Source organism: Actinia tenebrosa, unplaced genomic scaffold (genome assembly GCF_029948245.1).
Source record: "Actinia tenebrosa isolate PJP-AT-01 unplaced genomic scaffold, QUT_ActTen_1.0 PGA_scaffold3__52_contigs__length_22856419, whole genome shotgun sequence".
Lineage (NCBI taxonomy): Eukaryota > Metazoa > Cnidaria > Anthozoa > Actiniaria > Actiniidae > Actinia > Actinia tenebrosa.
The window spans coordinates 3,620,767-3,764,945 of record NW_028292580.1 but is presented as its reverse complement, the minus strand read 5'-3'; the positions used below and the strand labels follow the sequence as shown (position 1 = coordinate 3,764,945).

The window sequence follows — 144,179 nt, the reverse complement described above, 5'->3', positions numbered from 1 at the left end:
AAATGGGATTTTTGCTTGAAAATATCGCAAAATCTAAAAATTTAAATCCTTAATACAACTCCTGAGGTCAAAAAGATTTTAAGTCCTTCAAAATTTATTCTTAGGGTAAGGCACATTTTACTTTTTTGCTCTTACAATAATATTGTATTTGTTGTCATTTGTTCTAATGAGCCTGTTGCGTTATGCAAATATAAACGGTCTAAAAAATTCACATATTGGCAGCGATACAAGTGGAACAAGCATCGATGAACTGTATGCTAAATAGAATTAGCTGATTGTACCCCTTTCTTTGGCAACTTACAAAATTTTTACATTCTCCCTAATTGAATGAGTCAAGTCAATAAAACAGATGAAGTTGGGTGAACAGGGATGTGGGTGCATGCCTTGCGTATTCCTCACACAAAATAAGCATTAATATAAAGCAGCTTAAAGATAAAGCAAAAATCTCTGCGAACAAACCTATAGATCATCAAAGAAATTGAAATACAGATATATGTATTACAACAAAAATTCTTATATTAAAAATAAATAAATAAGCTTGCCATCGGCTTCCATGAAGGAAGGGGGTACTTAGATATGAACTTGGTAAGGATCAGGGTGAATTTCCAAATAACTCCCAAGTATACAGGACAAAATCATTTGGTATGCCCATTTGTTCATGTCAAAAATTGCTTTTATATTCACAATTTGTTTTGCTCTTCTAAGAGTAGTATAGGGGATGGGGGTTCCAGCGCAATGACCACCGGAGGATTACCCGTCTAAAGTGAATTCCTCGATTCGTACCGCGATTACCCGCATCCCGTGTCTATGTAGTTAAATATGTTAGTCTATATATGGAGTGCGAAGAATGTAAAGAGTTTGCTTATGATTTCTGTGTAAAGTGCTTGAAACCCAAGTTTGTACCTACTAAGCCAAATAAGTATATTTGTGGTGGTAAGAAAATGCAAATAGAAGACGACACGTCAGCACAGTGTTACGAGTGTGGTAAAAACATTCGCAATGCCGTACCAAATGCTACCAGAGAGCAATATTACGCCAATGGAGGTCGTAAGAAAACACCTTATAAGAGAATAAAATATTTTAGGGACTGCATGAGTCATATCCAAGGTTATCGACCGGTAGATTTAGACAACGAAGTAAAGAAGAAAATCATAGACGACTTAGAAGAGCCAACCCCACAAAGTCTACGGAAGACATTGAAAAAATTAAAACTAGGGAAATATTACAAAGCTATTCCCTATCTTTTGTCTGAAATTACCGGTAAGTCTATTCCTGAGGTTTCTGATATGACAAGAGCCGAGTGGATGTTTTGTCGGCTGGATAAGGATATTCCTTATTACCCTGACGTAATCTATGAAATATTTTACAAAATAGACCCCAGCCACCCCCTGTTAGGATGGATTCCGAGAAGATAGTGAATCTTATGGCATAAGATGAGTAATTAGCATAAATATTACGCGTAATTTCCAGACTGTCGTTCAATATGTAAACAAAATCCTGTGTCGCTTTTTTCAAAGCAGATGTTTACTGAGCGAGCTTTCTTTGAAGCTCTTCTTTCGCTTCTTGGTAGATCTTTTTGCGAGATTCCTCGGAAAGATCTTTTACGACTGTTTTTTTGTTTCTTATGTCCGACTTTAATTTCTCGTACTTTTCCTCTTCGGCCAGAATAAGCGAGAATTCTACGTCGTCTATCTTTCTGTCACGCAAAGCCTTTGAGACAAGATCGGTAATTGTATTTACTTTAGCTCTTGACAGAGTTATTGTCGTGTCATGCTTGGATATCTTGCTTGACAACTGTTTCATAATGCCCGTAGCATTGGTATGCCCATTTGTTCATGTCAAAAATTGCTTTTATATTCACAATTTGTTTTGCTCTTCTAAGAGTAGTATAGGGGATGGGGGTTCCAGCGCAATGACCACCGGAGGATTACCCGTCTAAAGTGAATTCCTCGATTCGTACCGCGATTACCCGCATCCCGTGTCTATGTAGTTAAATATGTTAGTCTATATATGGAGTGCGAAGAATGTAAAGAGTTTGCTTATGATTTCTGTGTAAAGTGCTTGAAACCCAAGTTTGTACCTACTAAGCCAAATAAGTATATTTGTGGTGGTAAGAAAATGCAAATAGAAGACGACACGTCAGCACAGTGTTACGAGTGTGGTAAAAACATTCGCAATGCCGTACCAAATGCTACCAGAGAGCAATATTACGCCAATGGAGGTCGTAAGAAAACACCTTATAAGAGAATAAAATATTTTAGGGACTGCATGAGTCATATCCAAGGTTATCGACCAGTAGATTTAGACAACGAAGTAAAGAAGAAAATCATAGACGACTTAGAAGAGCCAACCCCACAAAGTCTACGGAAGACATTGAAAAAATTAAAACTAGGGAAATATTACAAAGGCATTCCCTATCTTTTGTCTGAAATTACCGGTAAGTCTATTCCTGAGGTTTCTGATATGACAAGAGCCGAGTGGATGTTTTGTCGGCTGGATAAGGATATTCCTTATTACCCTGACGTAATCTATGAAATATTTTACAAAATAGACCCCAGCCACCCCCTGTTAGGATGGATTCCGAGAAGATAGTGAATCTTATGGCATAAGATGAGTAATTAGCATAAATATTACGCGTAATTTCCAGACTGTCGTTCAATATGTAAACAAAATCCTGTGTCGCTTTTTTCAAAGCAGATGTTTACTGAGCGAGCTTTCTTTGAAGCTCTTCTTTCGCTTCTTGGTAGATCTTTTTGCGAGATTCCTCGGAAAGATCTTTTACGACTGTTTTTTTGTTTCTTATGTCCGACTTTAATTTCTCGTACTTTTCCTCTTCGGCCAGAATAAGCGAGAATTCTACGTCGTCTATCTTTCTGTCACGCAAAGCCTTTGAGACAAGATCGGTAATTGTATTTACTTTAGCTCTTGACAGAGTTATTGTCGTGTCATGCTTGGATATCTTGCTTGACAACTGTTTCATAATGCCCGTAGCATTGGTATGCCCATTTGTTCATGTCAAAAATTGCTTTTATATTCACAATTTGTTTTGCTCTTCTAAGAGTAGTATAGGGGATGGGGGTTCCAGCGCAATGACCACCGGAGGATTACCCGTCTAAAGTGAATTCCTCGATTCGTACCGCGATTACCCGCATCCCGTGTCTATGTAGTTAAATATGTTAGTCTATATATGGAGTGCGAAGAATGTAAAGAGTTTGCTTATGATTTCTGTGTAAAGTGCTTGAAACCCAAGTTTGTACCTACTAAGCCAAATAAGTATATTTGTGGTGGTAAGAAAATGCAAATAGAAGACGACACGTCAGCACAGTGTTACGAGTGTGGTAAAAACATTCGCAATGCCGTACCAAATGCTACCAGAGAGCAATATTACGCCAATGGAGGTCGTAAGAAAACACCTTATAAGAGAATAAAATATTTTAGGGACTGCATGAGTCATATCCAAGGTTATCGACCAGTAGATTTAGACAACGAAGTAAAGAAGAAAATCATAGACGACTTAGAAGAGCCAACCCCACAAAGTCTACGGAAGACATTGAAAAAATTAAAACTAGGGAAATATTACAAAGCTATTCCCTATCTTTTGTCTGAAATTACCGGTAAGTCTATTCCTGAGGTTTCTGATATGACAAGAGCCGAGTGGATGTTTTGTCGGCTGGATAAGGATATTCCTTATTACCCTGACGTAATCTATGAAATATTTTACAAAATAGACCCCAGCCACCCCCTGTTAGGATGGATTCCGAGAAGATAGTGAATCTTATGGCATAAGATGAGTAATTAGCATAAATATTACGCGTAATTTCCAGACTGTCGTTCAATATGTAAACAAAATCCTGTCTCGCTTTTTTCAAAGCAGATGTTTACTGAGCGAGCTTTCTTTGAAGCTCTTCTTTCGCTTCTTGGTAGATCTTTTTGCGAGATTCCTCGGAAAGATCTTTTACGACTGTTTTTTTGTTTCTTATGTCCGACTTTAATTTCTCGTACTTTTCCTCTTCGGCCAGAATAAGCGAGAATTCTACGTCGTCTATCTTTCTGTCACGCAAAGCCTTTGAGACAAGATCGGTAATTGTATTTACTTTAGCTCTTGACAGAGTTATTGTCGTGTCATGCTTGGATATCTTGCTTGACAACTGTTTCATAATGCCCGTAGCATTGGTATGCCCATTTGTTCATGTCAAAAATTGCTTTTATATTCACAATTTGTTTTGCTCTTCTAAGAGTAGTATAGGGGATGGGGGTTCCAGCGCAATGACCACCGGAGGATTACCCGTCTAAAGTGAATTCCTCGATTCGTACCGCGATTACCCGCATCCCGTGTCTATGTAGTTAAATATGTTAGTCTATATATGGAGTGCGAAGAATGTAAAGAGTTTGCTTATGATTTCTGTGTAAAGTGCTTGAAACCCAAGTTTGTACCTACTAAGCCAAATAAGTATATTTGTGGTGGTAAGAAAATGCAAATAGAAGACGACACGTCAGCACAGTGTTACGAGTGTGGTAAAAACATTCGCAATGCCGTACCAAATGCTACCAGAGAGCAATATTACGCCAATGGAGGTCGTAAGAAAACACCTTATAAGAGAATAAAATATTTTAGGGACTGCATGAGTCATATCCAAGGTTATCGACCAGTAGATTTAGACAACGAAGTAAAGAAGAAAATCATAGACGACTTAGAAGAGCCAACCCCACAAAGTCTACGGAAGACATTGAAAAAATTAAAACTAGGGAAATATTACAAAGCTATTCCCTATCTTTTGTCTGAAATTACCGGTAAGTCTATTCCTGAGGTTTCTGATATGACAAGAGCCGAGTGGATGTTTTGTCGGCTGGATAAGGATATTCCTTATTACCCTGACGTAATCTATGAAATATTTTACAAAATAGACCCCAGCCACCCCCTGTTAGGATGGATTCCGAGAAGATAGTGAATCTTATGGCATAAGATGAGTAATTAGCATAAATATTACGCGTAATTTCCAGACTGTCGTTCAATATGTAAACAAAATCCTGTCTCGCTTTTTTCAAAGCAGATGTTTACTGAGCGAGCTTTCTTTGAAGCTCTTCTTTCGCTTCTTGGTAGATCTTTTTGCGAGATTCCTCGGAAAGATCTTTTACGACTGTTTTTTTGTTTCTTATGTCCGACTTTAATTTCTCGTACTTTTCCTCTTCGGCCAGAATAAGCGAGAATTCTACGTCGTCTATCTTTCTGTCACGCAAAGCCTTTGAGACAAGATCGGTAATTGTATTTACTTTAGCTCTTGACAGAGTTATTGTCGTGTCATGCTTGGATATCTTGCTTGACAACTGTTTCATAATGCCCGTAGCAACAGCCGAAACAATACCACAGGCTGCCCCAACGCCGGCCAAAGAAACTCCAACAATTACTCCCGGCCCAGTAAGCGAAGTAGCAACGCCGGAGCCCGTTAACACAACAGATATGGACCCTGAAGTTATCGCAATCTTATGTAGCGTACTCCGGGCTCTGACGTACTTTTTTCGGACTTTTTCGTAGTGTTGTGTTTGCCCTTCCAAGTAAGCCAGTATTAAGTTCGCTTTATTCAGACGAAAGTTTTCAGCGTTTAGTTCGTTAGGAACATCTGGGTACAACTGAGGTGCTGATGGTATAACATCCATTATATATACTAATGTACGACGCTTTTGGGAATGATATTGAGGAGCAGCCACATCATGACAACAGGGATTATGCCAACTGGAGAGCATTTAGGAAGATGTTTCCACATGCAGACCCTAGTAAGTTCGAAAGAAGACAAGATGGGATTTACTTCAACGGCGAAAGAATGTACAGTAATGCGGACTTGGAGCCAAAGCATCCTAAGATTTTACAACCAAAACCCGAGCATAAAGAAAGGCAACCTAATTTTCCAGAGAATTTATTACCGGCAACCCAGAATTACCCATTTTACGACACCAAAGATGCGGAAGACTTTGCTAAGATGGTTACCTCCTTAGAAATCCCCGTGGGTCCTACGACCTTCAAGACAAAAGTCAGAGACATCTTTAGAGAAACTGCCATCAAACATACCTCAGGGAAAGAATCCAGAGAATGGTTATCAGGTCCCAACATGCGGTATTGGCCGCAGCAGTTGAACTTTGCAGTCTGGGCTGCTACTAAGGGATGTGGTATAGCCGTGGATATGTTCCATATTCCTTTCCTACGATTTCACGTTGCCTTTACCATGCGACGTCTTTTAAAGGAGTTGGGTGCGCCGCTGCCCGGTGATGAGATATTCGACGCAATGGATAACAAGTATGATAAAGTAGCATGGGAGCGTCTAAAGAACGAGTTCCATCTCCACGACCCCGACTTCCGCAATAAGGAGGGCGCCGCCCATGGTTTAGGAGAAACTTACACCTATGCTTCGTATGTTGGTGCCAGCATAGAAACGCCGGGTATGGGGTATCCCAGTTCCTACGAATTCTCCGACTTAGGAGGCAGCGGAAAAAGGGTAATCTGATCTACTTCATAGAAAGCAAGCAGAGATACCCATGGGCGCCTTTCTTTGCCGCAAAGGGTATTGGATTGAAAAATCTAGCAAGAATTAATCGAAGCATCGAAGCCTTTGTTTACTGCATTCTAGGGGCCCAGGTTAGCACTCGCAGCCCCATCGTAGCCGCAAGCGGAGCGTCGCAGGAAACGCAACAAGTATTCCTTGTTCTCTTCGAAAGTGCCGTTATCGAGAATGAGATCTCTAAATCAGTTCAAAGATATCAACTTGCGGTGCAGCAATCAAAGGTTAGACTGGATTATGCCTTGAGTCCTGGTTGTTGGTTAATGCCAAGTAATTTGGTCATCAACGCCGATTCCGTCGTGGGTTACAACAACAAACTTCAACGAGCTACCAAAGACATGAAGTTTGGGGTGAATGACGTGAACTCTGACACTCTTAGGAACATTCCCCATTTCGTGGAGAAGCCAAAGAAGGAGCACGTAGAGAATCCCGCAGGGAAACCAAAGAACGTAATCAAGAAGAAGGTCCTGCCTGCGATACCTGAGGAATATGACCATAACTTACTAAAGGCCAGCCTAGCCACCGCAAGCATTGGTCTGAGTTATTATATATGGCGATGAACAACCCCTACGTAGCTGGAGTAGATTGTGTCTATACGACTTACACAGGCGAGAAAAAATACAACCAGAGCTCTTGGGTTGATGTCACAGGAATGTCCGTGGATTTGAACTACTCAGGAAAGAAGCTGATAATATGCAGTATTTGCATTGGCACGAGTAGTCACGCCAACGTGGGCTTTAGGTTCCTGGATGACAATGGCATACTGCAGCAGCAGCAGTAAGGCGGACTCGCGGAGCGTCGGCAATGCACCTGGAGTTATGCGGGTATTACTGGGGCCTGGGACCCCCTTGCGCGATCCGGCGACAGCGGCGAGGAGCGCCTACTGCTGCTGTGTTTGCGAAATCTATGATATATATATGCATGAATGTAAAGAGTTTGTTTATGACTTCTGTGTAAAGTGCTTGAAACCCAAGTTTGTACCTACTAAGCCAAATAAGTATATTTGTTGTGGCAAAAAAATGCAAATAGAAGATCAAACGTCAGCACAGTGTTACGAGTGTGGTAAGAATATTCGTAATGCCGTACCAAATGCTACCAGAGAGCAATATTACGCTAATGGAGGTCGTAAGAAAACACCTTATAAGAGAATAAAATACTTTAGGGACTGGATGAGTCATATCCAGGGTTTACGACCGGTATATTTAGACAACGAAGTAAAGGAGAAAATCATAGACCACTTAGAAGAGCCAACCCCGCAAAGTCTGCGGAAAACACTGAAAAAATTAAAACTAGGGAAATATTACAAGACTATTCCCTACCTTTTATCTCAAATTACCAATGAACCCATCCCGGAGGTGTCTAGGGATGCGATGAGTAGAGCTGAGTGGTTGTTTTGCCGTTTGGATAAGAATATTCCCCACTATCCAGATGCGATCTACGAGATCTTCAAGGAGATAGACCCCGAGCATCCGCTGTTAGTATGGATACCCAGACGTTGACGTGAATTCAAAGTGAATGTCTACTGAGCGAGTTTTCTTCGTAGGTCTTCCTTGGCCTGTTCGTAGATCTTCTTTCGGGTTTCGTCGGACAGATCTCTTATGATTGTTTTTTTGGTGCCTGACTTCAACTCCTCGTACTTCTTCTCCTCCGCAAGAATCAAGGAAAACTCCACGTCGTCTATCTTACGGTCGACAAGAGCTTTGGAGACGAGGTCGGCAATCGTGTTAGACTTTGCCCTTGCTAGGGCTATGGTCGTGTCATGTTTGGATATCTTATTCGATAATTGTTTCATGATGCCCGTGGAGACAGCGGAGACAATACCACAAGCCGCCCCAACGCCGGCCAAAGGGACCCCCACAACGACGCCGGGCCCCGTCAAAGAAGTAGCAACACCACTGCCCGTCAAAGCAACAGACAAAGATCCCGTCGTTACCGCCACCTTATGCAGAGTGCTGCGGGCGCGGGCATACTTCTTCCTTACGTTCTCGTAGTGTTTAACTTGCGCGTCCAAGTAAGCCAGGATTAGATTAGCCTTGTTCAAACGAAAGTTCTCAGCGTTCTCGATGGGTGCCGTGGTGTGATAGTTTGGAACATCTGGGTACAACTGTGGTGCTGATGGTATAACATCCATTATATATACTAATGTACGACGCTTTTGGGAATGATATTGAGGAGCAGCCACATCACGACAACAGGGATTATGCCAACTGGAGGGCCTTTAGGAAGATGTTTCCACATGCAGACCCTAGTAAGTTTGAGCGTAGACCCGATGGGATTTACTTCAACGGCTCCAGGATGTACAGCAATGCGGACTTGGAGCCAAAGCATCCTAATATTTTACAACCAAAACCCGAGCATAAAGAAAGGCAACCTAATTTTCCAGAGAATCTATTACCGACAACAGAGGATTGCCCATTTTACGACAACAAAGGTGGAGCGGATGACTTTGCTAAGATGGTTACCTCCTTAGAAATCCCCGTGGGCCCTACGACCTTCAAGACAAAAGTCAGAGACATCTTCAAAGAGACGAGGATGAAGCATACGACCGGGAAGGAATCTAGAGAATGGTTATCAGGTCCCAACATGCGGTATTGGCCGCAGCAGTTAAACTTTGCTGTCTGGGCTGCTACTAAAGGATGTGGCATAGCCGCGGACATGTTCCATATTCCTTTCCTAAGATTCCACGTTGCTTTTACTATTCGTAGGATATTATTTGAGTTAGGAGTGCCGCTTCCTGGTGACACTGTCTTTAACCCAAAGGATAACAAATATGACAAAGTCGCATGGGAGCGATTAAGGAATGAGTTTAAGCTTACCAACCCTGATTTTCGCAACAAAGAGGGTGCCGCCCATGGTTTAGGAGAAACATATACGTATGCCTCCTACGTCGGTGCCAGCATAGAAACGCCGGGTATGGGGTATCCCAGTTCCTACGAATTCTCCGACTTAGGAGGCAGCGAAACGAAAGGGAATCTGATCTACTTCATAAAAAGCAAGCAGAGATATCCATGGGCGCCTTTCTTTGCCACAAAGGGCATTGGACTGAAAAACCTAGCAAGGATTAATCGAAGCATGGAAGCCTTTGTCTACTGCATTCTAGGGGCCCAGGTTAGCACTCGCAGCCCCATCGTAGATGCCAGTGGTGCGTCGCAGGAAACGCAACAAGTATTCCTTGTTCTCTTCGAAAGCGCTGTTATCGAGAATGAGATTTCTAAGTCAGTTCAAAGATATCAACTTGCGGTGCAGCAATCTAAAGTGCGGTTAGATTACGCCTTGACTCCTGGTTGTTGGCTAATGCCAAGTAATTTGGTCATCAACGCCGATTCCGTCGTGGGTTACAACAACAAACTTCAACGAGCTACCAAAGACATGAAGTTTGGGGTGAATGACGTGAACTCTGACACTCTTAGGAACATTCCCCATTTCGTGGAGAAGCCAAAGAAGGAGCACGTAGAGAATCCCGCAGGGAAACCAAAAAACGCAATCAAGAAAAAAGTCCTGCCTACGATACCTGAGGAATATGACCATAACTTACTAAAAGCCGGCTTGGCTACCGCAAGCATTGGTCTGAGTTATTATATATGGCGATGAACAACCCCTACGTAGCTGGAGTAGATTGTGTCTATACGACTTACACAGCGAGAAAAAATACACCCAAGCATCTTGGGTGGACGTCGCCGGGATGTCCGTAGATCTAAACTACTCGGGGAAGAAGTTAATTTCAGGCAGCATTTCTTTGGGAGCCGTTAGCAGTGCGAATGTAGGATTTCGTTTCTGCGACGACAATGGAGTATTACAGCCCATGCGCGCGAAGACGAACAACAGAGAGCCTACACATTTCTCAGTAGAGCCGCCAACTAATAGCTCTGAAAATCTTTCCGTTTGGACTTTTCACCTAGTTGCCGACTGCCATGGGAAAGTGAAGCTGCAAATGCGCATAGATGACTCAGGGAGCGTTTGCATAAATAGCATAGAAAATCAAAGGAATACTGTCTATAACCACATGACCATCAGCGCTTTGACGGTGATGAGCCTCTAGAAGCAAATTTATCGAAGGGGACTTGTTCCCTGTAATATATGAATCCATACGTGAGGGAAACGCGCTATGCCCACCGCTTAGATGAAGAAGGATATGACAACGGCGCCTGGCATGATGTTGGACTGTGGGTTGAAGTTGGGGGCACTGCATTGGTCATTTGCACTATTAGCATTAATGCGAACACGCATGTGAATGTGGGGTTTAGGCTTATCGATGAGAATAATAAGCCCCTGCTTCCTTATCGAACTTCAACGAACACTAGGAAAGTTACCCATTTTTCGATGGAGCCCTACACTAGGTCCACTGAAGACCTAACGCCAGTGACTTTTCATATGCTAGCCAATTGTAAATATGCTAAGTTGCAAGTCACTTCTGATGACGGCAAGTTTGGAATAAATCGCATAGGTCGCAGGCCCGCTAATGCAGCCTGGAGTCATAAGCCCATTTCTACCATGAGTGTGTTGCCGTTGGTTCCGAATTACCAGGGCGGTGCTAATACCGTCTTTCATTATCCTCAAAGCAGGGCACCGCCCGATGAGAAGGATAAGATTAAGTCTTCATCTTCTTCAGGAGGACCACCCCAATAGCTACGACCAAGATCCAAATGTTATTCCCTACAAACTTTAACAGTTCTCCGCCGGTCCTAAGTGCCATGCCAAGAACGCTACCAAGCAGCCCAGGCAAGCCGGCTGCCATCTTTTTCCCTAAGTCTGTCAAACCAGAACCCAACTTGCTTACGCCCGCGCCTGTAGCCTTAAGCGCAGATAGGATAACTCCTACTACGCTCGAAATAGCGACCGCAAATGCCAGCGGAATACCATACTTCACCAGGAGCTTTTTTATCTTTTCCTTGGTGGTAAGCCCCAACTCCCTTTCCAAGCCTTCTCTTTGCGTACGCAATTCCACCAGTCTTTCCTGAAGAGCCTCTAATTCCCTTTGAGCCGCTTCCCTTTCCTCTTCAGAGCGGTTTTGGTCCTCGATGACTTCCCGTTGCCTTTGTATTTGACCCTCCAAGTCCCCAATGGCCTGATCTCTTTGCCGAATTTGCTCTTCTTTGGTGTTGATTTCCGTGTTAAGCTGCCGTTCCCGCATTACCGAGGACTCTAATAATATCCCTACGCGCCTAAGTTCAGCGTCTCTGTCTCCAATGTCTGCCACTGCGCGGTCAAAGTTTGATCTGGCTTTATCCCTTTCATGTATTAATTTACCAATTCTATCCTTATTGTCTTCATCTTCCCTTTCGTGGGAATCGACGGTAAGCTTGAATTGTCTCATGTACTCACTTTCTTTCTCATCCATTACCTGCTTTAACTCTTCGATTGTCTCCAATGCCGACCTTAATTCGTTTTCCTTTTCCTCATATCTTTCAGCGGCTCGCATTAATTCTTCAGCTTGTTCCTCTACTATGTTGCCTTGCAGTTGTTGCTCTATATGCTGCCGTTCTTGAGCGACTTCGTCTACGTAGGAGCTAAATGCTTGGACCACCTTTGCAGTGTCTGCCGCGCTTTCCTCCAACCGACTTCGCAAGGTAGGCTTTCCTAATGCGTCCTTAAGTGTTTTAGGGATGTTTTTGTTTGCATAGTATTTGCCATTGATATCTCTAATTACGTATGACTTTGAGCCGGTTCTTGCTAGCCTAGATATTACGACTTCACGATCCCATTCGTTTTCAGTATCGTACATTACTTGAACCTTCGTTGCATCCCAGTTTGGGAATTCTTCCTTGATTCTCTCGAAATCGTCCGGCTCTTTATTGGCCTCCAACTCGGCTTCCATTTGCTTTTGGAGTTCTGAGATCCATGTTGAACTCGGTGGTTCTGGGACGGTTGAGCGTAATAAGCGATCCATGTAGGAACTTGCGTCGATCTTAGGGATATTAACGACGATACCTTGCGTTGGTTTTAAGACATTGAGCCTTAAGTATTCTGGCATTGTCTTACCAGGGTTTCTATTGCGCCACTTATTCCTTAAGGAATTCATGGCATTGTGAGCCCTTTTACTATACCTACGTTTTAGCTTTTCAAAAAGACTTTGCCTGCTTATCTTGTCATCGGAAAGCAAGGACTCATATTCGTCGTCGTTAATATCAACTCTACCTTCTTCAGTAAGGGGATCAAAATCCATTTCTTCCATTATATATGATAAGCACAAAGTTAAATCCCAACGTATTACCTAAGCAGGTCGGCGGACTGAAAGCGGAACGCACCTTTCACCGTGTCACATTCACGCCATCCAGCGCAAAGCCTGGAGAAACCTTGTACGTAGGCGTGCCCCGTTTAACGGATAACCTAGTATTGCTTCCTGGCACCTTGGCTTTAAGGTTTGACTTAGCAATACAACCAAGCACCAAGGACAAGCGCTATGCCGTCAATAATGTGGGTAGGAACCTCGTCTCTAAGATGAGAATCAAGCTCGCCGGGGAATCTCTCTTGGACTTGAACAGGTACGATTTGTACACCACGTATAAGGATCTGTGGCTAACAGCCTTCGACCGTGCACAAAAGATAGAGCAGGGAATTGGAAGCGTTATTCTTCGTAAGCTTCGCAGCGACACCAACCCAGCGCCTACGGACTCCAGCGGAGCAGCCGCAGTAGCAGACGCAACAAGGGTAAAGACCGCTTATGGTAGCAAGTACGTTATCCCCTTGGATTTCGAAGTAATTACGAGTCATGGCGTGTACTACCCCAGACAGTTATCCGAGTTACAGTTTGAAGTAACCTTGGCGGACACTACGAACGTCATTGGAGGCATGGACAGCGCAATTAGCGGGGCTGTTGATCCTTATTCTATCACCAACTTAGAGCTGCAGTATGAGACCGTGTACAGCGAAGAGCTGGCCCGTAGCGCCGGCATGGAATACAGCTCCGGCAAGGCATTCTCATACGACCACGTAGTGATGTACAAGACGTTCAGCTTCTTGGACAAGACGGATGAGGTTATCAACCAAAGCATTAACCTCCCCAGAAGAAGTCTCACGGGGTTGATGTTGGTGTTTGCCAAGCCCTATGAGGCCGGCAAGCGCGACTCCGAGGCCTTTCATAACCCCAATATTACTAACGTGGGGGTAAATGTCAACGGCGTTCCCAACAAGGTTTACTCCCAGGGAATAAAGCCTGCAGACGTGTACAGGGAGGCAATGCGCAAGTGTGGCGACCAAATTAGCCCTGAGGAATTCTTTAAGGACAAATATGCGCTGTGGATTGACATGCGCACCATCAACGATGAAACCATGCACGGTCAGGGTCTGCGGCTGGTCAACACTCAAGACGGCATCACTTTAGAAATCAAACGCACAAACAATGCCTCAGCGGGCGACGGCGATAAGATAAACTGCTACGTCTTTGTCGTGTCTGACGCGCAGCTAAGCATAGAAATGAATCAGCTAAAGAGTGTCGCATATTAGGCTCGCGAAAGGAAAGTTAAGATATTCGACTAATATACCATGTTACGCGTCTTCGAAAACAACAACACCAAACTGCAATGCGTGGTGCAAGGCGACAAACTGTACTTTAAGGCAAAGGAGGTGGCGTTGGCGTTGGGCTATGAGAACACCAAAAAGGCCATTAGAGACCACGTTTCTGAGAAATACCAGAAAAGATGGGTCGACATGCAAGGGGTCCCAAGTCGTTCCCCTTCTACTATTCATCCGCATTCCGTGTTTATCTCCGAGCCTGGTCTGTATCAATTGATATTCAGCTCCAGGCTGCCAAAAGCCGTAAAGTTTCAGGATTGGGTCTTTGAGGAAGTCCTTCCCGCATTAAGGAAGACCGGCAAGTACGAGATTGAAAGGCGGTTTAACGGCCCGAATAAGCTGGTATTCAAGATCGAAAACGAATTCGACTTACATAAAAAGGTGGTAAATTACATTCGCAGGTTCTACCCCCAAATGCTCGTGACCCCTGGTCTAGGCGAACTGCAGGATTCGGACGGCAAGCGCATAAAGTGCAGGCAGAAAGGATATCAACGCGGTCAGCCTGATCTGCTCATCCTTAATGCTCACAGGCGGTACCGTGGATTCTGCATCGAGCTGAAGACTCCGAAAGGCAACGGGGTATTGTCTGAGGATCAACGCCGCCTCTTAAGCAGCTACGAGGAAAATGGATTTAAGGTGCTGATAAGCAACGACTACGACGATATCTGCAGGAGCATCACGGAGTATGCGCGTGGAATTCGCCTGCCTTGTAGGTGGTGCTGTAAGCGCTTTAGGAACACAGACACTTTAAAGACGCACTTAAAGATATTTCATAGAATATATGGCGTTTAACGCGGTAAGGCAGATACACTGGCGAGACTTAAAGGAGGGCGTTACCTACGAAATAAAAAATTACGTAACCTTTGAAGACAGGCTACGGTTGTTATTGGCGCATGAGGATGTCACGTACAGCCTGTGGGCGCCAGATCGCGTTCGTTACGTCATCCAAGGACAGGAGTTCACGCATCTGAGGTCGTATGGTAAGAAGGATGGCCGCTGGGCCTTTGACGTCGCAAAGTGCATCCTTCCTTCGGTCCTATGTGGTTAGGCGCGTCTAAGGTAGAGTCGTCGACAATGAGGGTCGGCGACTCTTTTTTAACGATGCAGTCAGCAGGGGGTTCGCACGTAATACAGTCCATATATTGAAAGGGCGATTAGGAATCCTCCTAGGAATGCTGCAAGGTAGGCTATCATATACATAGGTACCAGGCGATTTTGGAAACCATTTTAAGGAAGTCCTTATTATTTATTAGATCCTTATTAAATGCCCCTGGAAACTATTTCAAGGAAGGGCTTATTATTTATTGCGTCTTTATTAGCCCTAATAAAGAGTTAATAAATAATAAAGGATTTCGTGAAACACTTTCCGTAAGTCGACGTACGTATGTATCAGGGTACCCTGGACCATTCTTTAAAGGATGATCATCGCCCTTTAAATTTACCCTTGATCTAATAAGGATTCAATAAGAAATATAACCAATGTATCAGGGGGGGTTGATACATAGGTACAAGGCGATTTTGGAAACTATTTAAGGAAATCCTTTATTATTTATTGCGTCTTTATTATATGCCCCGGAAACTATTTAAGGAAATCCTTTATTATTTATTGCGTCTTTATTATCTATTAAAGGGGTAATAAATATCTAATAAATAATAAAGGATTTCGTGAAACACTTTCCGAAACTCGATGAGAGGTCCTCCAGACCCCCCTGATACTTTTTCAATCCTTATTTAGACCTTATTAGGCGCTCCTCGTCATTTCTGGTGCGCCTTCTTTCAAGGTCATCAGCGAATTCTTTAAATGTCCTTGGTGCGTCCGCGTGCACATATAAACACTGCCACACATGCTGTTCATCCCTTCGACATCCGCAGCGCGGACAGTCCGCCTCCCAATATTCTCTGTCTTCCCAGCGCACACCTTCAACGCGGTCGAACATAGCAAAGCGCATGTCTATCTTCTTCTTTCGACGTATTAACGCCGTCGTTGTTTCTTTAGGGCAGCAGCGCGAAGCAACGTCGCCGTGCGTCTCACACGCTTCGCCATTTAGATCGTAGTTAGTCAGGCAGCGCAGCATGTGCCAGTCATCATCTTTGTCTTCTTCGCAGCGCTTACATACATTCTTTAGACACACTTTGTTCTCTACGTTGTACGCTAACATCTGCTTACTGCTGAACAACCTGCTACAGTGTTCACAACGCCTACTTTGTGTCTTCCTACAAACATTCTTTGACACGTGATATCTTAACATCTGCTTGCTGCTGAACTCCTTACCACAATGCTTGCACCCCATCTATATAATAAGAATTTAATAATCCTTATATGGGATACGCCATGAAATCCTTAACGGACTCCTTAGCCCATGAGGCCATCGTTAACAGGGCACCAAACCTTTCCGCGTGCTTCAGACCACACATTTCATCGTACAATTCCTGCACGCGCTCTTTAAGGCGATCAATTTCCTCCCTTTGCATTTCAATGGTGTCTCTCTTATCTTTAATGTCGTTAACGATTCTCTGCACTGCTTCCGTAGGCTCCATATATACCAGGGAATAAATTTGTTTGCTGGAATATATGAACCCAGATCACATGCCTTGTAACGCTCTGATAGTAGGACCCACCGGCTGCGGAAAGACCCAATTCGTCGTGGAGCAGCTATTAGGACCCTTTAGATACCGATTTGACTATATCGTGCTACTTTGCCCCACCTACGTGAATAACCGCACCTGGACGGGCATAGGAGTGAAAGATGACGACTTCTTTGTGGATATCTTAGACCCTAACGAGTTATCTGGACATCTTAAGTTCTGGCACAAACAATTCCCTAAAGATACGCAAACCTTGCTCATATTGGATGACATCGCCTGTGGGGACGACGTAAAAAGACGCACCTCCGAATTAGTGAAGCTCGCTTTTAGCGGCAGACACGACAATATCAGCGTTTGGTTGTTCTCGCAGCAGCTTACCAGTGTCTCCAAGCCTTTTAGGGAAAACATAGGATCTCTCGTAGTATTTTATACTCCAAGTAAGTCAGACCTGGAAACCATCTTAAGCGACTACGGCGGTGAAATATCCAAGGAACAGTTACACGAATACATGCGGCATTTAAAGACGCATGAGCACTCCTACATGGTCTTCTCTTTGAGGTTTCCCTACACGGTTGGAATCTATGATTCTTAATGTATATGGAGATTGAGCAGTTGATAGATGAAGTCCCCACACAGTTAGACGAAAGTAACCTTAAAGAACAACTTAACATCCTTGTGTCTTCTGGGAAGTGCAAGGAAATGATAGGCAAGGAACTTACCCATGAACAGGTCAATAAGTTGTCAGAAGAGGAAGTTAAGAAGTTCCATAAGAGGTACGAGGCCGCCCTTGCAAGTAAGACCACGGATGCCGTAGCAGACTCCGCTATCCGACTTGCCACCAAGCTTCTCGGACTTGCGCTGCCCATAGACGACGTGGAGCAACTGCGGAAGGACATAAGCGAGGACTACGTTATTGCTCAAGAACTTAAGATAACCTGCGGGTGGTTGTCTTTAAAGTGTGGTAAGTTAATGGCAGTAGCCTCTGCGGCACTTCACGTAGCTCAGCATGTCGACTTGAAGGAGGTACTGGTGTCTTGGAAGGACTTTATGAAGGACAGAGAAGTCGAAAAGATCTTCCAGGCGGCACTTGCCGAGGTACCTGATCAAGTCGCCTCAAGTCCTTCTTAAGTACTTACTTAAGTCATTCTCAAGTACTTATCAAGTCCTTCTCAAGTACTTACCCAGGTTACCTTAAGTTACTTATCAAGTCCTTCAAGTCCTTAGATATAAATGAGTGAATCGAAGGCGGAGGAAAACCCTCAAGTAGAGGAGCAGAAGATTACCAAGGCTAAATCTACAGGCAGAGTTGCCGCGGGGAAGAAGCTCGCAGAGATGAACAGGAAGAACAAAGCCAAAAAGGAAGAAAAGATGGAGGAAAAAGAAGAGTAATCCTTTATTAATCCTGGGTACGTCATTGGCGCATTAGGAGTCATCATAGCAGCAGGTAGCCTTTACTTACAATGGAGGGCAGTAAAGCCAAAGGTAGAATTAGAACCCGTGCTTGTGACTCAGGAGCCCCGAAGCAAAATACCCGTGATGGAGTAATAACCTTCTCGCTTTGTAATATAATGTCAACCGCGTTATTGAAAACTGTTGAAGAAGCAGCTATTATTACTTCCATCGTTGCGGGTATTGGTTGGGTAGGTAAGAAAGTGCTCAAAGAAGACTTTACTGAAGACCCAAGCAAGAGCTTCGCCAACTTTGCTAAGATGACCGCTGCCGTAGGCGGGGCTATCATGGTAAAGGATTACCTACGTAAGGAAAAGTACCTCCCTAATGTATAATGGCTGCTATGATAGGAGGTTCACTAATTGCTGCTTTAGCATTTACTGGCGCCAATTACGCGGCTAAGTACATAGAAAAGGCAGCAACTGGCGGAAGTAGTCTCGAAGCTGAAAGGAAGAGACACGACTTGGCGCTGGAGAAATATCAGCGGTACGTGGCAGCTTGGAATGAAAAAAGACAAGCTTAGAGGGATTGGTTGGATAAGAACTACCAAGACAAGATGCAGGCGGATAAGAACTTCGAAAATACAGACTACGCCTTACAGACTTTATGCACAGGCGCACCCCGCGGCATCGACGGGGTTAAAAAGGCCTCAGTTTAAGAATTACTACCAGCCTTCTAAGAAACAAAAAGACAGTGAGTTGGTCTTGGTAGGAGTCGCAGGGCTGGCGGGAGGCGTAGCTTTGGCGTATTTTGCTTGACGCGAAGCATGAGCGTCTAATATATAATGATTGTCTTTTTGGAAAGCGACAAAAATAACTTTACCACTTATTTGAATCTCCCCATCAAAGCCCATAAGGTTAGACTGGTTAGTTGCTCTTTGTACAATTCTTGGTATAATTTAGTCAATCCCTTGGTCACTGAGCATAAAGTCGGCGGCAATTATCAAGGCGTAATGCTACCCGATGGCCATTACACGCCAATCACCCTTGCTAAGGAGCTCGCCAAGCGCGGTTATACTCTCACCACGGGATTGCCGCACGAAATGACCCTCAAACATAATATGCCAAACTATTCAGTAACTTTTGGAAAGTCTGACCCATTGGGATCTTTATTATGTGCCTCGGGCAAGACAATTACCGACACGGCCATACCTGTGAAATGGAAAGTCGCATCCTCTTACGAAGTCTATTGCGATTTGGTCCATAGTTACAGCAATGGAAAAAAGTCTTCTCTTATGTCCAAGTTTCTGCCCAAAGGTAATCCATTTGACCCAGTAGAATACACTCCCATTTCTTTAAGCTATGACTTGTCTAATTTGGTAGAAAGCATAAACATCACCATTAAAGTGGACGGAAAGACGGTGGATTTTAACGGACGTAAGATCAATCTTGTCCTGGAATTCATATAATGGGCCGCGTAGAGGACAAACTTAAAAGGATTTACTATGGGCCTGAAGGCTATTGGAGAGGAGCGTCGGCCATCAAGAAACTCGCGACCGCGGCCAGGGTATCAGAAGAAACGGCTAAGAATTGGTTAAAAAAACAAACCCTCTGGCAGGTTTATCTTCCCGTGCCTAAGTACATTCCCAGGCCCAGCTTTACCGTAAATGCCCCCAACGAAGTCCATCAGGCGGATTTGCTTTTCTTACCGCACGACAAGGTGAGAAGAAAGACCTATAGGTACGCTTTGACCGTAGTTGATATCGCAAGCAGATACAAGGACGCCGAGCCCATAACCAGCAAGGATTCTGGAGAAGTCGCAGAAGCCCTAGGTAGGATTTATAAGCGCGTTTTGAAATGGCCTAAGCTGCTGCAAGTGGATGCGGGGACAGAGTTCATGGGCGTGGTTACTAAGACCCTGAAAGACCACAGCACCAAGATTAGGAGAGCCGAAGCAGAGTACCACAGGGGTCAGAGCATCGTTGAAAGATTCAATAAGACCTTGGCCGAGCGTCTCTTTGGGTACCAGTATTGGAAAGAGCTGGAAGATCCCTCCAAACGCAACAGGGAATGGACTCAGAGGCTCCCCCAGGTCGTCGCGGCTTTGAACAACGAGGCGGCCAGGGCTACGGGAATAAAACCCAAGGATGCTATGAAAAAGAAACACGTGGAGCACAAATCCTACGTCAGAAGTTCGAGGGCGGTCGGACTGAAGGAAAAAAAGCTCCCCCGCAACATAGTGGTCAGATACCTCTATCAGCCGGGGGAACTCGAAGGTGGCAGTAAGAGAGCCACGGATCCTAACTGGTCCCTGGAAACGTATGAGATTTCGAAGTCCGTCACCAAGGAAGGGCAACCCGTGTTGTATTACCTAAATGGCCCAAGTCGTGGATTTGTCAAGGAAGAGCTGCTCATAGTCCCCAAAGACTCAGAATAGTGCTGCTCCGCGCGCCCGATTGCACTCTAGGCATGTCAGCCTTACGTTGCCTCTGCAATGCCCGCGCTTATTATTTATACGATCCACGGAGAACTGCTGATCGTCATTTGGGTCAAACCTCCATAGTAGAGGTATGTTACATTTGGCACACCGTGCCCCTTTCTTATAGACGTCGTCCACGCATAGGTCGAACGTCATATTTTTTTCTTCGTCGTGCCGCTTGTAGCGAAGGAGTTTCTTAGCAATGTTCTCCTTTGCTATGTCTTCTGGGGTGCGGTCGTAACGCAATTGCGGACCCCAGGCTCTTTTTAGTTGCTTGGCATACTCCACACGACTTACGGCGGTGTAGATAAGGTTGCTCCAACACAGCCGCTGGTCTATGATCCAAAAGGTTTCTTTTATGGTAAGCCCTTGCGCGCTGTGGACTGTCATGCAATAACCCAAGCGCCAATCTGGATGGGAGGTTATTTTTTCCACCTTTTCTATGGGTACCCAGGCTTTATCGTGCGTTACTGCGTTCTGCAGTTGGATGTCGGTACTAGGTACCCAGACGTCTCTTTTTTGCATGCGGGTGTCGTGGGGTTTGTAGCAAACAGGTACGGGATGCGTAGGGAAGCGCTCTCGGTGTATATTTAGCAAATCCTTTTGTATGCGAGACTGTGCTGCGCGTTTGCTGCTCAGCACCAGATCCTTTGGATGCCATGTGTAAAGGAAGTCCTCGTATTTCTTCGCTCGTACGCGTTTGCGCAGTGTTTTGCATTGGTCGGCGTCACTAAGACCCCTTAATTCCGCTTTCAGGTTTCTTACTTGATCCTTACTGCGGTAGTCGGTGTTAATTTCCTCCGCATGGTCTACGAACCCCTTTAGCCATTCGTGGGGCATTTCTCCGGATATTGGAGGAGGCTGGCAGGGATCTCCTGCGAATATTACTTGACATTTCCCGCGAAGGAACTCTACGAACTCCTGCAGGATTTCCAAAGGTACGGTGCAAATCTCATCCCAAAGTATCACCGGAGGTATGTCGTGGATGGCTTCTGGTACCCACTTTTGGCCATTCCAACGAAAGAAACTGTGGTACGTTTGAGCGTCGTGGCCCATTTCGCAGAGTTCTCGTTCCAAACGATGCGTTGGCGTTAGCACCTTTATCTTAGGAAAGAGTTCTAACACACGCGTCGTCTTACCGCTGCCTCCCGTACCGTAGAGGTAAGAGAAGCGTTGGTAGGAAATGGGGTCGGCAACTGAAGGTAGGGGCTCTTTGGTAGGCGTTACGGTGCCTTGGGTGTGCTCGCCGTGATATTCTACGCGGCCTCTCCAAGCTTTGATCTCTTCATCTTTGACGCGCCATTGTCCGCTTTCTGCGAGTTCATCGGCAGTGTAGAATTCCTTCATCTTTTCCAATACGTGCGGTTTCACGTATAGGGAATCCGTGGCTACGCGGGGGATATCTTCTTTGTCAAACCGCAAGAGCATTGCGAGAAGGTTAATGTGCGCGTAGGCTAACATGCTGGCACGCAGATGGTAATACTGCGGTCGATGGTCCTGGTAATAACACAAAGCATTCCATTTGTGCAGCTGATCTTCTACGAGGTAATCCCATTTCTCTACAGACACCATCGTTCCTTGATCATGGGCACGTTTTATGAGGAAGCTTAAGTCTCCTTCGTCTGTTATTAAACGCCGTTGCATGTGCTTCTCTCCCTCCTTAGCGCCCTGGGTAAATTTGCCTATGACAATTCGGGCGGTTGGGTTGTGCTCTGGGAGCCACTTCGTGTAGGCGCTATGGCAAAGTATGGCTTCATGCGCTGTGTATTTTAAGAGTTCGCGCTCTTCAAAGAACTTTAACAATGGCACTGGTATCCATTCTTTCTCTTGTAGGTGCTTCCCGTACCATGCGTAAATTATGGGGTGCAAGTCTTTAGCCAACTTCCAAGACGTTAATCTGACGAACCCCGTAGCTGGCGCGTCGTAGCTGCCGTCTAAGGACACACGAAAGAATTGAGAGTCCGGATGCCCGTATCTATCGTAATATTCCTTACAATCTCCTAAGCCCTTGAAAGATGTTGGGTAACAATGTTTCATATCTAACGAGACATACTCATCTTCGTTGTATTCCATGTTCCAAAGACCTCCATGACCGTGTTCTACACAGGCCTTGGAGATATCTTTGAACTCTTTTGGGGTAGGTTTCCAACCATTCCTTTTCTTTGCGGCTAGGAAGTCCAAGCTGCGGCTGCTAAGGACCTCGTCTGAGAAGTCTTCCCCAAGGGTTTCGCAGGCGCTTTGGATGCGCTGGTGTTCGATTTCAGGGCGATACAAAGTGCCGTCTTGCGTCATAAACTGACTTCCTTCTGAATCCATCAACCAAATGGAGTTCTCGTCTATTAAATCTGCTAATGGAGAAGTTTCATAGACCTTAGTCTCTTTCTTGCTGGGGAATCTCAGCTCCCTCCAAGCGTGTCCATTATGTTGGTAGATGACTATAGGAGCACCTCTACCTCCATACTTATGAGTCCCAGGATAAATGTACCCATCCGTGATATCTTTCACATGTATTCGCCTCTCTAAGAGGGTTTCTAATTTTTTGATGTTGTCTATCGTTGCTCCGGCCTTATAGGTGGAGTTTTCCCATTTTCTTATGGCTTCTTTTCTCTTTGGGGTTAACTTACCACCACGAGAGGAATCCTCAAAGAACTCCCTCACCAACTTCCCAACGCAGTTACCGGGATGTCTCATCGGCCTGAGTCTCCTAACGTCTGGCTCTTCAATCTTATACGCGCCGTAGATAACTACAGTAACAGGATAGGCAACTTCATAGAATAACGCGTCTATACACACCATCGCACCAGGTCTTGTATCCTTGTTTAATACAAACAAGTTTCGCTTACCTGACGCCCGGATAGGATTACGACCCCTCTCTATCACCCAATCGCCATCTAGATACTTTATGAACGTCAATTCAAGACGGTAGTCACCTTCCGGCATTAAGTCGATTATTCTTTCAGCTCTTTCTTCGTCCATAATTTCTTCTATGTCTCCTTCTGTAAATGTCGTGAAGGCGAAGTCGGCATCCAAACGATCCAACACTTGAGTTCGTAACCTACGTACAGTTCTATTTCGAATGCTCGTGATGTTGTCCATCTATATCTAGGAAATATTTTAACCTTCGTTTGCGACCCTACAAGAAATCTAAATATCTTCGCAAACACAGCAGCAGTAAGGCGCTCCTCGCCGCTGTCGCCGGATCGCGCAAGGGGGTCCCAGGCCCCAGTAATACCCGCATAATTCCAGGTGCATTGCCGACGCTCCGCGAGTCCGCCTTACTGCTGCTGCAGCCTATGCGTACGAAGACAAACAACAGGAGCCTACGCATTTCTCCGTAGAGCCGCCAACGAATAGCTCCGAGAATCACTCCGTTTGGACTTTCCACATGGTCGCCGATTGTCATGGAAAGGTAAAGTTGCAAATGCGCGTAGACGATACCGGAAAGGTCACGGTAAATAGCATAGAAAATCAAAGAGATACAGCTTATAACCACAAAAGTATTAGCACTCTTACGGTGCTTAGTCTCTAGAAGGGAATTTATTTCCTGACCTTCTAACGAAGGGGACTTGTTCCCTGTAATATATGAACCCACACACAAAAGAGGACTGGTTTCTTCATTATTTGGAGGATGGGGGGGTATGGAAAGGGTGACAGTTGGCGCGACACTGGGTTGTGGGTGAAGGTCGGGGGTTTGGGATTGATTATGTGCACCATTACCATTAGCGGGTGGAATAACTGCAATGCCGGGTTTAGGATCATTGACGAGACCAACACCCCATTATTGCCTTACAGGAAAAAGACGAATAACAGGGCTCCGGCTCATTTCACGTTTGAGCCCACGCCCGCAAGCGCGGAGAACCTAACATCGGTGACTTTTCATATGATAGCCAATTGTCAATATGCAAAGCTTCAAGTTCGCCCCAGCGATGCTGACCCCTCGAATCCCTCCCAGTATCCAGGTTTCGTTGGAATAAATACCGCCTATTCGAGATCTGGTGCCGTGGCGGATGCTATTTGGACCACCCCAATAGCTACGACCAAGATCCATATGTTATTCCCTACAAACTTTAACAGTTCTCCGCCGGTCCTAAGTGCCAGGCTAAGAACGCTACCAAGCAGCCCAGGTAAAGAAGCTGCCATCTTTTTTCCTAATTCGGTTAAGCCAGCCCCTAATTTATTTACGCCTGCGCCTGTTGCCTTAATAGCGTAAAGGATAGCTGATATTACGCTTGAAATAGCAACTGAAATTACTAAGGGAATGCCATACTTTATGAGAGCTTTCTTTATCTTTTCCTTGGTGGTAAGCCCCAACTCCCTTTCAAAGCCTTCTCTTTGCGTACGCAATTCCACCAGTCTTTCCTGAAGAGCCTCTAATTCCCTTTGAGCCGCTTCCCTTTCCTCTTCAGAGCGGTTTTGGTCCTCGATGACTTCCCGTTGCCTTTGTATTTGTTCCTCCAAGTCCCCAATGGCCTGATCTCTTTGCCGAATTTGCTCTTCTTTGGTGTTGATTTCCGTGTTAAGCTGCCGTTCCCGCATTACCGAGGACTCTAATAATATCCCCACGCGCCTAAGTTCAGCGTCTCTGTCTCCAATGTCTGCCACTACGCGGCCAAAGTTTGATCTGGCTTTATCCCTTTCATGTATTAATTTACCAATTCTATCCTTATTGTCTTCGTCTTCCCTTTCGTGGGAATCGACGGCAAGCTTGAATTGTTTCATGTACTCACTTCTTTCTCATCCATTACCTGCTTTAACTCTTCGATTGTCTCCAATGCCGACCTTAATTCGTTTTCCTTCTCCTCATATCTTTCAGCGGCTCGCATTAATTCTTCAGCTTGTTCCTCTACTATGTTTCCTCCAACCGACTTCGCAAGGTAGGCTTTCCTAATGCGTCCTTAAGCGTCTTAGGGATGTTTTTGTTTGCATAGTATTTACCATTGACATCCCTAATTACGTATGGCTTTGAGCCGGCTCTTGCTAGCCTAGATATTACGACTTCGCGATCCCATTCGTTTTCAGTATCGTACATTACTTGGACCTTCGTTGCATCCCAGTTTGGGAATTCTTCCTTGATTCTATCGAAATCGTCCGGCTCTTTATTAGCCTCCAACTCGGCTTCCATTTGCTTTTGGAGTTCTGAGATCCATGTTGAACTCGGTGGTTCTGGGACTGTTGAGCGCAATAAGCGATCCATGTAGGAGCTTGCATCGATTTTAGGGATATTTACGACGACATCTTGCGTTGGTTTCAAGATATTAAGCCTTAAGTATTCTGGCATTGTCTTACCAGGGTTTCTATTGCGCCATTTCTTTCTTAAGGAATCCATGGCATTGCGGGCCCTTTTACCATACCTACGTTTTAGCTTTTCAAAAAGGCCCTATCTGCTTATCTTGTCATCGGAAAGCAAGGACTCATATTCATCGTCGTTAATATCGACTCTGCCTTCTTCGGTAAGGGGGTCAAAATCCGTTTCTTCCATTATATATGATAAGCTCAAAGTTAAATCCCAACGTATTACCTAAGCAGGTTGGCGGACCGAAAGCAGAACGCACCTTTCACCGGGTCACCTTTACCCCCAGCAGCGCAAAACCAGGAGAAACCTTGTACGTGGGCGTGCCCCGCCTAACGGATAACCTAGTATTGGTTCCCGGAACCTTGGCTTTAAGGTTCGACTTAGCGGTGCAGTCAGACCCCACAGGCGAAAGGATTATCGTTAACAACGTGGGCCGCAACATTGTTTCTAAGATGAGAATTAAGTTTGCCGGGGAATCCCTTTTGGACTTAAATAGGTACGACTTATACACCACCTATAAGGACCTATGGTTAACAGCCTTTGACCGCGCGCAAAGGATAGAACAAGGAATTGGTAGGGTCATTCTACGTAAGGTCCGCACACCTACAAAAACGCAACCTACTGACGGCAGTGGGGAAACCGCAGTAGCAGACGCAAAGCGAATAAAGACAGCCTATGGTAGTAAGTACGTTATACCATTGGACTTTGAAGTAATCACGAACCACGGCGCGTATTACCCAAGACAGTTATCCGAGCTACAGTTTGAAGTAACTTTAGCAGATGCTAATAACATTATTGGCGGGCTAAGCACTGCACTTAGCACAACAACCCCTTATTCTATCACCAACTTAGAGCTGCAGTACGAAACGGTATACAGCGAAGAGCTGGCCCGTAGCGCTGGCATGGAATACAGCTCCGGTAAGGCATTCCTATACGACCATGTGGTAATGTACAAGACATTTAGCTTCTTGGATAAGACGGACGAGGTTATCAACCAAAGCATTAACCTCCCCCGAAGAAGTCTCACGGGGTTGATGTTGGTGTTTGCCAAGCCCTACGAGGCTGGTAAGCGCGACTCCGAAGCCTTTCATAACCCCAACATTACCAACGTAGGGGTAAATGTCAACGGCGTTCCAAACAAGGCTCTACTCCCAGGGAATAAAGCCTGCAGACGTGTACAGGGAGGCAATGCGCAAGTTTGGCGACCAAATTAGCCCTGAGGAATTCTTTAATGATAAGTATGCGCTGTGGATTGACATGCGCACGACGAACGATGAAGACCTACATGGTCAGGGTCTGCGGTTGGTAAACACCCAGGATGGTATAACATTGGAGATCAAGCGCACCAAGAACACCAGTGCGGGCGACGGCGAAAAGATAAACTGCTACGTCTTTGTCGTGTCTGACGCGCAACTGAGCATAGAAATGAATCAACTAAAGAGCGTCGCCTACTAGTTTCGTGAACAAAGTGAACGAAAAATTAAAATATTCCTTATGTATAATATGCTACGCGTATTCCAAAACAACAACACCAAACTGCAATGCATAGTGCAAGGCGAAACTTTGTACTTTAAGGCGAAGGAAGTGGCTGCTGCGTTAGATTACGAGAACACGGCTAAGGCTATTAGCGACCACGTATCTGAGAAAAACAAGAAAAGGCTGGGCGAGATGAACATAACGAATCGTTATGCTTCTACTATGCACCCACGTTCCTTATTTATATCAGAGCCTGGTCTGTATCAACTAATATTTAGCTCCAAGCTACCTAAAGCCGTGGAATTACAAGATTGGGTATTCGAGGAAGTGCTACCCGCACTAAGAAAGACCGGTAAATACGAAATAGACAAGCGCTTTGACACCCCAAATAAGTTGGTTTTCAAGATCGAAAACGAATTTGACCTACATAAGAAGGTGGTTAACTACATCCGCCGGTTTTGCACTCAGATGCTCATAGCACCGGGTTTAGGAGAACTGCAGGACAGCGACGGTAAGCGTATAAAGTGTTGGCAAAAAGGTTACCAACGAGGTCAACCTGACTTACTACTGTTAAACGCACACGTGCATTACCGCGGCTTCTGCATTGAGTTAAAAACCCCTAAGGGCGACGGTAGATTGTCGCCAGATCAACAACTACTCCTGAAAAGGTATGAAGAAAATGGATACAAAGTGTTAATTAGCAACGACTACGACGACATCTGCCGTGCAATTGCCGCATACGCCGAACACTTACGCATTCCTTGTAAGTGGTGCTGTAAGAGCTTTAAAACCACGGACACTCTGACATCATATTTAAAGATATTTCATAGAATATATGATCCAGCAAGTGCATTGGCGTGATTTAATTGAGGGTATTGCATATGAAATAAAAAATTACGTCGTCTTCGAGGACTTAAACCGCATGCGGTTACTCCTCAAATACGACAATGTAGAATACTCCCTGTGGGCGCCTGACAGGGTTCGGTATGTAATACAAGGCGAAGAATTTACCCACCTGCGTTCACATGGTAAGCAGGATGGGCGGTGGGTGTTTGACATTGAAAGAAGGGTTGCCCTGTCTCCTCTATGTGGTTAGGCGCGTCGTTTAAGTGGGGTTCGTCGACAATGAGGGTCGGCGACTCTTTTTTAACGATGCAGTCAGCAGGGGGTTCGCATGTAATACAGTCCATATATTGAAAGGGTTATTAGGAACCCTCCAAGGAATGCTGCTGCGTAGGCTATCATATATTTTAAGGATGACATACTAGGCTTATTAATCAGTTATTATATAATGGAGTGCGAAGAATGCAGTAGGAATTTCAGTAGCAAGCAGATGCTTAATTACCATGTCTCCCATAAGGTATGCAAAAAAGTGAAGCCCAGCCTCGTCTGCAAACACTGCCGCAGGAAATTCAGCAGTAAGCAGATGCTGGGTTACCATACTTCCCACATGGTGTGTCAGAAACACCTCATATCGGAAACCGCCTTAGAATGTTAAATGGTGGTTAAGACTTTGTTAAGGATCAAATTAAAATTAAAAATTAAATTAAATTTAACATTTATTTTCCGCAATTTTAATTTGAATGGAAGTATTTATTTTTTGATTTAGTCCATCAGCTGACCCGAGTCTAATACTCACTTAAGGGGAACAGATTAAACTCATTTTATGATAATCTTTGACTATTCAGGATTACAAAAAGGTATGATGGCAAATCTGGAACGGCAGCTTTCATGTTGAAATTGACATTTCAATCCTTACACTACGTTCACTCAATGGCCGCCATTTTGTTTTTCTCGGTAAAGCTAAAGCGGCGTTATTCATTTATTATGAGGAATAGTACGTCATTTATTGTTCAACTAGTAGTGAATATGAATAAGTCAAATTGTAATCATTGTTCGTAAGGATAAATGACGTCAGCATTACGTCATATCTGACGTCATCTCTAACCTAAATATTGATATATTCCACTAAGTTCTATTTAAGTGTGCTTAAATTTTATATCCATGAGATGAATGTTTTATCTATTACATATTGATGTTGATGCTTAGAAATTTACTCTACAATAAAACTGAAGTATCATTAAATAAAAGATTCATGGTTTGTGGCCTTATGACGTCACTCGTATGATATCAAAATGCACTAATAATGTACATTTCTTCATTTCTTTTTATATTTCTCTTAAAAACAAATTCTATATTGATAGCAAACAATATATATTCCGGATCCCAACTTTTACCTCTTTCAGAACTTTCAGTCGTTGTAATACCAAATAGAACATGTCTGTAGCAAAGTTATATATTTCAAACGCAACCGAATCTGGCCTTACACCCTTGTATCTAACAGCTGAGTAGAACTGCAAAAGAAAGGAAAGAAAGATGTAAACTAACTGAACACTTTTGAAAATAGCTCTTTTCGTTGTATTACCTTTCTTGTTTTTTCCTAACTCAATAATATATGTACATAACAGTTTCAGTAAACAGAACTTCATGTGGTCAACAGCTATCAGAATCACACAACGTCAACTGCAAAAAAATGAAATAAAACAATGTGAATAAATGTACATTATTAAAATTTACTTCACGTTTCTGTGATTTACCTTTTCTTTTTCTTTAGACGTTATTAAACGCAATTAAACAAGAAAAGAAAGAAGAGAGATGACTCATTTTAATCGTTCTACTCCCTCAAGGAGCGAGTCTTGTAGTTTCCCTAGTTATACCGCTGTTTAAAGAATCTGTAGGCTCCCAAAAAGCGGCAAATTACGAAACAACAACAATCATATTGCGCGCAAAATGTCCAACTCTCTTTTAGAATTTCAAAAAAAAGCCATTGATTTTAAGCTGAAGGTTGCTGAACCTACTCTAATCTTATATACTGCAGTCGCATGTTGATGAATCTTCAATAGCCCTAGCAATAGATATCCCTTACCCTATTTTGATGAAATGGCATGAGCTTGTTGTGAAAAAAGACGACCACGGAAAAACCCTGGATTACGTCTACCTACTTAATTTTTGGATCCCTGGACAATGGTTTAAAGTAAGTAAGGAGACAGGATTCACGAAAGGTTAAGACGTGAAGCTGGATCAGTTGTCAAAAAATACAAAGGGAAAAAGCTAGTGAAAGTAAGAGAAAAGCTAACTCTTAACATCTATGAAAGAGATCTGGTGGTAACTAAAGAGGTAGAAGAAAATCTTTCTGCTGCAGAACAAGAAATAAAAGAATGGAAATTAAAGTACAAAGATCTGGATAGGGAGAAAGAAAACTTAGATAGCGAAATGAAGGAGGTGTTAAAAAATAAAGAAAATAAAGAGAGAGAAAACATCAAAAGCTTTGAAGAAAAATTCAAAGAAATAGAAAAAAAACATTTTAGAAATCTCTGCATACATCCAGAATTTAGAGAAAAAATATGGATTTCTCTGCCAAGGCAAAACTGTGGGACAAACTGGGGGGAAAAACAAAGTTCCAGAAGGCTCAAGGCATTAAAAGGAAAAGCAGATGTTGCCCTTTGGTTCCTTGAGCCACATGGGCTCAAACTTTCTTTCCTAAAGGTCCAGGAGATAAACACTGGGAAGTATCACACTTTGGAATTTGAAAGTGATTTGTCTAAAGAAAGTTGGAGATGCCACTGACCAAGAAAACTTAGAAACTCTCTGAGCTTAATAAACTTTGTTATATACAAAGAACGCCTGGTCAATATCCTGGTCTCAGCTCTAATTTTCCAACACTTTACAAGAGCACAAGAGCATATTAGTCAACTCCTAAAGTCAAATTCAAACCATCCAGTGGATGAGCCAATAAAAGTGAAGATAAGTTGTGATGGGGCAAAAATGACAAGGTCCGCAAATTCTATGATCATGTCATTCTCTCTATTGCAAACAGGGGATCTGGTAATGTCTTCAAAAGGTAACAGAACGATTGGAATAGCTTATGGCCCAGAAAAATATGAAACAAGTCATTTTCAGAGATCATACAAGAGATAAACAATGTAAATAAAAATGGGAAAATCAAAGATACACCTACAGAATTATTTCTGGGTGGAGACTACAAGTTGTTACTCATGACCATGGGGCTCAGTGGTGCTACATCAGATTATGCTTGCCTTTGGTGAAAATCGTACAAGCGTTTAACGTTGATTAAGGTTATGTTGCTTCACAGTCATTACATGAATATCGGTCTAATGAGTGCGAGTCACTATTTCGGTGTTGTAATGACTGTTTCGGTTTTGTAATGACTGTGAGGCAACATATATTGGTGAGAGGGTAGATCGTTTAATATCAGACGTAAAGAACATCAAAGTGCTGTTGTGAAACAAGATGAACACAATAATATTGCCAGGCATCATACCAAGACTGGTCATACGATAGACTGGGAATCCAGTGAATGCCTTTCTTTTTGTAACAATAGGCAGCAACGACTATAACAATATAACATTCGTTGCATATAATTATGAAGAATGTACATTACCAATGTTTCAAATACCAAATATTTTTATGGTCTCTGTGAACAGCTTACTTATTATAACCAGGCTAAGCCTCTGGAAATAAATCTGGAGACATAAAATACAGCAGTGTCTATTGAACATGAAACTAGTCTATTGCTGTTAGTAAATATTTTTTTGATTATGTGATGGCATTAATGAATCAACACATTAATTTCTAGACTACATAAGTGATATCTACAGGACGTTGATAGAAACACCAAAAGCGGAGTTAAAACAAGTCAGAGACGAACTTAAAGAAAGTGTCCCTCAGCCATTGCATTCAATGTTAGACAAAGAGGGTAAGGAAGCAGCGTTAAACAGATATAGACAAAGGAAAGAGAAAGAAACACAGATTTCTCCACCTACGTGCACAGGTAATTAGTGAAATCTAACATTTGTATTAATTTTTGATTGCACAAGATTATCAAGCTTTATTTATTTGTTTAGATGAAGAACTGCAAGCATTGCTCCAGCCAAGACAATCAGCCAGAAAAGCACCTAGCTGCAAAAATTGTGGCAATCCAATGAAGTGCCACAAGAGAGGGCAGTGTTCCAGCTCTAGCTGATCTATTACTCTATGCATTTATATATTGCATTGAAATTTCTCTTTCTTACAATTCTGTTATAGAGTACAAACACTAAAAGTGAAAACAGCACTGATTTAACAACAGCACTATCTAAGTTGCACACTTGGGATAAGCAACAAATGAGCCACATGTTTATTGGTGTTTGCACTCTATTACAGGAGCAATTTTCATTTCATCTTTTACATAATATATTTATCACTTACGAAATTTGATTTTCTTCATCGAACTGTAACTCTTCGTCCTCAGATTCTGAATCGGTATTTGTTTCTTCCTCTTCTTCATCTTCCTCTTTAAACCCTTTATATGTCCCATGTTCTGAGGGAAATTCTGATCGTATGGCATTATATACGCAACAGGGCAAAGGCAGTCTTCTTAGATTACCGTCGTATTCCCATATGAGGCGATAAAATTGACGGTGCGCAACTGATCTGAAAAATCTACAAATTAGGATATCAATTACTGTAATATTCATTAAAGATTGTTCACTTTATATTATATATATAAGTATATACGTATAAAAGAGTGAACGCACTTAAAGCGTGAAATTGTACAAAATCTGAATAGTACAAAATAGTGCAGAAGCCTCTGTTTTCTATTTTTTGGATTGTTGCTCTTGCACAATTTAGATAGCACAATTTCACGGTTTAAGTGCCCTGTCGTACCCGAACTCTAACTATGCAGTAACTGCTACGGTCAGTTACCCACTCATACGATTATACACCTTTTGCTGTTCATTAACCGCAAAGGAATATTCATTCAAGCGAAAAAGCATTATCATTAGCGCGAAGAGGCACACAATAACGCGAACGGAGTTTCAAGAGCGCGATGGAACATTCATTAAGGAATTTAGCATAACATTGGACAATCATGAATATGTTTGTGCAGGTTCATTAGCGTTTTCGAAGTTTCATTAGCGCCTTTGTGCAATCAATAGACAAAACCACACATTCAATAACGGTTTTTGGACATTCATTAGCGCAATACATTATTACTTTACTTTTTACACGGGAATTGTAGGATTTTAGCTTTCTTTACATTTTTTACAACCTATGAATATAACCGTTCTTTACGAAGAAAACATGGCGTTAGGTATTGAAGAAAGAAGTGTACATTATCCTTGAATTGCTTCTCTATTCATACATCTGGGAAGATAGGTTTGCATGTGGTTGTACCACTGCATGCATTTTTGTTGCGTGATAACATTTATGTTTCTTGTAGTCGCTCTAAGAAGCAATCTTTTTCTTAGCTCTCCGAGTGGAATGCCTTGCCTTCTAGCTTCTCCTCTGTCTCCCATTATATTCATGGGTTGTAAAAAATGTAAAGAAAGCTAAAATCCTACAATTCCCGTGTAAAAAGTAAAGTAATAATGTATTGCGCTAATGAATGTCCAAAAACCGTTATTGAATGTGTGGTTTTGTCTATTGATTGCACAAAGGTGCTAATGAAACTTCGAAAACGCTAATGAACCTGCACAAACATATTCATGATTGTCCAATGTTATGCTAAATTCCTTAATGAATGTTCCATCGCGCTCTTGAAACTCCGTTCGCGTTATTGTGTGCCTCTTCGCGCTAATGATAATGCTTTTTCGCTTGAATGAATATTCCTTTGCGGTTAATGAACAGCAAAAGGTGTACTATTCTACGATTCTACGTGCTTTCGGCTGCAATGTTTATTTTCTTTTACAGTGTTTCGTTTGTCAGACATTTAGGGAAAATTAAATGATAAAAAGATGACAAAAAATTTTTCTATCATTTTTAATGAGTAACAAAGAAGCTATAACAAACATTGAGTACAAACACTAAACGTTCGCACTATTTACTACAAAATGGCAATAATTAATTTAACAACATAAAAACACTGAATTAGACTAGCATTATATACCATAATTAGTTATATTTGGATTTCTGAATTGCATTTACCCGTTAAATAAGCTTTAGCATACTCAGTACGATCTTTTATGTTTTAATTGTACACTTTGGTGCACGGTCTAATGAAAACTATGCGCATACTCTTCGTTGCACGATTTTAGTGTTTGTACAGTACTCTAAACATAAAATATATGGAATTTAGTGGTGATAAAAAAATAACCTATTTTCTTTGCATTGTAATTCTGCGAAGTCCCGTATCATTTATCCAGTATCATTTATTCTTAACATCGACAACAAAAGAAAACATCAAAATTTATATTATTTACTATCATGAATTGCTTATATTTTGACTTGAAGCGTTATGTTTTCCCGTTACCCGCTACCCGTTACCCGCACTCTAGACACGCCGTGTGTAGCGACCCTGAGCTCGGCTAAATTTATTGTTTGGTCGTGTTGGTCATTATTTCGGTAGTTTGTCTGTGTGGCGACCCTGACCTCGGCTAAATTTATTGTTCGGTCGTATGTCAGCCGTGTTTCGATAGTTTTGTCGTGTGGCGACACTGAGCTGGGAAAATTTATTGTTTGGTCGTGTGTCGACCGTGTTTCGGTAGTTTGATCGTGTGGCGACCCTAAGCTTAGCTAAATCTTTTGTCTGGTCGTTTGTCGACCATAAGGCCAATTGAACAATTATCCGGCCTGCGTCGGCCCGGTTTCGTAATCTGGTCGCGTGTCAACCGTTAACCTATTCAGGAGGGCAATCTACTGCCTTGCTGGACCAGAAGGGCAATCCTAATCAAGCACCAGCGCAAGAGCAAGCGCCACTAATGATATCTTGCTGTTTGTTAACGAGGAAACGTTACTCACGATATTAACTTCAAACACAATTATTTATTATCTATTATTTATTTATTTAATAATTTAAAAGAATGCTCAGCAGTTAGATAACAAAAAAAAACGGGAAAAGTGCTGCAAGATTCATCACTTGTTAAAACTATTGGGTCAGATCAAAACATACCAGATAGAAAATTAGGTATAATATTAAAGTATTAAGAATCTTATTGAATAGGAATCTTGTAATATATCGTACGGTTGAGAAAGAGGGAGGGAAGGGGTCAGGATCCCAGGTAGTTCCCCCATTTCACTTGGAGATTTGTCAGATTTGTCCACTTCTGGGTCAACAAGAAATGCTGAATAGAAAAACGCATCTTTACCAAAGTTGGCGTCAAAATTTCCCAAGCCATTTTCCTCTTCGCCTTTACCAAGAAAACGCAAACGTACGCCAGTTCCATACTGTCAACTTACTACAAAAGAACTAGAAAACCCCGAGAGAAAACATCTTCGCTACAACAAGAAGCTAACTCTATTTTGCTACTCCAATAATGGAGATTTCAGTAATGTTATGTAATGAAGGTGCTGCCTAAGATGTGAGATTGAGGGTAACAATATCTTAAAGGATGTCTTTTCGAAGGTTGAAAAGGAACTTGGTGTAAAGAATACGTATCACAATTTAATACCAGATGAATTATGGAAACGACAAATGTGCCCGACTGACAAATTCTTCTAATGAAACTGTAGATTTCGATTTTTGATGGTGAATGGCAACGGATGTTTTTATCATTGAACGGATTGAAGAAGAGGACATTCCAGAATATCAAGTAGGGCTTGAAGCTGTAATATCCTGGCAGGCAAGGGAGGTTCATATTCAGGGTTGGTGCAAAAGAGATATCCAACTAGATCTGAAGCGACCATTTGGTGGTGAGTAATCAGTTTTGCGATAAAGATTTCAATATGTTGTAGTCATTAGCTACATTATTGTTACTCTCATAATAAAACAGGTAGAAGTCAAGTATTAGTTGATGTGATACCAAAAGAGACGGTCATTCTACCCACTGACAATTGCATAATTCAAGGAAGATGGTAGTCTTATCTATAAATCATATTATTCACTTAACCTATTTTCCTTGCACTTAGAGCAATGAGATCTGCCTATAGAAATAAAGATGTATGGTTGTCAAATAAAATGTGAACTTCATTTATTTTAAGGGGGAATATGCGAAAAATAATTTCAAAGCTCAACAGAGAAAAAGATGCCTTTAACAGGAATTGTGTAAAAATTGATGGCCAAATCTTAAATGTGACAATTAGAGGTGTATTATATGAAAAGAAAAAACATTGCACTGAAAAGTATTAAATGAAATTTAAGAATCTAAAGTATTATTTCTGTTTTGCAGTGACTCTTTATTGACGGCTTCGTATCCTAGTAAAAGATGATGATGAAGGTTTTCACATAGGAGGGAAAGGATTGAGCGTCGAATTCTGCTTTTTCTTTTTTGTACAGACTCAAGGGTAAATATTCTCTGTTACTTCAACTAGAAAACCTGAAATTGTAAATCATGCAAGCTAGCAGATTGTGAAACAGTTTTATAGACTAAAATACTGTAAATGGAAAATACACTCCATTGCAAAACCTCAAAAACTCTGTTCAAAAACACAAAACACAGAAGCTGATACTGAAATGACAAATGGGAAATATGTTATCTTGATGTATCTAGTGATACAACACACGGAATGTTCATGAATTGCTGCACGATTTGGTATTTCAAATGAAGAACGTCTGGTAACCAGAATGAGTTCTGGTGTTTAAGCTTTGTTCTATGTTTAGAAACCCAACAAGGATATTGCAATAGAGTATATATGTTACTGCTGGCTATATATCAGCTAATTTTGAAATTGTTTTCTTCATCACACATAAACTTTCTTTGTTTATTATAACAGAACTGTAAATGTGATCTTGGACCAGCTTCTGTTTGCTTTGACAATCTCAGCCAAGTGTAAGCTATTATTGGCAGGCACTGTAAAATCAATGCTGAAAGTATATGAGCATCAGTGTATTTATGTAAATAAACTCTACCCTATAACTATCACTTAGATAAAACTTTTTGTTATTCTATATTTAGTCAAAGGTAAAAGAAATGATTTGAAATTGCTTTTGAAAGAAGAACTTCCATAAATATTCGTCTTTTCTACACTGCGAACAGAGAAACACCGAACAGCTACTTGGTTCCCTGGAACTGTATGCATACAAACTTGGAGTATTAAAGGATTGCATTGCGGCCCTTGTCAAATTCAGTCCCGAGACAACAGGTGACTGTATAAACAAAGATGATAGAAGGGCAGCAAACTTTGGTTGACAAGCAGTATGTTACATTTACATCTTTCTCGGGTATCTATAAAATAACTGTTTAAAAAAAATTAAATACAATTATAAATCATAAAGTTGATGGAAAAAGAGATATTTTTACTAGAGACTTTGGAAAATAACAAGGACTACCTTTAAAAGGATCAGATATTATGTTTATCTCACATGTAATATACAAGTCATGTATTATACTTAACTTAATTAACTAATTTGTAAATTAGAAATATATAACTCCATCAATAAACAAAGATAATGGGACTTGCAGAACTGGAGAGCCTATTGTTCAAGTAAAATTCAGGGGATTGACCTAATCGTCGCATTTGGGTCAAGAGCATAATGTACACCGACAAAATGGCGTTTTCAAAATTGTTCACTCTGGTAGCTGATTTCGCAACAATTAGTGTGATAAATGTTAATTGTATTGAAAAATGATCTAAAGAAGGATGAGAGGAATTTCAAAATATCGAGAATCGAGAAAATTTTGAAGAATGAGTGACGCACTGGAAAATCTTACAGTACCACTTTCAAAACTTTACTTTATTTTACTTTTCAAAATTAAATCGTATTCTACTTTCGCATATACCTTGTTTTCAAATATCAGAAGAAAAAGACCGGGGAAAGTACTTCTAATGGAAAAAAAATGGAAACCAAATTTTGTTGTAATTTCTAAAGAAGAATACTTTGCATTGAATCAAAAGTTAAGGATATTATCAGAAAGTAAAAAACAAACAAACACACACGAAACAACAGTAAGCGGGGAGAAAAATACATACACACACCAGAAAATACTCGTTTATGAACCAGGAAGCTGTGTATATCTGCAGGAAGCACCATGTTATTTGACTACCTTCTAAATTCAGTTACCAGCCCTCGTCATTCAGTTGAGCGAAAGGAAGTAAACGAAAAAAGAGTGGTTATTATGATTTATAAAATGTGCTACTCAGATCAAGCTGTAACCTCTTGGGGATTGATCATACAGTGTACCTCAGTAGTTCCAATGTCAATCAAGAGAAGGCATAGAGACAGAACACAATCTGGGCCACTCTTCTTCTAGAAGAACACTTGGAGAATTTTTGGAACCCCATGATTATTACTATGTCGACAGTTGAACGGGAGTGGATTAAATTATTCAAAAGACTAGTCTATAAGGTAAAAGCCATTAAAAAAAGACTATACTTTAATCAACACAGATTTGCATTTTCATAGTTGAAATTTATATGGTCTTTAGAACGTTTTCCAACAACCGGGGTTTAAAATTCTAATGAGTTTGCTAATATGCTAATGATCTACGTACCGTACTGCCAGCTAAATTATACCGAAATAATCTGCGTGAAGACGTTTTAACCTTAAAATGCTAGTCTTATTGCACTTTCTGTAAACTTGTCATAATTTCCAGGAATGTAAACGAACTCAACGTTCTAAATTCATTAAAAACTCAACAAGTGTTACAAGACTTTGTTTTTTATTCAACATCAACGTTTGAATCTTAAAAAATGCAAATGAGTGGACTAAGCTAGCATGGAAATTTGCTGTACACAGAAATACCTTTTTAGTTTGTTATAAATGTTCAAATAAGCGTACTCGACGTTCAGCAAGAAATGACGTAAGCTCCACACATACTGGAAGAAGCCATCTAGGATGTCTCCATAACTGTGATATGGCTTTGTACACTTTTATTTCTTAAATACATGCTCCACCTTGATTCGTCGTCGTGACAGACACTTGTTAAAGCGCCTTGTCCGCCTTCTTTCTCTGGGGTTCAGCAAATGCATTTGATTTGCTCTTACGGCCGTCAGCAATGGTCCACCATCAGGATAAGCCTTGTCCGCTAGAAGTTTTGCACCTTGTGGTAGTTCCAGAGGTTGTCCTGGTCCAATGTGGGTCATCAGCCTGTAAGATGTCGCATCGTGTGTACTACCAAGAAACCCGGCTTGAACATATCTCAAGTGTCCAAGGTTATCAATGATAAGTTGGGTGTTGAAACAGTGGTAGTGACGGTGCCCACTATAGAACGATCTCTGGGGCTCTGTTATGGGTCGGTATATCTCATGTGGGGTAGCGTCTATAGCGCCCACTGCGTTTGGGAAATCTCGCCAATTTCCCCTGATGTTGGCCCATTCATTTACATTTAACCAGCGAATTTGATTTTGGAAATACCTCAACATCTCTGGTATGACTCTGTATATACTTCGCACAACAGTTGATGGGTCTGTATCGAACCACAGAGCTAGACTTTCCACATGCAGATATTTGCGTAGCCACATTAAAGCTAATAGAACTTGATTCGTGATGTTGAGTTGTGAGCGTCCTAGTCGTTGACGTGGTAATCCATCCCTTGTTAAACGGAATAGAGCTGGAGAAACATCTGCTACTAGCTGCAGAAATGACTGTGGGGTTTCACCTGTATTTCTCCAAAAGAACCATGGCTGTCTTTGAATTAGAGAGAACACATCCCTGCCATCAAATCCACTGCCACGGAAGCCTGTAAGAAGACGTCTATTTAACGGCACGTTTTGTATGCCTAACGGAGGCTGGAAAGCAGACAGAAGTATCAAAGTTGCTAGTATTTGCAAAAGCAGGACACGTATATCCTAAATCTGCATCTCAAGTTCACAGTAACTACCAGTCAAACTTCTATTTTTTGAATAATTAAAATCGAAGCGTGCAACTAACACCGTTATTGTAATTAGTCCAGGCAGTTTAGAGTTTTGCACTTCGGAATTTTCTGAGCATTCAGTGCCCATCGAGTGACAATTGAGTTTAGCTAGTTTACTTGATTATTTCTGATAAACATTTTGTCAAGACGTCACAAAAAGATTCTCCAATACCGGGAAATTCGCGTGGGTTAGGTAAGTGAACCATTTTTAAAAAGCTAATTTCTGGACTTTTGCGACAAATTAATTTTATTATCGTTTTCAACTTATGGTTTGTAATTTTAATTGTGATAGGATCACTACCAAAGCGTGCTAATGTTGGTGATTAAAAGGAAATTGAATTTATTTCTAAATGCTACAACGAATGTAATAGCAAAGAGTGGCCTGAAATCCTACAGTACTGCAAAGAAAGAATCCTAGAGGCACAACTCCCTCATCACGTTGTGGCACTCTATCCGTAGAGCCCACTAGCAAGTCGACTGATAACCAGAATGAAGAACATTTTAAAGAAAATGTTGGCTTCCCCGACTGAACCAATAGACTCCATGAAGTATGCAGAGAAGAAAACACCTTCCCAGAGAAGACAAGCAGTGAAGGACAAATTAGAGGGAGAGTATGTTGCGTCATCATCATGCGAGAGCGAGTTTGATGAAAAAGATGACTGCATTGCCGGTACGAACAAGGTATCTAAAAAGAGGAAGGTTGACAATGCAGCAGAAACCCAAGCTGCACATAAGAAAATGTGCGAAAAGGCTTTGGAAACGATGAGTAAAGTAGATGCCGTTTTAAGCAAGGTGGACAAATATCTAGATAAGAATAACTAAGCTATTAAAAAATGGAATCAAATCTTCAGTCTCGACTGTTATAGCAAACTGGTATATCGTCACTTATACTCAAAGATTTGTACTTTACAAACGCTGCTGTTGAATAAAACTTCTATGAAAATCTTGTAACAATTTTAGTGAGTTTTTAGAGAAGTAAACTCCTTGGTGCTGGCCTATCTCCGGCTTCTCAGAAGTTACATATATGAAACTTCTGAAAAGCCGGAGATAGACCAGCACCAGCAACAGCAAGTTTACTTCTCTTAAAACCAAAATACAGCGTTAATAGTTTTGTAAGCACGTTTTAGAATGGCAAGCGTTTTAACGCTGAGTTCGTTTACATTCCTGGAAATTAAGACAAGTTCACAGAAAGTGCAATAAGACTAGCATTTTAAGGTTAAAACTTCTTCACGCAGATTATTTCGGTATAATTTAGCTGCCAGTACGGTACGTAGATCATTAGCATATTAGCAAAATCATTAGAATTTTTAACCCCGGTTGTTGGAAAACGTTCTTTTAAGTTAATCTTATGGCATGGGTGCGTTTCAATTTCCAGGTGTGTTATTTAACTTCTACGAGAGTCAAGACCAAGGGAGTGGCAAGACATCAACAAAATGGACCTCTCTCAATTGTAATTCAAAAATACTGAATATTTATATCAATCACATAGTCCAACCTAATAATATATATAAATTAAATTTATTACAATGTTAACTTTCAATTAAAAGTTAACATTATGAAAGTTGAATTAAGCCAACACTTACTATTTATTTTAGGTGATGACCTTGAAACAGTTATTAAAAAAAACTTGACCTTACCTCCTTCTTAAACAACATGTCTGACAAAAGGCCACGGAAAGAGTTCGAAAAAGAGCTACAAAATTGCTGTTGAAAAGGTAAACATCAAGATAAAGACTATAATACTTTATACAAATGAAGAAAGGTTTCGAATTTTTGTGCTGAGATTTTTGCTACTCTTACTGTTACTATACCTACGACATCATCAAACATAAAGTTTAGCTAATAGTTTGTGTAGTTAAATAATATATTATTTTTTCTTCCTTTTTCTTCGTTTCAATCAATCCGCACCTTTAATCTAGTCAACCGAATCAGTCTAATAACGTGATCACGAATATAGAGGAAGAATTTGACAGAAGCCAAGCAGATGACGACCTTGAATCTTCCGCGGAAGAGAACGAGAACACAGCTTCTCTTCGTCTTGATATTGACAGCAACGATATGAGATTCTCTGTTGATGCACAAGGTGGTACGGATGGCTTGGCAACACGTACTGATGTCCTAGATAAAATAATGCAGCCAGACGAAAAGACTGGGTCCAGAAAACGGAAGAGGTATAGTAAAAAATGTAATAATGTAATTAATCAGTTGAATTTTAAAATTAATATATAACAAAACGTTCTGTCGACAAAGGTATAATTTTCTATTTTTGTTCTAGAACTCGAAAGAGCAACAACAAGGAGAAGCTTTCAGGGGTTTTGGAGTCACTGCCGGGATTCGCCATGTTCTAAACGAGCCGGGATCTGGGTTCGAGTTACGACCGCAAAGCATCTATGGATTGCTTGGAGGGACAGAGTCGCCATGTTTACAAAGCAGTTATAGGAATGTTGAGATGTCTCACTATAATTGCTGTGTTCCTGGCTGTACAAATAGCTTTAGAAGCGCTTCTCATTTACACTACTACAGGATACCGAAAGATGAGGCTGTTAGAAAATCCTACAAAGTTATTTTGAAGAATGATAGCCTGAAATTGAACTCAACAAGTACACGGATCTGCTCAGAACATTTTGAAGGTGGTGCGAAACTAAGCCGCACTCATTTGCCGTCGATATTCCCCTGGACAAAGCCAGAAATCAAAAGAAGAGAACTTAAAAGAGTCAGTTTTGATAAAATTAAAGAAATCGAGGAAGAAAAGAGACAGAGAAGGCAGCTAAAGGAAAACTCAAGTCAGGCTTCTCTGACGTGATCATGATGGCGAACGTAACGACACGTTCGAAGTCCTTGCCATCGAAACACAAACAAATACGACCAGTCAAACATCTCTTACGAGCTTGGACATTGAACCGCTGCTGAAAGATTTACAGAGACACAAAGAGGACATTGTTAAACTGACTGAAGAAAAGGAGAAGCTGCAAAACGAAAATGTGAAGTTAAGCGATGAAAATACAACCCTGCTCCAGGCCAATTGTAAGCTTGAACAAGAAGTAAAGAGACTAAGATATTCTCTGCAAAACATTCGATTTGATGTTGAGAAATATAAAGACAAAAATGAAGACATTGCTTTTTACACGGGTTTCCCTGACTACAAGGCAATGCTTCTTCGTTTTAAGATGGTTGAAGATTCTGCTAATAACATTGTATATGAACATGAAAGGGTCAGTTGTGGAAATGTCGGAAGACCTCGATGTCTGACCAAATTTCAAGAGTTCACATTAGTATTAATGAGATTGAGACTTGGACTATTTGAGAAGGATCTTGCCCATCGTTTTAATGTGTCAAGATCCACAGTATCTAAAGTTACTAATGCCTGGATTAGATTCTTGAGGAGTGAGTTTGAACCACTTATTACCATACCTCCACGAGATGTCATTAAAATGTACATGCCTGACATTTTTAAGTCTTTTTACCCTGATTGTGTGGTAATTGTGGACTGTACTGAGTTTGAAATGGAGAAACCATCTTCTCTTAACTGTCAATCTGCCTGCTATTCATCATACAAGTCCAGAACGACCATGAAGGCCTTGCTTGGCATCACACCCAGTGGTGCTTTGTGTTTTGTTAGTGAGCTATTTCCTGGTTCAACATCAGACAAGTAGATCACAGCTCAAAGTGGATTTTTGGGCAAACTACTACCACATGATAAAGTTATGGCAGACAAAGGTTTCAACTGCACTGATGAATTAGCTTCTGTGGGAGCAGAACTAATAAGGCCAGCATTTTTGGACAAAAAGAAACAATTCTCAAAAGAAGAGACCAACCACAACAAGACAGTCGCAAGCCTAAGAGTACACGTTGAGAGATTAATGGAAAGAGTGAAGAATTGGCACATATTTGATCATAGAATTCCCATTACTCTTTCTCCAATAGCAACTGATATGCTATTTGTAGTGGGTGCACTATCTAATTTTCACCCTCCATTAATCAATTGACAATATAACAGTTTATAACACTAACAAAATTTATTACTTAGATCAAACAAAATAAATCAGTGAATAATACTCTACAACATCATAGTTTATAGCATCATCACTTAATGTACAAATAGACAAATAAAAAGAATTATGATTATAAAAAGATTCAAGTATGAATATGGATTTTTTTCATTGAAAACTCTTTAGAAATAATAAAAAACAAACATTTAAAGTGTGCAACATTTTATAGTACTAATTTAAGCTAAATTGCGCGAATTATATAATTTTATATTATTAAATCGGTATTATTTAGTACTAAAATAGAGAAAAGTATTGCACACTTTTAGTGTTTTTACTCTACTTTACAAAATGCTTTAAAAGTGTTTTTAAAGTGAACGAGCATCCAACTTAGAAATTCCAAATTTAACTCTTGGGTATACAAGTTCTGGCACAATCCAGTTGTTAAAAAATGATTCTAGCCTGGGCAAAATAGATTCCCAGTGATCCCTTGAGAAACTACTCTTTCACAAAACAGTGAACTACAGCTTGAACCCTTTACAACAAAGTCTGTCCATTTTCTCTTTGCCACAAACATCTGCTGTTGTACTTGGTAAAAATATTTATGTCTCTCATTTAATCCTACAATGTCATTGTTTTGTTTACAAATGCCTTTGCGCACTAATGCCATCTCTAGTGTTTCATCTTTTGATGTCTGAACATACTTTACTTCTATAAGTCCTTCTGAATCATCAGTTGATGGATCATATACAAGACCATCAGGGCTTGCACCAAGGAAGCAATGATCTTTTGAAACAAAAAAACCACACTTAGAGATTTTGATGCCTTCAGCTCCTTGAGTTTGCTTGAAAAGCTTGTAATCATCGATAATCTGGTCTTCCATCTTTAATCCTTCCTCCATTGATTTACTTTGGAATCCTTTATTGTAACCAAGTACATCTCTGATAATCTTGGTAGGAGATGTGCTCTCTCTCTGTACAGCTACTCGGTAACATTTCGTAGCAGTTATCCTTGGTTGTCTGTGATGATGCCACAAATCAATGTTCGATTGACCTCTAGTTTGTTTCTCAATTTCTTTCACTTTCAAATCATCAACCATAAGATTTCTCTTAACTTTATCAAATTTTTCTTTCAACTCTCTAGCTGAAACACGATGACATTTTACTGGTGAAATGGCAGGCTTCTTTACTTCTTGCGGCAGAATATGCGTCCAGGCAAGAATATTCCCTGATAGCTTTTGATACTCTTTCATCATTTCTAACATTTTTGCAGTTTTTTCGTCTGGACAACTTTCTGTGGTTGAATTTTCCTTGGAGTGATGAAGCTTGGGTATCTTTTTTTCTTTTGCATAATCATGCTTCACGAAACTCATTTTAGCTATTGGCTGTACAGGGCCTTTTCTCTTTCGAGGGACATTCCACTTACAGGGTTTAGACGTACAAGAATCATCTGTGTCTACTACTGTTATCTTCTGTCTTTCTTTACAATGTTGTTCCAGTGCAAACAGTGTTGATGCAACATGGTTGCATCGGCCATCTATGCCAGCAGGGCATCTGCAGTGTGCCCTCAGTATCTTGCCAAATGAGCTAATAACTAAAAAACATGTGTAGACTTTGTCTTTTTTCATTGATGGCAGAACTTGACTCTTGATAAAGTGTTTGCCGTTTTCATGTAAGTGGCCAATGTAAAGGACATGTCCAGATTTGAAGAAATTGAAGCCCTTTAGAAGTGGTTTTGCAGTGGAGAGCTGCTTTTTGCACTCTACTCCCTCTATCATGAATCTCCACACAGTTCCAAATGATATTTTTGGAAGTCCCTTTAGATCGGCTTCGAATCCTTCTTTAGGGAAAGTCTCCGTGATCTCTGGTTCTTGGTGGTCAAGGACGCCAAGTTTTGCCTTCTTTCGTAGCAGGTTTACACCACCGTCTGGATCACGCAAGTATTTAACGTCAAGACTATGTTTCATGTAATCCTGTACTCTGTAATTTGAAATAATAAGACATATCAATGAAATGAGGCTTTATGCCGCATTGGAGTTCGAAAATCTAGCCTGTATGATATGCGAGTCTTATAAGTTAAATTGTAACGCCATATACGAACCTTGAGACTAAAACTTTCTTTACTCCTGTTGTTTTTGCGCCTCTACAAAGCAGCCACCTCTTTAGTTGAACACAACTACATTTCTCAACAGAATCCCTTGGAAGTTTCGCTCCAGGAATGTCACTTTCTGTTAGTTTTACTATTTTAGTATCTACATTTACACTGTCAGCCATATTGTTTGGACTCTGGCTGTCCCTCCAAGCAATCCATAGATGCTTTGCGGTCGTAACTCGAACCCAGATCCCGGCTCGTTTAGAACATGGCGAATTGATAGCTGCAGCAACTGAGGCTGCCGTACAGCATTCCAAGGCCATTTAAAAATGGGCAGATACCATTGCTGATTCCAGCTCAAGCTCTAATGAATAAAATAACAAAAATACAGACAGCTCTGTGAACGTTAGTGTATTTAACTACCAGTAAGTTACCCGAGGTCCTGGGTTTTAGTTTATTTTGTTCATTGTAGCTTGGCCAGTTTACCCGCACATGCGGATTAAATATAAAATATTGTTAATGTTCATTCTTAAATCTTCATTGCCAGTATAGCTTTCTTGTTAGCTTTTACGTCCATGCTTACACTTCGAATGATATAAAGTCAACTTTTTACTGAATACTCTATGCTCTTCAATGACTCTGGACGATAAATAAAATTGACGCCGCTATCGTTATCATATCATATGCGAAAGAGCTATATATATATATATATATATATAGCTACGCAGTAGGCTACTGAGTAAAATGAGCAGACCTAGTGTGCTTGGTGCTGATAACAAATGTACTTGTCTTCATAAAATATGTTATGTTTATACTTGTGACTAAAAAAATATTTGTTAAAAGGAAAAATAAATGTTATTTATGCCAACACATGAGAGAAGATATTTTTTCTCCAGATCCATCCCGAAATAGTTAGTCCAAAAAGCAAAATTTTATTCCCCAGACCTTTAGATTATCCCTTTTTATCTTTCTTTTAAAAACGACCAACAAACAGAGCATTTAAGGTGCTATAATTTGGAACATTTAAAGTTGGTATTATCGTCTGGTACTAATCAAAATGTATAAATCCCTTTTACAGCCGCTCTTGACATATGGAATATGTACCTGGGGTCAAGCTTGCAAAAAGCTTACTGATAAATTGCTCATTCTGCAGAAGCGCGCTCTAAGGTCAATATTTTTCGTGAAATCAATTCAAAGTGCAATACCGATATTCATTGAACATGAAATTTTACCAATCAAATCTCTTTATCTTTATTCAGTAGCACAGCTAATGTACGATGTTAAATATGATTATATTCCCAGTAATATTAGCAAACTCTTTACTTACATAAAAGATATTCACTCCTATGAAACAAGATCTTCTGCCAGTGATAATTTCTACACTAGATATTCACGTTTAAACACTCAAAAAGATTCCTTCTCGCGAGTGGGTGCACGTCTATGGAATCAAATACCACCTTTCATTAGGAGTTTATCCCAAAAAAAACTTCCAAAAGGAAATCAAAACCGTTTTATTAAACGATCTTAATATTAATCGCTATGATACTGAGATCTTCAAACTTTTTAAGTTCGTCTATCTGTAATGAGCTATTTTTCATTTTCTACTCAGTGAACTACTTTTCATTTCCTATTCAGCTCTTTGTACTCTGATTATTTAGTATTATTAACATATAAAGACATCTTTGTAAATCTACGTGTATATTCTGTGAATTACACTGCCTAGACTAGCTTTAGCTATATGCAGGTTATATAGTTTTTCTTTTTTGTATTCTTTTATTCATCAATAAAGTATAAAGTATAAAGTATATGTGTCAGTATCTACAAAAAACATAACTCAGACACCCTTACGATCTCATACCCCAAAGGACCACTCCTATTCATTTCAATCTTGTGATGAAGTTTTCAATAACACCCAAGTCTCAAACAGCCCTGCTGCAATTGTTGACGACAAAACGACATAGCTATCATCAACTCCATTTCAGTCTACTGTTCCAACTATTGGACCACTGTACATCTCATTAAACAGCATATCATGGGAGCATGTTATTTATGAAACACCGTTTCCAAGGAGTAAATTGGCTAATAATTAAAAACTTGGAGAGTGAGCTTACTGTTGGAAATTGTTTATGGTGGATGGACACTTATTAGACAATCAGTTATACACAAGCTTTCAAAATTCAAAAACCTATTGATTTCAGGAAGAAGCCATCAGCTAACAAAGAGAAGATGAGTTCAATATTAGAACAGCTGCCTAATCTCATTGCAGTCACAACATAGGCAGTAGAGAGCCATACTTAAACCATTGAAAAATGGGGAAAAAACTCTAGAAGACAGTGACTAAACATGGGGTCACTAAGGGGCAGTCAAATGGTTTTCTATGTTCTGATTTTTCAAATGCTTTTTCAGTTCAAAATAAGTAAAAGAGCAGAAATTGTTTGACGTCGACTTTGCATAATTGTACAACAAAGAAATAAGCATTTGATAGGGGTGTATATCAGTCATGAATCATGCAACGCAATGTCAAACAGATAAGAAATGCCCAAAGCTCTTCTTCTGGATTCAAACCTTCTTCAAACCAGCATGACATTCTTCTTGAGGCAATGAGTAAATGCAAGTCCAAGTATGGCTTTGTAAAAGAAGTTGTTGGTGCACCAGCTGACAGACAGCTGAAAGACATTGAAAATTATTGTACTGGTTCTGAATTTTCCATTCTTGGAGTAGATGCCACTTTCAATCAACACATTTATGTTAACACTGGAAAATTGCCTGCATTCATAGGCCCAAGCAGCAGGTTTACAGCTATTAGCCCTCTGCTATGAAGAGATTTAATTCCTCTATACCTTATTTTCTGCAATATTTTTTCATACCTTCAGGACTATAGCTCCCATTTCAAGTGGTAACAGGTACTCCATTATTTTGCTGGCTTCTGCAGAGTCTACGAAACAAGTTTTTCTACTAGATTCGCCAAGCTCGATCAGCTATTAAAAGCACGGGTATACCGAGGCTGAGTTCATCATTGTAACAGCTGACCATAAAAGATTGCATTAGTTATTTGACAACATGAAGAAGGTAAAATAGTATTTATATTTATTAAAATATTATGAATCTTACGATTACGTCCACGTCAACATGTCGTCCACGTCCATTTACCTTTTACCTGTGTTATTGACAGCCTATATGCGGTTTTTCATTTAAAAAATGGTGGGCTCAATAACAACAATTGTGGCGTCGGGTTCGGATATTTGATTTGTACAGAGGGAAAGAGGAGCCAAAAAGACCCCTAATATCCATGTCTATTCATCAGGATCTTGTATAACTATCAATGAGTTATGGACAGACAGTTTCAAATGATAATTTAGTGATTTATTAGCATATTCTTAGCCTACTTTTTCAATTTAAAGAGAAAGAGGCTTTCAAAATGGAAGGTAAAAACTTTTTTTCATCCAAAAATTTACAGCCACGTCCCCTGAGTCCCCATCCACGTGCAACAAGAAACTAAAAGTAAAGAAAAAACTCCCACTTCCTCCCCGCAGTGATGACCATAGTCACATGCCTTATTGTGGGATTTCAAAATCATTCCAGCACCAGCTGCCGAATATGTTGCACCAACAAAGCCAGCCGACTATCCTTTCCTTCATGAAAAACTTCCTCCTTTAGATCACGAATGTTAACTGTTTTATGAATTTTGCATTGTGTTTCCGTTCATTCAATATACGCAAAGATATCGTATCTAAAGAAAATTCAATAAATGTTCTAACTATGCAATTTGCTTTTGGATAATGACGTTGAATCACGCGCTCAGACGGATAAAGGTGATATGATACAATTATCTGGAATCATGTTTGCCATGGAAACTAACCTGACGCGGCTGGTTGTGACCCAGAATAGGCCATTTGCAATCAATAGATCACTTGACACTTGACACAGAATTTTTCTGATTTCTGATTATTTTTTTTCACAGTTCAACATGCTCTAAACGACGTATCACTAGTGAAGGGAAAATGTTTCCGTTAAATGAAGAAAATGAGCCCCCACATCGATTGACAATAAAAATGTCTTTCAAAGGCCACTTATTCATCGAAGGAAAATGTTCTCGTGTGGCTGGTGGGGGAGGATTCTGCCAGCATGCTGTTGGGCTTATGTTTTATCTAGCCCACTGTAAACAACTGCGAATGAAATCCGTTCTAGACGATCGAACATGCACTAGTTTACCTCAAAGGTGGAGTGTACAACGAGAAAAAAAAATGCACTAAAGAAATTCAAGATGTGCTTGTTAAAAAACCTCAAGCTGGTGCCAACTACGCAATTCATATAAAGAGTACCCTGTATTGTCCTGCAGAAAGTTATAGTTTGATGCCAAAGGAAAGTTTTAGCCTAAACCATCGATTGCTACGATTCTTCCAAGTGTCCAAGAGCTCCCCTTGCTGCAAGCAGTCCCTACTAAATTTGGTAAAGCAGTTAAAGGAAGTGCGTTGTCCTACCAACAGAAGCTCTCACAGGAGTATGTGATCAATGACTACTCAATGACTGATTTCCAATCACTCCCCTTGCTTTCCTCAGAAGAGATGATTGAAAATAATATTCATATTTGTCTAGATGAGGCAAAACAAACCTCATTAGATTCAATCCAAGTATCTAGAGACACTGCTACTGAGATAGCATAAGACAGTAACTCAAAGCGATAGCAACCTACGGTATTTACTTTGGGCAAAAAGAATTACTGGTAGTAATTTTGGCCGTTTTGCCAAGACATAGACTAATTTCGAGTCCCTTGTGACCCAGCTGAACCCAAGCCGCAGAGTTATCACAAGTGACATGAGAGGGTGAAGATGATTGCTGCAATGGCGTATGCAAGAAATGCAAAAGAAAATAAAGTAAACCTATTCCCAGCTGGGTTGATTATTAGCCCAAAGTGCCCATGGCTTGGTGCCTCACCAGCAGCCCCACCGCCTTCTGCTGCTGCGAGCTTTCACAGCCTAAGAGTCTGTCATCAGGTGCAGCAATGGAAAGGAACTGATCTACCGCCACAAGAATTGGGATGGGAATGAAGGGTGGAAACCTATCCCTGATACGCACCGACCTGCCTGCTGCCCATGCATCACTGCTGGAGATCATACGCTGCAACTGCAAAACCGACTGCAGAACGCTAAGATATTCCTGCCTAAAAAATGGATGGACTGCTCGGCTTGCTTGTGGAGTGTGCAAAGGTGTCAGCTGCGTCAACTCACCAGTTTGTTTGATGTGTTGTTCTCTTCTATGCTACGAGGGTTTTCTCCGGGTTCTCCGGTTTCCTCCCTCCATAAAAATCAACATGTGAGTTGAGCGTTGTGTGCATAGAATATTAAATGTAGTGGTAGTGCGTGTGAGTGAAAAGTGTCCCCAATTAGTGCGAAAGCGCTAGAACGGCTAGACACTTAAATAAAAAGTGATTTATTCATTTTATTTAAATAATAAAGCCGTGATTAATGAGATCGTTCATGGTAGTAGAACATGACAGTCTTTGAAGCTAGTAGATATAGAATTGAGAAAATACTTGTGTAAATAGGTACATTTAATTAATTCAATAGAATCAAAGATACATTTGGCGAACCTTTGCTCTTCGATTATATCCCTTATGAGATACAAATTTGTATTGTTTCAGAATCGTAGCACTTCCGAAATCAAATGAATCCAAGTACAAGCGAGGTACCTAGCACAAAGAAAAGGTACGAGATTATTCTAAACAAAGGAATATTGTTTTGCGAATAACTTGTTCACAAAATTGCCCTCCAAATGTGTTCTTACAAGCTACCCTACACATAGGTTATGAGACCTATTGATCAAGGTCAAGATGAGGTACTCTGCAAACAAATCTTATTGATTTGAACCTTTTCGGTACAGAGCAAGGACCATTAGAAGTGGAAAGTGATTGGTCGAAAATTGCTATAGAGCTAACCAAATGACCTCTTTACATTTTGATAGACTCTAGGATAAGAGGGCAATGAGACATTCAATAAACATTAAAGCCAATTTCAACGCAAAGGTCCGAGCAGAAGAAATTGCATGTGGGATATCCCCACCAGAGTCGATTCCCACAAAAAAATGCAATAGAGGATATCATTGAAAGAGAGAAAGAAGCTGAAAGTATCTTTAGTATGTAAGATGCTGAAAATAGCAAAAGCGTAGAAAAACAGAAACAGACTGGAGAGGAAATGAGCCTGGGCTCTGGCTTTTCAGTGTTTACCGATCGTATCTGATGTTCTCTATGGAAGACCTCGTGGAAGTAGCGTGTTAGAAGTCATATCTCCATTAAAATATTTAATGGATGACCAAGTTTCGTTCCTAGGTAATTAGGAATACCAGCTGTAGCTATCAGAAATGATACCGACGTCGAAATTGTTGCTGTGAATGGTACATTGAACGTTATATTTGGTTCACCTGAATGCTTTTTGTGGACTGCAGAAACTGTGAAACAGTTCCCAATTTCTTTCTCTTTGTTCTTGTCTACTTTCGAAGAAGCTTTCAATTTCAAGGGTTTGCTTTATGAGATTCCTTTTTTGAGCTTGTCAATGCATTGGCGGCACACGTGTGAACTCGCTCGTCGTACATCAAATTGCAGTATTTGCACTTCTAAAATAGCGTTGAAATTTTGTTTTCCATTTAAAAGAAAAACTATATAATCTTTTGCGATGAATCGATGGCACAAATTGCAAACTTTTGGTGTTATTTCGGGAAGGGGAAAGGTCATTCTACTTGACGATTATCAAGGAAAGCACCGCACTTGCTCTTGTTTACGATTTTAAAGTAAACATCGGGTGAGGATCACATCCGGTTTGATAGTGTTGTACAATAGGAGTTCACATTAGAATGAGCATGGCTAACAGCCAATCAGAATCTTTTATATATAAGCGCGCAATAGTGAGCTTATTGTTTTCATGCTCAGATACTGAAGAGCCTCCAAAGATGCAACAAGTTTACTGGTTTTGTCCATTTATGAAACGATGTTGTTTTTTTTGAGATTTTTCTGGAATTTGGATCCCCCAAAAAAGTGGTTTGTGCTAAACAGCGATCTTCATGGTATCAACCCAAACGATATTTTAATGTTTAAGAACGAGAACTTTGATCCAATTTCAGAATTATGAGACCAAGATGATGTAGGGAAAAAACGAAGACATGAGCCATGTGAAAGCAACGTGCTGTTTGTTCAAGAGAGGAGAGTTGGCAACCCAAAGCAAAATAACTGATACAAGATGTATTTTTGGAAGATGAAAAAGGATTGGGAGTTTAAAGAGCATTTGAGAAACATTCCTAGTGAACTTGTATTCAAAACCGATAGTTATTCAAATGCTGCAAGCTTTTATATCATAACAGAAAATGATCTATACAACCCGAAAATCAAATACCTACCTCCACTGAATATTACAGCTTGCTTGAATACCACTTGAACCTTCATCTTTAAGCTTATCTTTATACATGCACTCGACAACAACTTTTTGTTGCTATTTGTTGCTTTTTTGTTTGATGTCTTCGCTTTTACTTCATTAGAGGCATCATCATTTCGAATAAACATATTTGTTTTCATCTCACAAAATTAAAATCCTTTGTTTGAAAAGCTTTGAAGGTGTTTTATATATTCCAAAAAAATAGCGTTTTCTCTTATGACAAACCAACCAAGGAAGGTCTTTTTGCAAAAATGAGTGAAAGAACTTTTATTTTCACGCCTTTTTTGCTTAGGGACCCGTCATTATTTATCACCTGGGGGGGGGGGTGTGAGGATTTTTGCATGCTTTCAACTAACTCTGACTGATCCTCCCCAAACGTAATATCACTTCTCAGTGGTCCCCCCTCATAAGGTCTGGTAATTTTGGTGATCCTCCCTCTTATCAGATAGGTCGACTTTCCAGTTAAAAAACCGAGAACATAGTGGATTGAATCCAGTAAACAACAAAAGTATAGAGAATTGTTCAAGCAGCGACGTGGATAAGTGTAAGTCTTGTTTAAATGATGTTAACAGTGCCTTAACGAAAGCATCTGAAATACTGGCGTCTATCGAAAGCAAACGCAAGGAAGTCTTCTTAGATAACCACACACTAAAACCATGCGCAGAGGATGAACTGGCCTATTTAGAAGAGGTGAAAGAAGAAGTTGCTATGTTAAATGAAGAGCTGCAGTCCAGCTCTACGAAACTCACGACCACACACATCAACCTGCTCAAGAGGTTTCCTATGCACACGAATAAAGCTTCTTCTTCAAGAAGAAAGGAGAATAGAAAAAAAGATCAGGAAAAACAAGATCAGGAAAAACTCGTTCTCTGTTGGGGAATGTAACTTCCATGGTAGTCGCATCCCAGATTTTTGACTCTATTAAAGAGAATAAATCCTTCACTGCTGTTGGGGGAAAAACGGAGACATCACCAGAAATCTTGTAAAACGTCTACACCTAGACCCACTTGTGTGGCCGCTAGAAAGAAGTGTTTTCACCAAGGTATTAACAGAACGTCTACAGCAGGTAGCGGAGATATTGAGATCAAAGAATGGTGAAGCATCAACCAGTTCCAACGTCCAGGGTGAAGTAAATGAAACAAATGATGAAATTGAAGTAGATAGTATTGGAGAAACAGACGACGAGGCAGAAGGGGATGGCGCGGAGCTTGATCTTTAATCAGCTTATGACATCATATAAACTTTATCGCCATTATAAACAAATTTTTTAATTTGTATAGTACTTTTTAATTTCCAAATAGTTTCACATGAACAACAATCTTTTTCACTAGTTAACTTTAATTATTTCGTGAATATTCAATATGATAAACGCGAAGTTGATTACTTGTATTATAAATCATATTTCTACCTAACATCTCTAGGTATCAAAGTAAATGCATTTTTAAAATTCAACTTTGATGAGTCAAGCTTTTATATGACAAATGATCCCCCCCTGGAAGGTCCGCAAAAAATCCACACCCCCCCCCCCCCCCCCAGGGGATAAATAATGACGGGTCCCTTACTTACACCAACAGCCAATCAAGGATGTTGTTTTCGTCATGTTACCAAGAAAAATCAGATGATTAATAAAGCGAGCCCGTATATTCAAAATGGCGGTGAAGGTTGTGGTAGTTTTTTTTCTTGCAAAAGATGGGAGATAAATCAAAAAACTAAGCCAAAATAAGGTATTAATAATTTTTTGCAGTTAAGCTTTCTAGGTATGATGTCCATTTCCTAATAAAACTTACTGGTAAAAGTTTTAAAGTGTTTTCTTTCACAAAAAACACCATCAGATAACATGCGTTCTTTGGTTAGTTTATTCAACTTGTTCAAGTTTATTCAAAAATGTATCAAGATTATTGCTAATAAATGTTTCAAGTTGTAGTTTTGATCAATTGCACCCGGAAATTAGCGCACTGCTGTTTTATATGTTTCTTTTGCGAAAGAATTCTTACACCTTTTCATCTATTTACAGGACCACCGCCTAAGAAGTCCAGACAATCCAAGAAAAAATACCGTTCTTATCCTCTGGAAACCTCCGCTGATTCTGCTGGTTCTAGTCGACAACCTGACCCATTCACCATGACCCCACACTCGTTTTAGATTTGGATGAAGCCACACCAGTAATGTACCAGAAGCACTGGCAACCAAATTCGAATACGACTTAGTCGAAGAAACAAAATTCAAGATTGGTATAATTTCAGGCTTCACAATCTGAATACTGATGATCTCAATCGTCAAATACAACGCATCTTCCAAGATCAATCAACCGTGTTACGGGTGAATATATCTTTTAGGTTTGTTGTTCGTAAGGAGTCCAGTGAAAAGCAATATTATCATGCTTCAAATAACAACAGCAGACTGTTTGAGGAGCCATTCCTCATATCCAATGCTCAGGATTTGGAAAACGTCTACGAGCAGTTACGAAACTTGGACGTTCTTGAATGAGTACGACAAAAGAGACCAAACAGCAAATAAATGGTTTGTCAGTTGGATTACCAACGTCTGCTTCTATCAACAACTATTTGCTCTAAAAAATCAAATTGTTCATTCTTTGTTATCTTTCACTAGATTTGCGAGAAAATCAAAACTCTGTCAAAAGAGCAAACGTATAGTTTGCCAGATGACTGGCCAACAGAGGAAAGGGTCAAAACACAATTTCACAAACATGATGAAAATGATGACACAATTCAATGTGTTGTCACGCATTAACGCGAGTGAACACATAAAGAAAGTGAAGTCTGTGGTCCTTGATGCCACTGAAAAAGGCTGTCCACAGGAGGTGAATTGTTAGCAAATCAAAAAATAGTTTTCTTTGTGTAATGTTTGTTGAGATTTGAAATAACGATCTATTATGAAGTTAAAGCAATGGATGCTTTCGAAGATCCCATTGTTTATATTCTCATTTTTTGCCCAATTAGAGAGCATGCTACTGTAATTATTTAATATGAATAGAATTAGTTGCGGCGACTCCCACCACCTCCAAAGGCTTTTTTTGTCATTTCATCCACTAAATGTCCTGAAGAATTTACGAAATGAAATTAATGTGTACAATGGATACTAAATGTTGATCAATTAATGTAAAACCTTTTTACCCTACTTTATTAATATATTCCGATACGGAAGTCACAGGGAGAACAATTTTAATTAAACCGAAATGAAAAAAAAAATCGGGAAAAAATCTTCAATTATTTTTTATTCGAGATGAAGATAATTTCTCCCATAATAAAAAAACCATGCAGTGAAATCGAATCGAAATGCAGTACTTTGTCATTGTTGTTTTTTTTTTTTTTTTTTTTTTTTTGCGCGAGTATACTCTCCCAATTAGGAATTTCTTACACAACTCACCACCACCCCCAGGGGCTAGTTTTGTTCTTGGAAGATTTTCCTCGACAAAATTTTCCAAGGCCGACAGTTTTAGGCTTTGAATCTCTTTTACTTAAAACCAAAACGAAAGATAACTACAGATAATCCAATACAACATCAAGTTTAGTGAAACTTTCATTGAAATCGAAATATTTGAATATTTGGTGTAAATTTATATTTCATTCAATAATTTATAAATTATCTGTAGAAAGATATAAAATTATTGAATGAAAGTCTTCTTTGTTTCTCCGATGGGACCCCACGATAGGAGGCGAACAAAGCTGCATTTTTCTTGGACGAAAAACATACGATAGTTGGTTAAAAACAAACGAATTGTAAAAGATTTACAAAGCTAAATAAAGGACGAATATTTGTTGTCGTAGTATGCTCTCCGTGTTATATTTCCTTCAGCATTAAAATAAATTAAGCTTATCTATAGAAATATATAGTGATGATAATTATTACAAAAGCGAGCTATGAGATTGATCTATTTTGCTGATAGAAGAGAAATTGCTATCCCTTTTTTTCCAAAAGCTAACATACTTCCATTAAAATTTACAATACTTGGAATCTGTCTCTAGCTTGATGTATGATGTTGTCAATGAACTTGCACCACTAAAGATTTGTAAATTGTTCTCCTTTGTAAGCAGTATTCATTCTTATAATACTAGATCTTCTTCATCTAATAATTTATATGCAAAATACTTTCGAATTAATCTTCAAAAGAACTCATTTTCTTGTTTTGGTGTTTAATTGTGGAATCAAATTCCTAATTCTATATGGGACTTATCAAAACCGGCTTTCAAAAAGAAAATTAGACAGCTTCTCTTTGGTTTTTTAAATAAATATGGCTATGATGTTGAAATCTCCAATCTTTTTTCCTCTAAATAAAATAGTGCACGATATAATAATTTAATTATTTGTTCTAAAGTCAATATTTCCTTCTTATATGCTATTAATTTATTTTCTTGTGTGTAAACATTTAAATGTTATCTAAATGTGCTATTGAAAGAGGAATTATAAAAGTGACTTAAGAAATATAAAATATTTAAGCTGATTTCCTGTAATCTTGGGAGGGCGGAAGGGGGCTCCCAGGTAAATGTATGCCTAAAAGATACAGATTGACTGATTGTACAAAAGAGAAGTATAGGCCACACGGCACGGGCACCTTTTTGCATGAACAAAAGGACGAGCAGAATGAAGAGCAAAAGCAAGAGCAAAAGGACAAGCCACGTTAATTATTCGTCAGAATGGCGTCTTATCTGTTCAGTATCTTACTCTTTTATTCATGTCTTTTCGTAAGTACTAGCTACCCGTGTGGTGAATGTCAATGTTTTACTCTCCCAGACTATGCGATCATGGATTGTTCTAACTTACATTTAACAAAGATTAACCTAAATATTGAACCGGACCTCACCTACGTTGATGAACCTCAAGAAAAACCCTACGTTGGACTGCGATTGCATTCATAGTATAAGAGCAGTTCAGTTCATAATCTCCGACTGTGAACGATTATCTCCGACTCCAAGCACATCGTCTCATTTTACGTCTGAATCTTCATTTCTAACATCTAACATCAAATCCCCGAATAGTGTTGCTACACTTTTGGTTACGTCTATCTCTTCTTTCTCTGTTACAACAGTGGTGTTTTCTAATGAACCTCTTGCTTCCCGACACATTTCCAAATACACTCTTGGTTGGATTTTAGTTCCACTAACGTTCATAGCTCTGGGTACTTTACAAACTGAAGAACTAGTAGTATACGGGCCGGATTTTGGACGGGGAAGGGGAAGGACAGGGACATTAATTACCCATCAAATATTAGCATATAACGATGGGGAGAGTATTGTTTCAGGTTACCTTGATGACCAACTGACGTTATAAGACTATTGTTAACCGATATGAAGGAGTCTTTGTTTCGGGAAAGTTGGGCCAGTGATGCGCACATCCACTGTTTATTAACCCGATACCATAAAAAGACGAGCAGAGTTTTCGTATTGATTGACAGGTTTGGACAAGTCTTTTGTTTACCAATCCAATTTATAGAGCGCACGGATTTTGAATTTTTATTCCACCTTCATCAGTGAACTAGCTAGTTATTTCAACTTTATTGGATTTTTTCTCTCTTCATGGCTGAATTCTATTTTGATTCTGAAAATATGGACTTCAATGCTTTGGTAAGTATTCTTGTCGATACTATTCCTTTTTTCAAATATTTTGAATGTTAAAAGTCAAATACTTTATGCTCAAAATTAAATGCTTGTTTTTCTCTTCGTTATATAGTTTGGTGAATGGACTGCATCTCAGCTTGTTGAGCTCAGCCTCATTGAACAAAACTCATTTGATTTGGACAACTTCGTTGATATACCTGATGGATGTATTTCTCGCTAAAGCCAACTTTTGGTTAATATTAGCTTTGACGAAGAAGCTTTTTCCCGGATTACGAAGTGCATTCCCGGATTACGAGGAAGAAAAAACCGTAAGTTTTTAAAACTTTTATTATTCATTTAGTCATATATCAAAGCATGTAGCATCATGACTTTTGTAAATTGGGTGGTTCTTAAAAGAACCGTTCTTTGTTAAGCATACATCTAATTCAAGAAACGTTGTCCTCGCGATAGGCGATAGGCGATGGGTGAAAAGCAATAAGATATATGGCATTCCAAGAGCCTAGAATAGCTGGAATGACAAGATGTCCAGGTTTCTCAAAGTTTCGTACACTTGGTTGTAAATCCTGAGCATTGGATATGAGGAACAGTTCTTCAATGTGTCAGGTATTGCTGTGGCTTGGATGGTAATACTGCAATTCACCGGTCTCATTGATTCGGAGAATGAATCCAAAAGAGACATTCAACCAGAACACGGTGGTCTGAGCTTGGAAGATGCGGCTGACTTGCTGGACCAGATCATTCGTATTGTTGAGTCTCAATCCTGAAGTTATACCAGTCCTGGACTTTATTTCCCCTACTGAATCTCTTTCTAATTTGGCGCCAGTTAATATGAAAGATGTCTTGCGTAGCTTCTTCGGCATTCAACACCACAGTAGGCAGCATGGTGGGTGGGTCAGCGGGCCAATTAGTTGTTTGCTGTGGTTCGCTAATACCTCAAAAAGAAACGGAGAAAAAGTTTTTTTTAGAACCACAACAAAAGATTAATGAAGAACAGCTGGTCGTATTAAACTATGAGGAATAAATACCTTCAGTAGCATTTTTATCCTTTTTCTGTCTCTTGTTTGAGGTTTTCTGTGGTGAATCAGTTTTCCTCTTGGTTCCACTAGTGGAGAGTTTGGGATGTATGGCTTCTACGTGGACTTTCAATGAATTCACATTGTTGAATTTTTCATCGCACTTGCCAAAAGAAAATTCGCTTTCCACTTCATGACGTTGGTGTGTCTTTTCTTTATCTTATCATTAAACGTCTTCCCACAGATAGAATATTCTGGTGCCTCTTGAGATGGTCAGAACGCTCTAACGATTTGCAGCAGATTTCACAATGGTGGGTTTGCGCACAGTCATTTTGGACGAGGAACCCAAAGCGCAAAGGGCAGGAAAGTAAAGATTTATCTTACAACGAGAGGAAGTCTTCAATTTAGGAAAAGGTACGATAAAGGAAGTACAAGAAAGAGGAAAATTAGACGCAATTTATTACCAGGGCTTAACGTGCATTTTGAGAAAAGTAATGGATAGACCCATCGGTGTAAATATGTTTACTGGAAAGAAAACGGACAAGTCGTTGCAGTTCATCATATGGGATAAACGCTTAGTAGCTGCGTACCCCGCAGATGAGGAACGCATCCACAACGGCTTGCTTAGAAAGCAAAGTAGTGAAAAAGTATATTCGGAAGAAGTAGTTGAGGAAGGTTATTATGTAGAAGAAGGGGAAAAAGAAGAAGAAGAAGAAGAAGATGATGATGATGATGTAAAACAAAGATGCTATGAGATGACGGAAGAGATTATGTTTGAAGAGCTTTGGGATTAGGTCAATGGCTTATACAACTAATTCAGAAAAGGTTGTCATCGCCAAGAGATAGGCGATACGTCATTCCGACATGGAAATGGTTTCATTGAATACAAAGAACATCGAACGACCAAATGGGTGGTCAGCTGGGTTACGAATGCCACATTCTATGTGACCAAGCTAAGGGACCATCTGATTGGTCGTTCTATTCTACTACCACCCTACATTTTGAACAACAAGGCCATCATGGGTTTGGAATGCTACAAGAATACTGGTCGTCCTCACTTTAGGTGTTTAGCCGTCCATATTGGCTGCCACTTGAAAAATCTGGAGCAGGACACCAAGCATTACTTTGAAAAGTTAGTAATTCATTTTTAAAAAAGTCAAAACATTGCGAAAAAAACAAATATTTTTTAGTTTCCCCCTTGAATAACCCTAACTGTAATAAATAGTATCTTGTTATTATATTTTCGAAACATTTTAGAAAAAAGGTTAAGTTTATAAAACTCAGAGAATTTTTTTTTCTCTTAGATTTCGCAAGTCCTATTTTACTCGTTGATTCCAAGGTATGCATATCCCTGAAGAGATGCAGTAGTTCACATATTTCGCCACTTAAGACTTTGAATGTCTCTTTAACCAAGAACATTTGCCGCAGAACACTGAGAAACTGACCTGGGAAACAAGCACATCCCGCTGAGTGTAAGTTTGTGCTCCAATGTTCCTGGTTTTACTAGTCCCAAGTGTTTAATAACAACCAGTGACTCTCATGATTTGCTAGAACGATTTGCTTCGAAGCTAGTCGAAATCAGTCAGGAGAGTTATCATTTGTTATTGAATGACTTTGAAGCTATCTTCGCTGCCATCGAAGAGAAGATTGGTAAACATGGTGGTAATGACGATCAAGACATGGTAGATATACTGGTAGATATACTGATATACTAACTTTTGATGGATGTGTGAGGCAACAGTAGACAGTATAGATTGGACGAGATGCATTGTCTGTCAAAAGGTATGGCTACTTCAGTCGAATGTATAAATGCATGCATATGCTTGTAATGTATAGCTTAAAATAAATAGAGAAGGCATTATTATTTTCTCGTTTACTTCTTCTTGCACTATTAAGGTATCGACTGAACCTCTACAATGTCCAGCTCAAAGCAAAAGAACTGATAGTGGTGTTGGATATGCAACATTTGCACGCAACCTCATCCGGTTTAATGAGCTTGGATGCCCTCCCACAAAATTCAAGCTTCCAATCAATGAAAGTCTTGAACAGAAGCTGAAGGATAATCAAGCCAAGTGGCACAAAGGATGCAAGGATTCGTTTAATAACACAAAACTGCAGCGAGAAGAAAGACGAGCAGTAAAACGAAAACATGATCAAGCTAATACCACCAGTGACCACGTGGAACACCCCTACAGTCCAGTTAAACGCCGCCACGAATCATGTGTACTTGGTAAAAGTGAAACCTGTGTGGCCAAGTGCTTTTTTTGTGATGAATGCACTGGAGACTTACACAGAGCGTCAACGTTTGAACTTGATCGTCGTATTCGTAAGTGCGCTTCACTTCTTCAGGATAACAAGCTTTTATCAAAACTTAGCAATGGGGATATGATAGCTCAAGATGCTGTATATCATTCAAAATGTCTAGCCCCTTTATACAAAAGGGCCAATAGTGTAAATAATTCTTATTGTGAACAAACTGATACTCCTGAGAATATCCTCCGTGGACTTGCTTTGGCTGAATTGGTTTCTTATCTAGAAGGTAATTGCAAGTGGTACCAGAATTCATTCAACACATTTAAAAAACAGAATTCTTTATCAAATTCCTGATCTACAATCGCATAAAGAAGGAAGAGATGTTTTTCTGGCTTTTGACAAAGACATTGCCCGTGTTTTACAACAAGCAAGCAAATCCAGAAACTATGATGACGAGGCCGTCATTCTTGCTAAGGCCGCTGAAATCATTCGTAAAGATATTCTAAATCATAAACTCTCTGAGTTTAATGGGACATTTGAAGAAAACTGCCAACAAAACTCTTTGCCGCAGTCATTGATAAGAACAGTGTCCATGATTCTCTCTGGCACTAATCATAGCTCAAGTATAAATGAAAGTCAAGCTGCTCTTAGTTGCTCTCAGTTGTTATTCTTTAACAGTTCCTGCAAGAATCACAGTGCAACGGCAAACAGTATGTACCATAAACGCGAGAAAGAACCTCCACTTATAGTGTATCTTGGGCTATTATTGCATGCAGAAACAAGGAAAAGAAATCTCATTGAAACACGACGAGCTTTACTCAACTTTGAAATGCACAGCGGGAGCAGGCTCATCAATCAGCGGTTAACAATACTATGGTATATAATGCAATTAAGTCTTCAGTTGTTGATGTCAATACTTTCGTACAGTGCTGTATTTTGTATGTCATCGACAAGTTTTAGGAACATAAGAAACACAATGAAAACGAAAAAGTTAATGGTTAACGGAATATACGTATATAAACAAATGGATTTCGCGCGAAAGTCAAATAATTCTAAGCAGTGGACATGGCGGCAGAACGATCACCGCCAGGTCCACTGCAATTGAACCAGGTTTTCGGACGTTCTCTCAATCCCTTGAAGAAATGGTATGCCTTGTCAAGCGACTGGTGCTACAGGATAAGAGAGTTTATGATTAGCGACTGGTATGAGCTATTATCCGAGGACATAGTCGAAGTCCGTATAAGCGAACTAACATGCAGCGAGGGAAGACGAGTTCCTCTAGAATGGTTTGGCTCTGCCAGAAAGAAAGACTCGGTGGTTGTCGCTACTTTGTTTGGAATTCTTGGGAGAGACATGAGACGGAAAAAGCCTGGTGAATCTACGTTCTTCAAGTCTTCTGAATTCTTGCTTCTGAAAGAAATGATTAACGCGATCTCTCTTCATGGAAAAATGGCGGGAAGCCATCTTGATCAAAGTCCTGAGGCGGGAAAAACTATGTTCGAGAGTCCTGTTAGAAATCCCATCTACGAAACTCCCCCTTCCACTCCAAAAGAACCAACAAGGCTTACAGATCGTCCAAAGCTAAAAGACATATCGCAACAATGCGAAGTTATCGAGCAGTTGGACTTCAATGTGGTTGGGCCTCGAATAAGCATCAAGCAAGCAAAAACTGCCTCAAAAGCCATCATCAACAATATGAAGAGTATGACTACAAATAATGCCGCCTGTATTGGAAAAAGTTTGGGGTACAGCTTTTTGTATTCAGCTGAAGAAGACAAATCATTTGCAAGAGAAGTGGTTTCTTCTGCGATCGCTGCTGTTGGTAAAAAACAAGGGATAAAGAATGCTTTCACAAGTATAGTCGATAGTGATATTCACTCTCAGTTCGTCAACGCTATGAGGGTACCAGATTGGTTACAACTTTATGTAAAGTTAACCACTAAATTACCAGACAAGTCATGGCAAAGTGTCTTAAACTTTCTCAATCTTGGTCGAAGTGGGGTATGTCAATATGTTTTGTTTGTGATATATTATAAGAGTAATGTATATTTCTTTACTTTTAGGTTTTAGTTTATTCACTTGGAATGCAATATATTGTTGAAGATGGTTTAGTATATCTTTTCATAGCATTGAATTGTTCATTTATTTCTTTAACAGAAAAATATTGATGCAGGCATCTTGCTAACCAGCAATGAGATGAAAGCCCAGAAAGAGCTTGTGTTCGATGTAGTAAAAACTACATTTGATATCCAGCCTGTAGTCCCTAAGGAGCTGAGAGGGTATGGTGTAAGTCTTCCAATGGTTCTAGCTTGGGCTATAAGGGAATCAAGGCTACACCAAGGTTCTGAACATGCAGACACCCTTGAATTCAATCTTAAGCTTGATGGAAGACCTCTGGCAGGTACTGTGCATACAAATTTTCTTAATGGATCTATCAATATCAAGCCTGGGGGGGAATCAGGCTAACCACAGGAATTCGACTACAAGCTTTGCCCCCAGCGTGGGGATTTTAATGGTTCATTATGTCCCCAGGTTGGGGAGTTTTGACATATTTGTCATGTTCATCTACCCTGTGAGTGGGGGATTTTGATGCTTTTGACAATTATTTTTTGATTAGGTGTAGGGAATTTGAAGTGTTTTTTTTTTGGAAATGTCAAAATCCCCACCCCATGGCTGACCCCACCCCCTCCTTGGGATTAACATTGATGGGTGTATTAACTGGCAATGACTCTTATTTAATTCAATTATGTTGTTGTTAATTGTCATATAATTCAGTTCAAATTCAGTTAATAAGTTTGTATGTCTAACGTCTATGGAAACCACTACAATAGCACATGAGAATGATCAATCACTTCCAAAAAAAATGATGCAACGGAACATTATTAGTCAATCAGAAGTGATCATTCTCACATACTAATAGTAGCATTTTCCCTTTGAAACAGAAGCTAGACATGCAAACTTTATGACAAAACTTGAACATTTCTCACTCAAGTAAGGTGCTAGTGTAGAAATTCATTTATTTATTAATAAGGACGAGAACAAGTTTCTGTTGGAATAGTGCCCATATCAAGCCATGGTGCTGACAGTGGCCAAAGTGCTCTTTCTGTTTATCCACTAGCAATTGCTAACTGTCAAGAAAAGAGGTACTTGCTTTATAATGCTTTTGCAACAAATCAAGAATATGCACATTCAAACCACCCACTTTCTGATTGAGAAATACATGGGTTAATAATGAATGAGTTTAATAATTACTCTTGTTGTGCTCGGATATTTTCATTTATACTTATGTACTCTAATTACAGTAATTGACTCTTACCATACATGGTGTTCATACTACTTTTTTTTTCTCTATTAGGGAAGAAGTGACAAGTTTAATTCAAAGGGTGAACAAAGAAAAGAACACAATTAAGCAAGAGGGTCTCTATGTTGATGGTAGAATGTTTAAAATAAAGTTCAAAGGTAATTTTTGAAATTGTTGTGATAATTATGTAAATGTATGTATTATTTATTTGTATGTATTATTATGTAAATATGTATTATTTTATCATTGACAGTGACAATTGATTATAAGGCTATGCTCATGTTAATGGTAAAGAAGAAAGACTCCAACTTCGTATTGGGTGGCCGTGGAGTTGATGTTGAATTTTGCATCTTTTGTGCAGCAAAACGGGTAAAATGATTTATCTTCCCCTAATGCATTTTCTCAGTCTTAGTAAGTTTTGCTTTATTGTAGGCTTGTTTGAAACACTGGAATGGAGCTTTTGATGAAGTATGCACAGAATGTTTGGCTTCTAAAGCCAATATTGGAAAGTAAGAAAAACTATTTGACTATTTAATATACTCCTATAATAATTTATAAAAAAAAAACCCTGTCATAACATATTAGTTGAGGTAACAATTAACACTGCAAGACTGCAAAGAGTTTCACAGATTTTACTAACAACAAATCAATCTGTTTTTGATGTTTTTTTTATTCCTAATAAGTTTCGAAAGTTCTGAATGCTAAACAAATCAGACAAAGGCTCTGGCCATAAAATATATATTAGTTAGAATATATGAAGCTAAATATTACAAGTAAAAACCAAAATCAATTGTCATCGGAATGTCTTGGGTTCAATTTTTTTCAGTTGGGATGGTTTCAGGGATGACCTATTTCTTCTTGAGGAGGATCTCAGCAATATTTGTCTCTGTTCACTTCATCAAGAGATGAGAAACACAGAACAACTGCTAGGCTCTCTTGGCCTGTTTGCATATAGATGTGGTACCCTCAATGAGTGCAATGAAGCAATAGCAGGTTATGGGCCAGAGGTTTCACAAGAGTATAATAGAATTAAGGTGCAACTCAAGCCAGGACAGCAGACTGCAGTAACCAAGAGCAACATCAGTGTATCCTCTTTTTCTGGTAATTAAGTTGTGGCTTCATGTCACTGGTTATCATTTTCAAAGTTTATATTTTTCCAGGGTTTTTTATATTCAAACATATGTGAAAATGATCAGAGATTCCTTGTAGGTTTTTGAAAGGGATGTTAATGGAACAATTTAGTTTCACATTTTTCCAATTTGAGAAATGACTGTTTCATTGTTCATTTATCCAAGTGATTATCTCCAAATTTACAGTATAATTATGGTGATCTAAGAATTTTGTATTCAAGCAAATCTATGTTTTCTTTTTGGAACCACCGAGAGAAAGATCCTTGATAACATTGATGACATCATTTCCAGGGCATTGCCAGTTGACAAGGTCTCCAAGTATTACAGTGGAGTTAAAAATGCTGCCAGTACAGTCATTTTACACCATATTACTTTTTATCATGAAGTTATTAAGGTAATATCAATGGCTATCAATATTGCCAATAGAATAAGAGGAGGAGACAGAGCATAATATTAGATGTTTCCTTTATTTTTATCCTCTTCTTTTTATTTCTATCCCAGTACCTAAATGAGGATATCCTGGTTAAAGGAAAATTTACCAGAGCTTTTGGTACCCATACACAGGACGTTTCATTAAATGATACCAAAAGTAAGTCTTTGAATTTACTAAATTTTATTTTTATTTTTCCCTGGGAGGGGAGCAGTGTGCAGTTCTTGGCCTGGTGTATTAGGTTTGATAAGTTTCAAAAATTATTTTTGTGTGTTATAAATGGGTGTTGTCTTTGTGAATAATATTGTATTCATTTATTTTGTTGTAGTTCTTAAAACGTTTTTGCTGGAAACCAAGGAAAGTTGGTCTCAAGAACTGGAGAAACTTGAAAATGACTATCTGTCCTGTGAGAACAAGATCACACCAACATCCCCAAAGAAAAAGAAAAGAAGAAAGGAAAAGAATCCTGCATCCTTTTCACAGTCAAACCACAATGAAGGTTTTGCTGAACTTGCAGCAACAACACAGATAAACCTTTTCCGCAAGGTTTCCCTAATTTTTATTTATTTTTCTTCTAATAAATTAATGTGTTGTATTTTAATAATTTGTGTTAATATAAATCAAACAATTCATGACTTATAACATGTGATCATCTTACAGGTTTTCCTTGAATGGTCAAATATCGCAGAGACCTTAAGAGAATTTGATGGAGAGGAGGATGAACAAATTGATGTGTTTGATGTAAAGGTTGGTTCAATGTTGTTGCAGCTCAAGTGTTAAACCTTCAACCCTTTGTAGCTAGTTGAAAGGATGCATGCAAATTCATTTGCTTTCCATTTTATACATAAGGAGACAGAACTTTTTTATTATATGGCAAAGCAATTTCATGCACTATGATTCATCAATAATTTGTGGTACAGGCCAAAAATCAAACTTGCTCCATTTTTGCACACACAAGGAAATATAACATTCTATGACATGAAAAACTTATTATTATTATTTGATTGTTGTTGTTTAATTAGTGCAAGGTGTGGGGCCGTTGCTTACGTCATTTGTTTGGTGTGTCTCTTGGAACTGGGGATTATGGTCACTTGACCATTGATCACGCTCCCATGTTGTTGCGACTGCATGGATCCTTTAGAAGATATTCCAACCAAGGATTTGAGGCATCGCATAAAGTACACAGGGCTTTGTACTCAAGAGCGACTTGTCATGACAAAGGAGGAGCAACTGAATCAGGTATATAAGTAAATTAGAATAATACGAAATAGTCATTTTAGTGCTCACCTAATTTAACACATACTGCTTTTTCTCCGAAGCTGCTCAAATCTTAACCCATTGGTTATCAGAGAGCATGCTTTTCTTGAGGTACCAGTTCATCAAAGCAAGAGAGTGCTCTAGTGGAAATGGTAGTAAGTAGCCATCACAATATTGAGTTGTTAGTAAAATTTAATACAAATGTTTCCACTACTTTCAGGGGCTCCTCTTCCAATATGATCTCCATTAGCCCCTGTTTCTCCAAACAACTCCTAGGGAAACCCTCACAAGCATGTCAAGAAATTAAATTTATTAGCACTAATTTCTTAATTATAAGCATTTACACATTAAAATGTAGCCTAGGTAAATGAGTATTGGTATTTTTTGCAGCAAAATGTGTGTTCTACTTTCGTGGCTGTGGGTGGAAGAAAAAGAATGTTAACTGGAGTAGAGATGACATGGAGTGGATTGATGAAATGATTTCATTGTTTACCAAAATCTTTGGTGAAGATGCCATGGATTATACTTTTATCAAGGATAAAGGCATGAAGGTAAGCTCATCCAGTGACCCAAGATTGGCTTTCACATACCGTCATGCAGAATGGGAAAGCAACCGTGATTCCTGTCCAGGGTCAGCCTCCACAGATGCAAACCAATCAGCAGACACAATCCATTTAGAGGATGATGAGTATTCAGATGCCCTGGAAACAGATGCAGCCCCCTCAGAATCAGAATCACAACACATTAATAAAGCCGCAACCAAACCTGTAGCTATAGACCTTACTAGCGAAAGTGAACCAGTTGTCCAGTCTGATGCTCATGCAGTGTACTTCACATCCACTGTAACTTGGAGAGAGCTGGCTAAGCTTAAGATACCAAAGGTTGCCAACAATGGTTTATATGCAGATGTTGTGCCAGTTTCTGGAAAGTTTGTAGATACAGATCCATGTACTCTGCTGTTACGACCTCCCAAGACAATTGTTGACAAAGCAGAAAGATTATGCAAGAATGCATCAGCTGTTAAAGTTGGTGGCTTGGGAACATTTTCTCAACACAGCGTTTATCTTCTAAAAAAATTTTGTGACATTGTCAATCTAAAGAAGGAGGTACGACAAGAAGAGGGATGGCTTCATGACCCATGGGATGGTTTGAACCAAGATGAAATTGATAAAATCCAATCTCTTCTGTGGGATACAAAACTGCAGAAGACCATTCTCCAAATTGATGGTAAATCAATTGATGTCAAATCTTTCACCACCCTAGTTGGTGAAAGATATTTAGACAATTTCACAATAGATGTTATCATAAAGCATTTCATTAGAGATGCAGGTGCCACCAATCAAGTCTTGTACCTTCCTTCTGAGACCTTTACATGGTTGCAGAGTGATGACAAAGAGTTCATCAAGAGTCAGATCCAGAAAGAGTTAGGACCTGCATTCAGGGAAATAAGTTTGATCCTTGTACCAATCCACATGAATGGTATGCACTGGGGGCTTGCAGTTGCTGACCTATCTAACAAGAAACTCCTGTTTGATGATGGTTTAAAGATGATTCCTGACAAAAAAGTTATTGCTAATATGGTTAAGTGTCTGAACATCATAAAAACAATGATGGGTCCAAGTATGAAGTCTTTCGAAACTGCTTTCTGGTCTTCACAAGCAGACTTCGAGAGGTTTGGTATGCCAAGTCAAGGCAGTGGTGAGGGGTGTGGAAGTTGTGGGGTTGGAGTTATTCTTTCTGCACGTGACTTCTTCCAAAAGGGTAGCCAGGCAGCAGGAAAATTTTCTTGGAGTTTTAAAGAATCAAGATTCTTAAGAAAACAATTAATGCAACAAATTATTTATTGGGCAGTAGAATAAGTCACGTATTGATGCCTAAATGATTCCTATACGAAATTATTATACTTAAAGACATGCTAACTGAATATGTACCATACATTTTTTGTAAATAGAAGACTTTTTTCCTGCTGTATTTCAAATGGAATTCTGGAGACAGCAGACTGACTTGGCTAGAGATAGCTGTTAATCTGTGATAAATTCACCCAGGTGAATTTTTCCAGGTGTCTCCTTGGAAACCTATTTGTAAATATGGCATTTTTTTTGTAAATAGAAGAATTTTTTTCCTGCTGTATTGCAAATGGAATTCTGGAGACAGCAGACTGAATTGGCCAGAGATAGATTTTAATCTGTGATAAATTCACCCAGGTGAATTTTTCCAGGTGTCTCCTTGGAAACCTATTTGTAAATATGGCATTTTTTTGTAAATAGAAGAATTTTTTTTCTGCTGTATTTCAAATGGAATTCTGGAGACAGCAGACTGACTTGGCTAGAGATAGCTGTTAATCTGTCATAAATTCACCCAGGTGAATTTTTCCAGGTGTCTCTTTGGAAACCTATTTGTAAATATGGCATTTTTTTGTAAATAGAAGAATTTTTTTTCTGCTGCATTTCAAATGGAATAAGCGCTTTCCCGTGCTTCTTGGATTCAAGTATTACTGTGATTCTCAAACTTCTGCGAACTCACTTGTTAACTATGGCCAGGCGAAGTCAAACACTTCAACGGCTTGTCAGTGAAATTGGTATTCAGTCCTTATATGTTTTTGACTGGAGGCAGCGAAAAACCAAATTCCTACATGCAACTGGCAGAAATTTTAGAATTGCAGTAATTAGGTCTGGTTTATGTTGACCACATAATTTTTGATCGAGTTCATTTGGCCTTTAAAGGTCATGCTACAGCGTAATATTATTATTATTATTAGGAATTATGGATTCTTAATTTCTAATCATTATAACTAACCGTATTTACGCTGTAACAGGTTATCATCGTTACTATAAGTGTCCGGCATGACCGGCAGCCGGTCACATACTAAATGGATTATAGAAACTAAACTCAGCGCTGAAAAAAACCCTCAAGCGATTGTAAATCCTGCCTTAGAAGGGAAGAAACCATTCTCAGTTTACGCCAGGGACAATAGTAACTCTTTTTCACTTTGAAATTGTTTGGTATTCCTTTCAATGTACGTTCTTTTTAATATCTGTCATCGGGTTGTAACGCCAAAAGATTTCCGCGTTCAAACAAAATGAAGGTCACATACCACAAAAATTTGTTTAGAAGTATTCAATGCTTCCTTTATTATTCTATGACGACCTTTTTATATATAAACAAAAATATAAATAAATTTGGAAAATACAATCGATTATAAATACTAACTGACATATCTCTGGTCTGCAGTCAGCGTTTGTCGCCCACCGCCCCCAGCACCACTTACATTGATAGGTGCATTTTGTGTGTATTTTGAAGCATGCCCTAACGATATCGCAAGTGGTAGGTCCAGTTCCGTGAGACCTCGAAGACTAGTTATTTAAAAAATCAGCGAAAAGTTTAGTACTGACCTGGGACACGTGGATTGTGGGCAGAGTTTAAACACTCTACGACTCCCTTTAACCAGACGATGTAGCCATCTGACCTCTTGAGGTACTTGACAACCGGAAGATTTGCCTTCTTCTGGCCTAGAAAGAAGTCCACAGTAGGTGGAACTTTTTTTTGATGATTGCCGATATAGTGCCTTGATAAGGCTAGACGACTCTTGAATTGCTTGTCGCAATATGAACGTGAGTTAAGATAAGTCTTGGACATTGTAGAACTGATGCGTTGAACAGCGGAATTGTTGATGATTCAGTCGCTTATTCAAAGGAAGGACCATTACAAAAGTGATGAATGACCAACATTTCCGCTGTTCGTTTCCGGATTCATAGTAGTAAGAGTTTAGAAAACTTAATGATAAAATATCCTGATCAACGTGTTGTTTCTCCTTAAAGCTTAGACTCAATCGAGCTTTCTTAACGCGAAATTTCGGCAGCCAGCTTGTCAATTTTATATAGTTCCGTGGACATTGAAATGGATCAAGAACGAGGAAAAAGTCATAAGGAACGAAGAAAAGCAGCAAAACGTAGATGGCGAGAAAAAAAGAACGAACAAGCGAAACATGCGAGGGATGAAGATAGGAGATTAAGGATTGAAGAAATAGTAAGACAGCATGCGAAAACCTTGGAAGTACAGGAAGGGTCCAACAGAAATCAATCAAAAGACGCGTGTACGCAAGCTGGTTATGGAAAGCTTGCAAAAGATGGAAAGAAATCGAGAAACACTCTCCCAAGTTTGTCTGGTGGTTTACAAGCCCGGGCAAATCTGCGAGAAATCCGTCGTTCTGAGGTGGTACGGGTGAAGTTTTTAGGCAGTGGATCATTTGGGTCATGCTACCTTGGGCAGTATCGGAGTCTCGATGTCGTCATCAAAGAGCTGCATAAGCAGGGTTCAGAAGAAACCACAAAGGAGGAGCTATTGCATGAAGCGAAGGTAATCGAAAGCCTAGGTGATCATCCAGGACTTCCTCTTCTTTTCGGCATCTGCAGCCTTCAATTGCCATATAGCCTGATTTTGCAGTATCACGGGGACAAGTCAAGCATGACAATAGCTAAAGCTGCATACTCTAAGAAAATTAAACAAGAATCACAATGGACTGCAATATTAAGGAGAGTAGCAGAGGCGATCATCCACGTCCATCAGGCCGGATACTTGCATAACGACATAAAGGGAAACAACGTTGTCTTAGAAAAAAAAGACCACCAATATAATCCTGTCGTCATCGATTTTGGCAAAAGTCGCCGTCTTGAAAATGCAAGAAAAGCCAAACTTCTCTCAAGAGAAGAACAAAAAAAAATACAAGGAGAAGTATCAGCATATTGCTTCGGAGATAGTTGAAGGCCGCCAAGGTGAAAGCTTGGCAAGCGATATGTTTAGTTTTGGGAAGATGGCAGAAACTATCTATAAAAGCCTGAATTTTGAAGCATTACCTTCAGTTATTTCTCTATCTCTAGACTCCATCCCATCGAAAAGACCAAGTTTCCAAGAGGTTGCGAATGAACTGTCTAAACAGTAGAATTATATAGTTATATAATCATATACTTATATAGTTTATAATTATGTATAATTATATTCAGTGTTAAGATAGTTATTTCGGCTATCATTTTTTGTGCATTCATTCACCCAGACTGTAAATAGGTCTTGCTTACAAAACTCTTAGTCGCATTTGTTAGAATTTGAATCAAACAAATATCGTTTAGAAGTTTCGTTCTTAAGCACTTTTCAGGAATTTTTTTTTATCATATGAGGGCGGAGTAAAAAATAAACGTTAACAAACTTTGTAATTAGCTTCTTGAATTTCCCCTCTCAAGCACTAATGTAATTTATAATTTGATACATTAAACACTTTATTTGTTTGTTGACGGATGAGTAAAGATTATAACACTTTGGTTAATCAAACCATTCTTCTGAAATTTTGGAGTCCTAGTGATGTTCTACTGTTAAACAGTAGAACATCAGCAGGACCTCTCTATTTCAGAATTGAGTAAAGCTCGTCGTGGTACAACTTGGGATTATCGATTTCATACGACAGGGTACTAAGCATCTCTACTGACATAGGAAACGCTGTATCCTCACGATTTGAAGATGAAAAGGTAGTTTGTCCACCCAAGCTCTGTAAAGGCCTCTTTACAACAAGTGCGGTGGACAATATAGATCACAATCCTTCATCCACCACTGCACAAGATTCCTTTCATGGAACAGGAATATCTCTGTTTCAACACACTACCAATTCATTAGGGATACAGAAAGAAATCGATAGCACCTCTTCCCGAAGAATATGCTAGCGTAAAGCCTCTAACACTACAAGAAAAGGAACCAAAGATTGATGGTTGTGCAGTAACCAAAAGCCAAATGGCTCCTGAATTTGAACAGGATCACACAAAGTAAGATCAGACTTTTTATCGAAAATACAGAATTTTTTTTACGTATATGCAGTCGTGTACATTTGTATTTCTTTTTCAAATGGCTTGGTCATGTGAAGTCGAATGTAGAAACTTTACAAGCAGCGACTGAAGATACAGAAACTACACCGGTCTCATGGGCTGCATTTCATGCAAGCAACACAGAATATAGAGAACAGTCTACCAACATTGACAACATAGCACTTTTGCCACTTTTCAAAGATGAAGCTAAATCTCCGGCAATGATAAGCCATTCAATGAATATAATTAAGAGTAATGTGGAGTTCCTTAATCATGGCCAAACCCCAGTAATAGCATTTGACCAGCCTTTATATGCTTTGGCAAAGACAATTCAATGGAACTGGCCAGATATATATGGAGAAAAGAAGTTTGTCGTCATGTTAGGAGCACTTCATATAGAGATGGCTGCTTGGAAAACTCTCGGCGACTGGTTGGAAAATAGTGGATGGACAGCAGTACTGGTTGATGCTAATGTTGCCTCCTCTGGGAAGGTAGATTCATTTCTAAAGGCATCCCATGTTTCACGTACAAGGTATGCTCACCAAGTCAGCGCTTGCTGCTTATACATTATGATGTAAAAGGCGTATGAACAATATCTTGAAGGACTGGAAGAAAATGACTCACCTTTTTCTTTTGAATCCTGGCGTTCTGAAAATAATGCTGCAAATCCACAGTTTAAGTATTGGTCAATCACCCTTAATTTGGAACTGAGCATTTTAGCTTTGGTACAGTCACTTCGCGAAGGAAATTTCAAGCTCTATATCAATAGTTTGAAGAAAATAGCGCCCTGGTTTTTTGCTCTAGACCATCATCATTATGCACGCTGGCTGCCAGTCCATATCCGTGATATGGTAACTTTAGAGGATACCTGTCCGGCTGTAGCAAACGAGTTCCAAAATGGAAATTTTGTTGTTAAGAAATCACTAAGAGAATTTTCTAAAATCCCCTTGGACCATGCCCATGAACAGAACAATAAGTGCGTTAAAGGTGATGGAGGGGCAATTGGACTGACGGAGAATACTTCAGAGTTATTGCGATGGATGATTTCAGGTCCGGAAATATCAAAAAATAATAAATGAATTTGAAACTTCACAAGAGTTTGTAGGCATCACAAGTAGCAACACTGCAAGCTTGAAGCATCATGAACAAACAAGTGCAATGCAGTCTAAGTTCCTGAAAGATGTAAAATCTCTATGTGAAGCCTTTGTCAACATGAACAATCCATTCAATGATGATAGTGGAGATGTTTTGAATGTTGATACCAAAGAGATCATGAGCAGTGATGTTGTTGCTTCAGTAAGAAACAGAATCGATCGGAGAAGAGCAATACAAAGAATTTGTAGAAAAACGTCTAGAAAAAAAGAACATTCCACTTTTTGAGACAATTAAGAAGAACAAGCTACCACTGTTCAGCACGCCACCAGTTAAGGAACCATCAAAGCAGAAGCTGCAGATAAGTTCTTTAAAACAGGATTGTGCTTTGTTTGCACAACTTTGTTTCTTGCCAGATTAGAGGTGGAGATCTAACCAATTTCTTTTTTCATGAGAATCACCGTTATCCACCATCATTATCACAATATTGAAGCCTTCGCTCAGGAACGAAGTCGACGCTCGTGGATCGCCTTGAAGCACTTGGACCCAATTCAAACAGTACTCGCCCTAAAGTTGATGCACTCGTTTTAGATGGGGCTGCAATTGTTAATCTTTTGAAACCAAGCGGCAGCAAGACCTTTGAAGCATATGCTCAAGATGTATTTATCAAGTACCCCAAATCACAGTTAATCAATGTCAGCAGAATTGATATTGTATGGGATAGGTATCTCGAAGATAGTCTCAAATCAGCAACAAGGAGCAAGCGTGGACAAGGAATCAGAAGACGCGTCTTGCCAAGTACAAGAATACCCAAGAACTGGTCTACTTTTCTCCGTGACGACAAGAACAAGACGGAACTATTTGCTTATCTAGCTCAGCAAGTAACAAGTATAGAATGCTCACCTAAAGAAGTTGTATCTACATATCACGAAGAGGTAACGTCATCTAGCCCAAGAGATTTCAGTGACATTTCACCTTGTACACATGAGGAAGCTGATACAAGGATGTTACTCCATGTTATGGACTGCTGCAAAGTTGGTCACAAGAAAGTTATGATCAAAACTGTTGATACTGATGTTTTAGTTATAGCCATTGCGCTCTTTCATAAAGTCAGAGCAGAGGAAGTGTGGTTGGAATTTGGAACTGGAAAGTATACACGATACATAGCTGTACACGATATTGCAAGATCTCTTGGACCTGAAAAAGCTGAATCTTTAACAGTGTTTCACGCCTTCACCGGTTGTGACCAAACTTCATTCTTTGCTGGAAAAGGAAAAATTACAGCATGGGAAACCTGGAAAGTTCTCACTGAAGTCACGCAATCCTTTACAGCATTGAGTAACATGCCTGCAGCAAACACCATTCTGGATGTCCTGCCACATTTTGAGAGATTTGTAATTCTTCTTTATGAAAGAACCAGCACTACTAGAAGTGTCAACGAGGCGAGAAAGGAGCTCTTTACTAAGAAAGGACGACCCATGGACTCTTTACCACCAACATCAGCAGCCCTTCTTCAGCACATCAAGCGAACAGCCTATCAAGCAGGCTACGTTTGGGCTCAGTCCCTCTGTAAAAGCCCCTTGTTGCCTTCACCATCTGAATGGGGATGGGCAAAGTATGAAGACCAGTGGCAACCATTTTGGACCACTTTGTCTGAAGTGTCAAAGGATTGCCATCTACTTATAAAGTGCGGGTGCAACCCCCAGAAAGGCTGCAAATCCAACTGCAAGTGTATAAAATCCAACCTACCTTGTACTGCATTGTGCAAATGCAATGGAGATTGTGAAAGGTCCTAATTTCACACACGACCTGAACACACTGAACACACTAACAAAATCGAACTTCGTTGGCGACACATGAAGGCAAATTTGCCGAAATTTGGTGTTAGGAACATTTTTATTCTGGATATTTAGCGGAATTTATGTGGGGCTATCTGCACAAGAATGACAAATTTGTAATCTTTTTAAATGATATTAAGAAAGTATATAATGGTAATAGCTATTGACTGTTCCAAATTTTTAATGGTACTGTGAATTGTTGCATTTGTGAATAAACTGCCGATACGTTTTTGAAAATAAATGAAATTATTTTATGATCATGATTGTAGTTGTTACTTTATCCTGTTTCATCATGAGCCTATTAAGTGTTAGCAGTTTAGATAAAACAAGACTTTAACCAGTATGTTTTAGAATACTGGGGAAATGATTCCGCATTTCTAGTGACAATAAATGACGTATTATTTTTTTATAGCACCACGTATTATCTTTATTTCTTTTATATATTCTTTGTAGTCAAAGGATGTCCCATTTTATGCACCATTTGCACCAAAGAGAATTAAGAAGACGACAAGAAACGACACCATCATGGAGACTGCATTTTCAGATGCAAAGAGATCATTGTTTGTATAGTTTGGAAGGATAAAAAGCCAGTTGCTTTCATCAGCACTCAATGCAATGATCAAGGTGAAGAAAGGGTTGGGAGAAAGCAGAAAGACAGAACATTTATTGAAGTACCTTCGCTCCCTGTTGTCTCACTCTACAACAAGAACATGGGGGAAGTAGATAAGAGTGATCAAATGCGGCAGTATTATGATACTTCTCGTCGCTCAAAAAAGTGGTGGAGGTATCATTTTTGGTTCCTAACGGACTTGAGCATTGTAAATGCTCATATCTTGATGCATCTAGCACCAAATCATCCAAGTTTGACCCAACTTTCGTTCCGTATTGAACTTATCAAGGGACTCATTGGAGGATATTCATTTTAAAGAAACCAATAAAAATCACTTGTTTTAATGGATCTATTAACCAAAATATTGTGTTGCGGACATGACCACCATCTACTGATATTTGGATAGTTGTACTAGTAGTCATGGAGAGAGTGATGGAGATGAAAGTGACATCAACGATGGTGATGGAGATAGTAATGATGGAGATTATGATATAATCAGTGGTGATAATGCTGATGACAAAGATGTTGATGATAGTGATGAAGATGGCCATGGTTTAATCAATGATATGTGCAATACTGATGTCGAAAGTCAGCAACATAACCCCTCAATTAAGATAGATCACGGGCCTCCCACCACACTTATCTGCACAATTTGGAAGTAAGTTTTCCCTCTTCAAAGTGCCTCTACACACACCCTGCTTAATTGTTGGTATTCTTAGTGGCCAAGCTATGTTTAAAGGAAGCAGTATCATTGACGAACTTGATCTGGATTCATTGGTTGGTGGACACACTAACAGTAAAGACAATTACCTAACAAACTTTCTTATTGATGAGTATTTACAGATCTTGAAAGCTACTCGAGAAGGTGTGTCCGTGATTTCATGGGAACATTGGAAATCTTTGAAAAAATTGTTGTAAACAAGCCAAAGCGTGATGATGTTGCACAAAAGCATTGCTCACCTCGTGTGTTCTCTATGGTCCTGTTACTCTACTGTATTGGGAAATGGCCCTTTTGAGATTGAGGAATTGCCCAATATATCTTTTTCGTTTGCTTGTTTTAGGTATACGCTGTGACTCCAAGGCAGATGCACAATCACGTGCACACTTGCCTGTTACTGAATCTCATTGTGAAGTTGAAGTGTGAAGCGTTTATAAGCAAAGAATTACAAAAAAAACTATCTTTCGCTCAGTCTAGTGAATTCCCGTTAATGAAAACAAAACAAAACAAGCTTTTCTACGAAGAATTTCGAGAAAAGTTAAAGATTCGCGATTTATTTTGAAAACTAGGTATCATAAATAACAGAGTGCTAATTTTTGACCCACATCTGATCGAGTTCCATACAGTGTAAGGCTTTTAAGAATGTAACTACGTTCGCAATCACCACAAACAATATATTACTTATTTCAACCGAAAATATGAAAAACTAGAGTTCATGCAAATCAAAAACTTTGCTCTTTGTTTTCGGCTACGTCTGTTTTTTTCCCAAACCATTTCTTGGTTTTATGATACGCTAATGTTAAAAGTATAAACCTTTTAAAAAAAGCGATTTTTGCTGAAGTGCGAGATACGATCCACCAACGGAAACCAGGGTGTTGTTTGCTTCCTCTTATAAAGAATGTCAATGAGATCTTCTGTTAATTTCCACACGTCTGGCGAAAACATGAGTACAACGCCAGACAACCATCACTATTATTCCTTCACTTTTCAAGCACAAGGAGACAGGAGACTACGCCCGGATCCTCAATTTACTAGCTACTGGGGATTACCTGTTGGTGATCCATTAAAACGACCCTTGATGTTACCTCCATGGTGATCATTACCACTTGGTTGTTCGTGGACCCCTGTATAAAGGTTGAGCAAGGAGCAGAAGTGAAAGCAAGATTTACGAGGTCTTGCACTATCAAGACCTACGCCCTAATGTACGTGAGCTGTACAATGTGGTGGGTTATCTACGCTACCTCCTAAGACCTCTAAGACGATTGATCACTTATACAAGACACTTTGTCCCCCTCATCTGTGAAGCTTCCAGAGATCCGTTGCTGCCACTACTACTGGAAATGATAATGCTGCTGCTGGAGGTACTGAACTTAGTCCAAATGAATCCATTGCTGACGAGATACCTGTCACATAGGAACAGCCCGACCACGCATCTGTTTTTTTAATCATGATAGTGCTGTACCCAAATTAGCACACTCACTAGGGAAGACCATTCTGTGATAATGATAACTGGCAGTCAAACACTGTCATCGAGCGTATCAACTGATTACCACAATACCAGAAGTTAACCCAAATGAACTTGGGGAAGAAATCTTGGAACAAATAAGGATTTTTTTGGAGGACAAGCAATCAGAAGTATTATACTATAAACGGTAATAAGGAACAATCATCCCTCATAGTGAATGTTTCTGTTTCAACTGATGGCTAGCTGCAAAATAAGAAATGATAATTATTTTACTAAATATTTCGTTCTTTTCTCAGTTGTAAGACCTGTTCACCGAAAGAAATCAAGAATGTTTGGTTGAAATTGATTTAAGGTAACAAGATGACAGCAATTTATTGATTCACATAATTCTATGTCATCTTTCAGAGTCTTATGCATTTTTGATTGTCATAACTGGAAATAGTCAGGGTAGTTCAGAATAGTCAATCACAAGTGATTGGTAGAATAGTAATTAATGTCGTACTCCCTCAAACTTGCCCTTTTAGTACACACATCTTCCACAATTCAAAAGAGCACAATGCAAGGGTAAGTAGACAAAAGTGACAAGATGACAGCAATTTATTGATTCATATAATTCTATGTCATCCTTCAGAGTGTTATGCCTTTTTGATTGTCATAACTGGAAATAGTCAGGGGAGTTCAGAGTTGTCCATCACAAGTGATTGGTAGAATAGTAATTAATGTCGTACTATAGAAACTAGGTTAACAGAATTTCAATATAAGATCTTAAATAGAATAATATCTACAAACACTTTTTTGCACAAAATTGGAAAAATAGATTCTCCACTTTGTAGTTTTTGTAAGGAAAAAGTGGATAGTCTTGAACATATATTTCTTAAAAGTACAATTATAAAAGCTTTTTGGAATGATATAATTACTTTTTTAACAAAAAATAACATTCAACATTTTACTTTAAATGTAAATAGCATTCTACTTGGTGTCTTCGAGAAAGATGATATATATTACAAGCTTCTAAGTCATATCATCCTTGAGGCAAAGCATTATATATTTCTTTGTAGGCTTAAAGAACTCACACCAACTATAGATTCTTTTCAAAAAAAATTAAAGATTACCTTTATGTGTGAATCTATCATAGCAAGAGATTCAAGCAAATTAGATAAAAATAAAAATAAATGGAAACCGTTGTGGAAATTTTTTAACCCCCTTGAATAATTAACTTTTTGAATAATTAACTGTATGTATGTATTTTATTGCATTTATCCTACGGTGATAAAATTATCTACTATGACATATCTGTAGCAATGGATGGCTTGCCATATTTAATTTGTATAGAGCTGATCGAGACAGAACACATTTGTTTATCCTGTGGAAAGGAACTAACTTCTAAAAAAAGGAAAAGGAACCAAGTATTTTTTATTACAAATTCAAGAAAAAGATCGAATAATGAAGGAATTGTGTTTTTTCTCCAGAAAAACATAATAGTTCTGTGGAGAGCAAAGCCGAAAAAGGTAGAGCCTGTAAGAAAGTTTCTCTGCATCAAACAGAAGGAAATATCATTTGGATGAATACTACCTCATAAATAGACGCTGCAAACCACTCTCTCAGCACTGATATCAAGTACACAAGACCTCATCCATGTTCAAACCCATCAAGCTGTTAATACTTGTGGTCACCTTTTTGGACACAAAGTCCCAGAACGAATTCCAAAAAGAAAACAAATCTTGTAAAAAAGTTTCATTTTAGTTGAGGATTTTAACAGATTGCTCCCCAGAAAATAATATTCACAGGTTTTCCCGCACAGGTTTAAAATGTTTACAGGTTTTCACAACTTTCGTTTCAAAAAATATGACCATTCCAAAACTCGACATGAAAGTGACAAATTTCACAGATTTTTTTCATACGTCAATTTGATGTTACCTGTGGGGTTATTCACATGATGTTTGCAGGTTCTCAGCCAGTAGTGAGTAGTGCAGCATCAATTTGAAAAAATGTTTACTTAGAAAAAGGAAAATGTGTATATACCATGAAATACAAATTTAAGTTGATGAACACTGTTTCCAGAATAAAATTACAGTAAATTATCAACCAATTGCATTTTCTGAATTTAAAAATTGATATGTACCACAGCTTTATTATCATAAATGGTAATTTTGAATTTTGAATCTGCAATTTTGTAAGAATTTGCCATTGGTTTTGTATTCCTAAAATTACTAGAATTACTTGATTCAAATGGCAAGCTCACACAACTTTGCAGTGTAGTGCCTTCAAACTAAGGTCTTCAATATTTGGCAGTTGTACAAAGCCTGACAAAAGTCAGCATCGCAAGTTTAAAAGGCATGTTCGAAATTAAATGGCCCTTCAAGAAATGTATTTGACATCTCCATAACGCATTAAACATGGTTCAATGTATGTAAATAGAGTCAATAAAAAGTATTCCTTTGATTTGCACCTATTAAAGCTATAACTGGTTTCCTATAATTCGTCCATATAGATCTGGTAAGTTAAGAATGTTTTGAAATAAAAAATGATCTGATTTTTATCAAGCTCGTAGTTGAAGGATTGGTTAATCATTACTTGTGATATGTAATGATAGGTAATTATTTAAAGGGCCTGTCCCGACAATTTTTCTTACCCATTTTTGACAATTATTACTACACTTTATCCCAAGAATAGCAATCTGGAAGCAGAAAAAAATAACCAAAAAGCTTTTTTAAAGCGATTTGCAATTGAAAAAGCAATATTTTCTTGCATGACTGAAAACAAGCTGGAAATAAGTCATGCACTTGGAGGCGTCACACGTGTGTAAGTGGATCCAAAGCAATAAAATTTAGGTACATAATGCTGCAGTAGAATCGCGAAAAGATAAGGAGTACTGCTTAATATCTATGCGTCAAAGATATGTTGCAAAAGCGTACAGATAAAACTTGCCCAATACGAAAGTTATTGGTCTTCTTGGTCATTTTAAGACACGATTTCTCGCTGCTTAGTAGTAGTAAAATGACGAACTCATCGAACCCTGTGGTAGGTCAGAAGCGTAAACACAAACCTGGCGAACGTTGTGTTAACATGTTTTGAGACAAAACCAATGAAGACAGTGTGAGCTTATACCAATTTCCGAGGGATGCTATCTTATGCCAGAAACGGAAAAAGTTTGTTCTCATGAAGCGGACCGGAAAAGGATGGTCACCAGGATGATCACTTCTTGCAAAGCGATTATGAGAGTTATGGGGTGAAACAGGCAGGTTTTACTACCCTGAAAAAATATTTTTTAAAAAGCCAAAAAAGGCTGAATATGTGTTAAGACAATTTTCCACAGCTCGTATAAAAAAACCCGCATTTTTCGTCGGGACGGACCCTGTGACAAGTGATAGCTTGTCAAATAACATGCTTAGTTATCGTTCGATATCCTCAGTCATAATCTTGTTGTAGAGGACAACACATCTCGATTTACTTGTAATCTATCTCATGTTGTTACTGAAATCAGAGATGGACTCTTAGTTATTCCCAGCACAACTACTCGAGGAGATGGACTTCCCATCAGTTGCCGCCACCTATCTCTCTATCCACGAGGTCGATGCCAAGAGCAGTCAAAACAGTCTTTACCCGACTCAATTATCAAAGAAAGAACAAAATTGTTAGAGGCCGAGTGAGGTAAGCTAGCCTTGAATCTCAAACTGTTGAAACTAAAGTCTGTAATGCAGCCTACAGAGATGGAGTCAGAAGGAGCTGTAAAATCCAGCATTCTCATTTCCAGACCTTTCTCATTAACACAAGTTGAAATTTTAGAAAGAGAACAGGGAAGAGTAATCAAATTTAGCTGCCATCTTGGATTCATATCGAAACGTTGTTACACCAAATGCTTTCTACTTTTTGTTATTTCCTAAAAATCAAAACCAATTTAAAATCAAAAAGCAATTTGATCCGCATGTGTAACTGCCTTATATGTTAAATAGGCAATTTTATATGTGGGCGAAAATGTGTGCCAAATAGTCAGTGTGCGAAAAGACTGCAATCGAGATCTCTAGGTTTGTGAATTTCTCTAATTATTTCCACAACACAATCAAATTTACTTGCGAAATTTGGTCTCAAACTCCCAATTTTTCTCAACGCCACAGTTTACAAAGGACCTAGATTCTCTAGTTCTAGAATCTTAGATGTTAAAAACTTCTTTAAGCCAACAGAAACTCTTCAGTATACTCACTCAACATGCTATCCTTTTAGCGTTAAATGGGGCTTTGTCAAAGGAGAAGCTTTACGCCTACTTCGAAACAACTCTGTTTTGCTTTTGAAAACAACAAACACAGCTTCACAGAACACCTCCATAACCGAGGTTACCCCAAAGAATTTGTTCCAAATAAAATTCCCTGGAAGACAAGAAGTGCTTCAAAATATGAACCAAAACATCGCAAAAAATAGAAAACTGCTACCATTTGTTACCAAGTACAACCCAGCCATACCGAACATCAAAAGCATTCTAATGAATCGTTGGTCACTCATCACTGGCAACCAGAACCTGAAAAGTATCTTCCCTGATCCTCCTTTTGTCTCTTACTAGAGGAAAAATCTCTTAAACACTCTCTTGTCAGAACGAAAATCCTGATAAGAGACTAGATATCTCTACCCTATAAATGTAGTGTCAAACTCATTGAACTACGATTGAACATAGCGGCAGGGCAGTGGCAATATTACAACACTTAGATCAATCATTTTTTTAATCTTCAATTGATAGCTGGCAATCTTTCAAAAGTTAGGCCGGAAACTATCTCAGAAACCATCTCCGAATGTTAAGGTGTGGTTACATTCTTGTTAAGAGACAGTTGAATATGTGTTCCTCCTCTCTTACGCATCCACAGGTCTCACACTGCTGCCTCCAATGTTCCCTGTTAGTCCATGGGACACCTTGTAAGGTATCAAAGCGGGGCAATGTCCTGCTTATCTTCCTAAAGTAGTCTATTCGATTCCTTAGGTAATCATCTCTATGTTCACAATTCATCAGATCGCCGCATTGGTAACAATCCACTCCTTCCAGATCGTACTCCTCTGAAAGGTATCGGTATGTCCTTTCATGTTTTTTCTTATGCGTTTGTAAACGTTGGCGGCTACTAAGAACCTTAGCACAGTAACTACATTCTATTGTCCTACGACAAACGCCCCTCTTAACATGCTGCTGTAGTTTCTGTAAGGTACTGAACTCCCTGTTACAGTCATTGCTGGCCTTACTGATTGGCTCCTTTGTGCAAACTCCATGCCAAACATGGTATTGCAGTCTTTGTTTGGTACTAAATACCTTCTTACATTTCAAGCAGTCCATATATACTTAACAATATTTTAACCTCCATTTAACATTCTGAGGCATCTTTTGAAATAGTTTCCGACCTTCCTTAACAAAGTCTTAACCGTATCTTAACATTCTGGGGCATCTTTTGAAATAGTTTCCGACCTTCCTTAACAAAGTCTTAACCATATCTTAACATTCTGGGGCATCTTTTGAAATAGTTTCCGACCTTCCTTAACAAAGTCTTAACCCCTACGCAACATTCTGGGGCATCTTTTGAAACAGTTTCCGACCTTCCTTAACAAGAATTTAACCACACCTTAACATTCTGAGGGGGTTTCTAGGAGCTCTTAACATTAGATTCGGTAGCGCATGAAGTCCACGACTGACTCCTTTGCCCACGTTGCCATCGTTATCAGTGCGCAAAACCGTTCTGCACGCTTTAGACCACACATTTCCTCATAAAGCTCCTTTACGCGTTCATTCAGCCGGTCTATCTCCTCCCTTTGCATTTCGACCGTCCTCTCCAGGTCTGACTTTCTTTTGGCGATGTTAACCATCTTTTTTACTGCTTCCACTGCCTCCATATATACAATGGATCCGAACCATATTCTTGTAACGCTCTGATAGTAGGACCCACCGGCTGCAGAAAGACCCAGTTCGTGGTAGAGCAGCTATTAGGACCCTTTAGATACCGCTTCGACTACATAGTGCTGCTCTGCCCCACCTACGTGAATAACCGCACCTGGAGGGGCATAGGAGTGAAAGATGACGACTTCTTCGTAGATATCTTAGACCCTAACGAGTTATCTGGAAATCTTAAGTTCTGGCACAAACAATTCTCGTCTCGCGAGGCTCGACGAGCGAGTACGCAAACCCTCCTCATACTGGATGACATTGCCTGTGGGGACGACGTAAAAAGACGCACCTCCGAATTAGTGAAGCTCGCTTTCAGCGGGAGACATGACAATATTAGCGTTTGGTTGCTCTCCCAGCAGCTTACCAGCGTCTCTAAGCCCTTTAGGGAAAACATAGGTTCACTTGTATTTTATACTCCAAGCAAGTCTGATATGGAAACCATTTTAAGCGACTATGGTGGTGAAATATCCAAGGAACAGTTACACGAATACATGCGGCATTTAAAAACGCACCAATATTCCAAGATGATCTTCTCTTTGAGGTTTCCGTATGATGTCCAAATCTCGCTACGCGAGCTTCGAGCGTAGATATATATGGAGATTGAGCAGCTGATAGATGAAGTCCCCACACAGTTAGATGAAAGTAACCTTAAGGAACAACTTAACATCCTGGTGTCTTCTGGGAAGTGCACAGAAATGATAGGCAAGGAACTTACGCATGAGAAGGTTAATAAGTTGTCGGAAGAGGAGGTTAAGAAGTTCCATAAGAGGTACGAGGCCGCCCTTGCAAGTAAGACCACGGACGCCGTCGCAGACTCCACTATCCAACTTGCGACTAAATTGCTTGGACGTTGGTAGGTTATTTTCTTAATGAGAGAGTAGTCCTGCCAGCATTCCGATGGATTCTGTTTCAAGAATCTGGTCCTGCATGATGCTTTTCAATGAACAAATTACAATAACTCATGAAGGAGTCTTTCTCATCATTGTGCTCACTTTGACGAGGATTTGAAATATCATGCCAACAACTAACAAGTCGTCACCAAAAACTAGCTGTTTCACAGCATCTTTCTGTTGGGGTTTTAGTTCAATTTTAAGTTCACTAGTGATTCCAGTCACTACGTGCTCGAACATTTCTTCACTGAAGTCCGCCATGTTTATTATAATCTAGTTAGAAAATAAATAAAATCGTACAAAAACAAATATTTTTTGTTGATTATATGATTTTAAGGATTAGAACTTTCGCATGAAAAGAGAAACTGTTAACCCTGATATGCACTTTAATTTCTTTTTACATGCAACACACAAAACAACAACCCCGTTGACCAGTCTAAGCCTGACAACTTGTAAAAGAACACAGAACAACAATCCCTTTGACCAGTCTCAACCTGACAACTTGCCGAAGAACACACAGAGTAACGGTAACGATGGTTTTGAACCTCTGAAAAATGAAGTTGATACTTTAAGAGAGCAGGTTTTATATAATCGGAATTTACTTTTACAACAACAACAGCAAATAATACAAATTTTAACTTCACAAAAAAATTGTTCCTGTGCCGTGTTAGATCAATTACCGCCAATTCTACTATATCAAGAAATGAATGAAGTAAGCAGTTTTCCAATGATAAATACCTCGTTTTTGAATGCGCTGGCCTCTGATGTTAGTTTATCTGATTGAGCAAAGTCTAGTCCGACTCAACCCGTTACGAATAATACTACTTCTTTTACTAAACTTCAACAACTAAAATTGAAATCTAGTTCCCTTAAGAATTTTTCTGTTCAAGGCTTACGAACACTTTTTAAAGAGGAAGAACCACAAGGTAGAAATATTTCTGGTGTTCGCGACAAAGGTCAAGTAGATCCTATCAGAATAAGTCTCATTAGAAAATATGTATTTGAATTGTATCCGACTCCGCCATCAGAACAAAGGTCAAGTAGATCCTATCAGAATAAGTCTCATTAGAAAATATGTATTTGAATTGTATCCGACTCCGCCATCAGAACAAGATGCCGTTTGGGCGAGTTATAGAAAGGACATGGACGAATTTCTTTTTTGACCTGGAAAGCGTTCCCTTAAATTGTAAAATTGTAATTTAAAGTAATTGAGACATTAAATATTTTTCAACTTGAGTTTGTGTTTTTATATTGCGTGAATGCAAATGTTTCTTTTTACATGAGACACGATTTGGAATAGAATGGTGCACACAAACTTATTTAAATCAAAGTGGTATGAAGAAAGTCACTCCTATTCCATGCGTGAGAAAGGCAAACGCTCAAATCAAAATCTACTAAGCTGAAAAGGATCATTTGAAGTATTTCTTAAATCAAATAGAATTTGTAAAACAAAAGTCAAATTTGTAATCGTAGTTTACCTTCGTTCATTAAAATCAGAAATTCTGCTAGAAATTGGCTAGTGTTTCATGACAAGCTATAATGAGAATACTATTCATGATTGCCCATAACATTTACGGTACTTTGACCTCTCTGATTTAGCTACATGTAGGTTTTTATGGTTTGTTATCCAGAACAAAAAAACTGTATAACAAAAGAATATTCCATGCGTACGAGCAGGGTCCAAACGAGCCTGTCCATTTCCTGTGTGTCAGGACCCTGAAAAACTTCTGGCCTGTACTGTACATTCCTTAATAGGTTTTTAGTAACTTTGTTCTGGAATATCCCCTTCATTCAGTGAAAAAAAAATTGGTTGAAAAATGCTAGCCATCCTATTAACTTTTGTAACTTTTTTAACACACATGTATCCAGTAACAATCCAAGAAACCCTTGCAAGGCAATACTCAACCTATTCCCCCATTCATTAGGATATTTAAAAATTCTACACTATCTGCTGTTTTAAAGACTTTGATTTTTTAGTTACTGCACTAGCCCAAAAAAATCACACTTTCCTAGTTACCGTCAATGTACCATTTCATCATCAATTCAAAGAAAAGCAAGGCTGCACCTTCTCTTGTATGCTCAATTTTCCTTCCGAAAGATCATAATGGAAAATTCGTTGGGGATGTTTCCCTCTTGCAGTACCATGTCCTTAATGACTTACAGAAGGTGGAAGTGAAAGTGCAGCAACATGGAAATTGAAGAAAATATAATCCAACTCCTTTTTACCCTATGAAAAAGAGCTCATTGCGTTCCATCTAAGAAAATGTTCAAACCAACCCCATCCAGGGGAGTGTATGAAAGTCTAAGAAAAAATGTGGGAGGAGTTTGTGGTGCAGCTTCTGTGGCCAACCTACCTCGCGGGAAACATCAAATTTACAATTCTAAATCAAAAGCGCAAACAAGATGGCTGTGATGGTGTTGATGATCTTTTGAAGTATGCCTGTGATAAGGAGGATCTTGTACTTCACCACTTGGACTATCCAGAAGATCTGTGGGTACTTGGAACAACTGCTATGTGCCGTGAATTTGTGAGGTGTACCACTTCGGACATGTTAAGCCATCCTTTCAGTATCAATCCCACTTTCAGTTTAGGTAAATTTGAAATGACTCCCTGTGGTCTTCAATAATGTTCTTCTCAAATCTAAGCGGACCGGAGAACGTCCAATTTTCTTGGGTCCAACTATGATCCACCACAATAAATCAGCTGCTTTTTACCAAACGATCGCAGCAACCTGTTTGACAAAATGCAGCGGCTTGGAAAATGGCAAAGATTTCATCACTGATGGGGAGACAGCCCTTCAGCAGGCACTCGAAGGGAAATTAAAGCAATGACAGAGTCTGCGATGTTTTATGCACTTCAAAGGTAACTGCAAGGATAAATTAAGGCAATTGATTGTTAGGAGTGTAAAAGACCAAAAGTACTTTTTGGATAAGACGTTGGAAAGTTGAAGGCATTTTTGATGTGACAGACGGGAATGACTTGCGCAAGCGTTTTGAGTCAACAAATGAGGATTTGGAAAGACAAGAAATTCAGATCCTTGGAAAAGACTACTACTCACCCAAGTACTGGTCTTACTTGAATAATAACCGAAAAATTATGAAGGATGACATGGTCGATAAAGTCAGAAGAAAATGATGATGATGGAAAGAAAGGAAAACCCACAAGGTGCTACACAAACTGTTCAGAATCCATGAACAATGTCATGAAAGCAGCAAGAAACAGTTTTCTTAAACAGTTTTCTTATGCGGCACAACGCATTTGAGTAAGCTTAAATTTACATGACACATGTTCGAAACAAGTCCACTGTCTATCAGTTATTCCCGTTTGCTTTCGAAGCATTCCAGTGTAAAAATGACGTGGATTTTGAATCAAAATCACAAGAGATTGTCTTATCCAAGACCACAAAGTGTAAAATCCTCGTCATCCAGCCTTTTATTTCCTTGATGCGAGATCAGTTGAGAAAATTAGAAAATTTAGGAATCAAATCCTTCATGCATGCTTAATGTTTCAATGACTCGTGATGGTTCGCTGTTGGGATCCCCAGTCACCAACCTTCTCTCATTTCTTACTGATGGGGACAAAAAATCCTTTAAATAGGCTAAATTTTAAAAAAATAACCACACAGAAAGAAAGAAGTGCTACATTACAGCCCAGATGTATGTCACGGTAACACGTGTGTAACATGGGTGCACTCCGTTAACGGAGTACACTCATACTAGTGTAGTTTGTCCATTCATGTGTAGTCCACTCTAACAACTCAGCAAAATTACACGCAGCCCAATAGCTCATTAACTTCAGTCTGATTCCCAAGGGATTCGTAGTGTATTTGTTATAATATAGATCGTATTCAGTCACGTGACCTATTCATTAATCGGCCGCCATATTGGTGCACATGTAATACAAATAAATTACAAAGCGAAGAGGTTAAGAAAATGGTTTTATGCGCGATAGTCGGTTGTGGGACCCGAAGTGGGCGAGATAAAGGTATTCATATGGCAAGGATACCTTCCATTATCACAAACCAAGGCGAAGAAGTGAAAAAATTGTCTGAGTAACGTCGAAATTCGTGGATTTCGGCGATTAGTAGAGAAGACCTTACCGACGCCATTTTGGAAAGTGGTCGCGTTTGTGGAAAGCATTTTGTTTCGGGACAACCAGCTCCTCTAATGCAAAGAAATCACCCAGACTGGATACCGTCATTGGATTTGGGCCATAATAAACGTGCTTCGGGGGAAAAGTATCTCTCAAATTTAGAAACAGCCGATAAACGTGAGAAGAGAGCAAGGGGCTTAGAAGCGAAGAGAGAACTTGCAAAAGAAAAAGAACTCCAACGTGAGGCTGAGAGAGAAGCTAAAAGACAGAAGAAGATAAAAGATATGTCATTTAAAACAGATTCCCAATCGAGAACCATCGAGGCTGAGACACAAACTGAGGAGTTTGATTTTTTATTTCATAACTCAAACAACAAAGCCGCACGTTATGATCAGAGCGAATTTGTTAATGACGATGGAAAGGTGAGATTCTACACTGGATTGCCGACTTTTGGTATATTAAAAGTCGTTTATCAGCATGTTTCACCACATGTTCCGAGGCGATCACCTACTTTGTCTTCATTTCAAGAGTTAGTACTTACTCTCATGAAGCTAAAATGGAACATGCCAATGCAAGATTTAGCTTACCAATTTGACATATCTCAAGCTACGGTATCCAGAATATTTTTAGCGTGGATGACAGCCTTAGACATAAGACTTGCTCCATTAATAAAGTGGCCTGAGCGTGAAGAATTGCGGCGTACTATGCCTCAGTGTTTTCACTTTGCATTTGGAAACAGAACCACAGTAATTATTGATTGTTTTGAGGTTTTTATAAATAGACCTTCTAATCTAATGGCAAGAGCACAGACATACTCTAACTATAAAAGCCACAACACAGTGAAAATACTAATTGGTGTAAGCCCCCAAGGAAGCATCTCCTTTGTTTCAGAGGCATGGGGTGGCAGGACATCTGACAAGTACATTACTGAACACTGTGGCATCTTAAAAAAATTGTTACCTGGTGACCTTGTTCTGGCAGACAGGGGGTTCACTATCCAAGAATCCTTAATGTGCCAAAGGGCAGAACTTGCAATGCCTGCCTTTACAAAGGGTAAAGACCAGTTGGACCCTGAGGATGTCGAGAGAACACGGGGCATAGCTAATGTCCGAATCCACGTTGAAAGAGTGATAGGGCTTTTGAGGCGAAAATACTTGATTCTTTCTGGAATACTACCTATAGACTTTTTGAAATCTGACCCAAACAGATCTGAAGAGGGTAAGAAACCAATGATCGACAGAATAATAACAGTCTGTTCTGCATTGACAAACCTTTGTCCAGGAATTGTACCATTCGATTGATTGTAGTTTATACACTTCTAGGAACTGTACCATACGATTGTCTCTTTCAAAATTACAACAAAGAAGATAGTCAAATTCCTGTATAAAGGTTTTTAAATGCTGCACTTTATCTAAAAATTAGTGTTTCCTATATTATTCCTTTGAGAAAAATATGAAATTTAGTAGAGTACAAACACTAACAGTGTGCAACATAAATAGCAGTAAATAGTGCTGAATTATGCTAATCCTTTTGTTTTTATATTATTAATTGGTGCTATTTAGCACTGAATAGTACGAAGTATTGCACACGTTTAGTGTCTGTACTCTATAACAAATGGACTTTCGCATGAAATATATAAGGTGAAATATGTAATATATTTATTTATAGCTCCTAGAGTCATTATTTTATTATCTTTCCCTCAATCAAGCAACATCTGTTTACTTATTTTTATTAATTATTATATGTATGTATCAATATTTACATTTTTGAATTCAAGATTCAAAATAAGTTTTTTTAGAATGAATCAGTTCAAATTAATAATTGAAAGCTAATAACAAAATTATTTAGTAAGAGTGATAAAAAAAAAGATATTGGTGAAATTAAGCTTTTCCTTCATTTATCAACATGCAAAGAAGTTCAAGTGGTAGGAAAAGGGGACATCTGTCCACTTTTTAGGCAGTGTAATAAGTGCAGGCGCATCTTAGGAATATCATAATTTACATGTTCTGGATTTTGTCCATGAACTAGACTTGTTGCATAGGCAATTGAGAAGACACCGCAATCACTGCCATTCTGTTGTTGTTGAACGGGTACCTGGGTTACACCTCTGAACATTGGTCCTGTTAAATTTTCAGCCAGATCTAGTATTTCTTGTGTTATAGGAGACGATAAACTGTTTAAAAGATTAACATAACCAGGAAAACTGCCTATGGATGTCATGCACACCCAATGATTATTGTTAATGTGAACTATCTGAATAAAAGGTCCAGACATTATATCAAATTGTCTTACTGGTCCAAGAGTTGGTCTTTGAAATCCTTCAATTCCATTGCTTATTTTTCTTAATAATATATGAGCCTCATGTATAATAACACAGTCTAACCATCCACTTGGAGAAGCGATTAGTCCATATTCATAATTACCAAGTTTTCCAACAGGTGCATGCTTGTCACGGGGTTGCTTGTTAACATGGTGGACAGTTTTTACATACTGAACTCCTGAAGGACTGTAGCTTCCAGTACATGTAACGTTTGATGTAGCATTAGGATTAACAGAGGCGCTAGAATTAGGGTTAACAGAGCCTGTAGCATTAGTGTTAACAGAGGCGCTAGAATTAGGGTCAACAGAGGATCTAGCATTCACATTACTTACAGAACACACTGGCCACAGCCAACTGTTACTGTTATTTGGCATTCGCTTTCGCCCAAGGCATGTCAGATGAAAAAATCTGCCATTGCTACAGCTTTCATTTGCACATTTCACAAGCTTGTCTTGGCTGTTTGGAGTAGCCTTGCATACGCAAATGCACTTGAGCTTCAAAGCCTCATTATTTAATGATTGTTTTTTACCTCCTCTCTTGAACTGTGGTAATGTTCTGCAATTAGGGCAGTACCAAGTTTTAGGAATGCCACTGACTCCCAGACATGACAGATGGAATTGACGGATTACACAGTCAGGGTTTGAACAATGAACAACTTCTTCCTCAGTCATCTGTCTGCAGTAACAAACAGCATCCTTCTGTGCCAAGTTGTGAACATTCCTCCGCCTTGTGTACCATCTACCCAGTACTTCTGGTAGCACACCAACCCTCCAGAATGTTTCAAGTTTTGGCAGAACTTCATTCCAATATTCTATGTCTAGAGTAATTCTTTGACCTACAAGTGCCATCTCATTATTGTGTCCAACAGCACAGACAACAAAATCACAGTACTTCAACTTTGTTGTGAATAACTGTTGCTGTACCTGGTAATAGTATTGGTGTTCTTTTATTAATTCAAATTGATTGTTTTTGTTCTTCTTTAGACATGAGGATGGCTGTTTAACATAAGTATCAAAATCAAAGTTCTCAATGCAGAGGGGGCACTTAACTTCACCACACCCTTCTCCGCAGCAATCACAAGAGCATAAGTCAGGGGTTGCATGCAACCAGGGATAATCCTCATTTATGAATGTACCACAACTTAAGACTTTGTAGTTCACGTGCTTAGTTTTCATGAGCTGTTCATATGCATGTATCGCCCCTGCTTCATGTTTACATCCATGAACTACTGCTTCTTTTGTTAATTTGTTAAGCTCTGGATAACAAATTCCTTGTATCAATGACTGTGCAGGAAGTGAATGGTCCGTAGAGGCAGCAGCTTTATTTTGGGAAGCCCCGATTCTCCCTGCTCTGTGTTTAAAGAAGTTGTTGCCTTTAGCTTGTTTTAGTGTGTCTTGTTGGACTCTGTCGATTTGTTCCTTCGTAAATTCAATCTTGATGTCTTGGCATACTTTAACTCATTATAAGGCAACTTTAAATATTTTACATCCAAGAGATCCATCACTGTGGGTATTTTGCGGCTTGAAAGAACGTAGCTTTCAGCATAAGGAGAAACTAGGGAGAGTATGACTGGCTTCGACTGACATTCACTAAGTTCTTGATACAACTTCGCCATTTCCGGTTCACTCGGCGCAGGCACTTCAACATTATAGTCAGGTTTTTCTCTCGAGTTTGTTTTGGTTTCAGATAGTTCAGGTAATCTGTCTATACTTTCATCTAGGTAGGCTTTCATTTTTTTGGCTGATTTAAAGTTGATGTCGCTGACTCTAGCATACTCGACATCGTTCGCGAAGGTTGGTATGATCCACGAACACTTCATTTGAGTGCACGAAAGCTTTCCGTTTACCTTGGTCCAAGCCTCAAGGTAAAATAAAACACTTGCAACATGGGAACAAGATTCGGCTAATCCTGCCTTACATCCCAAACAGTGAGCACAGTTTATTGTTCCATCGTTTTCTGTAATAATCCATACTGAAATCAATGTGTCATTCATTCGTTGAGAATGTCGCACCTTGGCCAACACAACAAACTTGTCTGCAATTTTGTGCCCTTTTACGTCGCTTATAAAGCCTGAAACCATTTGGTTATATGCCCCAAGACTCCTGAAAGCTTTAAATTGCTTCTGAGTATAGAAACTAGTTTCTAAAACTAGATAGCAAAGTAAATCAGTTGATTCGACTGGTGGTAGGCAGTCCGGCTCGACACGTTTCCCCTCCATCAAGACAGGATCGATTCCAATCTTCGCAATTTTCTCCATGTAGCGCTGTTTTACCTTTCCTTCTAATTTTTTAGCATATTGTGAAAGAGGAACAGATAATTCTTCATCATTATTAGCTGAAGAAATTGAGGAATCTCGAAAAGAAGTCATTTTAAATTTAGCTGTGAGAGTTTTGTTTACATAATTTACATATGATACACGTGGGTAGATGTGCTCCAAAATGGCGGCCGATTATGCCGTGACGTCACATGAATACGATCTATAGTTTAAAAAGCTGATCACTGACAAGGCGATAACACCTAGATGTTTTTCTTTTCTTACGTAACACACTTCTGATGTTTTGAATCAACATGTGGCATGTAGCATAAGATCATATACTTTTACTATCAAAGTTCGCTGCTCCTCTAGAGACACTTATATTTTCATAGAAAGAATATTGAAACAAAAAAAGAACCTTCAGGTGTAACTACAAAACTGTATTTGCTGTCGTATAAAACGTAAAATTGTCTCATAAACGTCGTTTAAAAGATGATCGCTTTTTTAATACAAGAAGTCAGAGTTATATTTATTATTACCCGTATGTAGGTGGATCCGAACATTCATTGAGTTAATATGACAAAATTGACGCTGTAATTTAAATTCCTTTGAGCTTTTGAACTAAAAACAAACGTAACATTTACTTCTTCGACACACAACTTCGCATAACGGAGTATGCGTAAAATGCATCAGCAATTCACCTTTGAAGAAACTGGTAACTAGCTATGTTATTGGATAAATTTTCTGACAAAAGTTATTAATTGCTATGGTGACAGCCGATTAGCAACTAATGATAAGTATTTGATTTCGATATTAAGCATCCCGTTCTGCGTGCCACTTTTAACACTGTGTGAAAAATAATTACATTGTGGTAGGTAAATGTTGAACATTATCGTTAATGTGCAAGAAGCTCTAGAGAAACTTCAGAATGACCGTTTACACTGGATTGTATACAAAGATGTAGTCAAACAACAAATTTAAATGATGCAGTATCCAGGCAAGAGCTACTTCAAATCGTAAACAACTTAACAGATTTAAAACCTAAAACAAGTCATACACTGGTACTATTTCATTCCGATTCAAAGTACTGCATCGTTCCTTCAAAAAAATACTTTCTGTGCGTTCAGAAAAAAGAACAGAAGAGGGAAGTGTGGTTGAAGTACACTATGGAAGTGAAACATATGATGCTGAAATAATTGCAGTGCTTGGTAAGTTATTGTCCAGATTTTATTAATCTTCTGTAGTCATCACTGTCTAATGCAATTAGTACAAATAACAAGATAAGCAACTTCTGAAAGTGTCTCTTTTTTATTTCTTTCAGATGATCCAACTGTACTGCATTTAAAAGAAAGCAGCTTAATAAACATGGTACATGAAAACGAAGTTAAAAAGGTATGTGCGTTTAAATTGAAATTTGTACTAATATCCAATGAGTAACAATTTTTTATCAGATTGTCGGTAATTGGAGAGTTTTATTCTATTTTTAGGAGAATAATCCCCCAAGAAAGAAAGGAAAAGGAAAAACAAACAGGAAAAGACCAACAAAGAAAATGTGAATCCTGCTAAAAAGAGAAGTGAAGTGCGCGCTACTATGCAACTTCAAATTGTTTTTAGACATTTCAAGGGAAAGATGAAATTTACGAATGAGCATGTTTTTTACTGAAATCGGAATTAAAGATCGCTGTTAAGCGTTTATCTGTCTGTCCTCTTATTGATTTAAGTTATTTACTGTTACCTTTGTTTTAATAGAAAAATAAAGAAAATGTGAATCCTGCCAAAAAGACAAAGAAAAGTGAAGTGGTAAGCTATATCTGTGTTATTTTTGGAACTGCAAAAATGAGTATTCTAAAATTTGATCATTCTCTTCTATCTTTAGGCAACTGTTGTGATTCGTGGCAGTGGAGTAGTTCTTCAAGCCAACCAACTATGTACCGTCTTACAACCACTGACCGAGCAAGCAACAACCGAATCTACATGTACCGTCTTACAGCCACCGACCGAGCAAGCAACAACTGAACCTATATGTACCATCTTACAGCCACCGACCGAGCAAGCAAGGGATTCCTTTTTTAACACTTTAGACTAGTCTTTGCCACAGTTAAATATAACTTCATCTATTCCATTGCCGCAGCACTCAATTTTACTATCACATAGTGAACTGCAACAGATTAAGATTAAATCAAGTTTGTTGATGAATTTTTCTGTTCATTGCCTTAGAGCACTTTTTAAAATGGAGGAATTGACAGGAAGAAATATTGCAGGAGTGACATCAAAAGGTCAGATCAATCCAATTAGGCTCAATTATATGAAGAAATGTGTTTTTGAAATGTGTCTGACACCACCGTCACAACAAGATGCCGCTTGGGCAACTTGCCGTAAGGCTATGGATGAATATATAAGACGTCCAGTCAAACGCACACTTAGACTGTAAGAACATTGCTTGAAAAATAAAATGTATTAAAAATAAAAGCAAAGTAGAATTTTTAAAATGTAAGTTTTCATCTGAATCCTTAAAATGAAGAATAATAAAAATGTTGACTATGTCGGTTTCATTCCGGCGTGCACACGTAATAAAAATGTAGACTATTTTGGTTTCATTCCAGCGTGCACGCGAAATACTTGACCTGATATGTAGATGCATGGGAGAATGATAAGGGATCTGATTTCACAGATTTGGAGGCTTTCGTATTAAGAATATCCTTTTCTTTGATTACTATTATCATTTGAAAAATACATGCATATACAAACTCCTATCTGAGACTGATTTAAATTACTCTACACAGAAAAATGATAAGATCTCTGATTTCACCAAATATTCAAAATCATTTTGATTTTTCTGTAATCAGTTGAACGGACGCGTGTAATATAAATGATATTCATACTGAATTTCTATGGCCTTTGTTATGAAACAAAGACTGTGTAACAAAAGAATATTACACTCAAAGCACGGTTTACACTTTTGTGCGTGTAATGAATTAACGCACTCTGTCCAAGTTACACGCGTGGACACCGTGACATACATCTGGGCTGTACTGTATTTTATTTTACGTTTCAATGGTTTTATTGAAATTTTTGAAGAATCCCCATACATTTCCTTATAACATAACACCATAGAAACCAAGCCTGTGTTTCAACATCTACATCTATTTTATTTCTTTATAACACCTTTCAGTATAAACGGTGGAGCAAATGGTCAATAAATGAATAAATATATTTCAAAGTTATAGTATATGAAATCTATGAAGATAAATAACTAGATGAATACATATTGAAAAATAAGAATAAATATAAGTTTAACAACTAACAAGATAATATAAGAACATGCGTAATGTGTAAATTATGAGCCCTGTAGCAAAATAATGAGATTAATTACTTAAATTATATGAAATAATAATAGAAAATATTTAATCGCAAACCTTGAAGACTAAAGAGCAGCTTCCTTCCAAGTATATTTCTGGATTTGATTGTGATATTACCTGTTCTTGTAAAAATTCCAAAGACTGCAACTAAAAAAAATTTGGGAGATTTAAACCTGAATTATAGATATTTTTAATCCCGTAAACCTCTTAAATCTTTAACGCAGTTCAATTCAATTTAAAAACATATAATAGTCAAGAGTAGACAACAGTCAAAGAGTGAAGCAAAGAACTAAGAACTAGCTAGGCCGAACTAGCCAAACCGATATTAATCTTAACTTAAATTCTGAAGCCATCTATAAAGCTAACACACAACTGCCAGTAGAATTTGATTGTGGCTTTAAATATTACATATTCCGATAATGACTCGTATATTTTACTTATTTTAGTTTGACTTGAAGTTTAGTTTTGACCGCGGGGGGGGGGGGGGTACTCCCAAATATGAACTATACGGGGATGATCCGCTGAACAGGGTATGGTTTTTCAAGCTTCTTGTCATAAACAGGGTATGCAATTTCACTCAAGGTCCAAATTCTTCCTGAGTTTCTTGTCATATTCAGGATTTCTACTTTCGTATTGACTGAAACTGGTTACCATGGTCGTAAAAAAATGATACGTGAGATGACATGATAATTGAAACAGGAACTCAGTGCAATTAATTATATCTTTTGTCATAAACAGGGTCTACAAATACGATTTTTTTTTTGTCATAAACAGGGTACCCCTTTCAGAATCCCAGCGGAACACCCCTAGCCAAATTGTGGCGGAGTACACCCCTCGGGAGTTTTGATTCCATGTGCAAAAAACAAAGGCTTTCAAACGAACAAATCGACGTTTTCAAACTGGCTTCAAAAGTCTCTTTGTTAAGCCGTAAGATGAAAGAAAATTCCCAGAAAGTATTTACAATTGGCCCGAAAACACTTAAGAATTTTCAATGATGCATTAAACCATTGGTTATTCGGGTTATGATGAAAATGTAAATTATGCACCGTGAAAAGATGAAAAAACTTACTGACGTTTCGGACGCTAGTCCTTCGTCGGAGCCAAATTCGGGTTATTTTAGTTTTTTCAAGCAATAAATCGTTCAACTTCAAGCGAAATTGTTGAGAATGATATATTTATATTATATTTTACTTATTTTAGTTTGACTTGAAGTTTAGTGTTGATTCCATGTGCAAAAAACAAAAGCTTTCAAACGTGTCGAACAGGCTTCAAAAGTCTCTTTGTTAAGCCGTAAGACAAGAGAAAATTCCCAGAAAGTAGTTACAGTTAGCCCGCAAACATTTAAGAATTTTCAATGATGCATTAAACCATTGGTAATTCAGGTTACTTAAGTTTTTTTCAAGCAATAAATCGTTCAATTTCAAGCAAAATTGTTGAGAATGAATCCCGCTATGGTAGCCCATCGTTATCATAGCAAAACACATTTAAAAAAGGAAAAATTAGAAGATAATACTAAAAAAAAAGAAAGATTTTTGAAAATGAAGCACAACATCGAAGAAATTATTAAAAAATCACGAAAAAAAAAACCAAAATAAATAAATAAATTTGCTTGAAAAAAAAAATCTTTCTACAAAACATTGAAATCGATTCGAAGACCAACATTAAGAATCAACATTGAAAAAAAAACCTTGAAAAATACGATTGAAATCATCATTAAAAACAACTAGGCAAAAAAAAAACAAAAAAAAACAAAAAAAAAAAACACTGGAAAATAACATAGGAAATAACATAGAAGAACAACATTGAAAAACAATGTTAAAGAAAAACATTAAAATCAACACTGAAAAAACTTTGAGAACAACTTTGAAAACGACATTGAGAACAACATTGAGAACAACATTGAGAACAACATTGAAAATCGTATCGAAAAAATATCTTCCGACGTGGCCCATCGTTATCATAGACCATAATGCTTTGCACGCATGAACATTTAAGTTTGGCTTTTCTTTTATATGGCTTTACGTTTTCCGTGCTGAAAACAAATAGTTTTTCCATGGATTGTTAGGCTACTCATTCCATTACACAACAGAGAAAATATGAACCTTGAAATTAATGGCACTTTCACCAACCGTCAGTAGCGTCTGAGATGCCGAGACTAATAGGCCTTTTGCAGCTAGAGATCACGTGCTTGGATACCGCATAGCAACGCCATACTGGAGAGCAAGCTCTCCAGTAAACAACAGAGATCTAAAGGTCATACAAGCGTGCTTTCAAACGAAGAATTATAGTTAATACAAGCCCAAGAGCATTCCGTTTCTAGATATTCAGTTAATACAACTCGAACTTGTCTGTAAAGTGAGGGTTCTAAGTGGAATTCGTCGCGGTTTGGAGTGGAGTTCGTCGCTTTTGCGGCCGGCTTCGGCGTCGGAGTAGAAACAAAATGGCTGCTAACGAAGGTATGTCTGAAAAAAACTATCTTTTAAACAAACTAATCGGCGGCTTTTTATGATAAAAAACGAAGAAGTTAACTTCATACTAAAGAGGGTTTAAATGGAAAGAGAAATTCGAGTCCATACCACTGCTATGATTGATATTTTTACTTAAACTTTTGGGTCTTTTTTGTTTGTTTACACCAGCCGAAAACTCTTCACAAGATATAAGTTCCCTGCCTGAGTTAACCTTTGCGTTCGTGGAAAATTACGCAAAAGACAAGTCTGGTTGTAAGAGTACTTCTAAAGCTTACAAGTTTTTTGCCGAGCCTGGATATTTACATGATATTAAAGGTAAATTACCCATTGGTTGTTTGAATTATTGTATACCTCTGATATGGCTTCTTGAGTTCACTCTCTTATTGTATTCGCTTTGTTCTTTTGTTAATAGTTGCCTATGATTTGGATTCTGCGGTAATAAATGCCCGATGCTACCGCTCAATGAAAAAGAGCGAGCCTCCACATATACTCCAAGCTAAAATCAAGTTGACTGACTGCTCAGCTTCTGGGAGATGCTCATGTGTAGCTGGCATAGGTGGATACTGCCATCATGTAGTTGGTCTTCTTTACTACATTGCCCACTGCAAACAGCTTGGTCTCCGCTCTGTCCCTGACTCCTTAACATGTACTAGCATGCCCCAAAGATGGAGTATTCCAAGAGGTAAAAAGATTGAGCAGAAAGAAATCCAAGACATCTTGGTCAAAAAACCAAAAATAGGTGCAAATTATAGCAAATTCATAAAGAGCACTCTTTACTCTCCATCAGAGGTTTACAGAACAATGACAAAAGAAGACTTTGATAACTTCGAAACTAAACCACTGATAGCTAGTATACTCCCAAGTGCAGAGAACCTTGCAAGCATTTCATTTGTGCAATGTAAATTTGGTAAAGTTCCCAAAGGCTCAATTATTTCCTATCAACAAAAACTGTCCCAGGACTATGTTATAAATGATTTTAGCTGCACTAACTTTCCAAAGCTACCTTTGGATTCTGCTGAAAGCAGATTTAAGAACACTTTCTCAAGTTGCCTGACTCAACTGCAGCAAGCTTCCTTGGATGCACTGAGGGTAAGCACAGAGGCATCACTTGACATCCAGGAGAAAACAATGACTCAAAGTGCAAACAATCTGTGGCACGTGTTGAGAAGCAAACGCATTACCGCCAGTAAGTTTGGAATTGTTGCAAAAAGAGTAAGAGATTTTGAAAACTTGGTAAAGCAGCTCAATCCATCTCGCCATGTTGTAACTGCACCTATGAGAAGGGGAATTGAAATGGAACCAACAGCTGCAATGACCTATGCTAACAACTTGAAGGGTGGATCAGTTAATTTATTTCCATCCGGTCTAATCATCCATCCTAAATGTCCATGGCTGGGTTGCAGCCCCGACCGTAAGGTGTATGACCTAGAGGCAGTTCAGAATGGCTCCAATCCTTTTGGGCTGTTGGAAATCAAGGTTGTAAAGGAGGGGGAGACTGACTTTGGCAATGTCAGATACCTTACCAATGATCCTATCACCAATGAATACTCTTTAAAGAAAACTGATATCTACTATTATCAAGTACAGTGCCAGCTAGCCCTGACTGGCCTTGAATGGTGTGATTTTTTTAGTTACATAAGTGACAATCTTTTTGTTTGCAAGAGAATTCTTTTTGACAAAGATTTTTTTCAAGAAGCAAAAGACAAGGTTGATAGTTTTTATTTTTAACACTTTTTAAAATAATATCATTTCTTTGAACACTGAAAACCAATGTTTAAAATAATATCCTAAAAAGATTATAAATACTGGAAAGGATTTCCACATTGCATTTGAAAGTGACTAATAAGTTGACTTATTATAGTTACCACAGTAAACCCATAAAAAATGGTATTTTACTATACAACTATTGCAGAAAATATGAAAAAATAACTGCAATAGAAAATAAAAAATTCTCAAGGAATAAGTATTTATTAGACTAGTACCATTTCATGGGTTTAATGTGATTTCTATTCCAAATAGCTATTACCAGTTACTGTTGATTCCCATTATTGCCATTAGCTATTAAGGGGCCTTGGAAATTTGTTAGAAGACATGCCACTGTGTACAGTTGGTTGATTGATCCTAATGCATTAAGTGGAACATCAGAATCAAAAAAATGATATTCCTTTATTCTCCTGATGGCCCTTTCAACATGAATTCGAACACTAGCTATTGCTTTGGTTTTTTGTACATCCTTTGTTGAAAACTGAGCTTGACTCTCTAAGAAAGGAGGAATATTGAGCTCTACTCCCTTTTCAATTAAAAGGTCCTCTACATCAAAACCTTTGTCTGCCATAACTGAATCTCCCATTTCTAGCAAATCCAAAATACCACAACACCTAGTGATTTCCTTATCAGATATTGCTCCAGTATATAACCCAGAAACAAAGGAAACTGCCCCATAAGGAGTTATCCCAACCAAACCTTTCAGGGTGGTATTGGTCTTATAGGAAGAATATAACTGAGATTGCAGAAGTAATGAACTAGGGGTCTGAACAAAAATCTCAGTACAGTCTATGATTACTCTAGTCGTTGGATATAGTCTGGTAAAACATTCAGGCATGTACTGATCGACCGCCTCCCTTGAAGGCCACAATGGTTGGCTCCCCAACATAAAATATAAATAATTACACCATGAAGTTATTTTCCTACTGACAGAAGAAACATGGATTTGGAATCTGTGAGCAAGGTCTTGCGCAAATAAACCTAGTCTAAGTCTTACTAAAAACATAAACAGTTCATCTATGACTAGCATATTTCATGCCCCTGGGCTGCTCTCCCTCTCACCTGTAGCATAGCAATAAATCATTCTCTCTGCAGTTGGTTTAACAAAATCAAAAAAAAATTTTATGTGCTCATAGGATGGAAAACCTGTATAAAACCTTATTGCATCATTATCTGTAGAAAACCTTTCTACTCCAAACTTGTATGTAGCAAGCTGCTTAGCAGCAACTAGCTTAGCATTCTGAATTTCTACTTCAGCTTGTGCCTTCACTGCCTTGACTTGTTCCAATGCAGCAGCTATTTCTTGTCTACTGTTTTCCAGTTCTCTTGTTTTCTGTAAAAGCTCTAGTCTGAGTGCTTCTAATTCTTCCTGCACCGTTGGTCTTTGGGGTTCACTAGCCTCAGAAATTTCATTGTTGTCATCAATGTCACTCTCGTCAGTTTGTGTTTCTCTAAGAATAAAAGAGTCATTCTTTACTTATAGGCAAGCACATAAGTACACTTATGAATGAAAATATTGGCCTTACCTGCTGACATTACGAATGATCTTCCTTCTCTTAACAGGTTTTGCTGCCCAGTCAAACTGAGAGGGAATAGATCCTCTTTTAAGCAATCGTCTCCCAGCATTGTCAGGGGGAAGGTAATCTTCCTTTTCAAAATGCCTCGAACAAACCCTCGTACTGCTTGTTATCTAGATAAAACAAAGAAAAGGTAACCATAAATGCAGCCTGAACGATCAAATGAGGCAGTAAAAACCAATGAATAATGACAGTTAAATTTTTATTTCAAAATCTTACCTTGAAATAAGGTCCTTCGTCTCTTCGAATCTTAACTAACCACTGTTTGCGAAGTTCTTGGCTTTCTTTTCCACCCGGAATGCAATGAAACAGCAGCTCTTTGTGATATCTTGAATCACCATTACACTGAGGGACACAGCAGTGGTAGCAAGATTTCTTTTTAGGCTTCGAAGTGGAAGAAAACTGTATCTCATCGTGAGACTGAGTTTGTTCATTCGTTGAATCACCTAGCCGTAGAAAAGACCCAAAAGTTTAAGTAAAAATATCAATCATAGCAGTGGTATGGACTCGAATTTCTCTTTCCATTTAAACCCTCTTTAGTATGAAGTTAACTTCTTCGTTTTTTATCATAAAAAGCCGCCGATTAGTTTGTTTAAAAGATAGTTTTTTTCAGACATACCTTCGTTAGCAGCCATTTTGTTTCTACTCCGACGCCGAAGCCGGCCGCAAAAGCGACGAACTCCACTCCAAACCGCGACGAATTCCACTTAGAACCCTCACTTTACAGACAAGTTCGAGTTGTATTAACTGAATATCTAGAAACGGAATGCTCTTGGGCTTGTATTAACTATAATTCTTCGTTTGAAAGCACGCTTGTATGACCTTTAGATCTCTGTTGTTTACTGGAGAGCTTGCTCTCCAGTATGGCGTTGCTATGCGGTATCCAAGCACGTGATCTCTAGCTGCAAAAGGCCTATTAAGCATTGGCCCATCATTCTCATAGCCCGTTATGTTTTTGGTCAGCGGGCCCTCCTTTGAGTGCATGCCAGACGCTCTTCTTACTTTAATACCTCGTGTACTACGTCATGACAGTTCCTCGATTTTTCTACGAAATAAGCTAAAGTTTTAAACAGTCATGTTCATCGTTGGTTCCAAAGAAAATTCCATTAGTGTGGAAATTATGTATGTGACTTATTCTTTGTATACTGGGGAACCAAGTACCTTGATTGTCAACGGTTGGGGCTCAACGTATGACTACCGCTCCGAATGTTGGCTTGAAGAAAGCTACGAGACATATAACCCGTTGGCAGATAAATTTCAATTGAGTGCTATTCAAGTTAATGACACTGTATATTTGAGGAGAAATACTGATGGTGGGTTTCCTGGTTTCCCAAGTGCGGATAATACAGCTCGCATTCTTCACGGCCCCGAGGAAATCAATGGCTACGACGGAAACAACTTCTTTCTTGGTGTGGTGACAAATCTCCACAACCGAATTGGCGTAACTTACAGCTGGTACCGCAACAATCACATTTACTTAACGGCACCGAACCAATGTTTATTAAAGATTACCGAGCCTGGTAATTACTTATGTCAAGTAACACACGAAATTACAGAACTCCAGTCAGCGACAGTCAATGTTCTTCGTAGAACGAGGTAAGCAAATCGTGCATTTTTCTTGATGAACTCCGGTTTGATATTTCTTAAAATATTTATAATTATAGAATTCGACAATTTTTTTTCATTTTTTCCATTTCATTCTGTTTTTGTGGATTTTAAACATTTTAATCATTGAAGACCGATTTTGAAATATCCTCCCCTTACTGTCACACAACACAGTGCTCTACCACACAGCAGCGTAGTGTGACGCAGCTGATTCCACTCTGAAAGGGATTCAATGAGTTTCTGCAGAAAGCAATCATATCCCTGAGCTTTGGTTGGAATCATATCACTATTTGATGGCTATTGTTTGTTTGTTGTGCAGTAATGATTACTTTCTCTGAAAGACAGCATTAATTTTTTGTTGTTGTTTTTCAGTACATTCAAGGAACCAACAAAAGATACTGTCTATCCTCCATCGGTCTCATTGAAATGCTTCCTTAAAGATAGGAAACTAGTCTAATTTCTAAATCAAACTAAAACTCATATGGGTCTTGTGTTTCATTGAAAGCATTTTCATGCAAATATAATCACCATTCACTTATAATTTTCATGAGCATTAATTTATATTATTTTTTAAAATACAAATTCAAATCAAAATTCATCAAAATTAATGATTCAACAAATTTAAATAGAATATAAAGATATATAATTTATGACTTGAAATGGCAGAGATGTGACGAAGTATTATATTGATTCATTAATATTATTGTTACAGTTTTAGCAAATAGCAGAATTTATTAATCGAAATTAATGGTGGAAAAAAATCCATCAAAAAAGGCTAAAAAGAAATAATTTTTGACTAATAAAATGGCAGAGATATGAGGAATTATTTTTTATTAACTTTGAGTTTAATGAACTTTTCATGAGTATTATTGTTACAGTTTTATCATATAGACCATTCACCAATTGGCATGATAACCACAGAACAATAAATTCAAGTTGCGGCTGGGGTGTGTAAATCCATGTTCACTGTACTTTCTTATACTCCAGCCTCAATATCAATCTATTGCTTTGTGGCCAGTCAAGCAATTTTGGGGAAAATGTATTGCAGAATCTCTTTGTTAATCAAAATCAATGATAAAAACATTAAAAAGAATGCAAAAATAGATAATTTGTGACTTGAAAATGTTATCATGATTCATAAACATATGCATACAAAGCAAATGAAAATCCTATTGTGATTAGTTGACTTCTGGTAATAAACTATTTTAAAGTGCATCAGTGTTTCTAATGAAACAGTTGAATATAATGGTAATTTAAATCACACCGAGAGTCGTTATGTGAGAGTAATATAACGACTCTCCAGTGCTTTAAACGACCATTTTATTCAACTGTTGAGTTGTCATTGTGTTGTTTTTAGTGTTGCATAATTTATTGACCATTGATCAGAAAGACTCCAGATATTGCCATATAACACACAAAACAATAAGTTTAAAGATATGTAATCAGATAGCATGAATGTTTGACACAATAAATTTCCTGCCGAGGTATGCTCAAAACAGACAAAAAATGTACAACCTACCATATGCGATGTAGTTCACCACCCCTCAATTTATTCAGTTCAGTTTATTCACAAAAACTATATAGTGAACAGAAACATGTTGAACCCAAGCAAAATAGTGGTAAACTAATCTAGCTGGGAGGTTACAATAATAATATACATTCATGTTAGTTTATGAATTGGATTATATTATTACAATGTTGACCGTAAAACAATTAATAACATACAACAATTTTACTGCGAATCAATTTCAATAAAACAGAATAAACAAAATGAACAAAAATTTAATATATCTATTTAAAGAAAGAATAAAAGAGATAGAGATAGAAGAAGATAAAGCTAATAAGGAAATATATAGCTATTCACTATGCTGACTAGAAATAAAAAAGTTAGTTATTGTTATTGTTTATTTCTTTATTTTTTAGTGATTGCATGGTTTTAATGATGTTGATTATCGAGATGGATTAATATTTCTTCACTGAAGAGCAATGCACTGGGTTTAGATTTGAAATTCTTTTTAGACAATTCTACTCACAGGAATTTTTCGTTAGTGGGAGGGTGTATATGAGTGAAAATCGCTCAAACTAACACAATAGGTAAGTTTTGGAATCTTTATTTTCATGTTTCCAGCCCACTCTCAAAATCCCATACCTTATTTGCGGTCAGCTGTCGGCTTCACCCTTGAGTGAGCTGTCAAAACGAGATATGCACGTGGATTGCCGGCGAATGTGTGTGACATATGCTTTTAAATAGCGGGGTTATCACAACTGTTTCTGATTCACCAAATCTTTTTTCGTAATATTTCTAACAACAAATGAAACGCAACAACACCGGGGATAAGCTCAGAGAGCAAATGGGCCAGAAGCGGACACGAAAAGAAGGACGTAAAAACACGAAAGGGTCGACGCCACAACAGATAATTGTTCAGCGTTTGGCATCGGAAGCCGACACGAAGCAGGTCTACAAACCAGTAGAGCCAAGAAAGTTTGTGGAGTACGAGTATGATGAATTCACACTGTCCAATTTGAAGGAGGCATGTGGTGAGCACTACAATCTTCCTGCGTCCTCGTGTGATGTTTTGGTTTCTAATAGAGGCCCTTCTTGCACAAATATTTCGCAGATTCCTCATAGGAAAGACAAGGTGAGAAATCCTTTATAGCATGTATATAGTGGCCTCATAGAAACCAAAGTCTGATGAAAACATTTCTAACAGTACCATAAAACAATATCTCGAAGGCATTATTGCAATTTTCATGTGCACCCGTATCAACTCAACGAATTCGGCCGCCACTAAATCAAAAAATGCGTTTCGATCGAATGTGCGACATTGACTTATTGAATGCTATCCAAAGTTGCTATCCAAAACAATCAATCCGAGAGCACAAACGGGCTGTTCAGACTACAAGTTACCGGCGTTTACATTGCTATGCGGCCACCCCAGACAAAAATCGCGACGTGCACTTTGCAATGACGTCAACTTGTTTGATTGACGGCAGTCTATTGCAAAGTGCACGTCGCGACTTTTGTCTAGAGTGGCCGCGTAGCAATGCAAACGCCAGTAAAGTTAAAACAAAGGTGTCGTGGTAGATAATCTTTTCACCGTAATAAGAACAAGAGTAACTGACGTTTCGGACGTTAGTCCTTCGTCGGAGTCAATGAGAGAAAGAGAATAATGAAGAGGTTTATATAGTGGTGTAGAAAGAAAACAAACCAATAAGAAAACAGCAAGTCGTTAAACAAAAAGTAAAGTTAGCCGAGTCATGATCCCAAATTTGAACGCCATTTGAAGCTAGATGGAAATTTCAATAGGCCATTTGCATTATGGTGTCATTTACTACCACTACCAGACTCCATTGCACACTGTCTTTTGTTCTGTTAATTAGCACCAATTGTCGCACTGTTCCCATGAGGAACTACAAATTTGAATAAGAAAGAAAATTCACGAAGCATTTTGGTAGTGGTAGTAAGATGACGCCATAATGCAAATCACCTATTCTCTGCAAATGACGAATTATGTAGCCGGCCATTCACATTTGGAAATTAACCGGAAACTGGCAGATTTCTATTGTTATTGATAATTTGTTTACAAATTATACTGAATATATTTGAACTTAACAGGTATATCTTATTCGTTTTGTGGAAGATGAGATTGAAGAAAGTGATGGCACAAAACGTGGGCAGGCATCAAGTTTCACACCTATTGCATTCACTTCTATGACAGCACAACCCCAACAGAGTTACCCGGCATCTGTATCTATTGCTCATCTTTTAAAAGCTGGTAAATTTGTAAAACCTGTTCCCAAAATCAGGACTTCCTTGCACCTGGAGTCCTTTGATGTCAGCTGCAAGGAATGGAGAAGTGCCATGACAATTGATGTACATATTGAAGAAGAGAAGTTTGCTGAGGGTGGATTCAGGAGTGCATACAAGTGTACATCTAATGATGGGAAGGTGTGGGTTTTAAAGAAGTATCATGATGCAACAAAGAAAACTATAACAGATGACTGTGCTTTGACTGTGGAAGTGCATGCACGTAAGCAAGTCCAAATGCATGCAGTCGCAAGACATATAACAGGGCGATTTTGCAGTCAGGTCCCAGCCAAATTTGGAAAGAGCTTTACATACAACCGAGTATACTATGCCAAATTTGCTGAGGAACCAGTAACAGTGGAGGAATTGGTAGCTGGAAAGTTTTTAAAATATGTAAACAATGATGGTACGTGTGTAAAACCCAGCGAAGATGAAAAAGAGGATGTGAAGGACATCTTTCTAAAAGCACAGTGCTTGGTACATATGTCATATGTAATGAGTGAAAAACAGCTGATGCTTCTCGACATCCAGGGATCAGGATATTCACTGTATGACCCAGAAATGGCCACAACAGCCATACAAGACGAAAATGATCCAAGAAGCGAGTTTTATTTCTGTTGTGGCAATGTCTTCCATGGGAATAGACAAATTTTTAAAGGACCACAAATGCAATAGATATTGTCATATGTTCGACCTTGAATTGCATGAAAGTGCATATTAGAAAAATATCAGATAGAACAGTGGAATATATCAAACACAAAAAGACAGAAATTCCTATATATTGGTTATATTTGTATAGGAAATTACACCATTCTTGAAGAATTAATGAAAAATATCTTGCATATTTGATTAAAGTGGCTTAATACCACAAGTGCGTAGCCTAAGTGGTATTCTGCCTCTTTCATTAAATACAAGCAGTATTTTTTATCAATTCTTCAAGAACTAAGGTGTAATTTCCTACTATTAATACCACATCTACAGAAATTGGGAGTCTCTGATAAAAAATGGCGTACGCAAAACATTAAAATTTTTCGTTTGTTTATTGAAAGCACGCCAGGATGGATGAGTGCAATCATTACATAAATTAAAAAATATATTCACAGTCCATCGACCAATCATAAACGAGCATTTTATGTATATGTGGTATTACTTGTAATAATAATTGTCATAAAATAGCATAAATATTGCTTTATTTCATAGGTCAACTACTTGCACTCCAGCTAGGCCTATAGAAATGTCTTTTTGCTTGTTTTAATCAATTCCCTTACATCATCGAATTGATTATAATTTTTATCCTAGCATTTATATCACAGTTACAGTTAAGTAAATATTGATCTTCCATGGCATTGAATTATAAGCATTTGACATATGTTATCTTATAATTGCCTTCTACGTCATAAATAAAGATACGTTGATGGATAAAAAAGAGCTTGATGAATCATTTCCCCCCCTATTTTAATTGTAGTGGGCTTTCAAGAATAAATAAGAATCTGCAGCTTCTATTGGCTTTATACCATCAACATCAGGAATAATTTGCTCACATTTCCTTTTCACAGCTGCAGGTAAGTACTCCTCCCCAACAGTCATGACGTCTGACAACCTTGCCACTTCATCAAGTGCTTCTTGGGTCAAGGGCATTCCTTGGAATGTCAGATAGAGAATTGTTAGATGAATCAATTTTCAAAATATAAAATAGCTAGTATAAAAATCTGAATTTAATATGATGGCTTCTTTGCATAGCACATGATATCATCATACTTTTCTATCTGTCCTATTTTTGGTACTATCATGTACCTTACTTAATTACTATAGGCTTTAATGAAGCCAGTACAAAGTGCACAATGCAAAAAGAAATTATGGACTTATGACATCTATATTTTGTAGCTCTGTGTTGACTTCTAGAAACGAAAGCATTTTCACATGAATGAGAGGCACATACCACATTCTTCAGCACCATAACTTTCTGGAAAATTGAATAAGTGTTCTGGTATCCCCTTTGGAACTTGTGCATCTTTTTGAGCTCTTACTCTGTGGGAATTCCAAATTGTTTCACGGAATATGTCCATTTCCTTTTGAATCACAGGTATGAAAATAAATGCCAATAAGTGTCGGTCAGTTTCATTGTCTGGGTCATAATAGCCCTCATCTAGCAACATTTTCAATTGTCCCTTGAAAAACTTTTCCAGTCTGTGATGAAGTTCTCGCCACCACCTTTCGATCTGATTCAAGAAAGTGTTTTGAACATTGATTAACAATTTATTATATATTTGTTTCAGGACAGTTTTTCAGTGAATTTTTATTTTGAAAAATAAAAAAAATTTTAATTTGAACATTAAAGACTTCTAGTCAATTATTTGCATCACCTTTTGCACCAGTGCTAGTGCTTAAATGAAGGTTTTGGAAAAAATCAAGTTCTGCTTGATTGTTGTTACCTAAAATATGATCTCTTGTCTACAAAAGAGCAGATCTTAACAAATGACCAGAATAGAAGCATCAAACCATACACAACGTCAAACAAAATGAGACAAATTTATCATTTTGAGTAAATTGCAAATATTTTATATTTAACCCCAAAACCCCCCCTTTTTTTTCAAATTTACTACACTGTAATTAATTAGTCTCTGTGACAGACACATTGTGCGATGGTTTGGTGTTGTTTAACACTTATTATTGGCACTAAAGCCAAATCAAAAAATCAACTAGAAATCATTTATTGTGAAAAATAAAAATTCATTGAGAAGGTCAGGTTTTCTTTAAAACATTTTCTACACTTACTATCCCAAAGAAAAGAACGTCATTCCATCCACTCTGCTCACTAGTACAGAATGTCCAGGATTCTTCTGGACAAGAATTCTGTACCCACCATTCTTATTGTCCATCAAGGACATTCTGTAGTATTGTACTTTTGGTTTTTGCACAAAATAATTGGGGTTCATTGTTTTAGTATAGTACTTTAGTCTTACAGTAAAAATTCTTTTTCATCTAAAATTATAGTTGATGTAGTTACCCTATTATTAGTAGAAGGTCCATAGTGAACTGTGTTGGCTGCTTCTTCTTTGTCATTTGCAATATCTTCATGGCTGTTTCTCAGATAAGCATGAATTGTTGCCATCTCACCAGTCTCTGTCCCTTTATCCAGCCTCAGGAAACAGCTGATCACTATAAAAATAAAGTTACATATATTATATTTTATTAATACATAGCACAAATATCTATATAAAGTAATACCCACTAAATGATTCTCCAATTTTAGAAATATAAAGTTGATTAAGGGAATGATTACTAAGATATCATGAGATGAAAACTCCTCTGTCTCCCCATTGATTTAAAACAGTACAATAAGATTATTATTAACAGATCAAGACTTTGTTTTCATGTTTTATAGATAAAAAATTCAAATTCAAATTCCTGAACTATTTTGAAGTATATCTAATTGATAAATTACAGCAAACCAAGCAAATTGTATACACCTAAGTTGTTGTAAGCTGAATGTTGTGCTCCAACACTTTCTAAAACTATTGCATGGGAAAATAATTGTAAGTGACAGTTGTGCCTTCTTAACAGCATCAATAATAATAATTATTATTATTATAATTATAATTATAACAATAATAATAATAATAATATTTTTTGGCCAACATAAACATTACCTCTGGAGCTACACAAGTGTTCAAAATACCATCTTCCTATTAGTTTGGGATCAGAGTTCGATGTCCACAGTTTCAAAAAAAGGATGAAACCACTAAAAACATCTTGCAGACCATAAACAGCCAAGGGAAATGTGTTGTTCATAAAACCCATGAGTTTATCATGTCCATCGCCAGAGTATGCGTGGTTTGGTCCCTATGAATGAAAATACAAAACTTTATAACACTGGGAACATATACAGAGAGTATTAAACCACACAAATAAATGATACAAGGTCAAAATAAATAAGCTTAATAGCTATTTTCGAATCACAATTAAAGAATAATAATTCAAGGAGGTTAATATCAAGTGGTTCAGATCAAATACTACTATTGAAGCAGAAAAAAAGCAATAAAGAATGAAGTAACAAATGTCTTACTAGTGAAGTCAATGTCCCCGTGGCTCCTCGCCTGCGTTTTTTTACACCAATGTTTCCACGTCTCTCTAAACCTTCTGGATCAACTTTGGTCATAACATCGTACACCAAACCCCTTGGCACCAACAACTGATGCTGCTCTCGCAATTTTTTGTGCATAGCCCGGTAGCCTAGAAGTTTTCCTGGGCCGTTGAGCTCCTCCATCACAACTTCCTCTACTTTTTTTACATCTGTGTTGTAGTCTACGTATCTTATGTCGAAATGAGCCATTCTACGACTCAAAGTGGGGACACTCCATGAGTATTGAGGGTAGTCTCGTCTGACAAAATCAAGCACTTCGCTTCGTTTTAAATTCTTTAGAACATACTTTTGGATATCGGCTTTCAAGTTTTCGTCGGTTTCCCAATCAGAATTCCGAATGCGACTCATATCCTGAAATCAACAGTTTCCTAACTACAATCATGTGCTTTGAGCTTGTGCTTTATAAAATGGATGTCATGACCGAGGTATTGATATTGGTCAAGCCCGCTGACCAAAAACATAACGGGCTATGAGAATGATGGGCCAATGCTTAATTAGTCTCGGCATCTCAGACGCTACTGACGGTTGGTGAAAGTGCCATTAATTTCAAGGTTCATATTTTCTCTGTTGTGTAATGGAATGAGTAGCCTAACAATCCATGGAAAAACTATTTGTTTTCAGCACGGAAAACGTAAAGCCATATAAAAGAAAAGCCAAACTTAAATGTTCATGCGTGCAAAGCATTATGGTCTATGATAACGATGGGCCACATCGGAAGATATTTTTTCGATACGATTTTCAATGTTGTTCTCAATGTTGTTCTCAATGTCGTTTTCAAAGTTGTTCTCAAAGTTTTTTCAGTGTTGATTTTAATGTTTTTCTTTAACATTGTTTTTCAATGTTGTTCTTCTATGTTATTTCCTATGTTATTTTCCAGCGTTTTTTTTTTTGTTTTTTTTTGTTTTTTTTTTGCCTAGTTGTTTTTAATGATTTCAATCGTATTTTTCAAGGTTTTTTTTTCAATGTTGATTCTTAATGTTGGTCTTCGAATCGATTTCAATGTTTTGTAGAAAGATTTTTTTTTTTCAAGCAAATTTATTTATTTATTTTGGTTTTTTTTTTCGTGATTTTTTAATAATTTCTTCGATGTTGTGCTTCATTTTCAAAAATCTTTCTTTTTTTTTAGTATTATCTTCTAATTTTTCCTTTTTTAAATGTGTTTTGCTATGATAACGATGGGCCACCATATCCCGCCAAAACATGGCGACAAGCAACCGAACTCTTTACGCTCAATTCAACTCTAAAATATCGCTCTAAATAAGTTAATTAAACAATAAATGGCTAATATGATAGTTAAATTTACCTTTAGGATGAAGTATGACCCCGTAAAGATCCATATTTGAAGAAAAAAGAAGGATTTTTAGTCAGAAAATATTCACACAACAACTTTTCTCGTCGACTGCTCCTGAACTCAGGTGATACCACGTGCCTGCCTCGTTTACATGTTAACACAAACCAACACCACAGGGGAAGGGAGGGGATTGATTCATAGTTCAGAGTGACTTTGTAACATTTTTCGGAGCGAAAATGAAATATTTCCGACAAACAACTCCAAAATATATTTTTCCAAAAGCACTACAACGATTATGAGGCAATTTTATTTTATTTTCATGAGAAAGTAAGTCATTTAAACAAAACAAATTCTTGCTAAAGTTTGGAAGCGTATATCAAGGAAAATTTCTTATTTTCAAAATCACTTATATGTGAATAGTGTAGTAGTATGGTTGCAGTATTTTCGTATGTGAAATTTTCTTTTCGGAGATATAAACATTTAAAATATTATTATGCAAATGAGATGACGTAAATTCAAGACTAATTTGTCATACAAAAATGCTGCTGTGGAAAGTAGAGTGATCACAGTAAATCCGTAAAACACTAATTACTAAATAGTACAAAATAGTGCTAGTTAAACAAATAGAAAATAATAGAATTTCAGTGGCGGATCCAGGATTTTTTCAAAGGGGGGGTTGTAGCATTGATTGAGGTACTTGTTTGGGGGGAAAGTAGCACAGGGTTCCCAAACTGAAGTAGATCTTATGATAATGATTATTTGCTGCAGGCGAGCATGGTTGTTTCAGGTCCCACACACGGCGTATTGAAAAAAAAGCGAGCGAAATATGTTCGTCACCCCTGTTTTAATAAAATTCGCTGTTGGTGTTGTCATAAAAAATAATAATAATAATAATAAATCACGATGGCTCTCATAGGGGGGGTTGCAACCCCCAAAACCCACCCCTAGATCCGCCACTGAATTTGCATGAAATTGTGCTATTTATTATTACTATAGTTTCACGGATTTACTGTGGTCACTCTACTGCTGTTTTTTTTTTTTGTTTTTTTTTTTTTGTTTTTTTTTTTTTGTTTTTTTTCATTTGCAAATCATCCTTATAACTGGCTGGGTTTTTTTTCATTTGCAAATCATCCTTATAACTGAAATATATGGCTTTGTACACTTTTAAGTTATTTCACCTCGGAACACTTGTCGTAAATCACACTGCAAAATGTAACGCATTCTGGAATTTACTACATCTCATTTGCATATTGATATTTCAAATATTTATATCTTTGAAAAGAGACGACCACATACAAAAATACTGCAACCATACTACTACACTGTTCATGTATAAGTGATTTTGAAAAAAAAAATATTTTCTTTGATGCACTTATTTCAATAAAGTTAGTCACCAAAAACCTAGAAAGCTGAGATCACTGAGCATCATGGGAAACTTTTCATGTCAAAAAAGCATATAAATACAAAGCTTTTTTTAATTCAAACTGCGGCTCAATGATGCTCAGAAGAGGTGAGACTGTAACCTGTAAAAAATTCGCAAGTCCATGAACAGTTATCGATCGGTTGAACGTGTAAAATGAATCTACCCATAATTTTCGAATACGCTGACGTAAACACGATTTTGCGCATGCTCAATAAGAAAAACTATCCGTCAAAGGGACTAGGCACTATTGTGCATCAGGGCGGATCAAGAAATTTCCGGATACGTCTGGACAGTGAAACCGATTCGAAAAAGATTCGAATACGTTGCGTGTGGACGCGAACATTTCGTATCCGCAAAAGAAAATTTCCGGATACAAAAATTTCCGGATACGTGTGGACGGGGCCTTAGCTCGGTAAATCGTGTACGAACTCGCATCCAACACGATCAGCTGAGTTTCATTCGTAATCGTCATCGTACACGGTTAATTTTGGATATTGTGCACGATTACGTAAATACATCGATCACTTTTCTGCCAAACGTCAAACTTTACGTGAGCCGAACCTAATAACATCAATTATATATCATCCATCTTATTTAGTTTTCAATGTGAAATTTGACCTGAGCCTTGTTTTCCATCCATTATTTTTTGCTCCTTGCGCTCTTTAGCCCTCATTCCTCGTCTTCTTTTTTTCCCTTACCTTTTCTTTTTTCTATTCTCCCCCTCCCCCTTATTCTTCTCCATCTCTTCTTCTTTTAGATGTTCTTTCTCTCTTTCTTCTTCTTCTCTTTGCTCAGTGTCTTGTGTTCCTATAAATTAGTTAAACAATATTCATATATATTAATCCAAAGTTAACTGAAGTCCAGGCCGAATTTTCTATGAGTCAATAGGCAGATTAAGATTCCCGTTTTTCCTTCCCGCAAACGGCAAACGTGACCACGTTTTCATCGTTCCCCTACATTTCTCTTCACCTTTTGCAAACCTTCTCGACAAAGACAAATATTCTTTTGTTTATCTACTACTTGGAGATTTTTCCGATTCCTTTTCACTAATTTCAAAGAATTTTTTGATGTTCAACTGACGTTTCACGTTTACCGTAAACGAGAATCTCAAACTCTCTATTATATAGTCGATGAGGAAGGTAGAAAAATAGAACGAGTAGTCTACTTGTTTTACCATGAACCTACTAGCTAAAATTATTATGATATATATTGAAAGCATACAAAGAATGGCACTTAAAAGTTTATTGGAAAACGACGGTCAATCGGCGGCTTTGCTTCATGTTCATCTTGGCGAACTCGACTCGATGTCTTAACTTATTAGCTTAACGTTTTCTATTTATAAACTTCTAAATTTTATATTTATTTTTATCTTTTTGTCTCTATCATTTCGGTCAAAACTTCTTTCCAATATTTTTTTAAGAGTCAAAAATTCTTTACGGGATAAAAGAAAACAGAAAAAATCAGAAAACAAGAACAGCAATGAATAAAGTAGAAAAACAAAAAGTGAAACGAATAAAGTGAATGTAAGCAATTGAAAAGAGAAGGGGGAAAATGAAAAAAAAGTCTACAGCACCAGTTATTCCCAGGTTGTCACCCATCCAAGTACTATGCTGCCCCTACCGAGTTTCACTTCGGTGATCGGACGAGAACCGGTTTTTTCTCGGTGGCGTGGCCGTAGACAGAAGTGACTGCACGACTTAAGGGAATTTTTGCTGGATCACGATTTAAGCGCGTACAAAATTTTCGGAGAAGAAAGAAAGTACAACTACAAAACAAACAGAAAACAAGAACAGCAACGAATGGAGTAGAATAATAAAAAAGTGAAACGAATAAACTGAACTATAGCAATTGAAAATAGAAGGGGAATAAAATGAAGAAAAAGTCTACAGCACCAGTTATTGCTAGGCGGACTCCCATACAAGGCTATGCTGACCTTCAGACTGCCTCGTTTACATGATGCAAAAGCAAAGACGAAACAGCACCACGGGGGAAGGGAGGGGATTTAGTACTTCATGTAGGAATACATAATAATAATAATAATAATAATAATAATAATAATAATAATAATAATAATTGAGAGAAGATGTCTGTAAAAACCAGACAATCGTGGCAAAGCTCAAAAAATAGATTTTGCTCATATTTTAACTATAGATAGACCATAACATGAAACGAATCATGAGGTATTTTGTTTGGAAAAAAAATTGCATTTTTTACGAGAAAATCGCGAAAAATGAAATTTCGTCAAATCGCTGCTTTGAGACGGTCAGATTTTAAGTCAACTTTGGTGGCCTCGTGTGGCAAACTTAAATACTCTTATGACTTCAAACCTTCTTAAAATTGTTAATTGACATCTTAAGTTTAGTCCAAAGGCTTTATAAAAATTTCTAGCTACTTTTTGATATTATTTTAAATTTATTTTAAAGTTATACTTTACGCCTTATGAAAAATAGTGTAAAAACAAAAAAATATTTTACTATGGGCTACCCAAAATTATTCAATAATATTTCGTATACTTAAAGTCAAGATATTAAATATATGACTATGAAAAAAACAGCTTGGGTAAATGTGATGGAGCGAAGTTATGGAGCTTCGAACTTTCGCAAAATCGTGCTTCGGTCTAAGGTCTACGGTCGCCTAAGATCTGTCAAATCGTCAAGTCGCAACTAACAATTTGCATCAACAATCACGGGTTTTTTTCTTTTGCCGGCAAACTGTCTTTGAATCAAAACAACAAAAACAAAAACATATTTTGCCATTAAATTTCGTAGATTTCAACAACTTGTAGCTATAAATCTTGTAATTTATATAGTTCATATTTAGCCCGCCAGCGCTGGATAATTTATGCACAGGACTTCGATTAAATTGTAAACACTTTTTAAATTGCGGTTTTCCTTGTATTTGCTGTCTTATTAAAAATATATTAGTTTGATTTCTTTAGGGAATATGTGGACGATAAATTCGCCAATTTTCTAAAAAATATATATAAGCTTCGAAAGAACCAAACCCGACATTTGTTGATCGACACTAAGATAAGGATGGCGGCATAATTAACATGTAATTGCATTTGCGTTCCTACAAGGCCCCTATAATGTACACCCCGAGAACGAGAAGGTATAGGGCGTGCACGCGGGTGAGGGATTTGACTACCCTCTCAGGTAAAATGCTACAAACATAGGGACTACATTTCCCTTATATATTTTAGCATTGGATTCAGATTACTTTTATTGGAGTGATCATGCGGATTCTACTTTATGGTAGCTAGCTTCGATCTTGTAATAATTGCGAATAACCAGAACCTGTATTCTTTTTTTTTCTAATAACGTCACTTCCTTACATACCTGAAAACGGACGTGCTATCAGTTGACAACTTTAAATATTAGACGTTGAACAACTACAGGTGGCGACCAATTTCTCGAGAAGATCAACATATGGCTTCTTTCGCTTTATTTTAATAGAAGATATGTCCAGTTCCAACGAGGTACACATATCTCGTAACATTGTAATGGAAAAGTTTGATAGTTTTGACTGAGATGCCATTTTGCAAATGTCGTATGCTTGAAACATAATTGGATGTTGAACAGCTACCTCGTACATTACTTTCTTTCTTAATTCTTGTAGCTCATTTTCCACGTCTAGTTGGTGTCGTTCTAATTTTGAATCATCATCCCCATCATGGATGTCGACTTTTTTCTTTGCCGCTACGCGCGAGAAAAAACTAGATATCTGTTGTGGTGTCAAAAACTCGTTCTTCCCAAACAAACGAGCACCGTCCTTGTTTCTAGCTGTCCTCATCGCCTTTGAAACGGTTGACGGGTTGGCTTTTTGACCTGTCCGTTCTCCTGTTTGAAAAACTTTGATCAGGTAATTTCTTTGGCTGTCGGTGAACCTCTTTTTTTTAGCTGTCGTCTTAAGTGCCCAGCCCATCGGTAGTGCTTTTGCATTATCCAATGGTTGGTTCATTTCTTTACCGGATTCAGAAATAGTACTAGCTCCATGTTCCAATTTGTTTGCGTATAGGTTCATCGCCTTATCGTACAGTGTTTCATGCTCTATCACGTATTTGTGTCGTTCTAGATCGAGATGGTTTTCCAGAGGATGGTATCTCTGAAATGACCGTATGCACCCCTCCTCAGGACAGGAATACAACATTTCGTTATCATCTTTTTCTTTTTCATCATCATCACCTTCAGAAGCAGCTTCGACATCTTTGTCATCACCTTTCCCTCCATCGGCTTTTTTGGTTATCTTTGTTCTTAAAAGGGAATTCTTTCTTGCCTTGATTGCAACGAATGCGCCTGTTGGGCTTTCGTTTATTGAGATTTTGTTCAGCTCAGGCAAGTTTTTGGGTAAGTCGAAACTACTCCATTGCAAGAATTTCCCAGGTCCAACTCCGTACGCCCTCCAAACTTTGATTCCTTCAGTGTCGTATTCAATATTGTTAATGAGACTCACGCCTTCCCATTTCACTTTTAAGTTTACAGAGGGTTGCGGGCCACAAAGCGCTACTACTACACCACTTATGCCACCACAAGATTCTATTGCGCTCTTCATTTGTTCAGCGGTTTCGATATCGTTGCCTGCATTTAAATACATTTTCATATGATTCTTGATCAATGCCGCCTTACGATCGCAACTTCCTTTTCCACCTTGTGGATCTGAGAAATCGATGCGTCTAAGAGAGATATTATGCTTCATAGCTACTTGGTGAATAAGAAGCAGAGTTGATGCTGAATGATAACATCCAGCATTGTCTTCTTTTAAATACACGCTTTTCACAACTGGTTTGACGTTTTTCAACTCTTTAAGTATGTCATCGAAAATAGCCAAAATTGCAGAGCTTTCCTGATTGCAAGATTGGAATGGATGAACAAATGTCAGCATTTGCATTTCACCATCAGCACTCTTTCGAATAGCCACGGTAAGGTGCCAAGAGATTCCCCTCTTACCGAACCAGTCTCTTTGATTTTCTCGGTACTTCCTTGGCAAGAATTTCATTGCCCAATCTGATACTAGCAGAACAGAGTGTTGATCTAAGGTCTCAAGAATTTCTTGTCTCGCGGAATCTTGGTTCACGTTTCTAAGGAGATGAGCTTTCCAAGTACTGATACTATGTACTGACGTTGACACTATATACTCCATTTCTTCTCTTTCTTCCTTAGAACACTCGGCTTTTGCAAGAACTACCTGTAGTTCATCCATAGCAGCAGTTAGAAGATGGCATCTGTCACACTGCATATTGTGCTCATGATCACAATCACCAGTAAAATCGTCATCATCTGGGTCACTGAGTGCAAAAATTCTACAATGATCGGCGACCATTGAACTTTTTGAAACGTGGACCTATGAAGAAAGAAAAACCAAATAATTAAGAATAAAACAAATAACACTATACAAAAGGCGTAGTCATCGTCCCGTCTGTATGTTGAATTTTCTCGCGTACACATGATGTAAGTTGATTTTACTCTAGTCTCGGAAAAGGCGTCTTCTGTTGCTTTAAGGTTTTTTCGTATAGTTATTTCAAATTTGCTTTACCTTGTAATCACATTTAAGGTATCGTTTGGCAAGTTTAAATTTGTCACTTAAATCTTTGGTCCAAGTAATTCACATTCATCTCCAAGTTTATCGATCACATTTTGTAGGTCGTCAAAAGCATCTGCTCCAACTGCAGAAAAATAGTCTAAACCTTGCAGAGACTTGCGGGTGGATGCCGAGCACACGTTAAGGACTCTCCACAAGGTGCTGCGGCTCATTGGCTCAAATCCTATTTCACTACAGTAGCCTTGATACTTTCGGATTATCTGCTCTGGTATCAATGTTCGAACAACATTGGGGATCCTTATTTCTGCATCACAAGAAAGCCTAAGTGTCTTTTCTCCAAAAGGCAAATCTTGCACTATGTGAGTGCTCGTTATAAATGAAAGAAAGTGATCGAGTTTCTCTTCTTTCACACACATCCTAGTGTTATTCACAGGTGGCAGTGCTGTGCCTCGGCCATGCAATAATATGTGATGCCTAGCAATGTCATAGCGATATTTAGTTAAGGTTGGTATCCACCTAAGCAAATCTTTAAAGCCAACCTTATCAGCCATTATAGATAGTATCTGGCGACGAGAACTCCAGTGTTCTGCGTTATTATAACATTCAGACAGGGCCTCCATTAATGAGCAATCAACGTTAGAACCTTCAAACTTTTTTTTATCTAAGTGATTAAACAGCTGGGCTGATTCTCCTGGGGCAATTTCCTCGAGACACGTATGAACCACTTGTTGCGCCTTTCGTAGATGCAATCTTTTAGTACGCTCCGACGCATTATCCCATGGAATCGTCAGAGTATTTCGGACGGGACTTATGTCTCTGGAACTAAGATATTCATTTAATTTTGCTCGCGGAGATTCTTCTGCAACAGGAGTAAACAAAAGTGACTCTTGGCTTGGCTTGTAAAGGCTTTTTGGAGTATCTGGACTAAAGCATTCATTATCATCTATTTGAGAGAGTGCTGGACTTGCAAATACTGGTCCTAAAGACACCTCTTCGTCTTTGTTTTCTTCCTAAAGATAGAAACAACCAAAATTATCAGTTCTACTGCTCATTATTTTTTTGGCATAGGCATTCTGATTATTCCTTCTTCTCTAAATCTTTTTTTACAAACAAACAAACAAGCAATTGTATGTGTGAATAAAACTATGCCGTTTCAGAGTTTTAATTGAATTGAGAAACAATAACCTCAGGCGAATGGTTGGGATGCCTGTGTTTGTATCGCCATCATATACTAATCGACGGCGCAGGGAGGGAGGGGCTGAGGGACTAAATGAATGCCTTAGATTGATTATCGCATTTATCAGCCGATTACATCAATATACAATCCATACCAGTTTCAGATTACTCATTTCAATGGTGACTTCAGTTTCATGATTATCGTCCTCTTCTTTTTCCATTTCCCTTAGCAGTTTTCTACAGTTGACGCAGACACCTGACAAAAACCAGTACTAGACTGAGCGACTGAATCAATTTATTAAATCAAGAGAAAATGAACTAAGAGAAGGAATCCCCGTGCACCATCATGTGCACACTTTGACGCTATTTTTAGAATCATTGATGCTATTTTTAACTTGTTACCATGCCCGCGCGATAATCATGCTTCCCTTTAATGCCTCGTTTTAGGACACGAAAAGCGCCATATTTCGCTACGTTCACAACAAAAACACAGGCTTTTGATTACTGCAAGACTGGAAGCCGCCTACCCTCAAGAAATCAACCAATCAGGTTCTTCGCTCAAAATATTTCCAAGCTAAAAATAGCATCAAACTGTGCACATGATGCTTACAAGGCTATATAGGTAGGATTCCTTCTCTTAGTTCATATTCTCTTGATTAAATAGAATCGACAAAAATATGTTACCTGAGCCAGGTTGAACAAAAACGCCAGTCTTCTTTAAGATAAATTGCGCATCTCTTTTACCGATTCCCCTTTCACCCTTCGGCCACTTTCTTTTGCCTTTTCCATGATTAGAGATTTGCACGGGTACTCTACACCTTGTAATAAACTTCCTTGTCCAACCCAGCCCTAGTTTTCCGCGATGAAGTGCACAAATCGTCCAGGTTTCGATATCTTTGGGACGTGTAAATAATCCAGCTCTACTTAAAATCAGATCTACTTCATTCTCGTGTCCAGAAAATTGAAATAGATTCTCATGACTAGAAATCTCCTTTTTACATGCAAAAAAAAGGAATCACTTTACAATATTTGTGACGATCTCTTGGATCAGGACCACAGTTCCCTCCAGCAACAGCTTTAAAAAAACAATGTATCTCCATTTTTACACCGAGTTGAACTTGTTAAAAGCCCAAACAACGTAACCATCTCAAAATATTTTGATTTTGCTCTAACTTTTAGTCGGGTAGTCGGAAAACACACATAACATGTCAATGTTAATTAGTCCCCGCCATCCTTATCTTAGTGTCGATCAACAAATGTCGGGTTTGGTTCTTTCGAAGCTTATATATATTTTTTAGAAAATTGGCGAATTTATCGTCCACATATTCCCTAAAGAAATCAAACTAATATATTTTTAATAAGACAGCAAATACAAGGAAAACCGCAATTTAAAAAGTGTTTACAATTTAATCGAAGTCCTGTGCATAAATTATAGCAGCAGTAAGGGGGACTCGCGGTCACCATTCGGAATCGCCCGGGAATTACCCGTGTTTACGCACTAGCGTCCCCCGCGGGAATTACCCGTGTTCTGTTATATGCTGCGCGAAAGTTGGGAATATTTGTCTTATATATGCATGAATGTAAAAAGTTCGCCAATGACTTCTGTATAATTTGCCTAAGATCCAAAGTTAACATACCCAAGCCCAAGGGTTTCTGGTGTTGTGGTAAGAAAATGCAGATAGAAGACGACACGTCAGCACAGTGTTACGAGTGTGGTAAAAACATTCGTAATGCCGTACCAAATGCTACCAGAGAGCAATATTACGCCAATGGAGGTCGTAAGAAGACTCCATATAAAAGAATAAAATACTTTAGGGACTGGATGAGACATATCCAAGGTTTACACCCGGTATATTTAGACAACGAAGTAAAGAAGAAAATCATAGACCACTTAGAAGAGCCAACCCCGCAAAGTCTACGGAAAACGTTGAAAAAATTAAAACTAGGGAAATATTACAAAGGCATTCCCTATCTTTTGTCTGAAATTACCGGTAAGTCTATTCCCGAGGTTTCTGATATGAGCAGAGCCGAGTGGATGTTTTGTCGGCTGGATAAGGATATTCCTTATTACCCTGACGTAATCTACGAAATATTTTACAAAATCGACCCCAACCACCCCCTCTTAGGATGGATTCCGAGAAAATAAAAATGCAAAATTGGCGTTTATTTTGCCAGAAACCCCACTGGGGAATGCATCGCGCAGAACACCAAGCTATCCCCAGTGGGGTTTTTTGCATTTTGGGCTTACGGGGCTTATTTCATCCCGCGCCAGAGGCCCTCTAGTACATACACATATATCTTTCTTACGACCCACCAGAGGGTGAACTCCGGACAGCGTCCCGAGACACCCCCTTACTTTTCCAATCGCGAAACCCCCCATCGCGGGGTTGAATCGCACTTTCTACCCCTCCCCCCACGGTTGCTGTGAGTGGGGGAGACTTTTTTTTCACTCACAGCAACCGGTCCAAATGTGTCTGCAGCGAGGCTTGAACTCGGGACTTTAGGCCTCTCCAAAGTCCACGATCACAAGCGAACGCCAGACACATCTGGACGCTTATGTATGTGAAAACTATTATATTTAATTTGCATATGAACCAGACAGCCGGCGTTCGATATGTAAATAGAATCCTGTCACGATATTTACTGAGCAAGCTTTCTTTGAAGCTCTTCTTTCGCTTCTTGGTAGATCTTTTTGCGAGATTCCTCGGAAAGATCTTTTACGACTGTTTTTTTGTTCCTTATGTCTGACTTTAATTTCTCGTATTTCTCCTCCTCGGCCAGAATAAGCGAAAATTCTACATCATCTATCTTTCTGTCACGCAAAGCCTTTGAGACAAGATCGGTAATTGTATTTACTTTAGCCCTTGACAGAGCTATTGTCGTGTCATGCTTGGATATTTTGCTTGACAACTGTTTCATAATACCCGTAGCAACAGCCGAAATAATACCACAGGCTGCCCCAACGCCGGCCAAAGGAACTCCAACAATTATTCCCGGTCCAGTAAGCGAAGTAGCAACGCCGGAGCCCGTTAACACAACGGATATGGATCCTGAAGTTATCGCAATCTTATGTAGCGTACTCCGGGCTCTGACGTATTTCTTCCTAACTTTTTCATAGTGTTTTGTCTGCCCTTCCAAGTAAGCCAGGATTAAGTTCGCTTTATTGAGCCTGAAGTTTTCAGCATCCGTTATTGGTGCCGTAGTGTGATAATTGGGAACATCTGGGTACAACTGAGGTGCTGATGGTATAACATCCATTATATATACTAATGTACGACGCTTTTGGGAATGACATTGAGGAGCAGCCACATCATGACAACAGGGACTACTGGAATTGGAGAGCATTTAGGAAGATGTTTCCGCATGCAGACCCCAGTAAGTTCGAAAGAAGACCCGATGGGATTTACTATAACGGCTCCAGAATGTACAGCAATGCGGACTTGGAGCCAACGCTGGTGGGGCAAATAGACAATCAGCTGCAGCATTCCACGCCTACGGTACCTGTGCAGCATCCCATGGTAACGCAAGGTTGGTCAAAGGAATTATTGCTGGGCAGCAGTACTTATCCAATACCCGCGGTTTCATTTGATGAACATCCAAGCTTGGACCTAACGTTGAACATGCGGATCTCTAACAACCATTCCTTTCCGTTAAAGGTGCGAGATATCTTCAAAAACGTTCCCATTGTTCATACCACCGCTAAGGAATCTCATGAATGGTTAAGTGGTCCTAACATGCGTTATTGGCCGCAGCAACTAAACTTTGCGGTTTGGTGTGCCACTAGCGGCTGTGGTGTAAGTGCGAACTTGATGAAGAATTCAATATTTATGTTTCATTTTCACTTCACGGTTAGAAGAATACTGCATCAGATGGGCGTTACTGCATTACCAGGAGATGCTGCGTTCTATCCAAGAGATAACAAATACGACGTTCCGGCCTATAACAGGCTTTGTAAGGAGTTCGGTGTTGTAGGGAAGGATTTTAGATGCACTGTCGGTGCTAACAATGGTCTAGGGCAAATTTGGGCTTATTGGGGGATTGGTGGACACGAGCTAAGCGATAAGGAAGTTCATGCATTGCGGCTACGGTGGAACACGGGATATCATAAGGAAACTCACGACAGTAGCACCTTCTTTGAACCAAACGCTAAGACCACTAAGGAAGTCAGAGACGGACCTCTGTTCAAAGACGAGGGCGGTAAGTATGCAGGGGCTAACCCGCTGATTATTAAGATTACCAACGACGAGCAAACGAAGCAATACTTTAATTTCATACCCCCAGAAGGTAAAGGACTAACCAAAGCCGGCCTTGCCCGTTTGAACCGCAGCATAGAAGCTTACGTGTATTCTATCCTTGGAGCTCAGGTAAATACCCGATTAAGTATAATTGGAAATACGGGCGCCGCAGAAGAGACGCGAGCCGAAGCCTTGATCTTATTCGAAAGTTCAATCTTGGAGGGTGACATTAGCAAGGGCGTACAGCGTTACCAACTAGCTATACAAAATTCTAAGGCGAGGTTGGACTATGCAGTAGCCCCGGGTTGTTGGTTAATGCCTAGTAATTTATCTATAAATACTGGTTCTGTAGTAGGATACAACAACAAACTTCAACGAGCTACTAAGGATATGAAGTTTGGGGTGAATGACGTGAACTCTGATACTACCAAGGGCATTCCCCATTTGGTGGAGAAGTCAAAAAAGTCGCATGAAACGAAGCTACCCGTAGTTAAGAAACCATCAAAGCATATTCCCGCAACCATACCTGAGGAATATGACCATAACTTATTAAAAGCCGGCTTAACAGTCGCAAGCATGGGTCTGAGCTATTATATATGGCAATGAACAACCCTTACGTAACTGGAGTAGATTGTGTCTATACGACTTACACAGGCGAGAAAAAATACGACCAGGCGGCTTGGGTTGATGTCACGGGCATGTCAGTGAATTTGAACTACTCAGGAAAGAAGTTAATCCTTTGTAGTATTTGCATTGGCACGAGTAGTCACGCCAACGTGGGCCTTAGGCTTTGTGATGACAACGGCGTACTGCAGCCTATGCGCGCGAAGACGAACAACAGGGAGCCTGTGCATTTTTCCGTAGAGCCAAACCCCCTGAGCGACGAAAATCTATTGGTTTGGACTTTCCACATGGTGGCCGATTGCCATGGGCTAGTAAAGCTGCAAATACGCGTAGACGATACGGGGAGCGTTTGCGTAAATAGCATAGAGGATCAAGGGGATAATGACTATAACCACGCAACCATTAGCACTTTGACGGTGCTTAGTCTTTAAATATATGAACCCACATACGAAGCAAGAGGGGTTTTCCCATTACTTAGAAGACGCTAGCTTTTGGGGGGATTTATGGCAAGATACCCAGCTGCAGGCTTACGTGGGCGGCTTAGGTCTAGTAATGTGCACTGTTAGCATTAGCGGCTGGAATAGCTGCAACTTGGGCTTTAGGCTGGTCGACGAAACCAACACCCCATTACCACCCTACAGGGAAAAAGAGAACAGCAGGCATTCGGCTCACTTTTCATTTGAGCCTACGCCAAGGAGCCCAGAGAACTTAACGTCGGTAACTTTTCACATGATAGTCAATTGCCAACGCGTAAAGTTGCAAGTGCGCCCAAGCGACGCCCGCACGATTGCAGGGCAAAAGTACATTGGCTTCGTTGGAATAAACACTATTCATTCTGCCGTGGATGTTCCTAAAGATGAAATTTGGAATCATAAGTCCATTAGCACCATTAGCGTGCTGACTTTACTACCGCGCTACCAGGGTGGTGCGAATACCATATTCACCCCCCGTTCGCAAACAAGGACGCCTAAGGAGGAAGTGGGGGAAGTAATGCGCTCGAATAAGCTTAAACCTTCATCTTCTTCAGGAGTACCACCCCAATAGCGACGACTAATATCCAAATGTTATTCCCCACGAACTTCAACAGTTCACCGCCGGCCCTAAGTGCCAAGGAAACAACCGAACCCAGCAGCCCAGGAAGACCGGCTGCCATCTTTTTTCCCAGGTCCGTTAGTCCATTGCCTAATTTCTTTACGCCCGCGCCTGTAGCCTTAAGCGCGTTAAGGATGACTCCTACTACGCTTGAAATAGCGACCGCAAATGCCAGTGGAACGCCATACTTCAAAAGGGCTCTTTTTACCTTTTCCTTGGTGGTAAGCCCCAGCTCCTTTTCCAATTTTTCCTTTTCCGCCTGCAATTCTGCGCGGCGCACCTCAAGCGTTTCTATTTCCTTTTGAGCTGCTTCCCTTTCTTCTTCGGAGCGAGTTAGGTCCTCGATTATTTCCTGCTTTTCGGATATGTTTTTTTCCAGGTCTTCGATGGCCTGAGTTCTTTGCTGGATTTGCTCTTCTTTGATGTTGATTTCGGCAACCAACTGCCGCCGCTCTACTAAAGACCCCTCTATGGTGGTTTGTAATTTCCTAACTTCCTCCTGACTCATGTTTAGGTCCTGCAGGGCAAGGCGAAAAGCCTGTCGAGCTGTATCCCTTTCATCTAAAGCCTTTTCAGCTTCTCGTTTAATTTGCAGTATGCTTTCGTCTTTACTTTGACCCAGCCGCAGCAATTGCTTTTTATAGCTTAACTCCTTTTCCTTTAGCGCTTTTTCTAACACCCCCGTTGGAGCATGTGATTTCTTAGCCTCCTCCAACTCCCTTTCTGTTTTATCCCGATCACGTAAAGGCTGATCTAAGTGTTTCGTCATTTCTTCCATTCTTACGTCTCGTTGACTAAACTTTTTCTCAGCATTAGCAAGTAGTCGACTTTGCTTTTCGTACGCCGCCTCTTTTTCTTCCAGCGCCTTTTGCAGCCCCTCGGCGCGTTTTTCTAGTCTGACCCTTTCATTTAGGGTTTCCAGCCTTTCTAACGCACTCCGGGTAGCCACTTGGAAGCCCCTTAATCTTGCCACGTTAACCTTGACTGAGCCATTTTCGTCGAAAAGGAGCTGTGGTTTTGTCCAGCGGTCCTTGTCGGGATACCTCAGGTCTCTAACGCTTATTAGGACTTTGTTTTCGCGTTCTGTGAGTCTTATGCCGTCGGCATCGAGGTGGGAATAGCGCTGCGCTAGCTCTTGCTTTGCCCACTCTACGGTTTCCCGCGCGGTTGCCTCCTCCGGCTGGTCCACGTTTTGAAGTTCCAAGTACTCAGGAATGGGTTCATTAGGCTTCTTAGATATCCACTTATCTCTTAAGGCAGCTTTGAAGCGTTCCCATTTACCACCATACTTGTTTTCTAGGGCTGCGTCGTAAACCAGGGGGTCGGTATCCGCGCCTTTAGTCCATGCGTCGAATTCGTCGTCGTTAATGTCTACTTGGCCTTCTTCGGTAAGGGGATCAAAATCCGTTCCTTCTACTTCCATTATATATGATAAGCTCAAAGTTAAATCCCAACGTATTACCTAAGCAGGTTGGCGGGCTGAAAGCAGAACGCACCTTTCATCGGGTCACATTCACGCCTTCTAGTGCTAAACCTGGAGAAACGCTGTACGTAGGCGTGCCCCGCCTAACGGATAACCTAGTGTTGGTTCCTGGCACCCTGGCGCTAAGGTTTGACCTAGCAATACAACCAAGCACAAAATTAGAAACTTACGTCGTTAATAACGCAGGCCGCAACTTGGTCTCTAAGATGAGGGTCAAGTTTGCCGGGGAGACCCTGCTGGATCTAAACAGGTACGATCTGTATGCCACGTACAAAGATTTGTGGTTGACGGCCTTTGACCGCGCACAAAAGATAGAGCAGGGAATTGGAAGCGTCATTCTTCGTAAGGTTCGCAGTGATACTAAGACGCAGCCTACGGATTCTGGTGACGCAACCGCAGTAGCAGACGCGACGAGGGTAAAGACCGCCTATGGTATTAAGTACGTCATACCACTGGACTTTGAGGTGATTACGAATCATGGCGCGTACTACCCCAGACAGCTATCCGAGTTACAGTTTGAAGTGACCCTAGCAGATACCACAAACATCTTACAGATGGACACATCACAGGCAGCACTTACCGGAAGTATTCATCCCTATTCTGTTACCAACTTAGAGCTGCAGTACGAAACGATATACAGCGAAGAGCTGGCCCGTAGCGCTGGCATGGAATATAGCGCCGGAAAGGCATTCCTTTACGACCACGTAGTGATGTACAAGACATTTGGCTTTCAAAACAACGGCGACGAGGTCATTAACCAAAGCATCAACGTTCCCCGAAGAAGTCTTACGGGATTGATGTTGGTGTTTGCGAAGACATAGGAGGCCGGTAAGCGCGACTCCGAAGCGTTCTTCAATCCCAACATTACCAACGTGGGTGTGAGCATAAACGGCGTTCCAAACAAGGTCTACTCCCAAGGGATAAAGCCCACGGATATGTACCAGGAAGTCGCGCGTAAGTTTGGCGACCAAATTAGCCCTGAGAAATTCTTTAATGATAAATATGCGTTATGGATCGATATGCGCACCACCAACGACGAAGACCTACATGGGCAGGGTTTACGTCTAGTAAATACGCAGGATGGCATTACATTGGAAATCAAGCGCACTAAAGGAACCGCTACCGACTTTAAGGTAAATGCGTACATTTTCGTAGTCTCAGACGCGCAACTGAGCGTAGAAATGAATAAGCTAAAGAGCGTCGCCTACTAGTTTCGTGAACAAAGTGAACGAAAATATTAAAATATCCCTTACGTATAATATGCTTTGCGTATTTCAAAACAACGAAACCAAACTGCAATGCATAGTGCAAGGCGACAAACTGTACTTCAAAGCAAAGGAGGTGGCTTTGGCGTTGGGCTACGTTAACTCTAGGGACGCAGCTAGAGCACACGTCTCAGAGGAAAACAAGGTAACTTTGAGGCACATAAAGGGTGTCAATCTGGCCGACACCCTTAATGCGCAACCGCATTCCGTTTACGTAACAGAAATGGGCCTTTACGAGTTAATATTCGGATCTGAAAAGTCCGCAGCCAAGGAGTTCAGGAAATGTGTGTTGGGCGACGTTCTCCCTACGCTAAGAAAAACAGGTAAATACGAAATCGAAAGGCGGCTTTGACGGTCCAAACAAGTTGGTATTCAAAATAGAAAATGAATTCGACCTGCATAAAAAGGTAGTGGACTACATTCGCAGGTTTTACCCCCAAATGCTCGTGACGCCTGGTCTAGGCGAACTGCAGGACGGCGACGGTAAACGCATAAAGTGCTGGCAGAAAGGATATCAGCGAGGGCAACCCGACCTGCTCATCCTGAATGCGCACACCCATTACCGCGGCTTCTGCATCGAGCTGAAGACTCCAAAAGGCAACGGGGTATTATCTGAGGATCAACGCCGCCTCTTACAGAGGTATGAAGAAAACGGTTATAAGGTAATGATTAGCAGCGACTACGATGTCATTTGCCGCGCCATCGCGGAGTATGCACAAGGAATTCGCCTGCCATGTAGGTGGTGCTGCAAGGGCTTTAAAAGCGCGCAGACTCTGGCAACGCATTTGAGAATATTCCATAGGTATAATGGACAAGGATAAATTTAACGAGTTAAAGTTCATACAAACGCACTGGCGCGATTTGGTGGTGGGGGAGATTTACGAGATAAAGAATTACGTAGTCTTTGAAGACATCGACCGCCTGCGTTTGGTCTTAAAGAATAAAAAAAGAACATACACCCTTAGGGCGCCCGATAGAATAAGGTACGCCATCGAAGGGCAGGACGTTACCCATGTCATGAGTCATGGTAAAAAAGATGGTAAATGGGTATTCGACGTAGTCAAGTATGAGCTCGAGAGTCCTCTGCATTCGTAAGGACGTCTAATAGGGTCCGCTGCGCTTTAGGATCCGCGGAGCACCAATGCCCCACAAAGGATTCTTCAAGGAATGCACTGCCACAATGAAGGCAGGTGTATTTTTTACGCGGTTTGGGTATCGGCGGCTTACAAGGGGTAATGCAGTCTGCAGGTAGTTCGCACGTAATACAGTCCATATATTGAAAGGGCGATCAGGAATCCTCCCAGAAATGCCACGAAGTAGGCCAGCATATACTTAGGGCTCTGCAGGGCGCTTTAAAAGGGGTCCTTATTTTTCTTGTTGTTTTGTTGAGGTATTGTTGATCCCTAACAAACAACAAGAAAAATAAAGTCGTATCTTGAGACTCTTTGCGCAAGTCGTACTTTACTACCTTTCTGCAGACCTTCTTCTAAAGGGGTCCTTATTTTTATTGTTGATTTGTTGAGGTATTGTTGATCCCTAACAAACAACAAGAAAAATAAGATCAGGATTTGAGACTCTTTGCACAAACCCTGCTTTACTATTAAAGGCCCCAAGAAATGCTATTGCGTATCATATATTTCAAAGAGTGTCTCAGAATGTTGACAATAAGGTTAAATCTTTGTTAAGGATGCCTGGAAACTATTTCAAAGAGTGTCTCAGAATGTTGACGTTTAGGTTAAATCTTTGTTAAGGATGTTAAATGGAGGCTAAGATATTGTTAAGTATATATAGACTGCTTGTTGTGTAAGAAGGTGTTCAGCACCAAACAAAGACTTCAATACCACGTTCGTCGCGGCGTTTGTACAAAGAAACCCCTTAGCCGCGCTTGTAAGGATTGCGGTAAGGAATTCAGCACCGTTCAAAAGATGCAACAACATCAGGATAAACGCATTTGTGGGCTTTGTAAGGACTGTAATAAGGAATTCCACAACCCCTTCGAAATGCAGCAGCATCTGAAAAGGGGTGTCTGTAATCGAACCAGACAGTGTAGTTTCTGTAATAAGATACTTAGTAGTCGTCAACGTTTACAGACGCACCGGAGAACGCATGAAGTGAATTATAGGTTTCTCTCCCGCGCTTACGACTTGGAAGGCGTGGATTGCTACCAATGTGCGGATTTGATGTGTCGCTGCCCGCATAAAGAGGATTACTTAAGGAATCGCATAGATTACCATAAGAAGATAGTCCGTACTTTCCCCTCTTTTGAACGCGCCGAAGGCGTTCCGTGGACTAAAAGGGAGTATTGGAGGCAGGAGTGCGATCGTTGTGGTTGTGTTAGAGAAGAGGAACATATCTTCAACTGTCCTAACAAAGATTTAACCTAAACGTCAACATTCTGAGACACTCTTTGAAATAGTTTCCAGGCATCCTTAACAAAGATTTAACCTAAACGTCAACATTCTACAGGGGATATCGCATGAAGTCCTTAACGGACTCCTTAGCCCACGTTGCCATCGTTATCAGCGCGCCAAACCGTTCTGCACGCTTCAGACCGCACATTTCATCGTACAACTCCTGCACGCGCTCTTTCAGCCGATCGATCTCCTCCCTTTGCATTTCTATGGTGTCTTTTTTATCTTTTGCGTCGGCGACAATTCTTTGCACTGCTTCCACTGGCTCCATATATATCAGGGAACAAGTTCCCTTCGAAAGAAGGGATATAATGAACCCAGATCACATGCCTTGTAACGCTCTGATAGTAGGACCCACCGGCTGCGGAAAGACCCAATTCGTCGTGGAGCAGCTATTAGGACCCTTTAGATACCGCTTCGACTACATCGTGCTATTATGTCCCACCTACGTGAATAACCGCACCTGGGAAGGCATAGGAGTGAAAGATGACGACTTCTTTGTGGATATTTTGGACCCTAACGAGTTATCTGGGCATCTTAAGTTCTGGCACAAACAATTCCCTAAAGATACACAGACACTCCTCATATTGGACGACATTGCCTGTGGGGACGACGTAAAAAGGCGCACGTCAGAGTTGGTGAAGCTCGCTTTCAGCGGTAGACATGACAATATCAGCGTTTGGTTGCTCTCGCAGCAGCTTACCAGCGTCTCTAAGCCCTTCAGGGAAAACATAGGTTCACTTGTCGTATTTTATACTCCGAGCCGAAGTGACCTGGAAACCATCTTAAGCGACTACGGCGGCGAGATATCTAAGGAACAGTTGCATGAATACATGCGGCATTTAAAGACGCACCAACATTCCAAAATGATCTTCTCTTTGAGGTTTCCGTATTCCATAAAGATCGCAGATCTTTAACTCCTAATGTATATGGATATTGAGCAGCTCTTAGATGAAGTCCCCACGCCGTTAGATGAAAGTAACCTTAAGGAACAACTTAACATCCTGGTGTCTTCTGGGAAGTGTAAAGAAATGATAGGCAAGGAACTTACCCATGAGCAGGTTAATAAGTTGTCGGAAGAGGAAGTTAAAAAGTTCCATAAGAGGTACGAGGCTGCCCTTGCAAGTAAGACCACGGACGCCGTAGCAGACTCCGCTATCCGACTTGCCACCAAGCTCCTTGGACTTGCGCTGCCTATAGACGACGTGGAGCAACTCCAGAAGGACATAAGAGATGACTATGTCATATCCCAAGAACTTAAAATAACCTGCGGGTGGTTGTCTTTGAAGTGCGGTAAGTTAATGGCAGTCGCCTCTGCGGCACTTCACGTAGCTCAGCATGTCGACTTGAAGGAACTTGCGGGCACCTTTGGTGCCTCTTGGAAGGACTTCAAGAAGGACAGAGAAGTCGAAAAGGTCTTCCAGGCAGCACTTACTGAGGTACCTGATCAAGTCGCCTCAAGTACCTAGTTAAGTCATTCGTAAGTACTTAGTCAGGTCATTCGTAAGTACTTAGTCAAGTCACCGTAAGTACTTAGTCAAGTCATTCGTAAGTACTAAGTCAAGTCATTGTCAAGTCGTCGTCAAGTCGTCATCAAGTTACTTGTCAAGTCCTTCAAGTCCCTTAATATAAGATGAGTGGCACCGAAGAACAACCAGAAAAGGCTCCCGTAGAAGATACCAAGATTACCAAGTCTAAATCTCCAGGCAGAGTCGCTGCCGGAAAGAAGCTCGCGGAGATGAACAGGAAGAACAAAGCAAAAAAGGAGGAAAAGGTGGAAGAGAAAGAAGAGGAATCCTTTATTAATCCTGGGTACGTCATTGGCGCGTTAGGAGTTGCTATAGCAGCAGGCAGCCTCTACTTACAATGGCGGGCTACGAAAAAGGTAGGACCACCAACATATCACGCGCCCGTGCACGCACCTGTGGAACCGGCTGTTAGAAAAAGGAAGATCCCTGAAATGGAGTAACCTTCTCGCTTTGTAATATAATGTCAACCAAATTAATTGACGCCGTCCAAGAAGCTGCTATCACAACCTCCATCATCGCCGGTATTGGCTGGGTAGGTAAGAAAGTCCTAAAGGAAGACCTTACTGAGGACCCAAGTAAAAACCTGAGTAACTTTGCTAAGATGACCGCTGCCGTATGCGGGGCTATCATGCTAAGAAATTACCTAGAGAAGGAAAAGTACCTGCCAACGACATAATCTAGAAGCAAACTGTGTTTGCTGGTATATAATGGCTAGCGTGGTCGCAGGTGGAGTCATTGCAGCTTTAGCATTCACTGGAGCTAATTATGGTGGTCAGTATTTGGATAGATTAGTTAGAGGTGATCGCAGCGGGGAATTAGCCGCCGAAAGGAAGAGACACGACTTAGCGCTGGAGAAATATCAGCGGGACGTGGCGGCTTGGAATGAAAAAAGACAAGCTTACAGGGATTGGTTGGATAAGAACTACCAAGACAAGATGCAGGCGGATAAGAACTTCGAAAACACAGACTACGCCTTTAAACTTTATGCGCAGGCGCACCCCGCGGCATTGACGGGGTTGAGAAAGCCTCAGTTCAAGAATTACTACCAGCCTTCTAAGAAACAAAAAGATAGTGAGTTGGTCTTCGTAGGAGTCGCAGGGCTGGCGGGAGGCGTAGCTTTGGCGAATCTGCTCTGAGCTGCGCTCAGATCACTAGAGGGGAACTGTGTTTCCTGAAATATATGATCGTCTTTTTGGAAAGCGACAAGAATGACTTTACCACTTACTTGAATCCTCCCATCAAAGCCCATAAGGTTCGGTTGGTTAGTTGCTCTTTGTACAATTCTTGGTATAATTTGATTGGCGGCTTTGTCATCGGAACTTCCGGCACCAAACCAAAGTTGCCAGATTCCCATTACACCCCTATAACACTGGCTAAGGAGCTAGCAAAGCATGGATATACTCTTACCACAGGATTACCCCATGAAATGACATTCAAGAAAAATAATGGGAGCGCCAATCTAAAGGACAGTTCATTGGTAGAACTCCTCGGCCTTACTAGTACCACGATCAATGGTCAACTTGACGTAAAATGGAAAGTCGCATCCTCTTACGAAGTCTATTGCGACTTGGTCCATAGTTACAACAATGGAGAAAAGTCTTCTCTTATGTCCAAGTTTCTGCCCAAAGGTAATCCATTTGACCCAGTAAAATACACTCCCATTTCTTTGTGCTATGATTTGTCTCATTTGGTAGAAAGCATAAACATCACCATTAAAGTGGACGGAAAGACGGTGGATTTCAATGGACGTAAGATCAATCTCGTCCTGGAATTCATATAATGGGCCGCGTAGAGGACAAACTCAAAAGGATTTACTATGGGCCTGAAGGCTATTGGAGAGGAGCGTCAGCTATTAAGAAACTCGCGACCGCGGCCAGGGTATCAGAAGAAACGGCTAAGAACTGGCTAAGAAAACAAACCCTCTGGCAGGTCTATCTTCCCGTGCCTAAGTACATTCCCAGGCCCAGCTTCACCGTAAATACCCCCAACGAGGTTCATCAGGCAGATTTGCTTTTCTTGCCGCACGATAAGGTGAGAAAAAAGACCTATAGGTACGCTTTGACCGTAGTTGATATCGCAAGCAGATACAAGGACGCCGAACCCATAACCAGCAAGGATTCTGGGGAAGTCGCAGAAGCCCTAGGTAGGATTTATAAGCGCGTCTTGAAATGGCCCAAGCTGCTGCAAGTGTATGCGGGGACAGAGTTCATGGGCGTGGTTACTAAGACCCTGAAAGACCACGACACTAAGATTAGGAGAGCTGAAGCTGAGTACCACAGGTGTCCGAGCATCGTCGAAAGATTTAATAAGACCCTGGCCGAGCGTCTCTTTGGGTACCAGTATTGGAAAGAGCTGGAAGATCCCTCCAAACGCAACAGGGAATGGACTCAGAGGCTCCCCCAGGTCGTCGCGTCTTTGAACAACGAGGCGGCCAGGGCTACGGGAATGAAACCCAGGGATGCTATGAAGAAGAAACACGTGGAACACAAGTCCTACGTCAGAAGTTCGAGGGCGGTCGGACTGAAGGAAAAAAAGCTCCCCCGCAACATAGTGGTCAGATACCTCTATCAGCCGGGGAAACTCGAAGGTGGCAGTAAGAGAGCCACGGATCCTAACTGGTCTTTGGAAACGTATGAGATTTCGAAGTCCGTCACCAAGGAAGGGCAACCCGTGTTGTATTACCTAGATGGCCCAAGTCGTGGATTTGTCAAGGAAGAACTGCTCATAGTCCCCAAAGACTCAGAGTAGTGCTGCTCCACGCGCCCGATTACACTCTAAGCATGTCAGTCTTACGTTGCCTCTACAATGGCCGCGCTTGTTGTTGATAAGATCCACGGAGAACTGCTGATCGTCATTTTAGTCAAACCTCCATAGTAGAGGTATGTTACATTTGGCACACCTTGTCCCTTTCTTATAGACGTCGTCCACGCATAAGTCAAAGACATGACCCTTCTCTTCGTCGTGTCTTTTGTAGCGAAGGAGTTTCTTAGCAATGTTCTCCTTAGCTATGTCTTCTGGGGTGCGGTCGTAACGCAATTGCGGCCCCCAGGCTCTTTTTAGCTGCTTGGCATATTCTACGCGGCTTACGGCGGTGTAGATAAGGTTGCTCCAACACAGCCGCTGGTCTATGATCCATAAGGTTTCTTTTATGGTAAGCCCTTGCGCGCCGTGGACCGTCATGCAGTAGCCCAAGCGCCAATCTGGATGGGAGGTTATTTTTTCCACCTTTTGTATGGGTACCCAGGCTTTGTCATGCGTTACTGCGTTCTGCAGTTGGATGTCGGTACCAGGTACCCAGACGTCTCTTTTTTGCATGCGGGTGTCGTGGGGTTTGTAGCAAACAGGTACGGGATGCGTAGGGAAGCGCTCTTGGTGTATTTTGAGTAAGTCTTTCTGTATGCGAGACTGTGCTGCGCGTTTGCTGCTCAGCACCAGATCCTTTGGATGCCATGTGTAAAGGAAGTCCTCGTATTTCTTCGCTCGTACGCGTTTGCGCAGCGTCTTGCATTGCTCGGCATCACTGAGGCCCCGAAGTTCTGCTTTCAGGTTTCTTATTTGATCCTTACTGCGGTAGTCGGCGTTAATTTCCTCCGCATGGTCTACGAACCCCTTTAGCCATTCGTGGGGCATCTCTCCGGCTATTGGAGGAGGCTGGCAGGGATCTCCGGCGAATATTACTTGACACTTTCCACGGAGGAATCCTACGAATTCTTTGAGGATTTCTAAAGGAACGGTGCAAATCTCATCCCAAAGTAGGTTTGTGCGTCGTGGCCCATTTCGCAGAGTTCTCTTTCCAAACGGTGCGTTGGCGTTAGCACCTTTATCTTAGGAAAGAGTTCTAACACACGCGTCGTCTTACCGCTGCCTCCCGTACCGTAGAGGTAAGAGAAGCGTTGGTAGGAAATAGGGTCCGCAACTGAGGGCAGTGGCTCTTTGGTAGGCGTTACGGTGCCCTGGGTGTGCTCGCCGTGATAATCTACGCGTGCCCTCCAGGCTTTTATTTCTTCATCTTTGACGCGCCACTGGCCACTTTCTGCGAGTTCATCGGCAGTGTAGAATTCCTTCATCTTCTCTAAGACGTGCGGTTTCACGTACAAGGAATCCGTGTCTACGCGTGGAATGTCTTCTTTGTCAAACCGCAGGAGCATTGCGAGAAGGTTAATGTGCGCGTAGGCTAACATGCTGGCACGCAGATGGTAATACTGCGGTCGATGGTCCTGGTAGTAACACAGCGCATTCCATTCGTGCAGCTTATCGTCGACAATGTAGTCCCATTTTTCTACGGACACCATCGTTCCTTTGTCATGCGCACGTTTTATGAGGAAGCTTAACTCGCCGGCGTCCGTTATTAGGCGCCGCTGCATATGTTTCTCTCCTTCCTTAGCGCCCTGCGTGAACTTTCCTATGACCACGCGCGCCGTGGGGTTATGCTCCGGTAACCATTGCGTGAAGGCGCTGTGACAAAGTATGGCTTCATGCGCTGTGTATTTTAAAAGTTTGCGCTCTTCAAAGAACTTCAATAGGGGTATGGGTATGCATTCTTTCTCCTGCAGGTGCTTTTCGTACCACGCATAGATTATGGGGTGCAGGCCCGCTGCTAATTTTCAGGTGGTCAACCGTACAAACCCCGTTGCTGGGGCGTCGTAGTGACCATCCAACGCAACACGAAAGAACTGTGAATCTGGATGTCCGTAACGGTCGTAATATTCCTTACAATCTCCTAGGCCTTTAAAGCTTGCGGGGTAACAATGTTTCATATCCAGCGACACGTATTTGTCTTCATCGTACTCCATGTTCCACAGACCACCGTGACCGTGTTCTACACAAGCTTTAGCTATATCTTTGAACTCCTCCGGTGTGGATTTCCACCCGTTTCTTTTCTTTGCGGCTAAGAAGTCCAAACTGCGACTGCTAAGCACTTCGTCAGAGAAGTCTTCTCCTAAAGTCTCGCAGGCGCTTCGAATGCGCAGCTGTTCCACTTCAGGACGATACAAGGTGCCGTCTTGGGTCATAAATTGACTTCCCTCCGCGTCCATTAACCAAATGGAATTCTCGTGCATTAGTTCTGCAAGCGGCGACTCCTTGTAAACGCCTGTTTCTTTCCTTTTGGGGAACCTTAACTCCCTCCACGCATGTGCGTTATGCTGGTAAATTACGATAGGCGCACCCCGGCCCCCATACTTGTGCGTCCCGGAGTAAATGAAGCCGTCGGTGATGTCTTTCACGTGTATGCGCCTTTCTAAAGCAATCTCTAACTTCTTGATGTTTTCAATGGTGGCTCCGGCCCTACGAGTAGCATGCTCCCATTTCCTGATGGCTTCTCTTCTCTTCAACGTAAGCTTACCTCCCCTAGAGGAATCCTCGAAGAACTCTCTAACTAACTTACCCACGCAGTTACCCGGATGCCGCATTGGTTTGAGCTTCTTAACGTCCGGGTTCTTAATTTCATACGCACCGTAAATAACCACGGTGACCGGGTAAGCAACTTCGTAGAACAACATGTCGATGCCCACCAGCGCCCCAGGACGCGTGTCCTTGTTTAAAACGAACAGGTTCTTCTTGCCAGACGCCCGTATTGGATTCCTGCCCTTTTCTATTATCCACTCGCCGTCTAAATACTTTATAAACGTCAACTCCAGGCGGTAATTACCTTCGGGCATCAAGCCAATTATCCTTTCTGCTCTTTCCTCGTCCATCGTCTCGTCTGTATCTCCCTCCATAAATGTCGTGAAGGCAAAGTCGGCGTCTAAGCGGTCCAGCACCTGAGTTCGCAGTCGGCGCACAGTCTTGTTACTAATGCTTTTGATGGTGTCCATCTATATCTAAGGAATATTTTATCCTCCGTTTGCGACACAAATATTTTAACCTTCGCAAACATAGCAGCAGTAAGGAAATCTTCGCGCAACATATAACAGAACACGTGTAATTCCCGCGGGGGACGCTAGTGCGTAAACACGGGTAATTCCCGGGCGATTCCGAATGGTGACCGCGAGTCCCCCTTACTGCTGCTATTATCCAGCGCTGGCAGGCTAAATATGAACTATATAAATTACAAGATTTATAGCTACAAGTTGTTGAAATCTACGAAATTTAATGGCAAAATATGTTTTTGTTTTTGTTGTTTTGATTTAAAGACAGTTTGCCGGCAAAAGAAAAAAACCCGTGATTGTTGATGCAAATTGTTAGTTGCGACTTGACGATTTGACAGATCTTAGGCGACCGTAGACCTTAGACGGAAGCACGATTTTGTGAAAGTTCGAAGCTCCATAACTTCGCTCCATCACATTTACCCAAGCTGTTTTTTTCATAGTCATATATTTAATATCTTGACTTTAAGTATACGAAATATTATTGAATAATTTTGGGTAGCCCATAGTAAAATATTTTTTTGTTTTTACACTATTTTTCATAAGGCGTAAAGTATAACTTTAAAATAAATTTAAAATAATATCAAAAAGTAGCTAGAAATTTTTATAAAGCCTTTGGACTAAACTTAAGATGTCAATTAACAATTTTAAGAAGGTTTGAAGTCATAAGAGTATTTAAGTTTGCCACACGAGGCCACCAAAGTTGACTTAAAATCTGACCGTCTCAAAGCAGCGATTTGACAAAATTTCATTTTTCGCGATTTTCTCGTAAAAAATGCAATTTTTTTTCAAACAAAATACCTCATGATTTGTTTCATGTTATGGTCTATCTATGGTTAAAATATGAGCAAAATCTATTTTTTGAGCTTTGCCACGATTGTCTGGTTTTTACAGACATCTTCTCTTAACTTTGTTTATAGAGGATAACATTTGACAGTAATTCAACTGATAAACCTGTGGCCCTCTGTTAACGTCTCTAGTTAATTAGGGACGGGACCACCATTAACGTGATCATCCGAGCCACATGATTTGGCACTATTAGCGTGTTATCTATTGCCTATGACTACCTGTTAAATATGGTTGTATATGCTTACCTGTACTTACGTATGACTACCTGTACTTACGTATGATTACCTGTGATTACCCGTAATTACCCGTAGGAACATGCGGAATAGGTAAACTACGAGCCTATAATAATAATAATTATAATTATAATCATAATAATAATAATAGTAATAATAATAATAATAATAACTTTATTTACAGAGGGTAAAAACACTTTACAGTTATAAACTAATAAACTAGTGGCCCTCAAGCTGTATATAAATATAATAAATTACAATAATAAGAGTATTAAAAAAGTTCTAGGAATATATATACATATGCATACATATATATATGCAGGCATACAACACACATATATACGCATATATGTATCTATACACACCCGTACACTCAACGTACATACATACATACGCAGGCATACATATAATAATTAAGAAAAAATATAATAATTAAAAGAAAAGGATTGAATTATTCTACTACACCCCAACTATCCATTCACACAAAGACCCACCCATCCCCAGTTAAGAATAAATATAAACAAATTGTAAGTTAAGAGTAAATTTAAGAAATAGGGAAACGATCTAGCCCTACATACGATTCCTTAAGGGAATTTACATAATTTTGTTTAAATAATTTAACATTTTGGCTGGATCTAATAGAAATAGGGAGTTTGTTCCACTCTCACTGCCGTTACTGTAAATATCCTTCCTCCATCAGTTTCACGCGAATATCTTGGGCATCTCAGCGTTTTGCTTCCATGTCTTGACTGCCTTACAGAAATATCACTAATGCGTGTAAACCTGTTTGACATATATTCAGGGGATTGACCATTGAGGCATTTAAACACTAGGCTTAATTTGTTTGCATTGATTTCGTGATAAA

The 144,179-nt window shown here is 39.5% G+C and overlaps 8 protein-coding genes, 1 long non-coding RNA gene and 5 pseudogenes across 9 annotated transcripts in view; 7 read left to right on the top strand and 7 right to left on the bottom strand.

Annotated features, from left to right (window-relative positions):
• The window catches only part of LOC148907796 (uncharacterized), a 9,550-nt gene extending 1,651 nt beyond the window's left edge, over positions 1-7,899 (bottom strand). Inside the window, exon 1 of the mRNA XM_089035749.1 lies at positions 7,888-7,899. Within this exon, the coding sequence (XP_088891875.1) occupies positions 7,888-7,899 (12 nt within the window). The remainder of the gene's footprint in view (positions 1-7,887) is intronic.
• Positions 7,900-42,485: 34,586 nt separating this feature from the next.
• On the top strand, positions 42,486-44,061 carry LOC148907795 (uncharacterized; annotated as a pseudogene).
• A 368-nt stretch (positions 44,062-44,429) lies between these two features.
• Positions 44,430-46,349, bottom strand: LOC116302071 (uncharacterized; annotated as a pseudogene).
• A 17,131-nt stretch (positions 46,350-63,480) lies between these two features.
• On the top strand, positions 63,481-65,885 carry LOC148907794 (uncharacterized). Its single transcript, XM_089035748.1, has 4 exons — positions 63,481-64,416; positions 64,573-64,816; positions 65,447-65,558; positions 65,771-65,885. The coding sequence occupies exons 1-4, from the start codon at positions 63,481-63,483 to the stop codon at positions 65,883-65,885; spliced, it is 1,407 nt and encodes a 468-aa protein (XP_088891874.1).
• A 1,203-nt stretch (positions 65,886-67,088) lies between these two features.
• On the top strand, positions 67,089-67,644 carry LOC148907793 (uncharacterized). The gene is made up of 3 exons (XR_016120628.1): positions 67,089-67,240; positions 67,348-67,435; positions 67,605-67,644. It is a non-coding gene; the product is annotated as an uncharacterized LOC148907793 (long non-coding RNA).
• Positions 67,645-91,073: 23,429 nt separating this feature from the next.
• LOC148907792 (uncharacterized) lies at positions 91,074-93,282 on the top strand. The gene has a single exon (XM_089035747.1). It carries the CDS (start codon positions 91,074-91,076, stop codon positions 92,298-92,300), a length of 1,227 nt encoding a protein of 408 aa, XP_088891873.1. The 3' UTR covers positions 92,301-93,282.
• LOC148907791 (uncharacterized) lies at positions 92,917-95,761 on the bottom strand (annotated as a pseudogene).
• A 5,334-nt stretch (positions 95,762-101,095) lies between these two features.
• On the top strand, positions 101,096-103,721 carry LOC148907790 (uncharacterized). The gene is made up of 3 exons (XM_089035402.1): positions 101,096-101,388; positions 101,569-101,715; positions 101,813-103,721. Exons 1-3 carry the CDS (start codon positions 101,373-101,375, stop codon positions 103,126-103,128), a joined length of 1,479 nt encoding a protein of 492 aa, XP_088891528.1. The 5' UTR covers positions 101,096-101,372; the 3' UTR covers positions 103,129-103,721.
• On the bottom strand, positions 103,104-105,670 carry LOC148907789 (uncharacterized). Its single transcript, XM_089035403.1, has 4 exons — positions 105,361-105,670; positions 104,961-105,187; positions 104,691-104,854; positions 103,104-104,615 (listed from the first exon to the last, which is right to left on the bottom strand). Exons 1-4 carry the CDS (start codon positions 105,374-105,376, stop codon positions 104,198-104,200), a joined length of 825 nt encoding a protein of 274 aa, XP_088891529.1. The 5' UTR covers positions 105,377-105,670; the 3' UTR covers positions 103,104-104,197.
• A 58-nt stretch (positions 105,671-105,728) lies between these two features.
• Positions 105,729-107,561, top strand: LOC116294785 (uncharacterized). The gene is made up of 2 exons (XM_031702442.2): positions 105,729-106,337; positions 106,719-107,561. Exons 1-2 carry the CDS (start codon positions 105,817-105,819, stop codon positions 106,801-106,803), a joined length of 606 nt encoding a protein of 201 aa, XP_031558302.2. The 5' UTR covers positions 105,729-105,816; the 3' UTR covers positions 106,804-107,561.
• A 1,097-nt stretch (positions 107,562-108,658) lies between these two features.
• On the top strand, positions 108,659-111,266 carry LOC148907788 (transient receptor potential cation channel subfamily M member 7-like; annotated as a pseudogene).
• A 61-nt stretch (positions 111,267-111,327) lies between these two features.
• Positions 111,328-115,034, bottom strand: LOC116294328 (uncharacterized). Its single transcript, XM_089035583.1, has 5 exons — positions 114,221-115,034; positions 113,805-113,997; positions 113,162-113,313; positions 112,094-112,373; positions 111,328-111,794 (listed from the first exon to the last, which is right to left on the bottom strand). Exons 1-5 carry the CDS (start codon positions 114,644-114,646, stop codon positions 111,610-111,612), a joined length of 1,236 nt encoding a protein of 411 aa, XP_088891709.1. The 5' UTR covers positions 114,647-115,034; the 3' UTR covers positions 111,328-111,609.
• Positions 115,035-118,573: 3,539 nt separating this feature from the next.
• Positions 118,574-118,692, bottom strand: LOC148907787 (5S ribosomal RNA; annotated as a pseudogene).
• A 3,899-nt stretch (positions 118,693-122,591) lies between these two features.
• Positions 122,592-124,719, bottom strand: LOC148907786 (uncharacterized). Its single transcript, XM_089035745.1, has 3 exons — positions 124,411-124,719; positions 123,882-123,982; positions 122,592-123,560 (listed from the first exon to the last, which is right to left on the bottom strand). Exons 2-3 carry the CDS (start codon positions 123,945-123,947, stop codon positions 122,592-122,594), a joined length of 1,035 nt encoding a protein of 344 aa, XP_088891871.1. The 5' UTR covers positions 123,948-123,982; positions 124,411-124,719.
• Between the last annotated feature and the right edge of the window lie 19,460 nt (positions 124,720-144,179).

Bases quoted from the DNA above. Each gene is read 5' to 3' on its own strand.
- LOC148907790 (XM_089035402.1), top strand. The intron at 101,716-101,812 runs GTAAATTACCCA...TTTTGTTAATAG, and splicing joins ATATTTACATGATATTAAAG to TTGCCTATGATTTGGATTCT.
- LOC148907789 (XM_089035403.1), bottom strand. The intron at 104,855-104,960 runs GTAAGATTTTGA...TGTTTTATCTAG, and splicing joins ACGAAGGACCTTATTTCAAG to ATAACAAGCAGTACGAGGGT. The intron at 104,616-104,690 runs GTAAGGCCAATA...TTTTATTCTTAG, and splicing joins ATCATTCGTAATGTCAGCAG to AGAAACACAAACTGACGAGA.
- LOC148907794 (XM_089035748.1), top strand. From the start codon at position 63,481: ATGGCGGCAGAACGATCACCGCCAGGTCCACTGCAATTGAACCAGGTT. The intron at 64,817-65,446 runs GTACTGTGCATA...TTTATTAATAAG, and splicing joins TGATGGAAGACCTCTGGCAG to GACGAGAACAAGTTTCTGTT. The intron at 65,559-65,770 runs GTACTTGCTTTA...TTTCTCTATTAG, and splicing joins GCTAACTGTCAAGAAAAGAG to GGAAGAAGTGACAAGTTTAA.
- LOC116294328 (XM_089035583.1), bottom strand. From the start codon at position 114,646: ATGAGTCGCATTCGGAATTCTGATTGGGAAACCGACGAAAACTTGAAA. The intron at 113,998-114,220 runs GTAAGACATTTG...TTTCATTCATAG, and splicing joins CGGGGACATTGACTTCACTA to GGACCAAACCACGCATACTC. The intron at 112,374-113,161 runs GTAACTACATCA...TTCTTGAATCAG, and splicing joins GACCTTCTACTAATAATAGG to ATCGAAAGGTGGTGGCGAGA.
- LOC148907792 (XM_089035747.1), top strand. From the start codon at position 91,074: ATGCAAAGAAATCACCCAGACTGGATACCGTCATTGGATTTGGGCCAT.
- LOC116294785 (XM_031702442.2), top strand. From the start codon at position 105,817: ATGTTCATCGTTGGTTCCAAAGAAAATTCCATTAGTGTGGAAATTATG. The intron at 106,338-106,718 runs GTAAGCAAATCG...GTTGTTTTTCAG, and splicing joins AATGTTCTTCGTAGAACGAG to TACATTCAAGGAACCAACAA.
- LOC148907786 (XM_089035745.1), bottom strand. From the start codon at position 123,947: ATGGAAAAAGAAGAGGACGATAATCATGAAACTGAAGTCACCATTGAA. The intron at 123,561-123,881 runs GTATGGATTGTA...TTCTATCTTTAG, and splicing joins AAATGAGTAATCTGAAACTG to GAAGAAAACAAAGACGAAGA.